Source organism: Ranitomeya variabilis, chromosome 2, assembly GCF_051348905.1.
Source record: "Ranitomeya variabilis isolate aRanVar5 chromosome 2, aRanVar5.hap1, whole genome shotgun sequence".
NCBI classification, from domain to species: Eukaryota; Metazoa; Chordata; class Amphibia; order Anura; family Dendrobatidae; genus Ranitomeya; species Ranitomeya variabilis.
Genome location: NC_135233.1, coordinates 61,800,525 through 61,944,703, shown reverse-complemented (window position 1 = coordinate 61,944,703; position 144,179 = coordinate 61,800,525).

The following is a 144,179-nucleotide window of genomic DNA, read 5'->3' as shown; positions in this document are numbered from 1 at the left end:
CACTCTCTGCTGCCTCTAGCAGAGACAAAGAAGCTATCCAGATCCACCAACTCATCTATCTTCAGAGTAGCACTTGCAAACATCTTTCAAGCGCCTGATCATTGCTTGGGAATCTGGCCACCTCTAATAGATTGCAGTGGTGGCTCATTATCTTGGCAGAAAGCTACAAACTATAGAATTACAATTTCTACTGTTTTTTGAGAACGGAGAGCATTTTTAATTAAAGGTAAATTGAAAAAATGCTTGTTTTTACACACATTTTTGAATTTTACCCATTTAGTAAGATGAGACAACCCCTTTGTATAATGTTCAGATTGTTGCGGGCGTTACTTACGGAACCCATATAGGCTCAGTTATATGGGTTGAATTGAGCATACAAATAATTATTTAATTGTTTGTTCACATTGTTTGTCAAAACAGCTAAACTTTTCTGTACTAAATACATATGTATCATCACTTCGGATATATGGTAACTACAGAGGCAAAGATGAGCTTCAATTTTGACCATTTGACCTGTTAGACACGTACTTTACATTTGTCCATTGCTCTACGCTGTTTGTATTGCAATTTTACTTTATAATTAAACAATTACAGACAATTCCTAAATGTATATTGCACCCCACATTTTGAATTGATTCTTGATTTCAGGGCGCAGTCAGACAGCCGTATAACATGGATGATGATTACATCAAAATGCTCGGACTTGTTAGATTTGGATCAGGAGAGTCGCCAGCTCTCTGATATATCTGTCATTGGACCCCTTCTACCAGTTTTATTCTGCCCTAACACAGAGCAGCAAAATACTGATGACTGACTCTCTCTAGGTAAAGTAAAAATACCCAATTGGATTTTCAGTTTTCTGTCTTTTCAACAGACAATCACTTTGGTGAAGAATATTTCAGCAGACAGAATTATGATTTTTTATATTTTAATCCTTATTTCTTCTTTTTTTTGTAGATGGTTAGAATTAGTGTTGAGCATTCCAATACCGCAAGTATCGGGTATCGGCCGATACTTGTGGTATCGGAATTCCGATACCGAGATCCGATACTTTTGTGGTATCGGGAATCGGAATCGGAAGTTCCCAGTGTATGGTTCCCAGGGTCTGAAGGAGAGAAAACTCTCCTTCAGGCCCTGGGATCCATATCCATGTAAAAAATAAAGAATTAAAATAAAAAATATTGATATACTCACCTCTCCGGAGGCCCCTGGACATCACCGCTGGTAACCGGCGGCTTTGCTTAAAATGAGCGCGTTCAGCACCTTCCATGATGTCACGGCTTCTGATTGGTCGCGTGCCGCTCATGTGACCGCCACGCGACCAATCACAAGCCGTGACGTAATTCTCAGGTCCTAAATTCCTAGAATTCGGAAATTAGGACCTGAGAATGACGTCACAGCTTGTGATTGGTCGCGTGGCGGTCACATGAGCGCACGCAACCAATCAGAAGCCGTGACATCATGGAAGGTCCTAAACGCGCTCATTTTAAGCAAAGAAGGCTGCCGGTTACCAGCGGTGATGTCCAGGGGCCTCCGGAGAGGTGAGTATATCAATATTTTTTATTTTAATTCTTTATTTTACACAGTAATATGGATCCCAGGGCCTGAAGGAGAGTTTCCTCTCCTTCAGACCCTGGGAACCATCAGGATACCTTCTGATACTTGGTGTCCCATTGACTTGTATTGGTATCGGGTATCGGTATCGGCGATATCCGATACTTTTCGGGTATCGGCCGATACTATCCGATACCGATACTTTCAAGTATCGGACGGTATCGCTCAACACTAGTAAGAATATGCCCTAAAATTATGTAATGTCTGGTTATTGTTTTCTCGTACAAGAAATCACAGTAAACATTAAAATATTTGAAAATATTCTTTTAGATTCTAAACTGAAACAGACTTTTTTCAGAAATGATAAAAGGAAAATAAAAATCAGGAACATAAAAAATTAAAACAGAATTAAGTTTCCTTTTTTATTTACATGGAATTTTCTATTAGTTCCACATTACATAGAAGATAGCCAACATTTCTTCTCGATTTAGCAATTATTTCCTGCAAGTTTCTTTTCTACCTTTACTTATTTTCTTATCACTGTACATTCAAAACTTTTAAACTATTCTTTTCTCAGCAGGAAGTCACATTTTGTGAGCTTTTGGAGTTAATATTTACAGCATTATTAATGCAAATCTCCTTGTTTCTCCTATGATTTTAGACACATTACTATTTTGCGAGGCAAGTATAAAAATATGTATCACGTTTTTTACATCAAAAGTCCAAAAACTAATTGTTGCATGGATGTTACCGTGTGATCTCATGTTTCTGCTTTTTTTCTAGTATATTTGCGTCAATGTAGAAGAGGTGTAGAACGGCAGGTCAAATGGGAATTCTGGATGAAAAGTTGAAAGAATGTTTAGCCTTTTTGAGTAAATTATATTTTGCCATGCAAACTAGAATAATTTGAAGGCGCTTATAAAATATCTCTTGTCAGTTTCTAAAAAGTTTGAAAATGCTTGAATAAGTTACAGTTTAGAAAAATTTTGTGAGGTTGTAGGAAAGTATTTAGAAAAATATTGGGAAACCTATTTGGCACTGTCACATCTGATACTCACTCATGTCTTCTCTAATATTGCTCTATTATACTTATTTTAGCGCCCAATGGTGTTCGTTTGAGCCTCTTTATTCTTTCCCTGTATACAGCTCTGGCAAAAATTAAGAGACCACTGCAAAATGTTCAGTTTGTCTGATTTTTTTATTTATAGGTATATTTTTGAGTAAAATGTAAATTGTTCTTTTATTCTATAAACTTCTGACAACATGTCTCTGAATTTCCAAGCAATAAATTTAGTATTTTTTCTGAAAAAGAAAAATAGTCAAAATTTAAAAAAAAACAGTGCTTTCAGATGTCAAATAATGCAAACCTCAAATAATGCAAAGAAAACAAGTTCATAATCATTTAGAAACAACAATACTAATGTTTTAACTCAGGAAGAGTTCAGAAACCAATATTTTGTGGAATGACCATGATTTCATGACGCTTTCATGCGTCTTGGCATGCTTTCCACCAGTCTTTCACACTGCTTCTGGCACAAAAATTTAAGCAGTTCTTCTTTGTTTGATGGCTTGTGAATATCCATCATCCTCTTGATTACATTCCAGAGGTTTTCAATGGGGTTCAGGTCTGGAGATTGGGCTGCCCATGACAGGGTATTGATGTGGTGGTCTCTTAACCCATTACCTGCCAAATTAAAATTTTTACAAGTGCGGATTTTTCAAAAAAGGGCATCCCAATATTCATTCAAAAATGACAATGACATGATTTCCTATTTTGAAAACATTCATTTTACAAACACAACGCAAAAAATTGGACCTAATTATAAAAATTATAAAATCTTAGTTGCTAGAAGCTAAAGATTAGGTGTCCCAAAAAAAGGACATTGGTAGATAATGGGTTAATTTTTGCCAGAGCTGTATGTCAAGTGATTATTACAATCTCATAAAAACTATATATAACAAATAGCTCAGTCTTAAATATATTATGTAACTAGAAATGAGGGAATCTTGTGAAATTTGATTTGGACAGATTTGCTAAAATTCAGCTGGCAGACTTGATATCAATAAATTTGCTCCAAATCAACGATGTTCTAATTGACAATTATGACCTCTTTTAGAGCCTTTTAGAGCCTAGATGCTGAATGGAGAGTGATGCTCAACTCTTCAGAATTCCATATAGTTGTTTTGGTTTTTGGATCATTGCCATGTTGGAAAAATGCACGTCTACCAAGATCATTGTGTGATGTAAGCAACTTCTGTTCCAATACAGAGCAGTATATCTGGGAATGCATGATACCATCACCTTATACTGGCTGCCTTCTTAAGGAATTTCTTGAACTTCACTGTTTTATAAATGCACTGATGTTTTCCTTTTAAATATGTTTGTATGATTTAATGATTTTATCAATGGGATAGTAAGTCGCAGCTGGCATTCAGGTTTCTTTTATGGAACTGAAGGTGAGATGAAGACAGAGTTGTCCACATTGAGTCTGATGGTGGCAGGTTTCTTTGGATCCATCTGGTGTAATGATTTTTCATAATTGCTGACTAATTAAAAGAAATTAATAAAGTTATGACTGACACCTTTCCTTAAAAAATGGAATGTCTGCCTGTTTTTTTTTTTTAAATTCATCATGCTTGTTGGGAAGTTGAAGGGTTTCTAAGATGGAGAATTGTGCGTTTGGTAGCTGTCATCAGAAGACAGAGCCAGATATTGTTTCTGTTGACTCAATATAAGTAAATAGAAAATTTACGTCTAGGTCCAGGGTCAACGGTCCAGGGTGGATCATGCTGGTGAAGGGCCCCATTGAGGATGGACCAATCTTGACATTGGGGATGAATGTTCTGAAGGAAGTAGGACAGTTGGAGAGAAATCAATTGGAGTCGTATGACACTGCATAATTCTAGTAAAAGAATATTCCAACTGCTAATCCAGGACAGTGAAATCCAGACATTGCCAGACACCTCTCAGTCCCTGGGAAAAGTGGTGGAACCTACTACTAGCACCTTGACCTTGTCACATGGATCGTCAGTGCTCACTATGCTTGTCCAGGCCCAGACATCCTTAGAAGGAGTGGAAGTGCAGATTGAACTCCAGGAGATGGAAGAGGTGATTTTGAGGCTGCTAGTAGCCCACACTCTGATGACAGTGCACTAGAGACCTGTGGTGTTGAGATGTCTTAACCTCAGCGGCACAAACAAGTGGCTGGCTACCAAGAAGGAAGTGGCACAAGTCTCTGTGATGCAGGAAAATATAGCGAAACTGCATGCTGTGAACTTGACCCCTGTGGATGGGTACCCTTGGACATTTTCGGTGTCCATAGATGGGAAGAAGAGATGGTACAAGGCAAGTGATGGCTGTGATATATTGGAACAGATGGAAGTGGACCTATCTGAATTCTCTCCCAGGTAAGTGTAACAAGTGGAAGACATGTTGGGACAATATCAGCAAGTGTTTGTCCGATGTGATGATGATTTTGGATGTAGCGAGGTCATTCAACATGAGATCCCTATGGGAAATATGGCCCCCATATGAGAGAGATGTTGTCAGATTCTGCCACAGATGTATCAAGAAGTGAAGAATCTGTTGGCTCATATGCTACAAAACAGTATGATACGAGAAAGTCAAATTCCCTGGGCTTCGTCCATAGTTTTTGTCAGGAAGGATAGGCCTATAAGGTTCTGTGTGGACTATTGATGGTTGAATGCCTGCATTTTCCGAGATTCGTACCCTTTGCCGAGGACAGAAGAATGCCTGTCAGCACTATAAAGTTAGGTACTTTTCCTCCCTTGATTTGGCCCGTGGCTACTGGCAAGTTCCTATGGGCAAACAGAATTGTCCAAAGATGGCTTTCATCTTACGTATGGGACAGTTTAACCGGATGCTGTTCATAATAACTGATGCCCCAGGGACTTTTCAGCAATTGATGGAAATATGTCTTAGTGACAATGTTTGAGGAGCATCTTGGTAGACTTGGGTAGGTGGTAGAACGACTTGACAAACATTGTCTGAAGATAAAGCCTTGAAAGTACCACCTGTTCCAGAATTAAATAGAGTATCTGGGGCATATTATCTCCAGTAAAGGTGAGCAGGCATCAAAAGAGAAAGTGGCCACCATGCAGAAGTGGCCTACGCCCACAACATTAAGAGAGATAAGAGTATTCCTAGGTCTGTCAGTGTATTATTAAAGATTCATTAAGGATTTTGCAAAAACTGCAGCACCACTGCATGAATTGCTGAGGGGGATGGCAGGAGGTCCCAGGAGTCGGCTGATCCAGTGGCAGCCGAGGCAAGTAGAGGCCTTCCAGGCACTAAAGCTCACAGTCACAAGCACTCTCATCTTGGCTTTTGCGGACATCTCTCAACCATTTCTGTTATACACAGATGAGAGTCTCTTTGATCTGGGAGCTGTGCTGGCCCAGGTCCAGAAAGGATAGGAGCAAGTGACTTCCTATTCCATTTGATCCCTACAGGATACAAAAAGAAATCATGAAAATTACAGCTCATTCAAGCTGGAATTGTTCACCCTGGTATGGGCCATGACTGAGAAGTTTGCAGAGTATCTATGATGCTCTGAAGTTAATGTGCAGACTGACAACAACCCACTTGCCCATTTAGAAACCGCGAAACTGGGAGCATTGGAACAATGGTGGGTGGAAAATACCAATGGAGATGCTCTATCCAGAGTAATCCATAAGTGACCAGTCCAAGATGTGGATGAAGAGCTCGCAGGGGATGATATCCCAGATTCAGATGCTTTGCCATAATTCTAGTGGCCTCTCAAGAATCAGCAGGAGGAAACTGGCCAATTCGAGTGCTGGGATGCCCAAGAGACGAATGGGTACAACTTCAACAGTCTGACCCAGAGCTATCAAAGCTACAGAAGTGGGTGACCCTAGGCTAGAAACACAGCAGGGCAATCTTGTCAATAGGTGCCTTACAGACAATAGGACAATGGGGTGACAATCTATGAAAAGTGGCCTGTTACACAGGTGGATATAGTTTCCTTAAAAATTCGGTATTATGTGGTAAGTGGTGATTGCAGAAGGCATGGCACCCATCCCATAATGGTTGTGAATATTGCCTGTTGATGATGGACCATTTCAATAAGTTCGCAGTCGTGACCCCTATCAGGTCTATGGCCTGAGCCATCTGTTGTGACTGGATGTGGGTATACAGGTGCCCAAAGGTGATTAACTCCAACCAAGGAGCATATGGAATTGAGTAGTTCAGGACAATGCCCTAATCACTTCAGGATGCTAAGTACATTAGAAGATGATAGAAAAATGACGTGGCCTGAATTTGTTCTGGAGGTAGTGTGTGTATACAACAATGCAGCTCATGCTATAACTTGGTAAACACTTTACACGTTACTGTTTGGTCTTAACTGCTGCAAGATAACTTAGCTGGAACTTGACCCAGAAGAAGACTGCACCTGAATGAGGTCATCCACCTGGGTGAGGGAACATCAACATTGGTTGCTGGTGTTGAGGCGACTAGTTGGGCAAAGATTCTTAGAAATAAGTCATCCTGATGCGACACCATTGTAGGATGCACCACTAGAGCCTGGAGACTGAGCCCTGATATGGACAAAGCATCCTAGAGTCAAGCAGGGTTACAAATTGGAAGTAACTCCTTACTGAGTGAGGAGGAGAGTACACACCAAGAATCCAATGCATGAGGTCCAGCTTGAGGGAGAAAATGTTGCACCAAGGAGAGTCCTATACCTCAATATGCTTAGTCATTCTGTGTCTGATGGGGAGAGAGAAACAGAGTCTCTACAGGAACAGAGGAACCCTGCATCTCCAGTACTTGCAGATGATGAAGAAAATGGGTGGGAAGTACCTGCTGAGCCGAGAGAGATGACACTACCATCTCCAATTAATCCAGGGAACAGGTCAGTGGCTGAACACACAGGAGGAATACCAAAAGGCCTAAGTGCTTTGGAAGAGACAAGCCAGGAGGGGCCTTACAGAACTGAGTGTGCCAATGCTGGTGTCCCACCCATAAGGTACACGGAAGATGACTACATTTAGCAGTACATAATACAGGAGACTCATGGATTTGCTTGTATACTTGCAATGCTGGGACTGCCCCTGAGGAGCATCTAAAGAAAAAGTGATCTTTCTTGTCCAGTGACAGGTGAGTTTAAAAAAGGGATGACTATAAGGAGATGGACAAATGAGAATTTTCCACAGTTTGAGGCCTAACAGAGTGTCGGCAAGCAGGCACCGCCATCAGCTGGTCAAATGTTGCGGGACCAGAGACAGTAGCAAGAACTGCATCATCAAGAACTGTAGAAAAAAAGTAAGTTTCCAGAGGGGAAGAGATTGGAGGAGACACCAGGTCAGGTGACTGCTGTTGTGCTTTTATTAATTATAAAAGGCCTAGGAGGTCAGAGAAGGGGAAAAGCCAGTGCCTGAACCTGTGGCAAGATCAATGTGCAGTGTAACAGAGTTGGCTTACAGCTGCCATTATGAGTAACCAGATCTGAGTAACCAAATCCGAGCGAGGAATTTAATTACCAGAACCAAGTAACTAGATCCAAGTGAGGAACCAACTGACTAAAACAGATTGACCAGATCAGAGTGAAGGACTGAGTAACTAGAAGACAGTGAGGAACCAAGTGACTAGAACTGAGTAACCAGATTTAGAGTCCATCGACCAGAAGCGGAGAAGAGAGATCAGAGCCTGGAGACCCAAGCCGAGTGCGTAGAGCCAGGGCAGAGGGAGACAACTAGGAAGAGTAACGTTCATGTAAGATGTAACTTCCAGTGTAGACACAATGCTCAAAGGGGACTAAGGCTGTGCTTCAAGGGACTGCAAAGTGACTCATTGAAAAGGGACTTGCGACCTAAGTATTGAAGACCCCCGTTATGGCCTGTACGACAATTTGTATTGCCTCAGACAGAGAGAACGTGATGACGGTGATAAGCCCAATAGTACTGTGATGTACTTTTGGTCGAGGTATTAGGTTCAAGACACTGCTGATGATAATAGTCATTCACTTGTTACAACAGAACAATAGTGCGTAAACAGAATTATGTAAATACTCAGCATAGCCTTATTTGCTGCATTCTCCTTATATAATAATTTACTGTATTTCCGTTGTTTGATTTACCCTCTGAATTTGTGCCAAAGGATAATCAAATAAATATCTGTTGGTTAAGTTACTACTGTGGCCTCATTCTCTGCGCTGCTGCATTCATGTACCTGTATACAGAAGGGGAACAGAAAAAGTTCGACATTCAAAATAAATTGCGAACAACCTTGATTTTAGCATATTAAATCCTTTATTAATTTAGCACTTAACCTATGTTAACCTTCATTAACAATGAAAGGAAAGAACTTGTAATCTGTGTTTTGCAAATGGTTTACAGATTTTAGTTTAATACAGAAAACACAAGACCCTGAGGATCCTGCACCACATCATAGGCCATTATCATATGCCAGCCCTGCCAGCGCACATGCTGAAGGTCAAGAATCCATCATCCTTTCATTAAATAACCAAAATGGAAATCAAAGAACAATACAACAGAAAATCAATAGCTATAGTGGCAGCCGGATTAGAGTTAATGCTTGCATCAGGATTACTGTTAAAGCCTGCTGTCTCTTAAATGGCAAGGCTGTATGTTCTGCTGGGGCTAGGAAGTATGAGCCACTTTCTTCTAGTGCAGTGACCTTTGTAGTAATTTTCCTTTGGGCACACTGATAATGAAAAAAAAGTGAGAAGAAATACTGCAAGCTTAGGCTGAAGCCACTCGCGTTCTGTCAATGGACATCCTTTTTCACTATTAATCTTTTATATCTTCATTGCGGGTAGGAAATGAGGTAAATCAATCATCACCTTCCCACTAACTTTGGCAGAAAAAAAATCTGAATTGGTTAACATAATGAATCCAAATGTATGTTATATAAAACAGCTGAGTCTAAATATTCAAAAATGAGCAATACTTTTAGGTTTGATAATAAAAAGTTATTCCCAATTTTGCAAGTTATCACCTATCTCCAGTATAGGTGATAGCATTTTGATCAGTGAAGAACTGACTGCTGGGACTCCCACTAATCCCAAAAATGAGGCTTTAAAATTATGCCATCACAAAATGGACCTCTACACGAATCCCCCACACTATGGGAATGCGAGACAAAGATGAGTTCTGTTTTCAGATAACTCTGCCATGTGCAGCTACTGAATTATTCAGAAGGTAGATTATTTTTGTGTATGTAATATAATGCAGAGTTGGCATGACCCTTTAACCCCTTAACCCACAAGGGTGGTTTGCACGTTAATGACGGGGCCAATTTTTACAATTCTGACCACTGTCCCCTTATGAGGTTATAACTCTGGAACGCTTCAACGGATCCTGACGATTCTGTCATTGTTTTCTCCTGACATATGGTACTTCATGAGAGTGGTAAAATTTATATGATATTACCTGCGTTTAATTGTGAAAAAAATGAAAATTTGGCAAAAAGTTTTAAAATGTCGCAATTTTCCAACTTTTACAACTCTAACCCTAACTTTAGCCCCAACCCTAATCCTAACTTTAGCCCAAACCCTAACCCTAACATTAGCCCCAACCCTAACCCTAACTTTAGCCCCAACCCTAACTGTAGCCCTAACCCTAACTTTAGCCCCAACCCTAACCCTAACCCTAATGGGAAAATGGAAATAAATACATTTTTTTAATTTTATTATTTTTCCCTAACTAAGGGGGTGATGAAGGGGGGTTTGATTTACTATTTATTGATTTTACTATTTTTTAGCGGATTTTTATGATTGGCAGCTCTCACACACTAAAAGACGCTTTTTATTGCAAAACATAGTTTTTGTGTCTCCACATTTTGAGAGTTATAATTTTTCCATATTTTGGTCCACAGAGTCATGTGAGGTCTTGGTTTTTGCGGGACGAGTTGATGTTTGTATTGGTACCATTTTCGGGCACGTGACTTCTTTGATCGCTTCTTATTCCAATTTTTGTGAGGAAGAATGACCAAAATCCAGCAATTCATGAATTTCTTTTGGGGGGGGGGGGGGCGTTTATACTGTTCCGCGTTTGATAAAATTGATAAAGCAGTTTTATTCTTCGGTTTAGTACGATTACAGCAATATCTCATTTATATCTTTTTTATGTTTTGGCGCTTTTATATGATAAAAACTATTTTATATAAAAAATAATTATTTTTGCATCGCTTTATTCTGAGGACTATAACTTTTTTACTTTTTTGCTGATAATGCTGTATGGTGGCTCGTTTTTTGCGGGACAAGATGACATTTTCAGCAGTACCATGTTTATTTATATCTGTCTTTTTGATTGCGTGTTATTCCACTTTTTGTTCGGTGGTATGGTAATAAAGCGTTGTTTTTTGCCTCTTTTTTTTTTACGGTGTTCACTGAAGGGGTTAACTAAGGGGACAGTTTTATAGGTTGCATCGTTATGGACGCGGCGATACTAAATATGTGTACTTTTATTGTTTTTTATTATTTAGATAAAGAATGTATTTATTGGAACAATCTTTTTTTTTTCTTTATTTAGGAATTTTTTTTTTTTTTACACAGGTAAATGTTTTTTTTTTACTTTCTTACATTGTCCCAGGGTGGGTCATGACTATATAGTGTCAGATCGCGTCAGATGGCATGTCTCACAGAAGCATGCAGGGAGCCCCCTCCCTGCGTGATGCTTCCCTATGCCGCCGGAACGCTGCGATCATGTTTGATTCACATTAAAGTAATCATAAAGCACTACCATGCATTGAGGCCGAGAGCAAAATTTGTCAGCTCTCCCAAGATGATTAGAAGGTATGTATTCAATTGGACTGCTCCAAGCAGATACGAGCACAGGAAAATAGAGCACAAATGTCCCAAACAACATCATGTATAAAAAATTAATTTATTGAAAAAATTATATAAAAGATATTCTAAATATATATATATATATATATATATATATATATATATATATATATATATACATGCTGAATGCATCAAGAGACTTAAACGGAGGAAATCTGAAGGTAAGCAGAGACTCGGGAGGACAGCACAATACACCCCAGGGAAGCAAGCATCCAATACCAAATCTGCATGGAGGCCCACTGGCTTTTAACAATCAATGGAAATTTGCAATAGAACGGTGAAATATAAGCCCGGTGAGCCCAGAATAATTTCAAAAAAGTTCCAAGGATATATGCTTACCCATTTTAATCAGGGGAATGTCCCCACCTCGCCCCGCAGCCCCGACGCATGTTTCGCATTCCAGCTTTTTCAACAGGAGTTAATAATCAATCAATCTCTTCAGCTTATATATCCAGAAAACCAGAAGTGTAGCCGGTAAACGGCGCACGCGCGCTGACACCCAGGATACCACCACCTACCACGGCCATCATAGTGGAGCGCATATGTGGGCGGAACTCCACCAGATGACGTCACGTGACATGCGCACTCCACAACGTATTGATAGCTGCAGTTCAGATGGACTCCAAGGGTATCATGCGCGTGTGCGCTCAGTCGGCAACCATTTTAAAGATGACCACAGATGTGGCCATGTCTAGTAGTGCCCATTCTAAGACGGACACTCCTTCATTAAACCTCAAACCGCATAAACAATTGTGTTAATGTATAAGCGATACTACAATATATTAATATGACAAAGGCAACAATTATAATGTGCTGCAGTACAGTATAATTATGATTATATAAAGTGACAATAGTGCAAAAACATCATGTGAACTAGTACAGTTGTATAATAGATATTAAAAAGAGACAATGGAGATTTTCATCATTCCCCAATAACTCCGTGTCAAGGAAGGAGAGTCCATCATGCATCACATAGCATCTGACACTGTGACAACTTGACACAATAAAACACAGACTACAAGAAAGACAAAAAAGAAAGAGAAAGGTTAGTAACATATAAAATAATAAAAATGATGGAAACCAGACTCATTATAGAGAGGCAAATAAATTTGCAAACATAATCAATCCATTTTACAATGGGCAAAAAAGTGGTAGATATCACACATAAACGCCAAGTCACAAGAAGGGAACAAAGCTCAATTTTTCATTGAGTCCTTTCGGGGCAATAGTATCAAGGGTGACAATCCATTTACATTCACGTTGCACCAATATTTTAGCCAGATTGCCACCCCTGATGCCTCCATGTATTTTGTCGATGCCTCGCACCTTTAGGCCACTGGGGTCAGAACCGTGACACAACCGAAAGTGTTTCAGTAATGCTTTCAAAGTAGATATATCTGTTGCTTCTTTTGCAGCCACAATGTCCCGTACATGTTCGCGTGTCCTAACCTTCAGCTCTCTAGTTGTGAAACCCACATAAATGAGGGAGCAGGAGCAGGTAGCATAATATACCACAAAAGTGGTGTTACATGAAATAAATTCACGAATTTTAAACTCCCTGCTCCCATCAGATGCCCTGAAGGTTCCACATCTCAAGATGTTAGGACATGCGACACAGGAACCACAAGGATAGCAGCCCTGTCTGGGACCACCCATATTGAAATGGTTTCTCTTTTTGGCCATATAGTGGCTCCTAACTAGATCATCTTTTAAGTGTTTTCCCCTACGCTGTGTCATTAGAAGAAATTTGGTTAGGTGTGGTGCCAACGTCGCGTCAGTGTGCAAAATGGACCAATGTTTATTTGATATCTCACGGATCTGACCCCAGCGACAGTTAGGGGTGGAGATGAACCTGACCTCAGATCCATCATCAATTTTCGATTTTTTAGATTGCATCAACAGATCTTCCCTTCGTGATAACTTAGCCTGTCTATATCCTGCCCTGATGCACCGACGACTATAACCCCTATCCCTGAATCACTCTGTGAGGATATCTGACTGCCTCTCGAAGCGGGTCTCTGTGGAGCATACCCACCTGTTCCTCAAGAATTGTTCAACTGGGATGGCCTTAATCACTGAATAGCTATGTGCCGAGGAGGCATGCAACAAAGAGTTCACAGATGTCTCTTTCCAAAATAAATCGGTCTTTTGTGGTATATTATGCTACTTGCCCCTGCTTCCTCATTTATGTGGGTCTCACCACTACAGAGCTGAAGGTTAGGACACGCGAACATGTACGGGACATTGTGGCTGCAAAAGAAGCAACAGATATATCTACTTTGAAAACATTACCGAAACACTTTCGGTTGTGTCAAAGTTCTGACCCCAGTGGCCTAAAGGTGCGAGACATCGACAACATACACGGAGGCATCAGGGGTGGCAATCTGGCTAAAATATTGGCACAACATGAATGTAAATGGATTGTCTCCCTTGATACTACTGCCCCGAAAGGACTCAATGAAAAATTGAGCTTTGTTCCCTTCTTGTGACTTGGCGTTTATGTGTGATATCTAGGGTTGAGCGAAACGGGTCGATCATTTTCAAAAGTCGCCGACTTTTGGCTAAGTCGGCGTCTCATGAAACCCGATCCGACCCCTGTGCTTGTCGGCCATGCGGTACGCGACTTTCGCGCCAAAGTCGCGTTTCAATGACGCGAAAAGCGCCATTTCTCAGCCAATGAAGGTGAACGCAGAGTGTGGGCAGCGTGATGACATAGATCCTGGTCCCCACCATCTTAGAGAAGGGCATTGCAGTGATTGGCTTGCTGTCTGCGGCGTCACAGGGGCTATAAAGGGGCGTTCCCGCCGACCGCCATCTCACTGCTGCTGATCTGAGCTTAGGGACAGGTTGCTGCCGCTTCGTCAGAAGCAGGGAGAGCGTTAGGCAGGGTCCACTAACCACCAAACCGCTTGTGCTGCAGCGATTTCCACTGTCCAACACCACCTTCGGTGTGCAGGGACTGTGGAAGCTATTTTTTTTTTTTTTTCCCCTCAGCGCTGTAGCTCATTGGGCTGCCCTAGAAGGCTCCGTGATAGCTGTATTGCTGTGTGTACGCCACTGTGGAAACCAACTGCTTTTTTCAAAGCACATATCCTCTTGTTCCTTCCTTTCTGCACAGCTATCTTTTTTGTTTGTCCACACTTTTTATTTAATTTGTGCATCAGTCCACTCCTATTGCTGCCTGCCATACCTGGCTTACATTACTGCAGGGAGATAGTAATTGTAGGACAGTTTTTTTTTTTTTTTGTTTTTTTTTGTGGGAGATTAAGATTGGCATTTCTGCTACAGTGCCATCCCTGTGTGTGCCATCTCTCACTGAGTGGGCCATAGAAAGCCTATTTATTTTTTCCGTGATTTGTGTTCTAAAATCTACCTCAACACAAAAACACTACATCAATCAGTGGGAGAAAAATATTGACCTCAGTCAGGGCTTGTGTGCCACTGCTGTGTGTGCTATCTCTCATTCAGTGGGCTATAGCAAGCCTATTTTTTTTTTTTTTTTTTTAATATTATTTGGTTTCTAAAGTCTCCCTGAAAAAAAAAAAAAAAACCTAAAAAAACAGTGGGAGAGTAATATTGCCCTTTCAGCTTGTGTGCCAGTCTTGACTCCTGGGTGTGCCACCTCTCTCCCTCTCATTCAGTGGGCCATAGAAAGCCTATTTATTTTTTTTTTTAAATATTATTGGGTTTCTAAAGTCTCCCTTAAAAAACAAAAAATACATAAAAAAACAGTGGGAGAGTAATATTGCCCTTTCAGCTTGTGTGCCAGTCTTGACTCCTGGGTGTGCCACCTCTCTCCCTTTCATTCAGTGGGCCATAGAAAGCCTATTTATTTTTTTTTAAATATTATTGGGTTTCTAAAGTCTCCCTTAAAAAACAAAAAATACATAAAAAAACAGTGGGAGAGTAATATTGCCCTTTCAGCTTGTGTGCCAGTCTTGACTCCTGGGTGTGCCACCTCTCTCTCTCATTCAGTGGGCCATAGAAAGGCTATTTTTTTTTGGTTTTTTTAAATATTATTTGGTTTCTAAAGTCTCCCTGAAAAAAAAAAAAAAACATACAAAAAACAGTGGGAGAGTAATATTGCCCTTTCAGCTTGTGTGCCAGTCTTGACTCCTGGGTGTGCCACCTCTCTCCCTTTCATTCAGTGGGCCATAGAAAGCCTATTTATTTTTTTTTTTAAATATTATTGGGTTTCTAAAGTCTCCCTTAAAAAACAAAAAATACATAAAAAAAACAGTGGGAGAGTAATATTGCCCTTTCAGCTTGTGTGCCAGTCTTGACTCCTGGGTGTGCCACCTCTCTCTCTCATTCAGTGGGCCATAGAAAGGCTATTTTTTTTTTGGTTTTTTTAATATTATTTGGTTTCTAAAGTCTCCCTGAAAAAAAAAAAAAATACAAAAAACAGTGGGAGAGTAATATTGCCCTTTCAGCTTGTGTGCCAGTCTTGACTCCTGGGTGTGCCACCTCTCTCCCTTTCATTCAGTGGGCCATAGAAAGCCTATTTATTTATTTTTTTTAATATTATTGGGTTTCTAAAGTCTCCCTTAAAAAACAAAAAAAACCTAAAAAAACAGTGGGAGAGTAATATTGCCCTTTCAGCTTGTGTGCCAGTCTTGACTCCTGGGTGTGCCACCTCTCTCTCTCATTCAGTGGGCCATAGAAAGCCTTTTTTTTTTTTTTTTTTAAAATATTATTGGGTTTCTAAAGTCTCCCTTAAAAAACAAAAAATACATAAAAAAACAGTGGGAGAGTAATATTGCCCTTTCAGCTTGTGTGCCAGTCTTGACTCCTGGGTGTGCCACCTCTCTCTCTCATTCAGTGGGCCATAGAAAGGCTATTTTTTTTTTGGTTTTTTTAATATTATTTGGTTTCTAAAGTCTCCCTGAAAAAAAAAAAAAAACATACAAAAAACAGTGGGAGAGTAATATTGCCCTTTCAGCTTGTGTGCCAGTCTTGACTCCTGGGTGTGCCACCTCTCTCCCTTTCATTCAGTGGGCCATAGAAAGCCTATTTATTTTTTCCGTGATTTGTGTTCTAAATTCTACCTCAACACAAAAACACTATATCAATCAGTGGGAGAAAAATATTGACCTCAGTCAGGGCTTGTGTGCCACTGCTGTGTGTGCTATCTCTCATTCAGTGGGCTATAGAAAGCCTATTTATTTATTTATTTTTTTTCTTATTATTTGGTTTCTAAAGTCTCCCTGAAAAAAAAAAATACATAAATTAGGTGGGAGATTAATATTGACATTAGTGCTTGAGTGACAGTCCTGCGTGTGTGTCATCTCTGTGATTTTGTGCCACAGAAAACAGAGTGTGTAACATTGTGCCTGATTTTCCTTGTGGTCTCACCAACCTGTTAAGGGATATTGAAATCATACTGAAGTTATAGCTCACCGTGTAAGTTGTTTGACAGCAACAAATAAAGTTACTTTGGTTAAGATTTTAAAACAATGAGGAAGTCTGGTGCAAGAGGTCGTCGTGGGCGTTCATTGTCAGCTGGTAATGATGGTAGTGGTAGTGGAGCATCAGGTGGTCGTGGGGATAAAAATATTCCACCTAAGTCTGGAGCTGTGGAGCCAGTTTCGTCGTCAGGCTACACAAGGCCTCGAACGCTCTCTTTTCTGGGAGTAGGAAAACCGCTTTTAAAGGCGGAGCAGCAACAGCAAGTTTTGGCTTACATTGCAGACTCAGCCTCTAGCTCTTTTGCCTCCTCTTCCGAAACTGGTAAATGTAAAAGCAGCGCGTCGCTTGTGGATGTTCACGGTCAGGGACAAGTCGCTTCCTTGTCCTCCTCAGCAAAAACTACAACAAGAGAGAAGGATGCAGCAGGCGACACAACGGGTCACTCCATGGAGCTCTTTACACATACCGTCCCTGGCTTAGAAAGTGAAACATTTAACAGGCCATGCCCATTACAAGTATATTCTGACATGGAGTGCACTGATGCACAGCCACAGCCAGAGTACTATGCTGCTCCTTTGACTCAGACCACCACATTGCCCTCTCAGGGTACAGATCCACAATCAGACCCTGATGAGACTATGTTGCCCCGCCACGAACGCTGTTGTGAATTTACTTTTTGCTCCCTCTAGTGGTTACTAGTTTTTTGACTCTGGTTTTTCTGTCATTCCTTTTATCCGCACCTGGGTCGTTAGTTAAGGGTGTTGCTATTTAAGCTCCCTGGACCTTCAGTTCAATGCCTGGCAACGTAGTTATCAGAGCTAGTCTGCTGTGCTCTTGTCTACTGATCCTGGTTCCAGTTATATCAGCTAAGTCCGCTTTTTGCTTTTTGCTATTTTGTTTTGGTTTTGTATTTTTGTCCAGCTTGTTCCAAATATATATCCTGACCTTTGCTGGAAGCTCTTGGGGGCTGGTGTTCTCCCCCCGGACCGTTAGACGGTTTGGGGGTTCTTGAATTTCCAGTGTGGATTTTGATAGGGTTTTTGTTGACCATATAAGTTACCTTTCTTTATTCTGCTATCAGTTAGCGGGCCTCTCTGTGCTAAACCTGGTTCATTTCTGTGTTTGTCATTTCCTCTTACCTCACCGTTATTATTTGTGGGGGGCTTCTATCCAGCTTTGGGGTCCCCTTCTCTGGAGGCAAGAAAGGTCTTTTGTTTTCCTCTACTAGGGGTAGCTAGATTCTCCGGCTGGAGCGTGTCATCTAGAATCAACGTAGGAATGATCCCCGGCTACTTCTAGTGTTGGCGTTAGGAGTAGATATATGGTCAACCCAGCTACCACTGCCCTATGAGCTGGATTTTTGTATTCTGCAGACTTCCACGTTCCTCTGAGACCCTCGCCATTGGGGTCATAACAGTTTGCCAGGCCAGTATTAAATGTTTAATGCATTGCAGAAGAGGGATTATAAGAAAGAAGATTCTGAGTTTTTTTTTTTTTTCTTCTTCCCCTTTACCTCAGAGTGGCTATGCTTGCTGCAGACATGAATGTCCAGACCTTGATTACAAGTGTGGACCAGCTGGCTACTCGTGTGCAGGGCATACAAGACTATGTTATCAGTAATCCTAGGTCAGAACCTAAAATACCGATTCCTGAACTGTTTTCCGGAGACAGGTTTAAGTTTAGGAATTTTGTGAATAATTGTAAATTGTTTTTGTCCCTGAGACCCTGTTCATCTGGAGACTCTGCTCAGCAAGTAAAAATTGTTATTTCGTTCTTACGGGGCGACCCTCAGGATTGGGCTTTTTCGCTGGCGCCAGGAGATCCGGCATTGGCTGATATTAATGCGTTTTTTCTGGCGCTCGGTTTACTTTATGAGGAACCCAATCTTGAGATTCAGGCAGAAAAGGCCTTGCTGGCTATGTCTCAGGGGCAGGACGAGGCTGAAGTGTACTGCCAAAAATTTCGGAAATGGTCCGTGCTGACACATTGGAACGAGTGTGCACTGGCCGCTAATTTTAGAAATGGCCTTTCTGAAGCCATTAAGAATGTTATGGTGGGTTTTCCCATTCCCACAGGTCTGAATGATACTATGGCACTGGCTATTCAAATTGACCGGCGGTTGCGGGAGCGCAAAACCGCAAATTCCCTCATGGTGTTGTCTGAACAGACACCTAATTCGGTGCAATGTGATAGAAAAATCGCAAATTCCCTCATGGTGTTGTCTGAACAGACACCTGATTTAATGCAATGTGATAGAATCCTGACTAGAAATGAGCGGAAAATTCATAGACGCCGGAATGGCTTGTGCTACTACTGTGGTGATTCTACACATATTATCTCAGCATGCTCTAAACGTATAGCTAAGGTTGTTAGTCCTGTCACCGTTGGTAATTTGCAACCTAAATTTATTCTGTCTGTAACTTTGATTTGCTCACTGTCGTCTTTTCCTGTCATGGCGTTTGTAGATTCAGGTGCTGCCCTGAGTCTTATGGATCTGTCATTTGCTAAGCACTGTGGTTTTACTCTTGAACCATTAGAAAATCCTATTCCTCTTAGGGGTATTGATGCTACGCCATTGGCAGCAAATAAACCGCAGTATTGGACACAGGTTACCATGTGCATGACTCCTGAACACCGCGAGGTGATACGTTTCCTGGTTTTACATAAAATGCATGATTTGGTTGTTTTAGGGCTGCCATGGTTACAGACCCATAATCCAGTCCTGGACTGGAAGGCTATGTCAGTCTCAAGTTGGGGCTGTCGTGGTATTCATGGGGATTCCCTGCCTGTGTCTATTGCTTCTTCTACGCCTTCGGAAGTTCCGGAGTATTTGTCTGATTATCAGGATGTCTTCAGTGAGTCTGAGTCCAGTGCACTGCCTCCTCATAGGGACTGTGACTGTGCTATAGATTTGATCCCAGGCAGTAAATTTCCTAAGGGAAGACTGTTTAATCTGTCGGTACCTGAACATACCGCTATGCGTTCATATATCAAGGAGTCTCTAGATAAAGGACATATTCGTCCGTCTTCTTCCCCTCTTGGTGCGGGATTCTTTTTTGTGGCAAAAAAGGACGGATCTTTGAGACCTTGTATTGATTATCGGCTTTTAAATAAGATCACTGTCAAATTTCAGTATCCTTTACCGCTGTTGTCTGACTTGTTTGCCCGGATTAAAGGTGCCAAGTGGTTCACCAAGATAGATCTTCGTGGTGCGTACAACCTTGTGCGCATTAAGCAAGGTGATGAATGGAAAACCGCATTCAATACGCCCGAAGGTCATTTTGAGTACTTGGTGATGCCTTTTGGGCTCTCCAATGCGCCTTCAGTTTTTCAGTCCTTTATGCATGACATTTTCCGGAAGTATCTGGATAAATTTTTGATTGTTTATCTGGATGATATTTTGTTTTTTTCTGATAATTGGGATTCGCATGTGGAGCAGGTCAGGTTGGTCTTTAAAATTTTGCGTGAAAATTCTTTGTTTGTCAAGGGCTCAAAGTGTCTCTTTGGTGTACAGAAGGTTCCCTTTTTGGGGTTCATTTTTTCCCCTTCTGCTGTGGAGATGGACCCAGTCAAGGTCCGAGCTATTCTTGATTGGACTCAGCCCTCGTCAGTTAAGAGTCTACAGAAGTTCTTGGGTTTCGCTAACTTCTACCGTCGTTTTATCGCTAATTTTTCTAGCATTGTGAAACCTTTGACGGATATGACCAAGAAGGGCTCCGATGTAGCTAACTGGGCTCCTGCTGCCGTGGAGGCTTTCCAGGAGTTGAAACGCCGGTTTACTTCGGCGCCTGTTTTGTGCCAGCCCGATGTCTCACTTCCCTTTCAGGTTGAGGTGGATGCTTCAGAGATTGGAGCAGGGGCCGTTTTGTCGCAGAGAGGCCCTGGTTGCTCTGTTATGAAACCTTGTGCCTTTTTCTCTAGGAAGTTTTCGCCTGCCGAGCGAAATTATGATGTGGGCAATCGGGAGTTGTTGGCCATGAAATGGGCATTTGAGGAGTGGCGTCATTGGCTCGAGGGTGCTAAGCATCGTGTGGTGGTCTTGACTGATCACAAAAATCTGATGTATCTCGAGTCTGCTAAACGCCTTAATCCGAGACAGGCCCGCTGGTCATTGTTTTTCTCCCGCTTTGATTTTGTTGTCTCGTATTTACCAGGTTCAAAGAATGTGAAGGCCGATGCTCTTTCTAGGAGCTTTGTGCCTGATGCTCCTGGAGTCGCTGATCCTGTTGGTATTCTTAAAGATGGAGTTATCTTGTCAGCTATTTCTCCGGATCTGCGACGTGTGTTGCAGAGATTTCAGGCTGATAGGCCTGAGTCTTGTCCACCTGACAGACTGTTTGTCCCGGATAAGTGGACCAGCAGAGTCATTTCCGAGGTTCATTCCTCGGTGTTGGCAGGTCACCCGGGAATTTTTGGCACCAGAGATCTGGTGGCCAGGTCCTTTTGGTGGCCTTCCTTGTCAAGGGATGTGCGGTCATTTGTGCAGTCCTGTGGGACTTGTGCTCGAGCTAAGCCTTGCTGTTCTCGTGCCAGCGGTTTGCTCTTGCCCTTGCCTGTCCCGAAGAGACCTTGGACACATATCTCCATGGATTTCATTTCTGATCTTCCGCTATCCCAGGGCATGTCCGTTATCTGGGTGATATGTGATCGCTTCTCAAAGATGGTCCATTTGGTTCCTTTGCCTAAGCTGCCTTCCTCTTCCGATCTGGTTCCTGTGTTTTTCCAGAACGTGGTTCGTTTGCACGGCATCCCTGAGAATATTGTGTCAGACAGAGGATCCCAGTTCGTTTTCGTCTGCTTTCCATCCTCAGACTAATGGACAGACGGAGCGAACCAATCAGACTTTGGAGGCTTATTTGAGGTGTTTTGTCTCTGCTGATCAGGACGATTGGGTGACATTCTTGCCGTTGGCTGAGTTTGCCCTTAATAATCGGGCTAGTTCCGCCACCTTGGTTTCGCCTTTTTTCTGCAACTCTGGTTTCCATCCTCACTTTTCTTCGGGTCATGTGGAGCCTTCTGACTGTCCTGGGGTGGATTCTGTGGTGGATAGGTTGCAGCGGATCTGGAATCATGTGGTGGACAACTTGAAGTTGTCACAGGAGAGGGCTCAGCGCTTTGCCAACCGCCGCCGCGGTGTGGGTCCCCGACTACGCGTTGGGGATTTGGTATGGCTTTCTTCCCGCTTTGTTCCTATGAAGGTCTCCTCTCCCAAATTTAAACCTCATTTTATTGGGCCTTACAAGATATTGGAAATCCTTAATCCTGTATCTTTTCGTCTGGATCTTCCTGTGTCGTTTGCTATTCACAATGTATTTCATAGGTCCTTGTTGCGGCGGTACATTGTGCCTATAGTTCCTTCTGCTGAGCCTCCTGCTCCGGTGTTGGTTGAGGGCGAGTTGGAGTACGTGGTGGAGAAGATCTTGGATTCTCGCCTCTCCAGGCGGAGGCTTCAGTACCTGGTCAAGTGGAAGGGCTATGGTCAAGAGGATAATTCCTGGGTGGTCGCCTCTGATGTTCATGCGGCCGATTTAGTTCGTGCCTTTCATGCCGCTCATCCTGATCGCCCTGGTGGTCGTGGTGAGGGTTCGGTGACCCCTCACTAAGGGGGGGGTACTGTTGTGAATTTACTTTTTGCTCCCTCTTTTTGACTCTGGTTTTTCTGTCATTCCTTTTATCCGCACCTGGGTCGTTAGTTAAGGGTGTTGCTATTTAAGCTCCCTGGACCTTCAGTTCAATGCCTGGCAACGTAGTTATCAGAGCTAGTCTGCTGTGCTCTTGTCTACTGATCCTGGTTCCAGTTATATCAGCTAAGTCCGCTTTTTGCTTTTTGCTATTTTGTTTTGGTTTTGTATTTTTGTCCAGCTTGTTCCAAATATATATCCTGACCTTTGCTGGAAGCTCTTGGGGGCTGGTGTTCTCCCCCCGGACCGTTAGACGGTTTGGGGGTTCTTGAATTTCCAGTGTGGATTTTGATAGGGTTTTTGTTGACCATATAAGTTACCTTTCTTTATTCTGCTATCAGTTAGCGGGCCTCTCTGTGCTAAACCTGGTTCATTTCTGTGTTTGTCATTTCCTCTTACCTCACCGTTATTATTTGTGGGGGGCTTCTATCCAGCTTTGGGGTCCCCTTCTCTGGAGGCAAGAAAGGTCTTTTGTTTTCCTCTACTAGGGGTAGCTAGATTCTCCGGCTGGAGCGTGTCATCTAGAATCAACGTAGGAATGATCCCCGGCTACTTCTAGTGTTGGCGTTAGGAGTAGATATATGGTCAACCCAGCTACCACTGCCCTATGAGCTGGATTTTTGTATTCTGCAGACTTCCACGTTCCTCTGAGACCCTCGCCATTGGGGTCATAACAGAACGCTATACCACCGACCGACACAGTGACACAGACGAAGTTGCACACGAGCTCGAAGAGGAGGTAATAGATGACCCAGTTATTGACCCCGATTGGCAGCCATTGGGGGAACAGGGTGCAGGCGGCAGTAGTTCAGAAGCGGAGGTGGAGGAGGGGCCGCAGCAGGCATCAACATCGCAACAGGTTCCATCTGCCGGGCCCGTATCTGGCCCAAAACGCGTGTCAAAGCCAAAACCTGTTGGAGCACAGCGTTGCCATCCGGTTAAAGCTCAGTCTGCAATCCCTGAAAAGGGATCCGAGTCTAGGAAGAGTGCAGTCTGGCATTTTTTTAAACAACATCCAACTGATCAGCGCAAAGTCATCTGTCAAAAATGTTCAACTAGCTTAAGCAGAGGTCAGAATCTGAAAAGTCTAAATACTAGTTGCATGCATAGACACTTAACCACCATGCATTTTCAAGCCTGGACTAACTACCAAACGTCCCTCAAGGTTGTAGCACCCTCGGCCAATGAAGCTAGTCAGCAACGCAACATCCCTTCCGTCACTGTAAGGCCACCATTTTCCGCACCACCGGCAGTATCTGTGCAGGTTTCTTTGCCAGCCAAAAGCAGTCAGGGTCAGGGAATCACCAGTTTTGTAGGAGGAAATATTGCATCTAGGGCACCGGCGGAAACAATACCGTCTCCAACCGTCTCTCAGTCTGCCATGTACACCGGCACACCCGAAAGTTCCACGATCTCCAGCTCTCCAGTCCAGCTCACCCTACATGAGACTCTGGTTAGAAAAAGGAAGTACTTATCCTCGCATCCGCGTACACAGGGTTTTAACGCCCACATAGCTAGACTAATCTCGTTAGAGATGATGCCCTACCGGTTAGTTGAAAGCGAAGCTTTCAAAGCCCTGATGGAGTACGCTGAACCACGATACGAGCTACCCAGTCGACACTTTTTTTCCAGAAAAGCCATCCCAGCCCTGCACCAGCATGTTAAACAGCGCATCGTCCATGCACTCAGGCAATCTGTGAGTACAAAGGTGCACCTGACTACAGATGCATGGACCAGTAGGCATGGCCAGGGACGTTATGTGTCCATCACGGCACACTGGGTGAATGTGGTGGATGCAGGGTCCACAGGCGACATCAATTTAGGGACAGTTGTGCCTAGCCCACGGTCTAGGAAACAGTTGGCTGTAGGCGTTCGCACCCCCTCCTCCTCCTCCTCCTCGTCCTCCTGCAGAAGCTACAGCTCTTCCACAGAACGCAGTCTGCCAACCACTCCATCGGCAGATGACACTGTTGCACACCAGTTGTCCCATTATGGGCCAGCTACTGCCAAGCGTCAGCAGGCTGTATTGGCAATGAAGTGCTTGGGCGACAACAGACACACCGCGGAAGTTCTGTCCGAGTTCTTGCAACAAGAAACACAGTCGTGGCTGGGCACAGTAGATCTTGAGGCAGGCAAGGTAGTGAGTGATAACGGAAGGAATTTCATGGCTGCCATCTCCCTTTCCCAACTGAAACACATTCCTTGCCTGGCTCACACCTTAAACCTGGTGGTGCAGTGCTTATTGAAAACTTATCCTGGGTTCTCCGACCTGCTCCTCAAAGTGCGTGCACTTTGCTCACATATCCGACGTTCGCCTGTACACGCCAGCCGTATGCAGACCTATCAGCGGTCTTTGAACCTTCCCCAGCATCGCCTAATCATAGACGTTGCAACAAGGTGGAACTCAACACTGCACATGCTTCAGAGACTGTGCGAACAGAGGCGTGCTGTTATTTATTTGTGGGAGGATACACGGGCAGGCAGTAGGATGGCAGACATGGAGTTGTCAGGTGTGCAGTGGTCTAAGATACAAGACATGTGTCAAGTCCTTCAGTGTTTTGAGGAATGCACACGGCTGGTTAGTGCAGACAACGCCGTAATAAGCATGAGCATCCCCCTAATGCGTCTGCTGATGCAAAGTTTGACGCACATAAAGGAGCAGGCGTCTGCACCAGAGGAAGAGGAAAGCCTTGATGACAGTCAGCCATTGTCTGGTCAGGGCAGTGTACAGGACGAGGTAGCGGGCGAAGAGGAGGTGGAGGACGAGGTGGATGATGGGGATGAGTATATTTTTAATGCCGAACCTTTCCCGGGGGCACAGGAAATTGGTTGCGTGTCACGGCCGGGTTCTGGTTTTTTGAGGGACACAAGTGACGTAGATTTGCCTGCAACTGCCCCTCAACCAATCACAACCGGAGTTTTGACACTTGGAACTTTGGCCCACATGGCGGATTATGCCTTACGTATCCTAAAAAGGGACACACGCATTACGAAAATGATGAACGATGACGATTACTGGTTGGCCTGCCTCCTTGATCCACGCTATAAAGGCAAATTGCAAAATATTATGCCACATGAGAACTTGGAACTAATATTAGCAACCAAACAATCAACTCTTGTTGACCGTTTGCTTCAGGCATTCCCAGCACACAGCGCACGTGATCGTTCTCACACGAGCTCCAGGGGGCAGCAGACTAGGAGTGTTAGGGGTGCACACATCAGAAGTGGCGTTGGACAGAGGGGTTTTCTGACCAGGTTGTGGAGTGATTTTGCTATGACCGCAGACAGGACAGGTACTGCTGCATCAATTGAAAGTGACAGGAGACAACATTTGTCCAGTATGGTTACTAACTATTTTTCATCCCTTATCGATGTTCTCCCTCAACCGTCATTCCCATTTGATTACTGGGCCTCCAAATTAGACACCTGGCCAGAATTGGCAGAATATGCATTGCAGGAGCTTGCTTGCCCGGCAGCAAGTGTCCTATCAGAAAGAGTATTCAGTGCTGCAGGTTCAATATTAACCGAAAAAAGGACTCGTCTGGCTACCCAAAATGTTGACGATCTAACATTCATTAAAATGAACCACAACTGGATTTCGAAATCTTTTGCCCCACCTTGCCCGGCCGACACCTAGCTTTCCTATGAAAAGCTCTTGCCTGTGAATTACTTTTCTAATGTCTAATTTGCTGCAGCTGATTGTACAGCATACGACATGTTTACACCTCCCTAAATGGCAAAACTCCCCACACGGGGCCGTGGTATCGCGACTTGGCGCAAGCACCCGTGAGACTGCTGTTTGTCTGAAGAGGTGGGTGTGCTCGCTTTTGGTTGACGGCATTGCTACTGGGTCCCTCATAGTACAATGTAGTGTCTCTGGCGGTGGTGGTGCGCACCCAACGTCAGACACACCGTTGTAACATGAGGGGCCCTGGGGCGGTCCCGCCGGCCTCAAGAGAGTTCCCCCCTACCCCAGCTCAAAATGTGCTCTACCACGTCCAAAATTATGTCGCACAGCTCCACCAATCTTTAGTCTATTCGCTGACATCATTCAATGTCTGGCACTGACAATACAAATTTGTAGACATCTATGATGCAACTTAAAGTAGTCTGTGTCTGTGTCCTATATTGGCACCATTAAATAGTTACTGCCAAATTACTATGTCAGAAACTCAGTAGATGAGCCCACCCCTGTACCTAAGTATGCCACCTTTTTTTTTGTTGTGGTTGTTTTGCGAGACATTAACATCTATTTATATTTTGGGAGTACTGGGACAGACACTCCTTGCACTACTCCTCCACTCACCACCAAGCTGCCTGTGTATCCATGTAACCGCTGTAAAGCTGCCATGAGCCTATTGTTTGTTATTTTAGGCCTTTGATAGCCTGTCTGCGGTCCCTACTTTAAATACTCCTCCACTGACCACCAAGCTGCCTGCCCGTGTATCCATGTAACCGCTGTAAAACTGCCATGAGCCTATTGTTTGTTATGTTAGGCCTTTGATAGCCTGTCTGCGGTCCCTACTTTAAATACTCCTCCACTGACCACCAAGCTGCCTGCCCGTGTATCCATGTAACCGCTGTAAAACTGCCATGAGCCTATTGTTTGTTATGTTAGGCCTTTGATAGCCTGTCTGCGGTCCCTACTTTAAATACTCCTCCACTCACCACCAAGCTGCCTGCCCGTGTATCCATGTAACCGCTGTAAAACTGCCATAAGCCTATTGTTTGTTATTTTAGGCCTTTGATAGCCTGTCTGCGGTCCCTACTTTAAATACTCCTCCACTCACCAGACCACTGCTGCCCGTGTACCCCTGGAACCAATTATAAAGTGCCTACAGCCAGCCCATTTTCTTATGTTAGGCCTTTGAAGCCTGTCTGCGGTCCCTACTTTAAATACTCCTCCACTGACCACCAAGCTGCCTGCCCGTGTATCCATGTAACCGCTGTAAAACTGCCATGAGCCTATTGTTTGTTATGTTAGGCCTTTGATAGCCTGTCTGCGGTCCCTACTTTAAATACTCCTCCACTCACCACCACCAAGCTGCCTGCCCGTGTATCCATGTAACCGCTGTAAAACTGCCATGAGCCTATTGTTTGTTATTTTAGGCCTTTGATAGCCTGTCTGCGGTCCCTACTTTAAATACTCCTCCACTCACCACCACCAAGTTGCCTGCCCGTGTATCCATGTAACCGCTGTAAAACTGCCATGAGCCTATTGTTTGTTATGTTAGGCCTTTGATAGCCTGTCTGCGGTCCCTACTTTAAATACTCCTCCACTCACCACCAAGCTGCCTGCCCGTGTATCCATGTAACCGCTGTAAAACTGCCATAAGCCTATTGTTTGTTATTTTAGGCCTTTGATAGCCTGTCTGCGGTCCCTACTTTAAATACTCCTCCACTCACCACCACCAAGCTGCCTGCCCGTGTATCCATGTAACCGCTGTAAAACTGCCATGAGCCTATTGTTTGTTATTTTAGGCCTTTGATAGCCTGTCTGCGGTCCCTACTTTAAATACTCCTCCACTCACCACCAAGCTGCCTGCCCGTGTATCCATGTAACCGCTGTAAAACTGCCATAAGCCTATTGTTTGTTATTTTAGGCCTTTGATAGCCTGTCTGCGGTCCCTACTTTAAATACTCCTCCACTCACCACCACCAAGCTGCCTGCCCGTGTATCCATGTAACCGCTGTAAAACTGCCATAAGCCTATTGTTTGTTATTTTAGGCCTTTGATAGCCTGTCTGCGGTCCCTACTTTAAATACTCCTCCACTCACCACCACCAAGCTGCCTGCCCGTGTATCCATGTAACCGCTGTAAAACTGCAATGAGCCTATTGTTTGTTATTTTAGGCCTTTGATAGCCTGTCTGCGGCCCCTACTTGCAATACTCCTCCACTGACCACAATGCTGCCTGGAGTGCCTGCCTGTGTATCCATGTAACCGATGTAAAACTGCCATGACTGCCTACTGTTTGTTATTTTAGGCCTTTGATAGCCTGTCTGCAGCCCCTACTTGCAATACTCCTCCACTGACCACACCAATGCTGCCCGTGTACCCCTGGAACCTATTTAAAAGTTCATAGAGCCTAGTTATATATTTTATTTACTATTAATAAGGCCATGATGGACTACGCTGTACCACGCTACAAGCTAACCAGTCGAAACTTCTTTTGCGAGAAAAGCCATCCCAACCCTCCACCAGCATGTAGAAGACCGCATTGTCCATGCACTCTGGCAATCTGTGAGTACAAAGGTGCACCTGACAACAGACGCATGGACCTGTAGGCATGGCCACGGAAGATTACGTGTCCATTACGGCGCAATGGGTTAATGTGGTGGATGCATGGTCCACAGGGGACAGCCTACTAAGTCTGTCTGCAGTCCCTAATTCAAATTGTCCTCCACTGTCTAAATCGGAGCTTCCACCTTCTGGCTTTCGGCCTATAGTATCAGAAATTAAACTGCATTTGGCCTTCAACTTTGGTTAGGGCCTACTAACGGCTTCTGCCCCTCCCTGGTGTTGCCCTCAACTAAATAAAGCTGAGCTTCAACCTTCTGCTCCAAATTACCATTTTGAAAAATGCAATAGGCTTTTCCGGCCTACTAAAGGTGTCTGTCTGTGTGCCCCTGCCTGGTGTTGCCCTCAACTAAATAAAGCTGAGCTTCAACCTTCTGCTCCAAATTACCATTTTGAAAAATGCAATAGGCTTTTCCGGCCTACTAAAGGTGTCTGTCTGTGTGCCCCTGCCTGGTGTTGTCCTCAACTAAATAAAGCTGAGCTTCAACCTTCCGGCTCTCATTAAGTGGTTTTAAAAAAAAAAAATGGTGGTTAGGGCCTACTAACGGCTTCTGCCCCTCCCTGGTGTTGCCCTCAACTAAATAAAGCTGAGCTTCAACCTTCTGCTCCAAATTACCATTTTGAAAAATGCAATAGGCTTTTCCGGCCTACTAAAGGTGTCTGTCTGTGTGCCCCTGCCTGGTGTTGTCCTCAACTAAATAAAGCTGAGCTTCAACCTTCTGCTCCAAATTACCATTTTAAAAAATGCAATAGGCTTTTCCGGCCTACTAAAGGTGTCTGTCTGTGTGCCCCTGCCTGGTGTTGCCCTCAACTAAATAAAGCTGAGCTTCAACCTTCTGCTCCAAATTACAATTTTGAAAAATGCAATAGGCTTTTCCGGCCTACTAAAGGTGTCTGTCTGTGTGCCCCTGCCTGGTGTTGCCCTCAACTAAATAAAGCTGAGCTTCAACCTTCTGCTCCAAATTACCATTTTGAAAAATGCAATAGGCTTTTCCGGCCTACTAAAGGTGTCTGTCTGTGTGCCCCTGCCTGGTGTTGTCCTCAACTAAATAAAGCTGAGCTTCAACCTTCCGGCTCTCATTAAGTGGTTTTAAAAAAAAAAATGGTGGTTAGGGCCTACTAACGGCTTCTGCCCCTCCCTGGTATTGTCCTCAACTAAATAAAGCTGAGCTTCAACCTTCTGCTCCAAATTACCATTTTAAAAAATGCAATAGGCTTTTCCGGCCTACTAAAGGTGTCTGCCCCTCCCTGGTGTTGTCCTCAACTGAACAAAGCTGAGCTTCCACATTCTGGCTTTCGCCCTATACTATCAGATATTAAACTGCATTTGGCCTACTAGTGTGGTTAGGCCCTTGAAACAGTGTCTGCTGCTCTTGGGTTTGCTACTCCACTGAACAAAGCAATGCCGCCTGTTTAGTCCTGTTACCAATTTTGAACTGCATGTAGCCTACTTTATTCTTTGGCCCTATATCTGTTTCCTCCTCATCCTGCCCATTGCCCAGCCACTGCTAAATGAGTCTGCTGGTACATTGACCTAGACCACTACATTCCCCTTGTACTCTACACAGCCAGAATCTGTCCCTGCTGAAAGTAAGGTTCCCCTTCCCGCATGTTATACCACCTTACACAGGGACAAAGAGGAAGGTGCAGATGAAAGTGCAGGTACCTTCATCAGGTGGGGGGGCATACTCGTTGGCGACGTCACTGGCACAGGGCCCCTCAGAGTACGCAAAAGTGTCACTGCTGGTGGGAGGCGCCCCCGCCATGCAAACACACCACCGTACTTTGAGGGGCCCTGTGCCAGTGGCAATGCGAACGAGTGGGCCCCCCCCTGCTTGCTCAGGATCACAGCACTTGCAACTTTTAAATACTTACCTTTCCCTGCAACACCGCCGTGACGTAGTCCGCATTTCCTGGGCCCACGAAAAACTTGAGCCAGCCCTACTCCCCCCGCAACTTTCCCCCAATTCCCTATGCCCAACTATTATTATACAGTTAATTAAGATTGGCAAGCTTCAGAAACAAGAATGGATGTTTTTGGCATTAAAATGGGCACTGTAGGTGTTTTCCTGGCCTCCACTCACTGCCGACTATGCTTCCCCATTGACTTGCATTGGGTTTCGTGTTTCGGTCGATCCCCGACTTTTAGCGATAATCGGCCGACTGCACTCGACTCGACTCTGGACAAAATCGGGTTTCCCAAAACCCTACTCGATCTTAAAAAAATGAAAGTCGCTCAACCCTAGTGATATCTACCACTTTTTCGCCCATTGTAAAATGGATTGATTATGTTTTCAACTTAAAATGTATTTGCCTCTCTATAATGAGTCTGGTTTCCATCATTTTTATTATTTTATATGTTACTAACCTTTCTCTTTCTTTTTTGTCTTTCTTGTAGTCTGTGTTTTATTGTGTCAAGTTGTCACAGTGTCGGATGCTATGTGATGGATGATGGACTCTCCTTCCTTGAAACGGAGTTATTGGGGAATGATGAAAATCTCCATTGTCTCTTTTTAATATCTATTATACAACTGTACTAGTTCACAAGAAGTTTTTGCACTATTGTCACTTTATGTAATCATAATTATACTGTACTGTAGCACATCATAATTCTTGTCATATTAATATATTGTAGTATCGCTTATACATTAACACAATTGTTTATGAGGTTTGAGGTTTAATGAAGGAGTGTCCATCTTAGAATGGGTACTATTAGACATGGCCGCATCTGTGGTCTTCTTTAAAATGGTTGCCGACTGAGCGCACGCGTGCATGTTACCCTTGGAGTCCATCTGCACTGCAGCTATCAATACATTGTCGAGTGCGCATGTCATGTGACATCATCTGGCGGAGTTCCACCCACATATGCGCTCCACTATAACAGCCGTGGTAGGTGGTGGTATCCTGTGTGTCAGCGCGTGCGCCGTTTACCGGCTTCACTTCCGGTTTTCTGGATATATAAACTGAAGAGATTGATTGATTATTAACCCCTGTTGAAGAAGCTGGAACGTGAAATGTGCGTCGGGGCTGCGGGGCGAGGTGGGGACATGCCCCTGATTATAATGGGTAAGCATATATCCTTGGAACTTTTTTGAAATTATTCTGAGGCTCACCAGGCTTATATTTCACTGTTGTATTGCAAATTTCCATTGATTGTTAAAAGCCAGTGGGCCTCTGTGCAGATTTGGTATTGGATGCTTGCTTCCCTGGGGTGTATTGTGCTGTCCTCCCGAGTCTCTGCTTACTTTCAGATTTCCTCCATTTAAGTCTCTTGATGCAGTCAGCATGTAGATATATATTTGGAATATCTATTATATAATTTTTTCAATAAATGAATTTTTTATACATGATGTTGTTTGGGACATTTGTGCTCTATTTTCCTGTGCTCAATCATGTTTGATTGCAGTGTCCCGGGGGTTAATGTGCCGGGATCGGTCCATGACTGCTCCTGGCATATAGTGCCAGATGTCAGCTGTAATAATCAGCTGACACCCGGCAGCGATCGGCCGCGCTTCCCCAGTGAGCGTGGCCGATCGCCTATGACATACTATCCTGTCCCTGGGAATTAAGTCCCAGGTCACCTCGACGGGATAGTGCATCATGTGAGATTAAGGAGTTAAAGGGAACCTGTTAGCAGGATTGTGCACAGTGACCTACAGACAGTGTCAGGTCGGCGCCATTACACTGAATAAAATGATACCTTGGTTGATGAAATCGGTCTTGTGGCTGTTTCCCAATTTTTATTTTCAGTTTTGTGCTAATGATATGCTAGTGTCCTAGGGCGGGGTCCATGTATGTGGGGCTCTGATTATATATTCTTAATGCAGACTGCTGACAGGTCACTGGTTCCTCAGTGACCCGCCCCCTAGTTTCCATAATGAATACCATCACATTCTGAATAAAATAAAAACGCTTCTGTTGCAGCATAATTGCATGTGTACTTTGCACTTATTCCCTTTTGCAGATTTACGTGCACAGCGCCATATATTAAATTTAACATTGATCTGAGTGCGATCCAATGTTTTGAGGACTAAAAATACAGCCATGTGCATGAACATTAAGATTATCAAGTTTGTCTGCTTCTCCCTTTTAACCTATATTGCTCTTTCTCCGAACACTTTCTGCCTGTATTTCTATATCATTGTATGTCCTACACCATCACCATAATTGTACAAGCACAGCAGTGCAACTGTGACATGTTCCTACTATAGTTTATATAGTGAGACAGTGTCAATTCATACAACTACTCTTAATTGGTCACAATCATGGGCATTTTTTCGTTATCCCGATGCCACTAATTGCTACCTTGAATGTGTAGACACATCCATACGACACCAGACTGCAAGAGTGGGAACTTTAACCTTGCTCTGTAAATTTACAATGGCACTGAACTAAATTCCAAGATCAAGAAACGTAAATTTATCGCGTTTGGTCATTATCAGTTTAAGCAGAACGTGCAGATACATATCCGAGCATTACTAGACTGCAGGGTTTGGAGCTTTCATTCTGCTCTTTAAATTTACCTTGGCATTGGATTAAATCTCACGCAAATCTACGCAAATTTGTGGCACTTCGTCATTATCAGGTTAATGTCACATGCACACGTTCAGTATTTGGTCAGTATTTTATATCAGTATTTTTAAGCCAAAATCAAGAGTGGGTGATAAATACAGAAGCGGTGACGTTTTTCTATTATACTTTCCTCCGATTGTTCCTCTACTGATTTTGGCTTACAAATACTGATGTAAAATAGTGACCAAATACTTTGAACGTGTGACAAATCTCAAATTGTCAATTTACCATTTATTTAGTTTCTAGAGTGAGACCACTGAAGAGTGGACCATCAAATTTTACATTTGCTGCACATGAATCAAAATGTTGGAAGCATATTCATATTCTCTCATCACATCAATCATGATCCCTTGTGTAACATGTTTGTACTTGCAGACAAGGATTGGAATCAGAGTAGGTCTGGATGCTTTGGAGACGCTTATAAATTCATATTTGTACGTCAGAAAATTTTAAATAGTAGAATGAGACCAGATGTTTTTTTCAGAAAGGTCATCGTTGTATTGGGAATATTTTTTCAGCAGTTCAATACCACAAAAATGATATGCATCAGAAAGACAAATTTGTAATACATGCAGATGTAGGGCAGTGTCTTGACATTTTCTTCCAATTCTCATGTTAGATGCTTCAATAAATTCTAAGTAAAAAATAAAAATGAAATAATATTTGGACAGATTCATCCCTTAATTTGTTTTCAAATTACTAGTTGACTTAGAACAGGGGCATACAACCTTTTTTGGTCCGAAGGCCACAATGCCATATTGAAATGCTGTACTCCCAAGGCTTCTGTAATGTAAGTTTTTTCATATAGGAAATGTTCGATATATTGAGTGAAAATGCTATGAATTTCTCAAGGTTCTATAGGTTTCATAGGGTCCAGGACTTAAACCTATTAGGGAATAACGGTTCCCTTCTTTCCCCAACCAGCATTAAAAAGAGAAAATGCATACATGTTGTCTCTACATTGTACATTATGTGTGCTCTCATAAAAGTCAACTGTATCACAGGTCTCACAAAATGCAATGGTGAGGACTGCATGCAAAGGGGTTACCTCTAACCGATATACTCAGACCATGTTTTCCTGATACATAGGGAAACCACAGACCATTACATAGTGCACAATGTTCCATTCTTCTCTATTACAAGTAAATGTGAGGATACATTCACAAACATTTGTGTATCCAATTGGTTGGAAGCTGCACAAAACGGAATCACAGTTCACATGTTTTGGATTCATGACTGACACTCACTGTAGACCAGGGGTCCCCAACATTTCTTACCTTGAGAGGCAAATTCAGCTATGAGAGTGCGACACCCACCAGGGCCATGGGGTACTCGGAACTGGGTCGGACAGTTCTTTGGGGAAGTCCCAGGGCCGTGACCCGACTCAGTGGCCCTGAGCGTGCAATAAAAATGCAGGGGGGAAAGTTATATGGGATTGATTCGTGACGCCAACCGTGGTGTTCGGCAAGGGATGGCCAACGCTGCGGTTCAGGTCCACTGGGGTCGATGGTGATGCAGCAAAGATGGTACAGTTCTTCACAGGTAGAACGGGCCCCAGGGCAGATATAGGGTTAATTTGATGATGGTAACTGTTGCAGTACTGGGCAGATGACGCAGTAAATAATTCTGAAGACACAGCAGGGTGCAGTCTTCACACTTTACTCACAGTCTCCAGGTTACAATCACCAGCCGGGTGCTGTGTCCTCAGGGTCAGTGTTTCAGCCAGCTCTCGGATAGTCTGGGGTACACTTTTCCAGGACCCCCTGCTTGTGCACCTTTCTGGGTAGTCTCTCTGCGCTGGCTCTCAACCTCCTGCCCTGCGCCTTACACACAGTGTCCCAAGCCAGCAGCCTCAAGTCCTGTCGGGTAACATCTATCTAGCTATCTATACAGCTCTGGCAAAAATTAAGAGACCATTGCAAAATGTTGTTTGTCTGATTTTTCTCTTTATTGGTATATTTTTGAGTAAAATGTAAATTTTTCTTTTATTCTGTAAACTTCTGACAACATGTCTCCGAATTTCCAAGCAACAAATTTTGTATTTTTTTCTGACAAAAAAATGGTCAAAATAAAAAATCCTGTGCTTTCAGACCTCAAATAATGCAAAGAAAATAAGTTCATAATCATATAGAAACAACAATACTAATGTTTTAACTGAAGAAGAGTTCAGAAATCAATATTTTGTGGAATAATCATGATTTTTAATCACAGCTTTCATGCGTCTTGGCATGCTTTCCACCAGTCTTTCAAACTGCTTCTGGAGCAAAAATGTAAGCAGTTCTTTGTTTGATGGCTTGTGACTATCCATCATCCTCTTGATTACATTCCAGAGGTTTTCAGTGGGGTTCAGGTCTGGAGATTGGGCTGCCCATGACAGGGTTTTGATGTGGTGGTCTCTAAGTTTTTTCCGGTGCTGTATATATTGAAGAATATTTCCTTGGAAAACTATGTGTAAATGACAAAGAGAATTGCTCTATGTAAAAGCTAATGTTAAAATCGCATTATAATAGGATCAGATTCGCATTCGCATGTAAATCGGATGTCATTCGAATGTTAGGTGTTAAAAATCAGATTGTACTCACATGAAAAATGCATAACACTTGTCTGACTTTTCAGGAACAAAATAGAATCGATTTTAAAAACGCTAGTGTGTCTCCGGTCTTAGCGGTGGTGATAAGAAGATGCAGTGAGGCCTGGATAGGTAATGTGATTGATGAGGAGCGCCGGGGCTGGATAAGTGAGCGGTGAGGTGAGTATAAGGATTTATTTTATTTTTTACATTTTGCCTTTATTATGCTATGCTATTGAGTATGGATAGACCCCAGAACTCAATAAGGGACTTTACATTTGCAAAATAACTTGTTTGAGAATTGAATTTCAGCTACAATTAATCCCCAAAATTTTCCAGGATATTCACTTCGCAGTGAACGGTAAGTAATTCAAAGCCTACAATTGTCATGAAAGGTAGGCTTATACCTTACTTTTTATTTGCTGCTTTGCTTTCACACAATATCCATAAACATCATTTGCAGCTGGTATACATTATCATTTGAACTGATCATGGTAGATTCTCAACATTTCTTGCAGCAAAAAGTGCAATGTGGCCTGGACGTTTGAACAAAACCTTAAGGCGGTGTACACAATCTGGGTTCTTGACATGTTTTTTTCTGGACGTTTTTGCCACAGGAAAAAAATGTAGCATTTTATAATATTGGCAAAGTAAATAAGATTCCTAAAATCTCATGCACATTCTGCTTATTTCATCTTTCTGGATTTCAACCATGATTTTTTTCAAATCTGCAGCATGCCAATGCTTTCAGTGTTTATGCAGCGCTTTTCATCCATTCAAATTAATGGGAAAAAGTGCAACACTCTGATTTTGCTGCAGAAAAATCTGCTGCAAATTCCTAACTTAAATTTTCTTCAGTGTTTAATGGATTTCTCTACCTATTTCTATAGTTAGTGAGCTTTGACTTCTTTTCACTATCTAACTTCACAATAAAATTGTTGCTGCATTTTCTGCTCCAGCTTTTATCCCTCCGTCACATACAATATTCGGACTAACGAGTTCACATACAATGTGCCTGTCAGGCGCCTGCTGGAAAAATACCTATAATATCTAATGTTTGCAATTTCAGTGCTCTAAAAGTGATCAGTGACCTTCATAGGGATGTAATAAAAGAGACTACACATAATCAGTTGCAAAAAAAACCATTTACTTAACATAAAACTAATAACTATGAAATACAAACTTTTCAAAACTCCCGCCAAATAGTCCCCAGTTCGACTCTCTCAAAAAAATGTACAAAGAAAATTTTTGAACACAAACTTAATTTTAAGGTACCTTAAGTACTATTAAAAACATATTCAATCAGAAGTAGATGCTGAGGTTTCCCCAGAAAAGTCACACTTGCAGAGCAAATAGCAAGAATTACACACCATTTTTGCATGTGTCAGGCAAATTGCTTTATGACATTTGAGACATTCATAATTTGAAAGCCTTCTGGTTCCGCTTTCCGTTTGGCAGGTGGTGCATCTCCTTCTTTTGTGAGGTGGTGCAGATTGTGACTTTTCACCATCATCTTCTGGGCGGAACCTTTTGAGCTGAACTTGAAGGCGAGAGGGGATACCGATTGTTTTCACGCTTCTCCTGCGTAGCTCTCCAAGTACTTGTTCATGGGCCAATTTTTTCAGATACAATCGTCTACGGAGTGGTTCAAGCTTGTTTTCAAGATAAATCACTTGTAAATTTATACCACCCAAATTCAACATAGCAAAAAATATGACCATTGGCCAGCGTTTGATGTTTCTGCTGACGTTGAAAGTGGAGCACATCTGATCTGCTGTATCCACACCCCCTTTGGTGGCATTGTAAAATGTAATTATCTCCGGGTTTTTTTCTGCCCCAGTCCCAGGATCGATGGCAGCATCATCATGAAGTGTTGATAGAAGAAGTACGATTTTTTTGGCATGTGGTACATAGGAAACTAAAGCCTTTCCATTATGGAATGCAAACATACTGCTGTACTGTTGTCTCTCTTTCACACTTACAAACTGTGGCGGCAATTCCCTTTTGTTTTTTCTTACAGTTCCCACATATGACAGCTTCTGAATTTTCAGATAATCAATCAGATCACAACTTGTAAACCAATTGTCAGCTGTAATATTGCGACCCGATCCAAATAAGGGTTCAGCCAGTCTTTTTACAACATCAATGGGTTTGTTGCTTACACAGTAAGGACCTTCTGGTTGTTTTCCTGCATAAACTTCCAGGTTGTAAGTGTAGGTCTTACTGGCATCAACAAGGGCATAAATTTTTATTCCATATTTGTTTGGCTTTGATGGAATATATTGATGAAAGGCACATCTACCACGAAAACCAGGGAGCATTTCGTCAATAGTGAGATTCTCTCCAGGGTAATAACTTTGTTTACAGTTTACAACAAATCTTTGAAATATATCACGAATTGGAGCAAGTCGGTCATGTGTTTTGCGTTCGGTTCGGGTAGTTCTGTCGTCAAACCGAAGGCAACGAATTAGAATCTTGAATCTGTTTATGGACATAACAAGGCTAAATTTTTCAACTCCATCCCCATCTTTACCCCAAAGTTCCTCCAAACTTTGTCTATTTGCCCTATAAGCTCCTGCAAGGTACAGTAATCCAAAAAAAGCACGCAGTTCTATTTCATCTGTGGGCTTGATGGTTCTGTTGCAGATGTACTTGTCCTTTATAATGTCTATATATTGGTTGGTATATGTGACAATAGAGTCCAAAATGTCATCTGTAAATATACTGTTCCAGCATTCAACTGCAGTTTTTGCATTACGTGCAGTTCCTATTACTGCAGGAAGGTGAGTAATAATGTTTAACCCCTTCCTGACATCCGACGTACTATCCCGTCGAGGTGGGGTGGGCCCGTATGACCGCCGACGGGATAGTACGTCCAGCGCGATCGGCGGCGCTCACGGTGGGAGCGCGGCCGATCGCGGCCGGGTGTCAGCTGCCTATCGCAGCTGACATCCGGCACTATGTGCCAGGAGTGGTCACGGACCGCTCCCGACACATTAACCCCCGGCACACCGCGATCAAACATGATCGCGATGTGCCGGCGGTGCAGGGAAGCATCGCGCAGGGAGGGGGCTCCCTGCGGGCTTCCCTGAGCCCCCCGCAGCAACGCTATGTGATCGCGTTGCTGCGAGGGTCTTACCTCCCTCCCTGCCTGCTCCAGACCCGGATCCAAGATGGCCGCGGATCCGGGTCCTGCAGGGAGGGAGGTGGCTTCACAGAAGCCTGCTCAGAGCAGGCACTGTGAAGCAGCCTGCACTTCTCGCAGATCGGTGATCTGTCAGAGTGCTATGCAAACTGGCAGATCACCGATCTGTATTGTCCCCCCCTGGGGCAAAGTAAAAAAGTTAAAAAAAAAATGTCCAAATGTGTAAAAAAAAAAAAAAAAATATTCCAAAATAATGAAAAAAAAAAAAAAATATTCCCATAAATACATTTCTTTATCTAAATAAAAAAAAAACAATAAAAGTACACATATTTAGTATCGCCGCGTCCGAAACGACCCGACCTATAAAACTAGCCCACTAGTTAACCCCTTCAGTAAACACCGTAAGAAAAAAAAAAAAAAAACGAAGCAAAAAAAAACGCTTTATTATCATACCGCCGAACAAAAAGTGGAATAACACGCGATCAAAAAGACAGATATAAATAACCATGGTACTGCTGAAAGCGTCATCTTGTCCCGCAAATAACGAGCCACCACACAGCATGATCAGCAAAAAAATAAAAAAGTTATAGTCCTGAGAATAAAGCGATGCAAAAATAATTATTTTTTCCATAAAATAGTTTTTATCGTATAAAAGCGCCAAAACATAAAAAAATAATATAAATGAGGTATCGCTGTAATCGTACTGACCCGAAGAATAAAACTGCTTTATCAATTTTACCAAACGCGGAACAGTATAAACGCCTCTCCCTAAAGAAATTCATGAATAGCTGGTTTTTGGTCATTCTGCCTCACAAAAATCGGAATAAAAAGCGATCAAAAAATGTGACGTGCCCAAAAAGTTACCAATAAAAATGTCAACTCGTCCCACAAAAAACAAGACCTCACATGACTCTGTGGACCAAAATATGGAAAATTTATAGCTCTCAAAATGTGGTAACGCAAAAAATATTTTTTGCAATAAAAAGCGTCTTTCAGTGTGTGACGGCTGCCAATCATAAAAATCCGCTAAAAAACTCGCTATAAAAGTAAATCAAACCCCCCTTCATCACCCCCTTAGTTAGGGAAAAATAAAAAAAATGTATTTATTTCCATTTTCCCATTAGGGTTAGGGTTAGGGCTAGGGTTGGGGCTAGGGTTAAGGCTACAGTTAGGGTTGGGGCTAAAGTTAGGGTTAGGGTTGGGGCTAAAGTTACGGTTAGGGTTTAGATTACATTTACGGTTGGGAATAGGGTTGGGATTAGGGTTAGGGGTGTGTCAGGGTTAGAGGTGTGGTTAGGGTTACTGTTGGGATTAGGGTTAGGGGTGTGTTTGGATTAGGGTTTCAGTTATAATTGGGGGGTTTCCACTGTTTCGGCACATCAGGGGCTCTCCAAACGCGACATGGCGTCCGATCTCAATTCCAGCCAATTCTGCGTTGAAAAAGTAAAACAGTGCTCCTTCCCTTCCGAGCTCTCCCGTGTGCCCAAACAGGGGTTCACCCCAACATATGGGGTATCAGCGTACTCAGGACAAATAGGACAACAACCTTTGGGGTCCAATTTCTCCTGTTACCCCTGGGAAAATACAAAACTGGGGGCTAAAAAATAATTTTTGTGGGAAAAAAAAAGATTTTTTATTTTCACGGCTCTGCGTTATAAACTGTAGTGAAACACTTGGGGGTTCAAAGTTCTTACAACACATCTAGATAAGTTCCTTGGGGGATCTAGTTTCCAAAATGGGGTCACTTGTGCGGGGCTTCTACAGTTTAGGTACATTAGGGGCTCTGCAAACGCAATGTGACGCCTGCAGACCATTGCATCTAAGTCTGCATTCCAAATGGCGCGCCTTCCCTTCCGAGCCCTCCCATGCATCCAAACGGTGGTTCCCCCCACATATGGGGTATCAGCGCACTCAGGACAAATTGGACAACAACTTTTGGGGTCCAATTTCTCCTGTTACCCTCGGGAAAATACAAAACTGGGGGTTGAAAAATAATTTTTGTGGGAAAAAAGTTTTGTTTTATTTTTACGGCTCTGCATTATAAACTTCTGTGAAGCCCTTGGTGGGTCAAAGCACTCACCACACATCTAGATAAGTTCCTTAGGGGGTCTACTTTCCAACATGGTGTCACTTGTGGGGGGTTTCTACTGTTTAGGTACATTAGGGGCTCTGCAAACGCAATGTGACGCCTGCAGACCATTCCATCTAAGTCTGCATTCCAAATGGCGCTCCTTCCCTTCCGAGCCCTCCCATGCATCCAAACGGTGGTTCCCCCCACATATGGGGTATCAGCGCACTCAGGACAAATTGGACAACAACTTTTGGGGTCCAATTTCTCCTGTTACCCTCGGGAAAATACAAAACTGGGGGTTGAAAAATAATTTTTGTGGGAAAAAAGTTTTGTTTTATTTTTACGGCTCTGCATTATAAACTTCTGTGAAGCCCTTGGTGGGTCAAAGCACTCACCACACATCTAGATAAGTTCCTTAGGGGGTCTACTTTCCAACATGGTGTCACTTGTGGGGGGTTTCTACTGTTTAGGTACATTAGGGGCTCTGCAAACGCAATGTGACGCCTGCAGACCATTCCATCTAAGTCTGCATTCCAAATGGCGCTCCTTCACTTCCGAGCCCTTCCATGCGTCCAAACGGTGGTTCCCCCCCACATATGGGGTATCAGCGCACTCAGGACAAATTGGACAACAAAGTTTGGGGTCCAATTTCTCCTGTTACCCTCGGGAAAATACAAAACTGGGGGCTGAAAAATAATTTTTGTGGGAAAAAATTTTTGTTTTATTTTTACGGCTCTGCATTATTAACTTCTGTGAAGCCCTTGGTGGGTCAAAGCACTCACCACACATCTAGATAAGTTCCTTAGGGGGTCTACTTTCCAACATGGTGTCACTTGTGGGGGGTTTCTACTGTTTAGGTACATTAGGGGCTCTGCAAACGCAATGTGACGCCTGCAGACCATTCCATCTAAGTCTGCATTCCAAATGGCGCTCCTTCACTTCCGAGCCCTTCCATGCGTCCAAACGGTGGTTCCCCCCCACATATGGGGTATCAGCGCACTCAGGACAAATTGGACAACAAAGTTTGGGGTCCAATTTCTCCTGTTACCCTCGGGAAAATACAAAACTGGGGGCTGAAAAATAATTTTTGTGGGAAAAAAATTTTGTTTTATTTTTACGGCTCTGCATTATTAACTTCTGTGAAGCCCTTGGTGGGTCAAAGCACTCACCACACATCTAGATAAGTTCCTTAGGGGGTCTACTTTCCAACATGGTGTCACTTGTGGGGGGTTTCTACTGTTTAGGTACATTAGGGGCTCTGCAAACGCAATGTGACGCCTGCAGACCATTCCATCTAAGTCTGCATTCCAAATGGCGCTCCTTCACTTCCGAGCCCTTCCATGCGTCCAAACGGTGGTTCCCCCCCACATATGGGGTATCAGCGCACTCAGGACAAATTGGACAACAAAGTTTGGGGTCCAATTTCTCCTGTTACCCTCGGGAAAATACAAAACTGGGGGCTGAAAAATAATTTTTGTGGGAAAAAATTTTTGTTTTATTTTTACGGCTCTGCATTATTAACTTCTGTGAAGCCCTTGGTGGGTCAAAGCGCTCAAAACACATCTAGATAAGTTCCTTAGGGGGTCTACTTTCCAAAATGGTGTCACTTGTGGGGGGTTTCAATGTTTAGGCGCATCAGTGGCTCTCCAAACGCAACATGGCGTCCCATCTCAATTCCTGTCAATTTTGCATTGAAAAGTCAAACGGTGCTACTTCCCTTCCGAGCTCTCCCATGCGCCCAAACAGTGGTTTATCCCCACATATGGGGTATCAGCGTACTCAGGACAAATTGTACAACAAATTTTGGGGTCCAATTTCTTCTCTTACCCTTGGAAAAATAAAAAATTGGGGGCAAAAAATAATTTTTGTGAAAAAATATGATTTTTTATTTTTACGGTTCTGCATTATAAACTTCTGTGAAGCACTTGGTGGGTAAAAGTGCTCACCACACCTCTAGATAAGTTCCTTAGGGGGTCTACTTTCCAAAATGGTGTCACTTGTGGGGGGTTTCAATGTTTACGCACATCAGGGGCTCTACAAACGCAACATGACGTCCCATCTCAATTCCTGTCAATTTTGCATTGAAAAGTCAAACGGCGCTCCTTCTCTTCCGAGGTCTCCCATGCGCCCAAACAGTGGTTTATCCCCACATATGGGGTATCAGCGTACTCAGGACAAATTGTACAACAACTTTTGGGGTCCAATTTCTTCTCTTACCCTTGGAAAAATAAAAAATTGGGGGCGAAAAATAATTTTTGTGAAAAAATATGATTTTTTATTTTTACGGTTCTGCATTATAAACTTCTGTGAAGCACTTGGTGGGTCAAAGTGCTCACCACACCTCTAGATAAGTTCCTTAGGGGGTCTACTTTCCAAAATGGTGTCACTTGTGGGGGGTTTCAATGTTTAGGCACATCAGGGGCTCCCCAAACGCAACATGGCGTCCCATCTCAATTCCAGTCAATTTTGCATTGAAAAGTCAAATGGCGCTCCTTTGCTTCCGAGCTCTGTCATGCGCCCAAACAGTGGTTTAACCCCACATATGGGGTATCGGCGTACTCAGGACAAATTGTACAACAACTTTTGGGGTCCATTTTCTCCTGTTACCCTTGGTAAAATAAAACAAATTGGAGCTGAAGTAAATTTTTTGTGAAAAAAAGTTAAATGTTCATTTTTATTTAAACATTCCAAAAATTCCTGTGAAGCACCAGAAGGGTTAATAAACTTCTTGAATATGGTTTTGAGCACCTTGAGGGGTGCAGTTTTTAGAATGGTGTCACACTTGGGTATTTTCTATCATATAGACCCCTCAAAATGACTTCAAATGAGATGTGGTCCCTAAAAAAAAATGGTGTTGTAAAAATGAGAAATTGCTGGTCAACTTTTAACCCTTATAACTCCCTAACAAAAAAAAATTTTGGTTCCAAAATTGTGCTGATGTAAAGTAGACATGTGGGAAATGTTACTTATTAAGTATTTTCTGTGACATATCTCTGTGATTTAAGGGCATAAAAATTCAAAGTTGGAAAATTGCAAAATTTTCAAAATTTTCGCCAAATTTCCATTTTTTTTGCAAATAAACGCAGGTAATATCAAAGAAATTTTACCACTATCATGAAGTACAATATGTCACGAGAAAACAGTGTCAGAATCGCCAAGATCCGTTGAAGCGTTCCAGAGTTATAACCTCATAAAGGGACAGTGGTCAGAATTGTAAAAATTGGCCCGGTCATTAACGTGCAAACCACCCTTGGGGGTGAAGGGGTTAAAGGTTCCCTACGTTTTTTCTGGAATGGCTTCTTGTTCCATTTAGTATTTTTATCTTTTCCAATATAATATGATCCAACTTCTTCATCCTCACCACTGTCACCATCTTGCTCTGTTTCAGAATCCAGGACACATTCTTCCACCTCATCATGAGAATCAATCTCACTTTCCTCTCCTAAATCCTCATTCAGTGTGAGGTCTCTATCAGCTAACAGCATGTTTGTTACTTCCTCAACATCAAGTTGTTTGGATAAATTGTACATTTTCCTCTCCATTTCAGCAGATAATCTGAAGCAAGAGAAGGAATATGTTAGGGAACTACTGTATATGCCTGAGCAGCACACTTTCTTTTATAAAATCTCCCTTATTTCTATGAAATATCCTCACATTTTGTGCTATACATTCATAAAACAAGCTAAATAAACTATTGTGATGAATAAAAACATAAAATACCAACCTTACTGAATGTGACGTATTCACATACAATGAGCCTGAGAGATCTGTGCAGCTATATCCTCTCCCCTGAAGCTCTGAAATCCAACTGTGATATCAGGTTTCACAGACCTTCAAGAGACAGGAGACTACCTGGAGGGAGGGGCTTTCCTCACAATCTGGTGAGGAAGGAGAAATGAAAGTAAAAGAGAAGCGCCTGTCAGATCAGTTGTATGTGATGGAGGGTTAAACATGCTGTGATAGTCCCGCCTGATTGGCTGTACCGAACCATGTAATGCGATAGCAGCAATGAATTAACAGAAAGGTCATGTGATCCTTCTTTGGCTGACACAATATTTGAAAAATGTGTAAAATGGTGCCAATATAAATTCACATATGAAATCTAGGAATTTTACACAGCATTACGTATCCATAGACTATAGTTAAAAAATGAAAGTACTTAGTGCATTACCAAGATAGTCTCTGCTTTGTGTCTATGTGCATACATACTTACATGTAGTTTTTTAAGGTATTCTGTTATACCATGCCTGAAGAAGAGACATAAGTTGTCTCATCAGATTGCTTTTTAACATTGTTGCCTTAATTTTTGTAAGTCATTAAAACATAACATTTTTACAAGATTATTGTTGGTTTCTCTTACTGAGAGCAATAAAACATGACAGCCCCAGTTTGATATATCGAAGCGTCTTTCAGTTTACTTTTAATGAATATGACTATTTTGACAATTTGTCCAGTTTCATACTGATTGGTCTTAGGAGCGTATCTCTTCGGAGTAAAACATTCTCTTAAAGGGGATTTCCACTACTATAATATTGACGAACTATCCTCAAGATAGGTCTTCAATATTCATTTTGAGGGGGGTCCAAAATCTGACAGCTCCCAATTAGATGTTACATGTTCTTGTAGCTGGATGTAAACAGTGAACAGAAAAGAACACCACAGCTCAACTCCTGGATGCAGCAGATCAGCTTCTCTTCAGTTAATAATAAATAATAATAATAATTTTATTTATATAGCGCCAACATATTCCGCAGCGCTTTACAACTTATAGAGGGGACTTGTGCAGACAATAGACATTACAGCATAACAGAAATCACAGTTCAAAACAGATACAAGGAGGAATGAGGGCCCTGCTCGCAAGCTTACAAACTATGAGGAAAAGGGGAGACACGAGAGGTGGATGGTAACAATTGCTTTAGTTATTTGGACCAGCCATAGTGTAAGGCTCGGGTGTTCATGTAAAGCTGCATGAACTAGTTAACTCCCTAAGTATGTAGCAGTACAGACACAGAGGCTATTGACTGCATAAAGTGTAGGTTAATGTGTTGAGGCGGTAGGCCAGTCTGAACAAATGCGTTTTTAGGGCACGCTTAAAACTGTGGGGATTGGGGATTAATCGTATTAACCTAGGTAGTGCATTCCAAAGAATCGGTGCAGCACGTGTAAAGTCTTGGAGACGGGAGTGGGAGGTTCTGATTATTGAGGATGCTAACCTGAGGTCATTAGCGGAGTGGAGGGCACGGGTAGGGTGGTAGACTGAGACCAGAGAGGAGATGTAGGGTGGTGCTGAGCCATGGAGTGCTTTGTGGATGAGGGTAGTAGTTTTGTACTGGATTCTGGAGTGGATGGGTAGCCAGTGTAATGACTGGCACAAGGTAGAGGCATCAGTGTAACTGGTTGGTGAGGAATATGATCCTGGTAGCAGCATTCAGGACAGATTGGAGCGGGGAGAGTTTGGTAAGAGGGAGGCCGATTAGTAGAGAGTTACAATAGTCCAGACGAGAATGAATAAATGAGACAGTAAGAGTTTTTGCAGAGTCGAAAGTAAGAAAAGGGCGAATTCTAGAAATATTTTTGAGATGCAGATAAGAAGAGCAAGCCAGTGATCGGATGTGGGGGGTGAATGAAAGCTCGGAATCAAGGATGACCCCAAGGCAGCGGGCATGTTGCTTGGGAGTAATGGTGGAACCGCACACGGAGATGGCAATGTCAGGCAAAGGTAGGTTAGTAGAGGGAGAGAACACGAGGAGTTCAGTTTTTGACAGACAGGTTAAGTTTCAGATAGAGGGAGGACATGATGTTAGAGACAGCAGTAAGACAATCACTGGTGTTTTCTAAGAAGGTTGGAGTGAAAGCAGGAGAAGAGGTGTATAATTGGGTGTCGTCAGCATAGAGATGGTACTGGAAACCAAATCTACTGATTGTTTGTCCAATAGGGGCAGTATACAAAGAGAAGAGGAGGGGGCCTAGGACTGATCCTTGAGGAACCCCAACTGTAAGGGGAAGGGGAGAGGAGGAGGAACCAGCAAAACATACAGTGAAGGATCGGTCAGAGAGATAGGAGGAGAACCAAGAGAGAACGGTGTCCTTGATGCCGATGGAGCGGAGCATAGTGAGGAGGAGCTGATGATCCACAGTGTCGAATGCTGCGGAAAGATCCAAGAGAATTAGCATGGAGTAGTGACCATTAGATTTAGCTGTTAGTAGGTCATTAGAGACTTTAGTGAGGGCAGTTTCAGTAGAGTGTAAAGAGCGGAAGCCAGATTGAAGAGGGTCGAGAAGAGAGTTATCTGAGAGATAGCGGGTAAGACGGGAGTGGACCAGGCGTTCCAGGAGTTTAGAGATGAAGGGAAGATTAGAGACAGGTTTATAATTAGCGGCACAGTTTTGGTCGAGGGAGGGTTTTTTAAGTAATGGATGTATGATGGCATGCTTAAATGAGGAGGGAAAAATACCGGAAGTGAGGGAAAGGTTGAATATTTTTGTTATGTGAGAGGTGACAGCCGGGGAAAGGGACTGGAGGAGATGTGACGGAATGGGGTCACTGGTGCAAGTGGTCGGGTGAGAAGATGCAAGGAGCCTGCTTACTTCTTCTTCTGTAACTGGTTCAAAGTCAGAGAGTGAACTAGATGCAGTGGGGGAGGGAGGACAGTGCCTGGTATGAAGAGATTGGGAGATAATTTCCTGTCGAATGTGGTCAATTTTTTCTTTGAAGTAATTGGCCAGATCGTCAGTGCGGAGATCTGTGGTTGGGGCCTGCTCCCTTGGGTTGAGTAGAGACTGGAAAGTGTCGAAGAGACGTTTAGGGTTATTGGACAGTGAGGTGATGAGGGTGTTGAAATAGGTTTGTTTGGAGAGGTGAAGGGCAGAGTTGTATGTTTTTAGCATGAACTTATAATGGATGAAATCTTCGGGTAGATTAGATTTTCTCCACAGACGTTCGGCGCACCTGGAGCACCACTGCAGGAAACGTGTTTGCAGCATGTGCCACGGTTGTCGCCATCTGTGTCGAGTTGCTCTATGTATAGGAGGAGCAGCTTCATCCAGGGCACTTTGCAGGGTTTCATTGTAATGCTTCAGAGCAGAATCAGGACATGAGATGGAGGAGATCGGGGCCAATGAGGACTGCAAGTTTTTCATAAGTTTCTGGGTGTTAATGGCCTGTATGTTTCTATAAGTGTGGAAAGTGGGGGTGACCTGAGCGGGGTGGCAGTTCTTGATAGAGAATGAAAGAAGGTTGTGGTCAGAGAGCGGGAGAGGGGAGTTTGTGAAATCATCCACTGAGCAGAGCCGGGAGAAGACCAAGTCAAGGGAATTTCCATCTTCACGCGTTGGAGAGTTAGCATGCTGCGAGAGGCCGAAAGAGGAGGTTAGAGATAAAAGGTGAGAAGCAGATGGGGAGAGGGGAGAAGCAATGGGGATGTTGAAATCACCCATGATAAGGGTGGGGGTGTCACAGGAGAGAAAGTGTGGAAGCCAGGTGGCAAAATGATCCAGGAACTGATGAGAGGGGCCAGGAGGACGATACCCCACCGCCACTCGCATGGAGAAGGGGACGTAGAGTCTGACAGCATGGACCTCAAAGGAAGGGAATACAAGTGAGGGTACTTGGGGGATAACTTGGAAGGTACATTTGGGTGAAAGGAGCAGACCAACGCCTCCACCTGCTCTGTTGATAGATTTACAAGAAATATGTTCATGATCATGTACTAAAAGATCCTGAGTTTGTTACATAACCTTCAGAAAAATGTATAAAACAAAATAATCAAAGATTCTTAGTATTGATGATTCGTAGTGCTAGCTGTACCGTTACTGCACTCTCCGATTCTTTCAGCAAGTACTAATAAAAAAAAGAAAGAGAAGTGAACTTTTATAACATTTACATTTACTGTATACATTTAGAATGAATAGAGGTATAACAATATTAAGCCTAAAAATTATTAATGAAAGTCAACAGGAGATAATAATGTCCACGAAGTTTGTTAATGTATTTATGTTCTTCTCCAGACAGGGTAGAAAGTGGAGGCTCCTGGTGCAGCTAGTTGTCATACAGCCAGACACAAGACAGTAAGTAGATTGAAGGGAAACAAGAGTGACCTCCATGGACACACAAATATATTTTTCAGTTTTAGTGGCAAAAGACAAAATGGAATCTGCTGAATTTGGAGTTCAGTAATTTATTTGAGGTTGGTAGGGAAATTCAATTTGCATCAAAGTTATTCTTTCAAGTCCCCAGGGCATAAGAAACTAAATGTTTAAAAATATTTTATTTACTCACCCCTCCTTCCAGTCTCTTCCTTTGGCATCACACGCGTCATCTTATTCATGTATCTTCATACAGTAGTAAAGGTGTGTTTGGTCTTAATGCATAGCAGGATCCCAGCCAGATCATATGGCATCAGAACCACCGCCCTAACACTGTTCAGAAAGGAGTTAAGATCTTTTATAGGTTTTAGAGTTTTGCAGCTGCAGAGGCAAGGGGAGAGGATTTAGGTTCAGCCTAGAGGGCAAGCTGGGAGTGACCCAGAGGGGCTAAATTCTTGGGTAAAGCGTGGCCCAGTGCGTTTTCTCTAGGGAAGTTGTGATGACATTGTGTGGAGAAGAAGACCAGGAATAGATGGGACAACAAGCCTCCCATGTTGCAGCCTCTCCCCCGCAAGCCAGGCCTTTCATCTACTGATAACTGACCCATATATTCTGCTTATATCTTTTGTACTATACCCTGTATTTGGATATCTGACCATCATATATGTATAACCATTGTGTATATACTGTATTAACAAATACGTGATCTCACTTGAATAAGATATTAGATTGTAAATCTTAAAGTATTTTATTCAACTTTCTTTGAGCTGAATGCCCATATTAGAGGGTTGATCCTACTGACAGATTACCTTTAAGGTTAACTTAATTGTTTAAAACTGATTCACTCAGCTCTACTATATAGAGAATTTAATGATGCAGAACATACAGTGAAATGAACTGGTCTTCTCTCCTTCCATCCTCCCCATCCATCTCACCTTTTCTTCAGAACTGTTCCTCAACATAAAATCCTGTGTCTCCAAACACAAACAACCACCTCATGCCCCCTCCTGTTCCTAACTACTAACACTTTCTCTGCTTCTCCTCAATGCCGGCGATATCTCTCCACATCCTGGTCCTCCTCATAACATCCCCACAATCACTTCTACCTATGATCCACGATCTATTACAAACCTTATACTGATTTGCTCAGCCCTTGCTTCCCCAGTTCATCTAACAGGAGCTCTATGGAATGCTCACTCTCTCTGCAACAAACTTTCATACATCTGTGATCTTTTCATTACAAACTATCCTTCCTTAGCATCACCAAAACCTGGCTCACCCCCTCTGACACAGCCTCTCCAGCTCCATTTTCTTATGGTGGATTCCACCTTTCTCACACCCACCACCTCAGCAATAAGCGTGGTGGAGGAGTTGGCTTTCTCCTGTCAGATAACTGCTTCTTCACCCAAATTCTACTGCCAACCTGCGTTACTCTCCCTTCTTTTGAAGTACACTCTGTGCACAGCTACTCCCCTTTAACCTCCAACTGACTGTCATTCACCATCCCCCAGGGCCAGCCACCACCTTCTTTGGCCAATTCACCACCTGGCTTCTTCCTTGCCGCTGACATCCCCACTGTCATGTATGACTTCTACTTTTCTATTGACACTTCCCACTCAGCTGTCTCTAAGCTTCTATCACTCACTTCTTGCTTCAGCCTCTCTCAATGGTCTTGCGGAACCACTCACAAAGAGGGCCACACACTGGAGCTCATCTTCACAAGCCTCTGTTCTCTAATCTCTGTAACTCACATCTCCCTCTTTCTGTCCACAACCTACTTACATTCTCTTCCCTCTCCTTTCTAGGTGCACAATCCCCACTCCACAAACTTGCACACCCTTGCAGAAATCTCAAACACCCAGATTTACACTCACTCCATGAAATCATTCTCCCTTTTACAGACATAAGTACCTTACACAGTGCAGATGCTGCATGCTGCTATATATGACACCACAACAGCTGCAGCTTTCGAAATTGTCGCCCCTTTACACATTCCAAAACTCGCACAATCAATAGGCAACCCTGGCACACCAACCTGACTAAAGAACTGAGGTGGTCTTCCAGGGTTGCTGAATGAAGATGGAAAACATTCCATTTCAACGAGCATTTCATCGCATTCAAACAGTCCCTTTCTACTTTCAAGTCCATACTCACTGCCGCAAAACAAACATACTTCTCATCTCTGAAGTCCTCCCTGTCTCAAAAACTTAGAGCTATTCAACACTTTCAATTCTTTCCTCCATCCCCCAGCACCCCCTCCTTCTCATCTCACTTAAAGACTTTACCTTATTTATCAAAAAGAACATTGATAACATTAAGCAAAGCTTTGTCCTACAGTCCTCACAGCCCTTCCTCATAACTACTCAGGCCTCCTCCTCTAAAACCAACTTCCCCACCATTAAAAAAGATCAACCTTTCTCTCTACTCTCCAGATCACAACTCACCACCTGTACACTTGACTCAACCCAATCCCACCTCATCTCAAGCTTCACCACAGTCTTCATCCCAAACCTAACCAGTCTCTTCAACCTATCACTAACAACTGGTGTCTTCTTGCTTCAAACATGCCTCAATCACATCCATCCTGAAAAAGCCTTCTGTGTCTAGCAATCACCCCATATCACTTCTCCCCTATGCCTCAAGACTAATGGAGCAACATGTCCATATTGAACTGTCCTCCCATCTCTCCTCCTACTCCCTCTTTGACTGCTTACAATCTGACTTCTGACCGCATCATTTCACTGAAACTGCTCTGAATAAAGTCACCAATGACCTACTTACTGCCAAATCCAAGCAACACTACTGTCAGGAGTCATGACTCAAACCTAGCAGCCCCTGTGCACCAGACGGCAGCTCTCCCTTCTGAGCTATTCAGCTCACTGGACAGTTCCATGCTAACCCAAATACTTGTACCTATGTTGTTGCTGATGTCTCCAACCTGGGTTTCCTGTTGGTTACCACCCTGAGTTCCTGAATGACTCATCCTGATTACACACCCTATTTAAACCTGGCCTTGCTATAATTTCCTTGCAAGATTATTGAGTTACTTGCCTCTAGTCAAGCTTCCTTCCACCTGCTATTCCTTCAAATGACACTGCTGCTCCTGATAACGACCTCTGGCTTCCTTGACTATGATTCCTGCTTATTCCTTCAAATGACACTGCTACTCCTGGTAATGACCTCTGGTTTCCTTGACTACGATTTCTGCTTATTCCTTCAAACAACACTGCTGCTCCTGGTAATGACCTCTGGCTTCCTTGACTACGATTCTTGCTTATTCCTACAAACTACATTACTGTTCCTGTGTACCAACTCCTTGGCTATCCCAGACTATGCTACCTGCCGGTGCTGCCCCTAGTGGTTGCAATATCACTACTCCAAACCTGGTCAGTCCATAACAACTAATCTGTCCTCTTCCTCCTGGACCTGTCCTCTGCCTTCAACACAGTGGACAATTCCCTCTTACTACAGATTCTCTCATCTCTTGGCATCACAGATGTGACCCTATCTTGGATCTCTTCATACCTAACACACTGGACAGTCAGCATCTCCCACACACACACCACCTCCTTGTCTTGCCCCCAATCTGTTGGTGTCCCCAAGGTTCAGTTCTACGACCCCTGCTTTTCTCTAGCTACACCATAGGCATGGGACAGCTCATAAAGGCTTTTAATATCATCTCTATGCGGATGACACCTTATAACCTTATTACTAACCAGTCTGCTATTTCATCTTTCTTCTCTGCTAGATTTCTAAAACTCAAAATGGATAAAACAGAATTCATCATCTTTATTCCATCTCACTCAACCCCACCAAAAGACCTATCCATCACAGACCTCTCCCCTGTCCTGCAAACTCGCTGCCTCGGAGTAACCCGTGACTAGGGTTGAGCGACTTTTACTTTTTTAGGATCGAGTCGGGTTTCGCGAAACCCGACTTTGTCAAAAGTCGAGTCGAGTGAAATCGGCCGATTATCGCGCAAAGTCGGGGATCGACCGAAACACGAAACCCAATGTAAGTCAATGGGGAAGCAAAGTCGGCAGTGAGTGGAGGACAGGAAAACACCTACAGTGCCCATTTTAATGTCAAAAACATCAATTTGTGTCACTTAAGCTTGTGAATCTTAATTTACCTTATAATAATAGTTAGGCATTGAAAATTGGGGGTCATTTGGCTAAAGTTGTGGGGGGTAGAGCTGGCTCAAGTTTTTTGTGGGCCCAGGAAATGCAGACTACGTCATGGCGGTGGAGCAGGGAGAGGTCAGTATTTCAACTTTGCAAGTGCTGTGATCCTGAGCAAGCAGGGGGGGCCCACTCGTTCGCATTGGCACTGGCACAGGGCCCCTCAAAGTACGGCGTTGTGTTTGATGGCGGGGGCGCCTCCCTCCGGCAGAGACACTTTTGCGTACTATGAGGGGCCCTGTGACAGTGATGTCGCCAACGAGTATGCCCTCCCCACCTGATGAAGGAACCTGCACTTTCATCTGCGCCTTCCTCTTTGTCCCCATGTAAGGTGGTATAGTATGCGGGAAGGGGAACCTGACTTTCAGCAGGGTCAGATTCTGGCTGTGTAGAGTGCAAGGGGAATGTAGTGGTCTGGGTCAATGTACCAGCAGACTCATGTAGCACTGGCTGGGCAATGGGCAGGATGAGGAGGAAACACAGATATAGGCCCAAATAATAAAGTGGGCTAAATGCAGTTCAAAATAGGTAACAGGACTAACCAGGCGGCATTGCTTTGTTCAGTGGAGGACAACTGTAATGAGAGACAGACACAGTTAGTAGACCCAAATAATAAAGTGGGCCAAATAAAGTTCAAAATTGGTAATAGGAGTAAACAGGCGGCACTGCTTTGTTCAGTGGAGGAGAACACCAAAGAGCGGCAGACACCGTTAGTAGGGCCCAACCAAACTAGTCGGCCAAATGCAGTTTAATATCTGATATAGGCTGAAAGCCTGAAAATTGAAGCTCAGCTTTGTTCAGTGGAGGAGAAAAGCAAGCAGCGGCAGACACCGTTAGTAGGGCCCAACCAAACTAGTAGGCCAAATGCAGTTTCATATTAAAAATATAGGCCGAAAGCCTGAAGATTGAAGCTCAGCTTTTTTTCGTTGAGGACAACACCAAGCAGCGGCAGACACCGTTAGTAGGCACAACCAAACAAGAAGGCCAAATGCAGTTTAATATCTGATATAGGCCGAAAGCCTGAAGATTGAAGCTCAGCTTTTTTCCTTGGAGGACAACACCAAGGAGCGACAGACACCGTTAGTAGGGCCCAACCAAACTAGTAGGCCAAATGCAGTTTCATATTAAAAATATAAGCCGAAAGCCTGAAGATTGAAGCCCAGGAAAAAAAAACAGGAGAACACCAAGGAGCGGCAGACACCGTAAGTTGGCCCAACCAAACTAGTAGCCTAAATGCAGTTTAATATTCTAAATACAGGCCGAAAGCCTGAAGATTAGTGTTGAGCGATACCTTCCGATATTCAAAAGTATCGGTATCGGATTGGATCGGCCGATACCGGCAAAATATCGGATCTCGCCGATACCGATACCCGATACCAATACAAGTCAATAAGACACAAATATCGGAAGGTATCCTGGATGGTTCCCAGGGTCTGAAGGAGAGGAAACTCTCCTTCAGGCCCTGGGATCCATATTCATGTAAAAAATAAAGAATAAAAATAAAAAATATGGATATACTCACCCCTCCGGCGGACCCTGGACCTTAGCGATGTAACCGGCAGCCTCCGTTCCTAAGAATGCAGAGTGAAGGACCTTCGATGACGTCGCGGCTTGTGATTGGTCGCGTGATCGCTCATGTGACCGCTCACGCGACCAATCACAAGCTGCGACGTCATCGCAGGTCCTACACTCACTGCATTCTTAGGAACGGAGGCTGCCAGTTACACCGCTAAGGTCCAGGGTCCGCCGGAGGGGTGAGTATATCCATATTTTTTATTTTTATTCTTTATTTTTTACATGAATATGGATCCCAGGGCCTGAAGGAGAGTCTCCTCTCCTCCAGACCCTGGGAACCATACACTGGGAACTTCCGATTCCGATTTCCGATATCACAAAAATATCGGAACTCGGTATCGGAATTTCCGATACAGCAAATATCGTCCGATACCCGACACTTGCGGTATCGGAATGCTCAACACTACTGAAGATAGAAGCTCAGGATAAAAAACCAGGAGAACACCAAGGAGCGGCAGACAACTTTAGTAGGCCCAACCAAACTAGTAGCCCCAATGCAGTTTTCAAATTCCTATAGGCTGAAAACCTGACAATTGAAGCTCATCTTTTTTTCAGAGGGGGACAGCTGTATTAAGTGGCACAGACAGACACAGGTAGTAGGCCTGCTGACTATCGCAGCTGACATCCGGCACTATGTGCCAGGAGTGGTCACGGACCGCCCCCGGCACATTAACCCCCAGCACACCGCGATCAAACATGATCGCGGTGTGCCGGCGGTACAGGGAAGCATCGCGCAGGGAGCGGGCTCCCTGCGTGCTTCCCTGAGACCCCCGGAGCAACGCGATCACATCGTGTTGCTGCGAGGGTCTCTTACCTCCTCCTTGCTGCAGGTGCCCAGATCCAAGATGGCCGCGGAATCCAGGTCCTGCAGGGAGGGAGGTGGCTTACCAAGTGCCTGCTCAGAGCAGGCGCTTGGTAAGCCTGCAGTGCTGTAAGTCAGATCAGTGATCTGACAGAGTGCTGTGCAAACTGTCAGATCAGCGATCTGTGATGTCTTCCCCTGGGACAAAGTAAAAAAGTAAAAAAACATTTCTTTATGTAAATAATAAAAAAACAATAAAAGTACACATATTTAGTATCGCCGCGTCCGTAACGACCCCACCTATAAAACTATATCACTAGTTAACCCCTTCAGTGAACACCGTAGGAAAAAAAAAACCGAGGCAAAAAACAATGCTTTATTATCATACTGCCTAACAAAAAGTAGAATAACACGTGATCAAAAAAGCGGATATAAATAACCATGGTACCGCTGAAAACGTCATCTTGTCCCGCAAAAAACGAGCCACCATACAGCATCATCAAAGAAAAAGTAAAAAAGTTATAGTCCTCAGAATAAAGCGATGCCAAAATAATTATTTATTCTATAAAATAGTTTTTATCGTATAAAAGCGCAAAAGCATAAAAAAAGATATAAATGAGGTATCGCTGTACTGACCCGAAGAATAAAACTGCTTTATCAATTTTACCAAACGTGGAACGGTATAAACGCCTCCCCCAAAAGAAATTCATGAATAGCTGGTTTTTTGTCATTCTGCCACACAAAAATTGGAATAAAAAGCGATCAAAAACTGTCAAGTGTCCGAAAATGTTACCAATAAAAATGTAAACTCGTCCCGCAAAAAACAAGACCTCACATGACTCTGTGGACCAAAATATGGAAAAATTATAGGTCTCAAAATGTGGAGACGCAAAAACTTTTTTGCTATAAAAAAAGTCTTTTAGTGCGTGACGCCTGCCAATCATAAAAATCCGCTATAAAAAAATGCTATAAAAGTAAATCAAACCCCCCTTCATCATCCCCTTAGTTAGGGAAAAATAATAAAATAAAAAAAATGTATTTATTTCCATTTTCCCATTAGGGTTAGGGTTAGGGCTAGGGTTAGGTTTAGGGTAAGGGCTAGGGTTAGGGTTGGGGCTAGGGTTGGAGCTAAAGTTAGGGTTAGGGTTGGGGCTAAAGTTAGGGTTAGGGTTTGGATTACATTTACGGTTGGGATTAGGGTTGGGATTAGAATTAGGGGTGTGGTTAGGGTTACCGTTGGGATTAGGGTTAGGGTTGTGTTTGGATTAGGGTTTCAGTTAGAATTGGGGAGTTTCCACTGTTTAGGCACATCAGGGGCTCTCCAAATGTGACATGGCGTCCCATCTCAATTCCAGCCAATTCTGCATTGAAAAAGTAAAACAGTGCTCCTTCCCTTCCAAGCTTTCCTGTGCGCCCAGACAGGGGTTTACCCCAACATATGGGGCATCAGTGTACTCGGGACAAATTGGACAACAACTTTTGGGGTCCAAGTTCTCTTGTTACCCTTGGGAAAATATAAATTTGGGGGGCTACAAATCATTTTTGTGGGAAAAAAAAGATTTTTTATTTTCACGGCTCTGCGTTGTAAACTGTAGTGAAACACTTGGGAGTTCAAAGTTCTCACAACTCATCTACATAAGTTCCTTGGGAGGTCTAGTTTCCAATATGGGGTCACTTGTGGGGGGTTTCTACTGTTTGGGTACATCAGGGGCTCTGCAAATGCAACGCGATGCCTGCAGACCAATCCATCTAAGTCTGCATTCCCAATGGCGCTCCTTCCCTTCCGAGCTCTGCCATGCGCCCAAACAGTAGTTCCCTCCCATATATGGGGTATCAGCATACTCAGGACAAATTGGACAACAACTTTTGGGGTCCAATTTCTCCTGTTACCCTTGTGAAAATACAAAACTGGGGGCTAAAAAATCATTTTTGTGAAAAAAAAAAGAATTTTTATTTTCACGGCTCTGCATTATAAACTGTAGTGAAACACTTGGGGCATCAAAGCTCTCAAAACACATCTAGATAAGTTCCTTATGGGGTCTACTTTCCAAAATGGTGTCACTTGTGGGGGGGTTTAATGTTTAGGCACCTCAGGGGCTCTCCAAACGCGACATGGCGTCCCATCTTAATTCCAGTCAATTTTGCATTGAAAACTCAAATAGCACTCCTTCCCTTCCAAGCTCTGCTATGCACCCAAACAGTGGTTTACCCCCACATATGGGGTATCGGCCTACTCAGGACAAATTGCACAACAACTTTTGGGATCCAAATTCTTCTCTTACCCTTGGGAAAATAAAAAATTTTGGGCGGGCAAAAAGATAATTTTTGTGAAAAAATATGATTTTTTATTTTTACGGCTCTGCATTATAAACTTCTGTGAAGCACTTGGTGGGTAAAAGTGCTCACCACACATCTAGATAAGTTCCTTAGGGGGTCTACTTTCCAAAATGGTGTCACTTGTGGGGGGTTTCAATGTTTAGGCACATCAGGGGCTCTCCAAACGCAACATGGCGATCCATCTCAATTCCAGTCAATTTTGCTTTGAAAAGTCAAATGGCACTCCTTCCCTTCCGAGCTCTGCGGTGCGCCCAAAAAGTGGTTTACCCCCACATATTGGGTATCATCGTACTCAGCACAAATTGTAGAACAATTTTTGCAGTCCATTTTCTCCTGTTACCCTTGGTAAAATAAAATAAATTGGAGCTGAAATAAATTTTGTGTAAAAAAAATTTAAATATTAATTTTTATTTAAACATTCCAAAAATTCCTGTGAAACACCTGAAGGGTTAATAAATTTCTTGAATGTGGTTTTGAGTACCTTGAGGGGTTCCGTTTTTAGAATGGTGTCACACTTGGGTATTTTCTATCATATAGACCCCTCAAAATGACTTCAAATGAGATGTGGTCCCTAAAAAAAAATGGTGTTGTAAAAATGAGAAATTGCTGGTCAAATTTTAACCTTTATAACTCCCTAACAAAAAAAAAAAAATTGGTTCCTAAATTGTGCTGATGTAAAGTAGACATGTGGGAAATGTTACCTATTAAGTATTTTGTGTGACATATCTCTGTGATTTAAGGGCATAAAAATTCAAAGTTGGAAAATTGAGAAATTTTCAAAATTTTTGCCAAATTTCCATTTTTTCACAAATAAACGCAAGTTATATTGAAGAAATTTTACCACTATCATGAATAACAATATGTCACGAGAAAACAATGTCAGAATCTCCAAGATCCGTTGAAGCGTTCCAGAGTTATAACCTCATAAAGGGACAGTGGTCAGAATTGTAAAAATTGGCCGGGTCATTAACGTGCAAATCACCCTTGGGGGTAAAGGGGTTAAAATAGGTTACAGGGGTACACAGGCAGCATTAGTGTGGTCAGCGGAGGACAATTGGAAGGAGTGGCGCAGACTTACTAGGCCTAAAATAAAAAAGTAGGCTCTATGCAGTTTTAAATAGGTTACAGGGGTACACAGGCAGCATTGGTGCCTGTGTACCAGAACTCTCTGCCCCAACACGTCCGACTATCAACCACAGTCGGATCCTTCAGACGGAACCTGAAAACTCATCTCTTCAGGAAAGCCTACAGCCTGCACTGACCTCGCTGCCTCCTCATCACTACCGAAGCTACCGCCTCACCAACACCGGAGCTCCCGCAACCCCCAACCTACTGTCTCCTTCCCCATAATCCTGTAGAATGTAAGCCCGCAAGGGCAGGGTCCTCGCCCCTCTGTATCAGTCTGTCATTGTTAGTCTGTCTACTGTAAGTGATATCTGTAATCTGTATGTAACCCCTTCTCATGTACAGCACCATGGAATCAATGGTGCTATATAAATAAATAATAATAATAATAATTGGTGTGGTCAGCGGAGGACGATTGCAAGGAGGGACCGCAGACAGACTTACTAGGCCTAAAATAAAAAAGTTGGCTCTATGCAGTTTAAAATAAGTTACAGGGGTACCCAGGCAGCATTGGTTTGGTCAGCGGAGGACGATTGCAAGGAGGGACCGCAGACAGAGTTACTAGGCCTAAAATAAAAAAGTTGGCTCTATGCAGTTTAAAATAGGTTACAGGGGTACCCAGGCAGCATTGGTTTGGTCAGCGGAGGACGATTGCAAGGAGGGACCGCAGACTGACTTACTAGGCCTAAAATAAAAAAGTTGGCTCTATGCAGTTTAAAATAGGTTACAGGGGTACACAGGCAGCATTAGTGTATTCAGCGGAGGACGATTGCAACGAGGGGCAGACACAGTTAGTAGTGCCAAAAAAGTAATAGGCAAAATGCAGTTAAAAATAGGTTACAGGAGTACGCAGGCGGCCTAGCTTTGTTCAGTGGAGGACAACTGTAAGGAGTGTCTGACACAGTTAGTAGGCCAAAATAATAAAGTGAGGTTAATGTCCGGCAAAAAAAAAATTTCACAAATAAACAGTTGGCATACTTAGGTACAGGGGTGGCGCAAAGTATTAACTGGTGTAAATGTAGGACAGGGCCCCTGAATATTTTTACTAGCATCAATCATGTCAACAAATTGGTTTTGGCAGTGCCATTGTAGGATTTAACAGCACAGACTAAACAGTGGTGGAGCAGTGAGAGGTAATTTTGCAAGTGGTAGAGCACTGTTTGAGCTGGGGGGGAACACTCTCTCGTGGGCTGCGGTACTGGCCCAGGGCCCCTCATGTTACGATGGTGTGTCTGACGTTGGGTGTGCACCACCACCGCCAGAGACACTTCATTGTATTATGAGAGACTCTGTGCCAGTGCCGTCACCCAAAAGTGGGCATACCCACCTGTTCAGCCAAACGGCACTCAAACGGGTGCTTGCACCAAGTGGTGACCACGGCCCCATGGAGGGAGTCAGCCCATTTAGGGAGGTGTAAAAATGGCCTATGGTGGACATACAGCAGCTGCAAATGGAGAAATTGGAGCAGTCAGTAAGACGAGTCCAAAAGCAAGACCTTTTTACAGGAAAGCTAGGTGTCAGCAGGGAAAGGTGGGGCAAAATAATTAGAAATCCATGATTAGTTCATTTTAATGAAGGTTAGATCATCAACATTTTGGGTAGCCAGACGAGTCCTTTTTTCGGTCAGTATTGAACCAGCAGCACTGAATACTCTTTCTGATAGCACACTAGCAGCTGGGCAAGCAAGCTCCTGTAATGCATATTCTTCCAATTCAGGCCAGGTGTCTATTTTGGATGCCCAGTAATCAAATGGGAATGACGTGTGAGGGAGAACATCGATAAGGGAGGAAAAATAGTTAGTAACCATACTGGACAAATGTTGCCTCCTGTCACTTTGAATTGATGCTGCAGTACCTGTCGTGTCTGCGGTCATTGCGAAATCACTCCACAACCTGGTCATAAAACCCCTCTGTCCAACGTCACTTCTGATTTGTGCACCTCTAACACATCTGCCATGTTGCCCCCTGCAGCTCGTGTGAGAACCATCACCGCCGCTGTGTGCTGAGAATGCCTGAACCAAACGGTCTACAAGAGTTGCTTGTTTGGTAGCCAATATTTGCTCAAGGTTCTCATGTGGCATGATATTTTGCAATTTCCATTTATAGCATGGATCCAGGAGGCAGGCCAACCAGTAATCGTCATCGATCATCATTTTGATAATGCGGGGGTCCCTTTTTAGGATACGCAAGGCATAATGCGCCATGTGGGCCAATGTTCCAGGTGTCAATTCACTGCTTGTGCTGTGTTGAGGAGCACTTTCATGCAAATCAACATCACTTGTCTCCCTCAAAAACCATGTACCTGACCTTGCAACGCCACCAGTTTCTATTGCCCCCTGAGAAGCTTCCTCCTCCCATAAATATTCATCCTCATCATCCTCCTCGTCCTCCTCCTCTTTGTACGCCACCTTGTCCAGGAGACTGCCATGAGCAGACAATGGCTGACTGTCATCAAGGCTTCCCTCGTCCTCGGCTGCAGACGCCTGCTCCTTTATGTGCGTCAAACTTTGCATCAGCAGACGCATTAGGGGGATGCTCATGCTTTTGATGGCGTCGTCTGCACTAACCAGGCATGTGCATTCCTCAAAATACTGAAGGACTTGACACAGGTCTTGTAGCTTCGACCACTGCACACCTGACAACTCCATGTCTGCCATCCAACTGCCTGCCCGTGTATGTGTATCCTCCCACAAATACATAACAGCATGCCTCTTTTCGCACAGCCTCTGAAGCATGTGCAGTGTGGAGTTCCACCTTGTTGCAACATCGATTATTAGGCGGTGCTGGGGAAGCTGCAAAGATCGCTGATGGTTCTGCATACGGCTGGAGTGTACGGGCGAATGGCGGATGTGTGAGCAAAGTCTTCACACCTTCAGGAGCAGGGCGGGTAACCCCGGATAACTTTTCAGGAAGCACTGCCCCACCAGGTTCAAGGTGTGAGCCAGGCAAGGAATGTGTTTCAGTTGTGAAAGGGCTATGGCAGCCATAAAATTCCTTCCGTTATCACTGACTACCTTGCCTGCCTCAAGATGTACACTGCCCAGCCATGACTGAGATTCTTGCTGCAAGAACTCAGACAGAACTTCCGCGGTGTGTCTGTTGTCGCCCAAACACTTCATTTCCAACACAGCCTGCTGACGCTTACCACTAGCTGTTCCATAATGGGACACCTCGTGTGCAACACTGGCAGCTGCGGATGGAGTGGTCGTGCGACTGCGGTCTGTGGAAGAGCTCTCGCTTCTGCTGGAGGAAGAGGAAGAGGAGGAGGGGTGGCGAATGCCTACAGCCAACTGTTTCCTAGACCGTGGGCTAGGCAGAACTGTCCCAATATGGCTGTCCCCTGTGGACCCTGCATCCACCACATTAACCCAGTGTGCCGTGATGGACACGTAACGTCCCTGGTCATGCCTACTGGTCCATGCATCTGTTGTGAGGTGCACCTTTCTACTGACAGATTGCCTGAGTGCATGGACAATGCGGTCTTTGACATGCTCGTGGAGGGCTGGGATGGCTTTTCTTGCAAAGAAGTGTCGACTGGGTAGGTCATAGCGTGGTACTGCGTAGGCCATCAGGGCTTTGAAAGCTTCACTTTCAACCAACCGGTAGGGCATCATCTTTAACGAGATTAGTCTAGCAATATGGGCGTTCAAACCCTGTGTACGCGGATGAGAGGACGAGTACTTCCTTTTCCTAACGAGAGTCTCTTGTAGGGTGAGCTGGACTGGAGAGCTGCATATGTTGGAACTAGCGGGGGTGGTGGTGGACATGGCAGACTGAGAGAGGGTTGGTGATGGTATTCTTGCTGTTGGCCTACATACAGTGTTTCCTACCAAGAAAATGGTGATTCCCTGACTGCTTTGGCCTTGCGACGATACCTCCACATTTGCTGCAGGTGGTGTCATAAACGGTGGGCTTACAGTGAGGGAAGAAATGTAGCGTTGCTGACTAGCTTCATTGTGAGCGGGTGCAACAACGTTATGGGACGTTTGGTAGTTAGTCCAGGCTTGCAAGTGCATGGTGGTTAAATGTCTACGCATGCAAGTTGTATTTAAATTTTTGACATTCTGACCTCTGCTAAAGGTCCTTGAGCATTTCCTACAGATTACTTTGCACTGATCATTCGGATCTTAGTTAAAAAATTGCATTGCCAGACTGCACTCTTCCTACTATCGAATACCTTTTTAGGCATTGCACACTGTGCTACTTTAACCAGATGGCCACGCTGTCCTACAACTGTTTTTGGTTTTGACACACGTTTTTGCCCAGATACGGGCCTGCCAGATGAAAGCTGTTGCGATGTTGATGCCTGCTGCTGCAGCTCCTCCTCCTCCGCTTCAGAGCTACTGCCAGCGGCACCCTGTTCCCCCAATGGCTGCCAATAGGGGTCAACAACTGGGTCATCTATCACCTCCTCTTCTATATCCTGTGCACCTTCCTCTGTGTCACCGTGTAAGCCGGTGCTATAGCGTTCGGGACGGGGCACCATAGTCTCATCAGGGTCAGATTGTGGCTTAGTACACTGCGAGGGCAATGTTGTGATCTGAGTCAATGGAACAGCATAATAATCTAGCTGTGGCTGTGCATCTGTGCACTCCATGTCCGATTCATCTTGTAATGGGCATGGCCTGTTAACAATTTCCCTTTCTAACCCAGGCACGGTATGTGTTAAGAGCTCCATGGAGTAACATGTTGTGTCGCCTGACGCATCCTTCACTGTTGTTCTGGGTGAAGGACACAAGGAAGCAACTTGTTCCTGACCGGGAGCATCCACTGACGACATGCTGCTTTTAAATTTTGCACTTTCCGAAGAGGAGGCAAAAGAGCTAGAGGCAGAGTCAGCAAGGAAAGCCAAAACTTTTTCCGGCAGCTCCGGCCTTAAAAGCGGTTTTCCTACTCCCAGAAAAGGGAGCGTTCGAGGCCTTGTGTAGCCAGAAGATGACGCTGGCTCAACAACTCGAGACTTAGGTGCTATTTTGCTTTTCCCACGACCACCTGATGCTCCACCACCACTACCATCATTACCAGCTGGCAATGACCACCCACGGCCACGACCTCTTCCACCAGACTTCCTCATTCTTGGAAAAATGTAACCAAACTAACAACCATTATATGGTACTGTAAAACCAGGTAGAAGGTGTACGTAAACTTGTTGTGAATTTAAATCTCCCTTTATAGGTGTGGGAGACTGTTTGAAAAATCTGGCCCACTGTATTACACTACAGAGTTTCAGTGTCAGAAAGTGGCTGACAGATATGCCACAAACAGGACTGACGCAGATGCCCTTAGTGGCAATAGAAATTTCTCTTTATAGGTGTGGGAGACTGCTGGGAAAATCAGTCCCACTGTATTACACTACACAGTTTCAGTGTCAGAAAGTGGCTGACAGATATGCCACAAACAGGACTGACGCAGATGCACTTAGTGGCAATAGAAATTTCCCTTTATAGGTGTGGGAGACTGCTGGGAAAATCAGGCCCACTGTATTACACTACACAGCTTCAGTGGCAGACAGTGGCTAGCAGATATATATATATAAAAAAGGAACTGTGCTACAATAACAATCTCCCTACAATGATCTCAGGACAAGTATGGCAGCCAGCAGTAAAAAGGACTGTTGCACACAAAAGTGTGGACAAATAAACAATAGAACTGTGCAGAAAGAAGCAACAGGATTTTTGCTTTGAAAAAAGCAGTTGGTTTGCACAGCGGCGTACAAACAGCAATGCAGCTATCAGGGAGCCTTATAAGCTACAGAGCTGATGCACAGAAATCTAGCCTCCACTGTCCCTGCAAAGAAAAGGTGGCATGGGACAGTGGAAATCGCTACAGCACAAGCGGTTTGGGGGTTTATATTTCCTCCCTAACAATATCCCTGCTTCTGACGAAGCTGCAGCAACCTCTCCCTATGCTACGATCGGCAGAAGTAAGATGGCGGTCGGTGTGCACGCCCCTTTATAGCCCCTGTGATGCCGCAGAAAGCAAGCCAATCACTGCCATGCCCTTCTCTAAGATGGTGGGGACCGAGACCTATGTCATCACGCTACCCACACTCTGCGTCCACCTTCATTGGCTGAGAAATGGCACTGAACACGACTTTGGTGCGAAGATCACCGACCGCATGGCCGAGTTTCACGAAACCTGACTTTGCCGAAAGTCGTCAATTTATGAAATTGACCGATCCGTTTCGCTCAACCCTACCCGTGACTGCTGACTCCAACTCAAAAATATTTCGTAGATCCGCGCATTCCTTAGCCAAGAATTTGCAAAAACACTAGTGCAAACCCTCATCATCTCCCGCCTTGACTGCTGCAACCTACAGCTCTGTGGCCTTCATTCTAACACTCTCATGCTCCTCCAATCTATCCTAAACTTTGCTGCACAACTAATCCACCTATCCCCCCACTATTCCCCAGTTTCTCCTCTGTCAATCTCTTCACTGGCTCCCCATTACACAGAGACTCCAGTTGTATTTGCATTGTTTAGGAGTATGCAAATAAAACAACACACTTAGCTTGCATATAGATTCAAATATCTTGTCTAATTGCAGAGATAAAAAAGGATATTAGCTATGCATTGTCACTTATTCACAGATTATGCATACATTATGGTACAGACAGAAGACTTATTTTCTACAGTCAACTACGCGGCTTGTGCTTTATGCTGCCGAGGACAGTGATTTGCTGCAAAGGTTATGTGTAGTGCAAAACATCATCACTGCACTGAAGCACAGAAAGGTCAACTACGAGCAGCACTAGAACTGCAGGGAATTCAACAGGTAAATGACGATTCTTTTATAATTTTAGCACATACCGTACATACCCAGCTTCCTTGTTTGGCAATGCAAAAAACACCTTTAATTACCTATTTTTTTTCCTTAGCTCTGTTTTAGTCCTAAATTAATTTTCCACTAGTATACAGAATTTATTAGTGAATTTGTGGATTGTGACTACAATCAGTCACCGCTGTAGTCAGGTTTAGGAGAAGTTATTCTTAGGCTCCCCAAGATGCTTTCTCAGGTGTCTCACTACAGGGAGGAGTGACTTAAAGGGGTTGTCCACTACTAGGACAAATTGAACAAAGATCAACTGCAGCCCAGAATTCCTCTTCATGTTCAATTCATACGAAGGTGGGGACAGTGATGCCAAAGCTGATTGCGTGCCGGGGTCACGTGTCACAACAACCGCAGAAATGGTGCCAGCACAGGAGGTGAGAATAGGCTTTTTTATTTTATTGGGGTCAAGTGTCGAGTATGACAAGGAGTTGTCCAAATAGTGGACAACTTCTTTGAACTAACTATCTCGGCAAATGTAGGGAGAAAGTGAGGACTGAATAGATGTTTTGAGAGAGTTGTGAGAGAGGTTTAGAAGGCATGGCTTCCTCAAAGTAGGACAGAATGGCCTCCTGTAGCTATTCTCTGTGATTAGACAGTGATCACATAGCAAGAGTGAGTAGAGTATTGCACTGAAAGGGAATGTCCACAGGGGTCTGATTTAGAATTCTGCTTAGGAATCGTCCTGAAAAGGGAGAAATCAAAAAAGCAAGAAAACAATCAAAACCGTGAAAAAAGTTATTGAGTTTTAATGTTATAGCCACTTGCAACAGATATTTTCTTTGTGTAAAACTGAACCTTTAATTGAGGCATATTACATTTACATTAAAATAGAAATAAAATAACAACATGATAAAAAATAGCACAAAATAAAATAAATATATAAAAAATAAAAAAGTTCTAAAATAAAAGAAATAGGAGAACATTCACATACATTTCTCACATCATAAACAACATGTAAAACAACATAAATCAATCATATATTCATATCAATGTTGCTCAGTGAGGTTTAATATGCCAGACTATTCTGCATGTGTCATGTAGTTTTACTCTTTTACAAATGTACCTTATTTGACTTGTTGTGCATGCTTGGGAAATAAAATTGTAGCATCAAAAAGAGATAAAAGTGGAGCTAATATTTTAAATTTTTTTTTAAACTTGGGATATGTGTGGTATCGATACACTGTTACTTTTTCTAATTGTTGGGCCTTTATATTCAACTGTATATACTGTACTCGTGCATGTAAAAGATAAGGACATCTGAGTGCTTTAAGAAGATTTTTCCAGGGGGTAAAATAAATTATATTCCTTTATTGATGATCATTTTGATAGTTTATTATTATTTAGTTTATTGAAAATATTTATCAAGCATCTTATTGGACACATACCCATGAAACCTGTTATGGGCTTTTCTAATGATATAGATTCTCTAAAGCATAGATCAGGATTAGCTGGATGGCATGGGAACAGCTTTTCTCAGCAAAGCTGGATATGCAGAATGGCACATAATTTAGTAGAGCTTGAAGTGCTAGATGCAGCCGAGCTGAGTGTGAGGACAACACTCGAAAACAGCAGAAACATGTAGGCAAGCAGGTATGTTGATTCAGCAGATTTGAGTGTGTGAGAAGCACCTTGAATCAGCATGTGTTGCAGGTGCAGAGAGCACTCTGGAACTACAGAGCTAAACAGACAATCAATCACCTTGTAGTAGCAGAGCTGGATGTGTAGATAGCACTCAGGAACAGCAGATCTGAATAGACAATTGAATAGACAATCAAGCACCTGGTTGCAGGGCAGTTGACTGTGCAGAAGCACTCAGAAATTGCTCAGTAGACAACCAGGCACCCAGATATACCAAAGCCAAATAGAAATAGTTAAAATGGCTAAATTCCTGTAAAACACCTGGTAGCAGCAGTAACTTGCTACCTCAATACTCAGGTGGTGTGCAGCCACTTGAGCTGACCTTAAAAGGTCTTAGATAATGAAATCAGAGGTGCATGCTGTCTTACCATAATTACCCATCGTGCACTAACACAGCCTCCTCCTTAGCGACACACTGCACCAAAGGAACTAGTGCAGGTGCAGTGGAAATAGATAGATGATTTGCATGGTCACATAAACCCTCAATCTGTAGCCATTTCATGAACAGGACCACCAGGCTCGATCAAAGAATATAGCTTTAGTAATCAAGAAAACGATACAAATCTGCATGAAAGAGTATATTAGCAGCTTGCATAGTGTTATTTTCTGAATGATACACATTTAGTGGCCAGCTCCTTTAAATGCAACCTCTGACTAAATCCTTGCTGCTGAAACATGGAAGCATTTCAGAGAAAAACATACCTGGTGGCAATCGAGGAACCAGATTCTGCTGCTCAAAACATGGGCAACATGAATCTCTTGACAGGTTCTCTTTAACATTCCTTTCTACTCTGACTATGACAGACAGTGACATGTGAGTAGAAACATACTCTGTGTGTCAAAGGTGATGATTATGGAGCATTATAAAAAAATAATACATAGCTGGCAACATTTAGAGACATTGTAGGACAGACTGTACACATCTCAGAATGTCTGGTTACATCATCTGCCTTATAAAGCTATCTGGCAATATCTCCTTTCCAGATGTGAGGGAGATGGAATTTGTTTCTCTAGCATGGAAGAAAAATGATTTTTACATCTTCTTGGCAGACATGTAAACTTTGATTTTCATAAGAGGCTTTAACACATGAAAAATAAAAAATAAATATGTGTCTATTCACAGAGTGAATATAATTAGATGTCTATAAAATCATGTATAGGGAAAAAACAGGAATTGAACCTCAAGGGAGGTAATTTGCATATTTTCAGTGCTTTCTGGCAAGAGTAAAGAGTTGCCGCAAGTCTGAAGATCTTTGAGAGTGGCTAGATCGAGCTGCTTTAAGGAAATCGTCAAATCTTTGCAACAGTTCAATAACAATTCATTTTTCTCAACATGGAGAACGAGATTACCCATATGGTTCCCTGCAATGTGTGCTACACATTTAACAGACTTGCCAGAGGAAAAGATAAACTTTACGTGCCAGAAATGTAAGCTTGTGACTCTGTTAAATGAACAGGTGCAACATATTGAGGAAACAATAGCTACACTGAAGCTCATCAAAGACGATGAGCATTTCCTTGACACAGCAGAAGAATCTTTTCAAAATAATGACAGAGTAGAAATAACCATTCAGAATGTTCAAAAAGAAGCACCTTTCAATCTACCTGCAGAAGAAGAGAAATGGAAGCATGTGACTCAAAGAAGCAGGAGGATGAGGAGGCAGTCTGCACCCATACCGCTGAAGAACCCTGTCAGGCTCTCATGCAAGACAACTATGAAGATAAAAGTAAAAAGTGCTTTGCCCATAAAGAACGCCCCAGTAAACAATCAGAAGCTTTTTGAAGGGAGAAAAAGAAGTGCTGTGGTGAAGAAGAAAAGGAGCGTGGTGGTCGTAGGGGTTTCCCTACTAAGAGGAATATAAAAGCAGCTATCTGTCAACCGGACATCACCTCATGAGATGCGCGTTGTCTTCCAGGTGCCCAAATCAAAGATTTGTCTGATAGGGTATCAAGACTATTCAGTGCAACAGATGACTACCCATATCTACTAATACATGTAGGAACAAATGAAACAGCGAAAAGGACCTGCAAACTAAATTCAGAGACTTTGAAGACCTAGACCGGAAAGTGAAGGAACTGGGAGCACAGGTTGTCTTCTCATCCATCCTCCCAGTGGATGAACATGGAACAAGAAGATTGAACAGGATTCTACAGGTGAAAAACTGGCTTCGTTGATGGTGCCGTGAGCAATATTTTGGGTTTCTAGACTATGGGGGGAATTACCTGTATGATGGACTCCTTACCAGAGATGGATTGCATCTTACGAAAAGAGTAAAACTCATATTTCATAGATGCCTTGCTACACTGATCAGTAGAGCTTTAAACTAGAGCAATATGGGATGGGAAATATAGGGCCAGGAAAATAGTGTGCAGCTAATGAGTTCTGTTGAAAACCCTGCTATTAGAAGTGGAAATAAAGAACAAAGACAACAAATTCAGAGAATCCGACTACAAACTAAAATGTGTCTATACAAATGTGCACATAGCATGGGAAACAAAGAAGGAGAATTAGAGCTGCTAACACAGGAAGAGTGATATGATGTCATAGGCATCACTGAATCTTGGTGAGATGATACAAATGGCTAGAATACAAATATTGAAGACTGCAACTTATTTATAAGAAACAGGCTTAACAAGAGGGGATGAGGTGTTGCATTGTATGCATTAAGGACTGGCCTGAGTTGCAGTAGTGTTATTACAACCACTAGGGGCAGCACCGGCAGGTAGCATCATCAGGATATAGACAGAGGTCGGTACACGGAGCAACAGTGTTGTTGGAAGGATAAGCAGGAATCATAGTCAGGATATAGCAAGACGTTGGTACACAGAGCAGAAGTAGGATCTTGAGGATAAGCGGGAATCATAGTCAGAATATAGCCACAGGTTGCTACATGGAGCAGCAGTATAGTTGGGAGGATAAGCAAGTAACGTAGTTGGGAGGGGCTGGTGAGGACCCAGCGGTCATAGTGCACATTGGCACAAATGACAAAGTTAGAGGTAGGTGGAAGGTCCTTAACTCCTTTCTGACATCGGACGTACTATCCCGTCGAGGTGGGGTGGGCCCGTATGACCACCGACGGGATAGTACGTCCAGCGCGATCGGCGGCGCTCACGGGGGGAGCGCGGCCGATCGCGGCCGGGTGTCAGCTGCATATCGCAGCTGACATCCGGCACTATGTGCCAGGAGCGGTCACGGACCGCTCCCGGCACATTATCCCCCGGCACACCGCGATCAAACATGATCGCGATGTGCCGGCGGTGCAGGGAAGCATCGCGCAGGGAGGGGGCTCCCTGCGGGCTTCCCTGAGCCCCCCGCAGCAACGCGATGTGATCGCGTTGCTGCGAGGGTCTTACCTTCCTCCCTGCCTGCTCCAGACCCGGATCCAAGATGGCCGCGGATCCGGGTCCTGCAGGGAGGGAGGTGGCTTCACAGAAGCCTGCTCAGAGCAGGCACTGTGAAGCAGCCTGCACTTCTCTCAGATCGATGATCTGTCAGAGTGCTATGCAAACTGGCAGATCACCGATCTGTATTGTCCCCCCCTGGGGCAAAGTAAAAAAGTAAAAAAAAAAATTTCCAAATGTGTAAAAAAAAATAAAAAAAAATATTCCAAAATAAAGAAAAAAAAAATATTATTCCCATAAATACATTTCTTTATCTAAATAAAAAAAACCAAACAATAAAAGTACACATATTTAGTATCGCCACGTCCGTAACGACCCGACCTATAAAACTGGCCCACTAGTTAACCCCTCCAGTAAACACCGTAAGAAAAAAAAAAAAACGAGGCAAAAAACAACGCTTTATTATCATACCGCCGAACAAAAAGTGGAATAACACGCGATCAAAAAGACAGATATAAATAACCATGGTACCGCTGAAAGCGTCATCTTGTCCCGCAAATAACGAGCTGCCATACAGCATGATCAGCAAAAAAATAAAAAAGTTATAGTCCTGAGAATAAAGCGATAAATTATAAAAATAATTATTTTTTCCATAAAATAGTTTTTATCGTATAAAAGCGCCAAAACATAAAAAAATAATATAAATGAGGTATCGCTGTAATCGTACTGACCCGAAGAATAAAACTGCTTTATCAATTTTACCAAACGCGGAACAGTATAAACGCCTCTCCCAAAAGAAATTCATGAATAGCTGGTTTTTGGTCATTCTGCCTCACAAAAATCGGAATAAAAAGCGATCAAAAAATGTGACGTGCCCAAAAAGTTACCAATAAAAACGTCAACTCGTCCTGCAAAAAACAAGACCTCACATGACTCTGTGGACCAAAATATGGAAAATTTATAGCTCTCAAAATGTGGTAACGCAAAAAATATTTTTTGCAATAAAAAGCGTCTTTCAGTGTGTGACGGCTGCCAATCATAAAAATCCGCTAAAAAACTCGCTATAAAAGTAAATCAAACCCCCCTTCATCACCCCCTTAGTTAGGGAAAAATAAAAAAAATGTATTTATTTCCATTTTCCCATTAGGGTTAGGGTTAGGGCTAGGGTTGGGGCTAGGGTTAAGGCTACAGTTAGGGGTTGGGGCTAAAGTTAGGGTTAGGGTTGGGGCTAAAGTTACGGTTAGGGTTTAGATTACATTTACGGTTGGGAATAGGGTTGGGAAAGGGGTTAGGGGTGTGTCAGGGTTAGAGGTGTGGTTAGGGTTACTGTTGGGATTAGGGTTAGGGGTGTGTTTGGATTAGGGTTTCAGTCATAATTGGGGGGTTTCCACTGTTTCGGCACATCAGGGGCTCTCCAAACGCGACATGGCGTCCGATCTCAATTCCAGCCAATTCTGCGTTGAAAAAGTAAAACAGTGCTCCTTCCCTTCCGAGCTCTCCCGTGTGCCCAAACAGGGGTTTACCCCAACATATGGGGTATCAGCGTACTCAGGACAAATAGGACAACAACCTTTGGGGTCCAATTTCTCCTGTTACCCCTGGGAAAATACAAAACTGGGGGCTAAAAAATAATTTTTGTGGGAAAAAAAAGGATTTTTTATTTTCACGGCTCTGCGTTATAAACTGTAGTGAAACACTTGGGGGTTCAAAGTTCTTACAACACATCTAGATAAGTTCCTTGGGGGGTCTAGTTTCCAAAATGGGGTCACTTGTGCGGGGCTTCTACTGTTTAGGTACATTAGGGGCTCTGCAAACGCAATGTGACGCCTGCAGACCATTCCATCTAAGTCTGCATTCCAAATGGCGCTCCTTCACTTCCGAGCCCTTCCATGCGTCCAAACGGTGGTTCCCCCCACATATGGGGTATCAGCGCACTCAGGACAAATTGGACAACAACTTTTGGGGTCCAATTTCTCCTGTTACCCTCGGGAAAATACAAAACTGGGGGTTGAAAAATAATTTTTGTGGGAAAAAAGTTTTGTTTTATTTTTACGGCTCTGCATTATAAACTTATGTGAAGCCCTTGGTGGGTCAAAGCACTCACCACACATCTAGATAAGTTCCTTAGGGGGTCTACTTTCCAACATGGTGTCACTTGTGGGGGGTTTCTACTGTTTAGGTACATTAGGGGCTCTGCAAACGCAATGTGACGCCTGCAGACCATTTCTTCTAAGTCTGCATTCCAAATGGCGCTCCTTCACTTCCGAGCCCTTCCATGCGTCCAAACGGTGGTTCCCCCCCACATATGGGGTATCAGCGCACTCAGGATAAATTGGACAACAAATTTTGCGGTCCAATTTCTCCTGTTACCCTCGGGAAAATACAAAACTGGGGGCTGAAAAATAATTTTTGTGGGAAAAAATTTTTGTTTTATTTTTACGGCTCTGCATTATTAACTTCTGTGAAGCCCTTGGTGGGTCAAAGCGCTCAAAACACATCTAGATAAGTTCCTTAGGGGGTCTACTTTCCAAAATGGTGTCACTTGTGGTGGGTTTCAATGTTTAGGCACATCAGTGGCTCTCCAAACGCAACATGGCGTCCCATCTCAATTCCTGTCAATTTTGCATTGAAAAGTCAAACGGTGCTACTTCCCTTCCGAGCTCTCCCATGCGCCCAAACAGTGGTTTACCCCCACATATGGGGTATCAGCGTACTCAGGACAAATTGTACAACAACTTTTGGGGTCCAATTTCTTCTCTTACCCTTGGGAAAATATAAAATTGGGGGTGAAAAGATAATTTTTGTGAAAAAATATGATTTTTTATTTTTACGGTTCTGCATTATAAACTTCTGTGAAGCACTTGGTGGGTCAAAGTGCTCACCACACCTCTAGATAAGTTCCTTAGGGGGTCTACTTTCCAAAATGGTGTCACTTGTGGGGGGTTTCAATGTTTAGGCACATCAGGGGCTCCCCAAACGCAACATGGCGTCTCATCTCAATTCCAGTCAATTTTGCATTGAAAAGTCAAATGGCGCTCCTTCGCTTTGTCATGCGCCCAAACAGTGGTTTACCCCCACATATGGGGTATTGGCGTACTCAGGACAAATTGTACAACAACTTTTGGGGTCCATTTTCTCCTGTTACCCTTGGTAAAATAAAACAAATTGGAGCTGAAGTAAATTTTTTGTGAAAAAAAGTTAAATGTTCATTTTTATTTAAACATTCCAAAAATTCCTGTGAAGCACCAGAAGGGTTAATAAACTTCTTGAATATGGTTTTGAGCACCTTGAGGGGTGCAGTTTTTAGAATGGTGTCACACTTGGGTATTTTCTATCATATAGACCCCTCAAAATGACTTCAAATGAGATGTGGTCCCTAAAAAAAAATGGTGTTGTAAAAATGAGAAATTGCTGGTCAACTTTTAACCCTTATAACTCCCTAACAAAAAAAAATTTTGGTTCCAAAATTGTGCTGATGTAAAGTAGACATGTGGGAAATGTTACTTATTAAGTATTTTGTGTGACATATCTCTGTGATTTAAGGGCATAAAAATTCAAAGGTGGAAAATTTCCAAATTTTCAAAATTTTCGCCAAATTTCCATTTTTTTTGCAAATAAACGCAGGTAATATCAAAGAAATTTTACCACTATCATGAAGTACAATATGTCACGAGAAAACAGTGTCAGAATCGCCAAGATCCGTTGAAGCGTTCCAGAGTTATAACCTCATAAAGGGACAGTGGTCAGAATTGTAAAAATTGGCCCGGTCATTAACGTGCAAACCACCCTTGGGGGTGAAGGGGTTAAAGATGATTTCAGGGAATTAGGCTGCAAGCTGAAAGCAAGGACCTCCAACGTGGTATTTTCCGAAATACTGCCTGTACCACGTGCCACGCCAGAGAGGCAACGGGAGATTAGGGAGGTTAATAAGTGGCTCAAGAATTGGTGTAGGAAGGAGGGGTTTGGGTTCCTGCAGAACTGGGCCGACTTCTCAGTTGGCTACAGGCTCTACGCTAGGGACGGGCTGCACCTCAATGGGGAAGGTGCAGCTGTGCTGGGGGAGAAAATGGTTAGAAGGTTGGAGGAGTGTTTAAACTAGGGATTGGGGGGGAGGGTATTCATTTTATAGGAGGGGAAGATAGTGCAGATAGAGACCTGGGCACAAATAAGGAAGTTGGGGGTGGCGGTGGCATGGGGGGTGGGGTTATAACAGTTAATAATTTAAGAAAGAATAGAGGTACAGAGAGTAACATCAAGTGCATGGATGAATTAGAACTAATGTTGTTGGAGCATAATTATGACATAGTGGGGATATCTGAGACGTGGCTGGATGAGAGCCATGACTGGGCTGTTAACTTGCAGGGCTATAGCCTGTTCAGAAATGACCGTACAGATAAGCGAGGGGGAGGGGTGTGTCTATATGTAAAATCTTCCTTAAAACCCATCCTGCGTGATAATATAGGTGAATTTAATGAAAATGTAGAGTCCCTGTGGGTGGAGACAAGGGGAGGGGGAAAAAGTAATAAATTACTGATAGGGGTTTGTTATAAATCTCCAAAACTAATGGAAGCAATGGAGAATATCCTCGTAAAGCAAATAGATGAAGCTGCGACTCAAGGAGAAGTCATTATTATGGGGGACTTCAACTACCCTGAAATAGATTGGGGAACAGAAATCTGCAGTTCCAGCAAAGGTAATCGGTTTTTGACAACTATGAGAGACAATTACCTTTCACAACTGGTTCAGGACCCAACAAGGAGGGGGGCACTTCTAGACCTAATATTAACTAACAGGCCAGACCGCATATCAAATATAAGGGTTGGGGGTCACTTGGGGAATAGTGATCACAAAATAATAAGTTTTCATGTAACCTTTAATAAGATGGGTAGTAGGGGGGTGACAAGGACACTAAACTTCAGGAAGGCAAATTTCCAACGGATGAGAGAGGATCTTGGTGCAATTAACTGGGACGATATCCTGAGACACAAAAATACACAAAGAAAATGGGATACGTTTATTAGCATCCTGGATAGGACCTGTGCACAGTATATACCGTATGGGAATAAACATACTAGAAATAGGAGGAAACCAATATGGCTAAATAGAGCTGTAAGGGGCGCAATAAGGGACAAAAAGAAAGCATTTAGAGAATTAAAGGAAGTAGGTAGTGAGGAGGCATTAAATAAATACATAAAATTAAATAAATTCTGTAAAAAGCAAATCAAGGCAGCAAAGATTGAGACAGAGAGACTCATTGCCAGAGAGAGTAAAAATAATCCCAAAATATTCTTTAACTATATAAATAGTAAGAAACTAAAAAATGACAGTGTTGGCCCCCTTAAAAATAGTCTGGGTGAAATGGTGGATGAGGATGAGGAAAAAGCCAATATGCTAAATGACTTTTTTTCATCAGTATTTACAAAAGAAAATCCCATGGCAGCCAATATGACTAGTGATAAAAATTCCCCATTAAATGTCACCTGCTTAACCCAGCAGGAAGTACGGCGGCGTCTAAAAATAACTAAAATTGACAAATCTCCGGGCCCGGATGGGATACACCCCCGAGTACTGCAGGAACTAAGTACAGTCATTGATAGACCATTATTTTTAATCTTTAAAGACTCCATAATAACAGGGTCTGTACCACAGGACTGGCGTATAGCAAATGTGGTGCCAATATTCAAAAAAGGGGCAAAAACTGAACTCGGTAATTATAGGCCAGTAAGCTTAACCTCTACTGTGGGTAAAATCCTGGAGGGCATTCTAAGGGATGCTATACTGGAGTATCTGAAGAGGAATAACCTCATGACCCAGTATCAGCACGGGTTTACTAGGGACCGTTCATGTCAGACTAATTTGATCAGCTTCTATGAAGAGGTAAGTTCCGGACTGGACCAAGGGAACCCAGTGGATGTAGTGTATATGGACTTTTCCAAAGCTTTTGATACGGTGCCACACAAAAGGTTGTTACATAAAATGAGAGTAATGGGGATAGAGGAAAATATGTGTAAGTGGGTTGAGAGCTGGCTCAGGGATAGGAAACAAAGGGTGGTTATTAATGGAGCACACTCGGACTGGGTCGCGGTTAGCAGTGGGGTACCACAGGGGTCAGTATTGGGCCCTCTTCTTTTTAACATATTTATTAATGACCTTGTAGGGGGCATTCAGAGTAGAATTTCAATATTTGCAGATGACACTAAACTCTGCAGGGTAATCAATACAGGGGAGGACAATTTTATATTACAGGATGATTTATGTAAACTAGAAGCTTGGGCTGATAAATGGCAAATGAGCTTTAATGGGGATAAATGTAAGGTCATGCACTTGGGTAGAAGTAATAAGATGTATAACTATGTGCTTAATTCTAAAACTCTGGGCAAAACCGTCAATGAAAAAGACCTGGGTGTATGGGTGGATGACAAACTCATATTCAGTGGCCAGTGTCAGGCAGCTGCTACAAAGGCAAATAAAATAATGGGATGTATTAAAAGAGGCATAGATGCTCATGAGGAGAACATAATTTTACCTCTATACAAGTCACTAGTTCGACCACACTTAGAATACTGTGCACAGTTCTGGTCTCCGGTGTATAAGAAAGACATAGCTGAAATGGAGCGGGTGCAGAGAAGAGCGACCAAGGTTATTAGAGGACTGGGGGGTCTGCAATACCAAGATAGGTTATTACACTTGGGGCTATTTAGTTTGGAAAAACGAAGACTAAGGGGTGATCTTATTTTAATGTATAAATATATGAGGGGACAGTACAAAGACCTTTCTGATGATCTTTTAAATCTTAGACCTGAGACAGGGACAAGGGGGCATCCTCTACGTCTGGAGGAAAAAAGGTTTAAGTATAATAACAGACGCGGATTCTTTACTGTAAGAGCAGTGAGACTATGGAACTCTCTGCCGTATGATGTTGTAATGAGTGATTCATTACTTAAATTTAAGAGGGAACTGGATACCTTTCTGGAAAAGTATAATGTTACAGGGTATATATACTAGATTCCTTGATAAGGCGTTGATCCAGGGAACTAGTCTGATTGCCGTATGTGGAGTCGGGAAGGAATTTTTTTTCCCATGGTGGAGTTACTCTTTGCCACATGGTTTTTTTTTGCCTTCCTCTGGATCAACATGTTAGGGCATGTTAGGTTAGGCTATGGGTTGAACTAGATGGACTTACAGTCTTCCTTCAACCTTAATAACTATGTAACTAGTCAGGATATAGCTAGAGGTACAGTAGGTACACGGAGCAGTAGTAGGATTTTGAGGATAAGCAGCAGGTGGGAAGAAGCTAAACTAAAAGCTGGGAGCTCAATAATATTGCAATGTAGGAAGTACAGTGCCAGGTTTAACCCCTTCATGACCTTGCCGTTTTTTGCAATTCTGACCAGTGTCCCTTTATGAGGTAATAACTCAGGAACGCTTCAACGGATCCTAGCGATTCTGAGATTGTTTTTTCGTGACATATTGGGCTTCATGCTAGTGGTAAATTTAGGTCGATAATTTCTGAGTTTATTTGTGAAAAAAACGGAAATTTGGCAAAAATTTTGAAAATTTCGCAATTTTCACATTTTGAATATTTATTCTGTTAAACCAGAGAGTTATGTGACACAAAATAGTTAATAAATAACATTTCCCACATGTCTACTTTACATCAGCACAATTTTGGAAACAAATTTTTTTTTTGCTAGGAAGTTATAAGGGTTAAAATTTGACCAGTGATTTCTCATTTTTACAACAAAATTTACAAAACCATTTTTTTTAGGGACCACCTCACATTTGAAGTCAGTTTGAGGGTTCTATATGGCTGAAAATACCCAAAAGTGACACCATTCTAAAAACTGCACCCCTCAAGGTGCTCAAAACCACATTCAAGAAGTTTATTAACCCTTCAGGTGTTTCACAGCAGCAGAAGCAACATGGAAGTAAAAAATGAACATTTAACTTTTTAGTCACAAAAATGATATTTTAGCAAAAAATTTTTTATTTTCCCAAGGGTAAAAGGAGAAACTGGACCACAGACGTTGTTGTCCAATTTGTCCTGAGTACGCTGATACCTCATATGTGGGGGTAAACCACTGTTTGGGCGCACGGCAGGGCTCGGAAGGGAAGGAGCGCCATTTGACTTTTTCAATGAAAAATTGGCTCCAATCTTTAGCGGACACCATGTCGCGTTTGGAGAGCCCCCGTGTGCCTAAACATTGGAGCTCCCCCACAAGTGACCCCATTTTGGAAACTAGACCCCCCAAGGAACTTATCTAGAAGCATAGTGAGCACTTTAAACCCCCAGGTGCTTCACAAATTGATCCGTAAAAATGAAAAAGTACTTTTTTTTCACGAAAAAATTATTTTAGCCTCAATTTTTTCATTTTCACATGGGCAACAAGATAAAATGGATCCTAAATTTTGTTGGGCAATTTCTCCTGAGTACACCAATACCTCACATGTGGGGGTAAACCACTGTTTGGGCACATGGTAAGGCTCGGAAGGGAAGGAGCGCCATTTGACTTTTTGAATGAAAAATTATCTCCATCGTTAGCGGACACCATGTCGCGTTTGGAAAGCCCCTGTGTGCCTAAACATTGGAGCTCCTCCACAAGTGACCCCATTTTGGAAACTAGACCCCCCAAGGAACTCATCTAGAGGCATAGTGAGCACTTTAAACCCCCAGGTGCTTCACAAATTGATCCGCAAAAATGAAAAAGTACTTTTTTTTCACACAAAATTTCTTTTAGCCTCAATTCTTTCATTTTCACATGGGCAACAGGATAAAATGGATCCTAAAATTTGTTGGGCAATTTCTCCTGAGTATGCCGATACCTCATATGTGGGGGTAAACCACTGTTTGGGTGCACGGCAAGGCTCGGAAGGGGAGGCGTGCCATTTGACTTTTTGAATGGAAAATTAGCTCCAATCGTTAGCGGACACCATGTCGCGTTTGGAGAGCCCCTGTGTGCCTAAACATTGGAGCTCCCGCACAAGTGGCCCCATTTTGGAAACTAGACCTCCCAAGGAACTAATCTAGATGTGTGGTGAGCACTTTGAACCCCCAAGTGCTTCACAGAAGTTTATAACGCAGAGCCATGAAAATAAAAAATAATTTTTCTTTTCTCAAAAATGATTTTTTAGCCCACAATTTTTTATTTTCCCAAGGGTAATAGGAGAAATTGGACCCCAAAAGTTGTTTTCCAGTTTCTCCTGAGTACGATGATACCCCATATGTGGGGGTAAACCACTGTTTTGGCACACGTCGGGGTTCGGAAGGGAAGTAGTGACGTTTTGAAATGCAGACTTTGATGGAATGCTCTGCGGGCGTCAGGTTGCGTTTGCAGAGCCCCTGATGTGCCTAAACAGTAGGAACTCCCCACAATTGACTCCATTTTGGAAACTAGACCCCCAAGGGAACTTATCTAGATGTGTAGTGAGCACTTTGAACCCCCAAGTGCTTCACAGAAGTTTATAACGCAGAGCCGTGAAAATAAAAAATGTGTTTCCTTTCCTCAAAAATATTTTTTTAGCCCAGAATTTTTTTATTTTTGCAAGAGTAACAGGAGAAATTGGACCCCAAAAGTTGTTGTCCAGTTTCTCCTGAGTACGCTGATACCCCATATGTGGGGGTAAACCACTGTTTTGGCACACGTCGGGGTTCGGAAGGGAAGTAGTGACGTTTTGAAATGCAGACTTTGATGGAATGCTCTGCGGGCATCAGGTTGCGTTTGCAGAGCCCCTGATGTGCCTAAACAGTAGGAACTCCCCACAAGTGACTCCATTTTGGAAACTAGACCCCCAAGGGAACTTATCTAGATGTGTGGTGAGCACTTTGAACCCCCAAGTGCTTCACAGAAGTTTATAACGCAGAGCCGTGAAAATAATAATTGTGTTTCCTTTCCTCAAAAATATTTTTTTAGCCCAGAATTTTTTATTTTTGCAAGAGTAACAGGAGAAATTGGACCCCAAAAGTTGTTGTCCAGTTTCTCCTGAGTACGCTGATACCCCATATGTGGGGGTAAACCACTGTTTGGGTACATGCCGGGGCTCGGAAGGGAAGTAGTGACGTTTTGGAATGCAGACTTTGATGGAATGGTCTGCGGGCATCATGTTACGTTTGCAGAGCCCCTGATATGCCTAAACAGTAGAAACCCCCCACAAGTGACCCCATTTTGGAAACTAGACCCCCCAAGGAACTTATCTAGATGTGTGGTGAGCACGTTCAACCCCCAAGTGCTTCACAGAAGTTTACAACGCAGAGCCATGAAAATAAAAAATCATTTTTCTTTCCTCAAAAAAGATGTTTTAGCAAGTAATTTTTTATTTTTGCAAGGGTAACAGGAGAAATTGGACCCCAACAGTTGTTGCCCAGTTTGTCCTGAGTACGCTGGTACCCCAAATGTGGGGGTAAACCACTGTTTGGGCGCACGTCGGGGCTTGGAAGGGCGGGAGCACCATTTGACTTTTTGAACGCAAGATTGGCTGGAATCAATGGTGGCGCCATGTTGCGTTTGGAGACCCCTGATGTGCCTAAAACAGTGGAAACCCCTCAATTCTAACTTCAACACTTACCCCAACACACCCCTAATCCTAATCCCAACTGTAGCCATAACCCTAATCACAACCCTAACCCCAACACACCCCTAACCACAACCCTAACCGCAACACAACCGTAACCCTAATTCCAACCCTAATCCTAACCCTAATCCCAACCGTAACCCTAATCCCAACCCTAACCACAACTGTAACCCCAACACACCCCTAACCCTATCCGTAACCCTAACCACAAGCCTATTCTTAACCCTATTTCCAACCCTAGCCCTAATTCCAACCCTAACCCTAAGGGTATGTGCCCACGTTGCGGATTCGTGTGAGATTTTTCCGCACGATTTTTGAAAAATCTGCAGGTAAAAGGCACTGCGTTTTGCCTGCGGATTTACAGCAGATTTCCAGTGTTTTTTTGTGCGGATTTCACCTGCGGATTCCTATTGAGGAACAGGTGTAAACCGCTGCGGAATCCGCACAAAGAATTGACATGCTGCGGAAAATACAATGCAGCGTTTCTGCACGGAATTTTCCGCACCATGGGCACAGCAGATTTGGTTTTCCTTAGGTGTACCTGGTACTGTAAACCTGATGGAAAACTGCTTCGAATTCGCAGCGGCCAATCCGCTGCGGATCCGCGGCCAATCCGCTGCCAATCCGCTGCAGATCCGCGGCCAATCCGCTGCGGATCCGCTGCAGATCCGCGGCCAATCCGCTGCGGATCCGCTGCGGATCCGCGGCCAATCCGCTGCCAATCCGCTGCAGATCCGCGGCCAATCCGCTGCGGATCCGCTGCCGATCCGCGGCCCATCCGCTGCAGATCCGCGGCCAATCTGCTGCAGATCCGCGGCCAATCCGCTGCCGATCCGCTGCGGATCCGCGGCCGATCCGCTGCGGATCCGCGGCCAATCCGCTGCCAATCCACTGCAGATCCGCGGCCAATCCGCTGCAGATCCGCGGCCAATCCGCTGCGGATCCACTGCGGATCCGCGGCCGATCCGCTGCGGATCCGCGGCCAATCCGCTGCAGATCCGCGGCCGATCCGCTGCAGATCCGCGGCCGATCCGCTGCGGATCCGCTGCGATCCGCGGCCGATCCGCTGCGGATCCGCGGCCGATCCGCGGCCGATCCGCTGTGGATCCGCGGCCGATCCGCTCTGTGTGCACATGCCATAACCCTACCCCTAACCCTAACCCTACCCGTAACCCTAACCCTACCCCTAGTTCTAACCCTAACCCTAGTGGTAAAAGAAAAAAAAATATTTTCTTTATTTTATTATTGTCCCTACCTATGGGGGTGATAAAGGGGGGGGTTTATTTATTATTTTTTTATTTTGATCGCTGTGGTAGAACCTACCACAGCGATCAAAATGTACCTGTAACGAATCTGCCAGCCTGCAGATTCGGCGGGCGTACTGAGCATGCGCCCGCCATTTTCCAAGATGGCGGCGCCCAGCGAGGAGACGGCCGGACACCGGGAGGATCGGTAAGTATGAGGGGGTGGTGGGGGGGTGGATCGGAGCACAGGGGGGGGGATCGGAGGACGGGGGGAGCGGACAGGAGCACGGGGGAGCGGACAGGAGCACGGGGGAGCGAACAGGGGGACGGAGGGGGGTACCTGACAGAACGGACGACTGGGGAGGAGATCGGGGGCGGTGGGGGGGGCCAGTACATGATTTCCAGCCATGGCAGATGCTATTGCAGCATCGGCCATGGCTGGATTGCAATATTTCACCATTTTCATAGGTGAAATATTGCAAATTGCTCTGATTGGCTGTTGCACTTTCAACAGCCAATCAGAGCGATCGTAGCCACGTGGGGGCAAAGCCACCCCCCCTAGGCTGAAGTACAACTCCCCCTCTCCCTGCAGATCGGGTAAAATAGGAATTAACCCTTTCACCCGATCTGCAGGGATGCGATCATTTCATGACGCCGCATAGGCGTCATGGGTCGGGAAGGGGTTAAGTAGGGTGCCCAATCAGGAGATCACAGGGCGAGCCAATCAGGAACTTGGAATGGAGACATCAGGAACTCAGGTTGGAGACATCAGGAACAACACAGGTACTAGTATCTAATTTAGAAAGAAACTCCAACGAGCTGAATAGCTCAGAGGGAAGAGCTGTCGCCTGGTGCACAAGAGCTGCTTGGTTCGAATCCTGACAGTATGTTATGAAAGTGTATACAGTATATCTCAACAGAGTTCTAAGCTTCAGATAAATTTGGCTCTGTAGTAACTGTTTTGGAAAAATGCTGTGATGCTTAATCACTTCTCACGGGCAAGCCGTGAGTCGGGATAGTTAAGAAACCCAAGATCAAAAGCCAGGAGGGTACATCATAAACAGAAGAAAGGGACAAAGGCGTACTAAGGTAATGTTCTGAGGTCAAAATACCAGGAAGATAGCAGATCAAAACAAAGGGGTTAAACAGAAAGTACCCCATTTTCTAGGGGGGCCACCGGACTCCCAGGTTTCCCAGGAAATTTTAGATGGGCTCTGACTAACTGCTCGGCCTTCACATCTCAAGCTGGGACCCAAGAAATCTCCTCTGGTCCATATACCCTCCAGTGAATGAGGTAATGGAGGAAATTTCAGACCCTACAAGAATTAACAACCCTTTAAATCTCACATGCCAAGCCACCAAACTGGAGTTGGCAGGGATGAGGGAGAACCTGCCAAAGGGACAAACTGCTTTAATAGGGATTTATGGAGTATGTTAGGAATGCAAAAGGATGGAGGAATATTTAATCAGAATGCCACCAGATTAACCACCTCTATGATCCCATATGGAGCAGTAAACTTTGGACCCAACTTCACTGTCGGCACTTTAAGTTAAATGTTCCTAGATGACAACCAAACCTTATCCCCAATCTTAAAAACATAAGTCTCAAGGCACACTTCACAAGTTGTGATTTTGGAACTATGACCAATTTGGAACCTCCAAACAGGGGATTTACTCTCCAAGAATTACACTTATGGGTCCCCAGTAATTTCCAACCACTCCATTCACACAATCCCATTGAGACATACATCAGCCTTGTTCAGCGTGATATACCTGAGACGTTACAGTCCATGGACAGGGGAGAATTACATGTTAAAAATAGTTTGGCACAAGGAGAAAATAGGTCCTTGACAACATTGAGAACAAAGAGAGCAAATTATTAAACCTGCTGACAAAGGGGGTGCAATTATTATTTATGGATTGTTTATACTACATCTCAGAGATATATTCTCAGTTGAATGACAAAACCACGTACACTCCCATTTCTCAGGACCCTACTTTTGAAATTGCTCACAAAATTAAGCCTTTATTGCAATATTATTCCCAACTGGGTATGATTGATCCCAAACTCGGTCAGTTCCTTATTAATCAACATCCCACTATCCCGGTAATCTATACCCTACCTAGAGTTCATAAAAATCTTTACAAACCCCCTAGACGGCCTATTGTTGCATTAACCAATTCAATTTTATCTCTTCTAGCTATCACAATAGAAAAGATTGTAACTCCATATATCCATAGAATTACCTCCTATCTTAGGGATAGCACAGATTTTCTTCAATCTATACAGGCTATCAGGAATATTCCATTGGGCAATAAACTGGTTCCCTTTGATGTCAATAGGCTATATACCAGCATAGCACATAGAAGAGGTGTAGAATCTGTTGTAGCATTCTTGAATCATTACACAAACCTCACGGGAGATCAGATACAATTCTGTACCGATCTTCTTTCTTTAATACTAATCAAATATTTATTTTTATTTGAGGACCAGTTCTAGCTTTAAAAAAGAGGTACGACTATGGGGTCGAATATGGCACCAACATGTGCCAATATATTTATGGCCAATTTCACAACCTCTTTAGTCTATAATCATCCTCTTTTTCAAACTTGTCATGTATTGGAAACGATACATAGACAACATTTTTCACCAATATGACCTTTCTATACACTTTTTGGATACCATGGTCATTATTTCCACTAGTGGAATTTTGGAGACAGACTTGTATGTAAAATCAAAGGATAAAAATAGCCTCCTACATTATTCAAACTATCACCCCAAGCAAATTTAGAGGGCATTCCCAAAATCTCACCATCATTGGGTACAGCATATTGTCTGCAACCACTCAGCTGTTATGATCCTTAGTGGTTGAGGATCACAAATTACTCCAGCTAAGTAACATACATAGGACAAGCTCTAGGGAGGTGGCAAACTGGACTGACCGCAAATCTGAACCTATCCAAACACACTAGAAGTAGCCGGTGAACGTGCCTAAAAATCCTAGACGTCTCGAGCCAGCCTGAGGAACTAACTCCCCCTAGAGAGAAAGAAAGACCTCTCTTGCCTCCAGAGAAATAATCCCCAAAGATATAGAAGCCCCCAACAAATAATAACGGTGAAGTAAGAGGAAGGCACATACACAGGGGTGAAAGCAGATTCAGCAAATGAGGCCCACTAATACTAGATAGCAGAAAATAGAAAAAGGAATCTATGCGGTCAGTAAAAAAACCCTTACAAAATATCCACTCTGAGATTTCAAGAACCCCCACACCAACTAATGGTGTGGGGGGAGAAACTCAGTCCCCTAGAGCAACCAGCAAGCGAGGAAATCACATTTTAGTGAGCTGGACTAAAAACATAATGAGCGCTGATAATCAAAAAATGATCAAACAAAAACTTAGCTTGTCTTGGAGAGACTGGGAGCAAGGTAGACACAAGGAATCTGAAGAGCACTGAATACATTGATAGCAGGCAAGGAACTGAGTATCCAGGTGAGCTAAATAGGAAACCAACCAGGATAACGAACCAGCTGATGCTGCAACCTGCAGAAAAACAACACTACACAGTACCGCTTGTGACCACTAGAGGGAGCCCAAAAATAGAGTTCACAACAGTACCCCCCCTTGAGGAGGGGTCACCGAACCCTCATCAAGACCCCCAGGGCGATCAGGATGAGCCGCGTGGAAGGCACGAACCAAATCGGCCGCATGAACATCAGAGGCGACAACCCAGGAATTATCCTCCTGACCATAGCCCTTCCACTTAACCAAATACTGAAGCCTCCGTCTAGAGATACGAGAATCCAAAATCTTCACCACGCACTCCAATTCGCCCTCGACCAGCACCGGAGCAGGAGGCTCAACAGAAGGAACCACAGGTACCACATACCTCCGCAACAAAGACCTATGGAACACATTATGAATGGCAAACGATGCTGGGAGATCCAAACGAAAAGACACCGGGTTAAGGATTTCCAAGATCTTATAAGGACCGATGAAGCGAGGCTTGAATTTAGGAGAGGAGACCTTCATAGGAACATACCGAGAAGACAGCCACACCAAATCCCCAACACGAAGTCAGGAACCCACACCGCGGCGGCTGTTGGCAAAGCGCTGAGCCTTCTCCTGTGACAACCTCAAATTGTCCACCACATGGTTCCAAATCTGCTGCAACCTATCCACCACAGAATCCACCCCAGGACAGTCAGACGGCTCAACCTGACCCAAGGAAAAACGAGGATGGAAACCAGAATTGCAGAAAAAAGGCGAAACCAAAGTAGCAGAACTAGCCCGATTATTAAGAGCAAACTCGGCCAAAGGCAAAAAAGTCACCCAATCATCCTGATCAGCAGAAACAAAACATCTCAAATAAGTTTCCAATGTCTGATTAGTTCGCTCGGTTTGGCCATTAGTCTGAGGATGGAAGGCCGACGAAAAAGACAAATCAATGCCCATCTTAGCACAAAAAGTCCGCCAAAACCTGGACACAAACTGGGATCCTCTATCAGACACAATATTTTCAGGAATGCCGTGCAAGCGAACCACATTCTGAAAAAATAGAGGAACCAAATCGGAGGAAGAAGGCAACTTAGGCAAGGGCACCAAATGGACCATCTTGGAAAAACGATCACACACCACCCAGATGACAGACATTTTCCGAGATACTGGAAGATCCGAAATAAAATCCATGGAAATGTGTGTCCAAGGCCTTTTCAGAACAGGCAAAGGCAAAAGCAAACCGCTGGCACGAGAACAGCAAGGCTTAGTCCGAGCACAAATCCCACAAGACTGCACAAAGGAACGCACATCCCACGACAAGGAAGGCCACCAGAAGGACCTAGCCACCAAATCTCTGGTACCAAAAATCCCAGGATGACCCGCCAACACCGAAGAATGAACCTCGGAAATAACTCTGCTGGTCCATCTATCCGGGACAAACAGTCTCTCTGGTGGACAACGGTCAGGTCTATCCGCCTGAAACTTCTGCAGCACCCGTCGCAAATCTGGGGAAATGGCAGACAAAATCACTCCCTCTCTGAGAATACCAGCCGGCTCAGAAACTCCCGGAGAGTCAGGCACAAAACTCCTAGAAAGTGCATTAGCTTTCACGTTCTCCGAAACAGGCAGGTATGAGACCACGAAGTTGAAACGGGAGAAAAACAATGACCAACGAGCCTGTCTAGGATTCAGGCGCTTGGCAGATTCAAGGTAAATCAGATTTTTGTGATCAGTCAAGACCACCACACGATGTTTAGCTCCTTCAAGCCAATGTCGCCACTCCTCAAATGCCCACTTCATAGCCAACAACTCCCGATTACCAACATCATAATTCCGCTCGGCAGGCGAAAACTTTCTTGAAAAGAAAGCACATGGCTTCATCACAGAGCCCTCAGAGCTTCTCTGCGACAAAACAGCCCCTGCTCCAATCTCAGAAGCATCAACCTCGACCTGGAAGGGGAGAGAGACATCTGGCTGACATAAGACTGGAGCTGAAGAAAACCGGAGCTTCAGCTCCCGAAAGGCCTCCACGGCCGCAGGAGACCAATTAGTCACATCAGAACCCTTCTTGGTAAAATCCGTCAAAGGTTTAACCACGCTAGAAAAATTAGCGATGAAACGACGGTAAAAATTAGCAAAACCCAAGAACTTCTGAAGACTCTTAACAGACGTGGGCTGAGTCCAGTCATGAATAGCCTGGACCTTGACTGGGTCCATCTCCACAGTAGAAGGAGAAAAAATAAAACCCAAAAAGGAGACCTTCTGTACTCCGAAGAGGCATTTTGAGCCCTTCACAAATAAAGCATTAGCACGCAGGACCTGAAACACCATCCTGACCTGCTTCACATGGGACTCCCAATCATCAGATAAACAATCATAAATTTATCCAGATATTCTCGGAAGATGTCATGCATGAAGGACTGAAACACAGAAGGAGCATGAGAGAGTCCAAAAGGCATCACTAAGTACTCAAAATGGCCTTCGGGCGTATTAAATGCTGTTTTCCATTCATCTCCCTGCTTAATGCGCACAAGGTTATACGCACCACGGAGATCTATGTTGGTGAACCAACTGGCACCCTTAATCCGAGCAAACAAATCAGACAATAGTGGCAAAGGATACTGAAATTTGACTGTAATTTTATTCAGAAGACGATAATCTATACAAGGTCTCAAAGAACCGTCCTTCTTGGCCACAAAAAAAAATCCTGCACCAAGAGGGGAAGAGGATGGGCGAATATGTCCCTTCTCCAAAGACTCCTTTATATAACTCCGCATCGCGGCATGCTCTGGTATAGACAAATTAAAAAGTCGTCCCTTAGGGAATTTACTACCAGGAATTAAATTTATAGCACAGTCACAATCCCTATGAGGGGGCAGGGCACTGGACCTGGGCTCATCAAATACATCCTGGTAGTCAGACAAAAACTCAGGGACCTCAGAAGGAGTGGAAGAAGCAATAGACACCAACGGAGTATCGCCATGAATTCCCTGACAACCCCAACTTGACACAGACATAGCTTTCCAATCTAAAACTGGATTATGAGCTTGCAGCCATGGCAGACCCAAAACGACAACATCATGCAAATTATGCAGAACAAGAAAGCGAATCACCTCCTGATGTACGGGAGTCATGCACATGGTCATTTGCGTCCAATACTGAGGCTTATTCTCAGCCAATGGTGTAGCATCAATTCCCCTCAGAGGAATAGGAAATTCCAAAGGCTCCAGGACAAAACCACAGCGCCTGGCAAACGACAAATCCATCAGATTCAGGGCAGCACCCGAATCCACAAAAGCCATAACCGGGTAGGACGACAAAGAACAAATCAAAGTAACAGACAAAATAAGTTTAGGCTGTATAGTATCAATGGTGACAGGTTTAGCAATTTTTTTTAAGCGTTTAGAGCATGCTGAGATAACATGAGTAGAATCACCACAGTAAAAGCACAACCCATTTTGACGTCTATGACTTTGTCGCTCAATTCTGGTCAGAGTTCGGTCACATTGCATAGACTCAGGTCTCTGTCCAGAAAATACCACCAAAGGATGAGCAGATTTGCGCTCCCGCAAACGCCGATCAACCTGAATGGCTAAAGCCATAGAATCACTCAGACTTGTAGGGGTGGGAAACCCCACCATAACATTCTTAATGGCCTCAGAAAGACCGTCTCTGAAATTTGCAGCCAGGGCACACTCATTCCATTGAGTAAGCACCGACCATTTCCGAAATTATTGACAATACACCTCTGCTTCATCCAGACCTTGAGAGATAGCCAGCAACGCTTTTTCTGCCTGATTCTCAAGATTAGGCTCCTCATAAAGCAGTCCAAGAGCCAGAAAAAATGCATCTACATTAAGCAATGCAGGATCTCCTGGCGTCAGAGAGAAGGCCCAATCTTGAGGGTCGCCACACAACAAGGAGATAACAATTTTAACTTGCTGAGCGGAATCACCAGAGGAACGAGGTCTCAGAGATAGAAATAACTTACAATTATTCTTAAAATTTAGAAACCTAGATCTATCTCCAGAAAACAATTCAGGAATGGGTATCTTTGGTTCTGACATAGGGCTATGAATAACAAAATCCTGAATACTTTGCACCCGTGCAGTAAGATGATCCACACTAGAAGTCAGAGTCTGAACATTCATGTCTGCAGCTGAGCTCAAAACCACCCAGAGTTCAAGGGGATGAAAGAAGCTAAACAGACTGCAGCAAAGGAAAAGCGGGAGGAAAAAAAAAAAATGTACTCAGGTCTTCTTTTTATCCCACTTCTGCGATGCATTAAACACTTTTTGGCCTGCTATACTGTTATGATCCTTAGTGGTTGAGGATCACAAATTACTCCAGCTAAGTAACAAACATAGGACAAGCTCTTGGGAGGTGGCAAACTGGACTGACCGCAAATCTAAACCTATCCAAACACACTAGAAGTAGCCGGTGAACGTGCCTAAAAATCCTAGACGTCTCGAGCCAGCCTGAGGAACTAACTCCCCCTAGAGAGAAAGAAAGACCTCTCTTGCCTCCAGAGAAATAATCCCCAAAGATATAGAAGCCCCCAACAAATAATAACAGTGAAGTAAGAGGAAGGCACATACACAGGGGTGAAAGCAGATTCAGCAAATGAGGCCCACTAATACTAGATAGCAGAAAATAGAAAAGGGAATCTATGCGGTCAGTAAAAAAACCTTACAAAATATCCACTCTGAGATTTCAAGAACCCCCACACCAACTAACGGTGTGGGGGGAGAAACTCAGTCCCCTAGAGCAACCAGCAAGCGAGGAAATCACATTTTAGCGAGCTGGACTAAAAACATAATGAACGCTGATAATCAAAAAATGATCAAACAAAAACTTAGCTTGTCTTGGAGAGACTGGGAGCAAGGTAGACACAAGGAATCTGAAGAGCACTGAATACATTGATAGCAGGCAAGGAACTGAGTATCCAGGTGAGCTAAATAGGAAACCAACCAGGATAACGAACCAGCTGATGCTGCAACCTGCAGAAAGACAACACTACACAGTACCGCTTGTGACCACTAGAGGGAGCCCAAAAATAGAGTTCACAACACTCAGCCCGTGCAATAAGACATAATGAAATGAATATGAAATTCCGTATTAGAGGTTACCACAAAGAGGTTTTAAAATCATCGTATCCACAGCCCGCATTGAGACAAAGAGGACAGAGAGTGGCCTTCGCCAGCACCTTTCATACTTTCAGCAGACACTGGTCTCTGCTGCAGAAATCCTATCTAAACATACCTGAATGTTCCTTACAAATACTTCTCTGCAACAACCAATCTAATAACATTCAAGACCAGCTAGTAAGGGCTGACGTAGACTCTAAGATACCCAATCTCACATAGCACACTTTAGTGGAAACCATGCAGAGGTACTTTTCCCTGCCTGGGGTGCTGACAATGCTCTAATGTCTCCAAGGGGGATTCATTCACCCACCCACCCTCTGGAAAACATTATTCCATTAGAGGTCACTTACGTGCGGAACATCTTTTGCATTTATTTAATTAAGTGTCCGTTCGGTCTCTGATATGTTGGGGAGACCACCCAGCATATTTGGGACCGTATTTCACAACTCAAGTTAACCATAATATGTGGACAGATCCTCTTACCCATCCATACCCACGTTATATCCAGAAGCCATAAAATTGCCCAATTGAGGTACCAGATTATAGAACATGTTCCCCTTGCAAGAAGATGGGGTGATAGAGTGAAGAAATTTAAAGAACATGAGTCCTTCGGGATCCAAACTCTACAAACTTTTTCCCCATTGGGAGTCAATAGAGAATATGAAGTCCATTATTAATTCAATTATCTACAATATTGATTCCGGATGCAATCCTTGGGATTTGATATCTCCAGCAATGTACAGTGGGGCAAAAAAGTATTTAGTCAGTCAGCAATAGTGCAAGTTCCACCACTTAAAAAGATGAGAGGCGTCTGTAATTTACATCATAGGTAGACCTCAACTATGGGAGACAAACTGAGAAACAAAAATCCAGAAAATCACATTGTCTGTTTTTTTTATCATTTTATTTGCATATTATGGTGGAAAATAAGTATTTGGTCAGAAACAAACAATCAAGATTTCTGGCTCTCACAGACCTGTAACTTCTTCTTTAAGAGTCTCCTCTTTCCTCCACTCATTACCTGTAGTAATGGCACCTGTTTAAACTTGTTATCAGTATAAAAAGACACCTGTGCACACCCTCAAACAGTCTGACTCCAAACTCCACTATGGTGAAGACCAAAGAGCTGTCAAAGGACACCAGAAACAAAATTGTAGCCCTGCACCAGGCTGGGAAGACTGAAACTGCAATAGCCAACCAGCTTGGAGTGAAGAAATCAACAGTGGGAGCAATAATTAGAAAATGGAAGACATTCAAGACCACTGATAATCTCCCTCAATCTGGGGCTCCACGCAAAATCCCACCCTGTGGGGTCAGAATGATCACAAGAACGGTGAGCAAAAATCCCAGAACCACGCGGGGGGACCTAGTGAATGAACTGCAGAGAGCTGGGACCAATGTAACAAGGCCTACCATAAGTAACACACTACGCCACCATGGACTCAGATCCTGCAGTGCCAGACGTGTCCCACTGCTTAAGCCAGTACATGTTGTGAATTTGGATTCTGGGCTCCCCCGGTGGCCGCTTGTGGAATTGGACTTGTCATCCTTTTTCCTGTTTCACCTGGTTCCATCAGTAGTGGGTGTCGCTATTTAAGCTCATTTCTCTGGTGGTTTCTTGCCGGTCAACAATGTTATCTGATGCCTCTCAGTGCTTGTTCCTGCTTCTGACAACTACAAGATAAGTTGGACTTTTGTCCATGTTTTGTTTTGCCTATTTGTTCCAGTTCACAGCTGAAGTTTTGTTACTGTGTCTGGAAAGCTCTCGTTGATCAGGGATTGCTACTCTGGCGTTATGAGTTAATGCCAGAGTTTAAGGTAATCTCTGGATGGTGTTTTGTTAGTGTTTTTCTGCTGACCATGAAAGTATACTATCTGTCTTCTGCTATCTAGTAAGCGGACCTCAAATTTGCTAAGACTATTTTCCTGCTGCGTTTGTAGTTTCATCTGAACTCACCGTCATTATATGTGGGGGGCTACTGTCTTCTTTGGAATATTTCTCTAGAGGTGAGCCAGGTCTTATATTTCCCTCTGCTAGCTATTTAGGTCTTAGGCCAGAGCTGGGCATCTAGCGATAAATAGGAAATGCTACCTGGCTATTTCTAGTTGCGCGGCAGGCTTAGTTCATGGTCAGTATAGTTCCATCTTCCGAGAGCTTGTCCCTCTATAGGCTTGCTATGATCTCTGCCTGCAGAGATCATGACAGTTTGACCGGCCAATAAAGTGTTAAAGACCCAGGTTGAGAAAGGAGAGTTATAAGAAGTCTGCTGGAATTTTTTTTTTTTTTTTTTTTTTTCTTTCTCCAGTCTGCCTTGCTGCAGTCTTTTTTCTCTCTCTCCTCCTAATCTCTGTATGCTCTGTGTGCACCTGACAATAATGGATCTCCAGAGTGTAACTGCGGGTTTGAATAATCTCATCACGAAAGTACAAAATTTACAAGATTTTGTGGTACATGCTCCGGTATCTGAGCCGAGAATTCCTTTGCCGGAGTTCTTCACAGGGAATAGAGCTAGCTTCCAGAATTTCCGAAATAATTGTAAGCTTTATTTGTCCCTGAAGTCTCGTTCAGCTGGAGACCCTGCTCAGCAGGTTAGGATTGTGATTTCCTTGCTCAGGGGTGACCCTCAAGATTGGGCCTTCTCATTGCCAGCAGGGGATCCTGCGTTACGCGATGTGGATGCGTTTTTTCTGGCCTTGGGCTTGCTTTATGAGGAACCTCATTTGGAACTTCAGGCAGAAAAAACTTTGATGGCACTATCTCAGGGGCAAGACGAAGCTGAAGTTTTCTGCCAAAAATTCCGTAAATGGTCTGTGCTTACTCAGTGGAATGAGTGCGCTTTGGCGGCAACTTTCAGAGAAGGTCTCTCTGATGCCGTTAAGGATGTTATGGTGGGGTTCCCTTTGCCTGCAGGTCTGAATGAGTCCATGACAATGGCTATTCAGATTGATAGGCGTCTGCGGGAGCGCAAACCGGTGCACCATCTGGCGGTGTCTATGGAAAAGACGCCAGAAAGTATGCAGTGTGATAGAATTCTGTCCAGGAGCGAGCGACAGAATTTTAGACGGAAGAATGGATTGTGTTTCTATTGTGGGGATTCTACTCATGTTATATCAGCATGCTCTAGGCGTACAAAGAAGCTTGATAAGTCTGTTTCCATTGGCACCATTCAGTCTAAGTTTATTTTGTCTGTAACCCTGATTTGCTCTTTGTCATCCATTGCCACGGACGCCTATGTTGACTCTGGCGCCGCTCTGAGTCTTATGGATTGGTCCTTTGCCAATCGTTGTGGTTTTAATTTAGAGCCTTTGGAGACTCTTATTCCTCTGAAGGGGATTGACTCCACCCCATTGGCTAATAATAAACCACAATACTGGACACAAGTAACCATGCGTATCAATCCGGATCACCAGGAGATTATTCGTTTCCTGGTGCTGTATAATTTACATGACGATTTGGTACTGGGATTGCCATGGTTGCAGTCTCACAACCCAGTCTTGGACTGGAGAGCAATGTCTGTGTTGAGCTGGGGATGGAAGGGTTACGGCCAGGAGGATAATTCTTGGGTCAATGCATCTGATGTTCATGCTTCTGATCTTGTTCGTGCCTTCCATAGGGCTCATCCTGGTCGCCCTGGTGGATCTGGTGAGGGTTCGGTGCCCCCTCCTTGAGGGGGGGGTACTGTTGTGAATTTGGATTCTGGGCTCCCCCGGTGGCCGCTTGTGGAATTGGACTTGTCATCCTTTTTCCTGTTTCACCTGGTTCCATCAGTAGTGGGTGTCGCTATTTAAGCTCATTTCTCTGGTGGTTTCTTGCCGGTCAACAATGTTATCTGATGCCTCTCAGTGCTTGTTCCTGCTTCTGACAACTACAAGATAAGTTGGACTTTTGTCCATGTTTTGTTTTGCCTATTTGTTCCAGTTCACAGCTGAAGTTTTGTTACTGTGTCTGGAAAGCTCTCGTTGATCAGGGATTGCTACTCTGGCGTTATGAGTTAATGCCAGAGTTTAAGGTAATCTCTGGATGGTGTTTTGTTAGTGTTTTTCTGCTGACCATGAAAGTATACTATCTGTCTTCTGCTATCTAGTAAGCGGACCTCAAATTTGCTAAGACTATTTTCCTGCTGCGTTTGTAGTTTCATCTGAACTCACCGTCATTATATGTGGGGGGCTACTGTCTTCTTTGGAATATTTCTCTAGAGGTGAGCCAGGTCTTATATTTCCCTCTGCTAGCTATTTAGGTCTTAGGCCAGAGCTGGGCATCTAGCGATAAATAGGAAATGCTACCTGGCTATTTCTAGTTGCGCGGCAGGCTTAGTTCATGGTCAGTATAGTTCCATCTTCCGAGAGCTTGTCCCTCTATAGGCTTGCTATGATCTCTGCCTGCAGAGATCATGACAAGTACATGTCTGGGCCCGTCTGAAGTTTGCTAGAGAGCATTTGGATGATCCAGAGGAGTTTTGGGAGAATGTCCTATGGTCTGATGAAACCAAACTGGAACTGTTTGGTAGAAACACAACTTGTCGTGTTTGGAGGAAAAAGAATACTGAGTTGCATCCATCAAACACCATACCTACTGTAAAGCATGGTGGTGGAAACATCATGCTTTGGGGCTGTTTCTCTGCAAAGGGGCCAGGACGACTGATCCGGGTTCATGAAAGAATGAATGGGGCATTGTATCGTGAGATTTTGAGTGCAAACCTCCTTCCATCAGCAAGGGCATTGAAGATGAAACGTGGCTGGGTCTTTCAGCATGACAATGATCCAAAGCACACCGCCAGGGCAACGAAGGAGTGGCTTCGTAAGAAGCATTTCAAGGTCCTGGAGTGGCCTAGCCAGTCTCCAGATCTCAACCCTATAGAAAACCTTTGGAGGGAGTTGAAAGTCCGTGTTGCCAAGCGAAAAGCCAAAAACATCACTGCTCTAGAGGAGATCTGCATGGAGGAATGGGCCAACATACCAACAACAGTGTGTGGCAACCTTGTGAAGACTTACAGAAGACGTTTGACCTCTGTCATTGCCAACAAAGGATATATTACAAAGTATTGAGATGAAATTTTGTTTCTGACCAAATACTTATTTTCCACCATAATATGCAAATAAAATGATAAAAAAACAGACAATGTGATTTTCTGGATTTTTTTTTCTCAGTTTGTCTCCCATAGTTGAGGTCTACCTATGATGTAAATTACAGATGCCTCTCATCTTTTTAAGTGGTGGAACTTGCACTATTGCTGACTGACTAAATACTTTTTTGCCCCACTGTATGTATGCATATCGTTCTCCCTAATTTCGTGCATGTGGGATAGGTAAGAGGCATTTAGTATATCATTTATTACTTTTTTTCCTTTAGATTCCTTAATAGACACTAACAGATATACATTTCCCCTTTTTCTCCCTTTTCTTCTTAATCTTTCCTTCTTTTCTTCTTTTCTAAACTTTTGCATTCCCCAAATCACAACTTTTTCCAATATTAATATTACATCCTTTTTTCCTTTCCTCTCATTCTTACTTTTCTCCCTTTCTCCTTTCCTTTTTCCTCTGTTTCCCTATGACCCCATATTAATTGTCCACCCTGTTCCTGTTGTGTGTGAAGGTGGAGTCTGCAGTACTGGCGTGGCACGTCTCCTGGACACCTTTTTTTGCTGGGATACAACAACACATGTGCACATTTTTTCTGACACCGTCAGTTATCTGCGCATCATACTTTGGGCTTTTTCCACTTGTCCTCAGCCAGCGCATGCGCGGTTCACATCTTACACCTCAGCGTCATTGAACCTGAAAGTGCCAATGTTTACTTCCTTCCAGGACGTATATAACACAGCACATGGCGCATTAAGCATTACGGCTTCATGGACAACTGATCCCAGCACTCAGTGAGCCTATTCACCACAGGTACTGTAAATAGCCTCTTTACTAATGGTCTCCACTAATATCATAGACATTATGTCTTGTGCACACTTATACAATGTTCTTTATACAAATTCTCCTTTGCAATTTTCCATCTTGTTGCATCTTATAAACTATACTCATAATACACTACGTACATTTGACCTCTCTTATACTCTTACACAGTATGGGTTGTTCTTTATACAAGTTCTCCTTAGCCATTTTTCATCTTGCTGAATTCAACCAATCATATTTATGACACAAACTTATATATATATACCTATATACTTACCCATTACCAGTGATGAGCGAGTATTCTCGTTACTCTGGTTTCTCTGAGCACTCTCGGGTTGTCTCGAGTATTTTGGCATGCTTGCAAATTTAATTTATGTCAGTGCAGCTGTATAATTTGCGGCTGCTAGACAGCTTGAATACATGAGGACTGACTGTTTGTTAAGCAACCCCCACATGTATTCAAGCTGTCTAGAAGCCGCAAATCATGCAGCTGCATCGACATAAACTAAATCTCCGAGCATGCCGAAATCCTCGGAGACTACCCGAACATGCTCAGAGAAACCCGAGTAATGTGCATACTCGCTCATCACTACCCATTACCTAACCACATGTGTTGTAGGAATTGTCCCTTTTGAAGCATGAACTGATCCATAATTAAGACATGTCATGTAGCTCTCTATGATCTAATACTCTTCTATTTGTCACGAATAAATTGTACAATGTTAAAACTTTGTATGTATAGATACCAGTTTGACCACTACTTTTATTTAGTTTAGTTTATTTCTATAGATTAATATTTGTAAGTTTTCTATACACAGATTCTTGAGAAATGCCATGATGTGCCCAATGCACAAACATTGAATCAAGTGTATCTGTATTCACTTTGGTTTGAGTTATTCTACTTTTTGCTTTACCAGTAAAAAAAATTTCATTTTAGAGTGCTGAAGTTTTCTCTCTTACTCCTTCCAATAAATACATTTATTTATGTGAAAAATGGGATTTTCTTATTTCCACGGCTCAACATTATAAACTTCTGTGAAGCACATGCGGTTTCAAGGTGCTTTCCACACATCTAGATAAGTTCCCTGAAGGGTCTAGTTTCCAAAATATTGTTACTTGTGGGGGGTCTCCCTGTTTAGGCACATCAGGTCTTCAAACGCGACAGGGCATCTGCTAATTATTGCAGCAAATTTTACATTCAAAAAGTCAAATGGCACTCCTTTCATCCCAAACCCTGTGGTGTGCCTAAACAGTAGTTTTTCTTCACATACTGAGTATCAGCATACTCAGGAGAAATTGCACAACAAATTGCATGGTGTAATTTCTCATGTTACCCTTATGAAAATGCAAAATTTGGAGCTAAAAAACATTTTTGTGGGCAAAATTAGATTTTTTTCATTTTCACAGCTCAACGTTATAAACTTCTGTAAAGCATCTGGGGGTTCAAGGTGCTCAATACACACATATATAAGTTCCCTGATTGGTCTAGCTTACAAAATGGTGTCACTTGTGGGGGGTTTCAATTGTTTAGTCACATCAGGGGACAAAAACCATAGAAACCAAGGATCCCTAACTTATATATTTTAATTAAATAAAGCTAAAATCATGTTCCAAATTGTGGAAAAGTAGAAGCAAATATAAATAGGGAATTAGTCTTTATCAGGGAGAAATGAAGAAATACAATGTATCCTAGTAGACCCTATTAGGTCACTATACTGAACTCTGCCTTACAGTGGAGGTTGGTACCCTTACTTTCTGCGGTATGGTGCCCTCACTCCTCGACAGCTCTCCCTGATGTCCCTGTTATTCCCTATCATGGAAAAAATGTCCCAATGCACCATGTTACCCATGAAAAGCAAACAGAAATAGTGAGCTAGTGAGAACCAAACAAAAAATTAGTAAAAAATACATGTAAATAATAATATAAACAGAGGAAATGCCTCTGCACCTATACCATTCTCACTATCAAGAATCTAATAGATTCAAATAAGTAGGCACCAATGGTAAGTTGGTTGAAACCCACTAATAATAATGTTTTAGATCAAGCAATAACATTAATTATCCTATTTTTGATAAAAATAGTCCTAAATAACAGAAGAGGCAGACAGGAATAACCTCTACATCTATGTTAATATCAGGATAGGTACAGACTATACACAGCAGAATATGTAAGAATAACCATAATTCAAAAGAAAGGGGGACACTAGAAAAAATATGGGTAAACAGGATGCAATGATCATGTACTCATCTGGTTGTCCTATTGGGGTTCATCAGCTCAATGACAGTAGTCACATCAGGGGCTCTTTAAATGCAACATGGCTTCCGCTAATTATGCCAGCAAATCTTACATTTAAAAGTCAAGTGGTGCTCCTTCCCTTCCAAGCCCTGCTGTTCGCAAAAACATTCTTTCCCCCCGCATATGGGGTTTTGGCATGCTCAGGAGAAATTGCAAAACAAACTGTATGGTTCATCTTCTTTGTTATCTTTGTAAAAGTAAAAAAAATTGGGTCTAAGGGAAAAATTTTGTAAAAAAAATTTAAATGTTTATTTTTTCCTTCCACATGCTATTAATTCCTGTGAAGCACCTAAAGGGTTAATAAACTTATTGAATGTGATTTTGAGCACCTTGAGGGGTGCAGTTTTTAGAATGATATCATTTATGGGTATTTTCTGTTATATAAGCCCTTCAAATTGACTTCAAATGTAATGTGGGCCCTAAAAAAATCGGTTTTGTTGTCAAAATTAGAAATCACTTGTCAGCTTTTAACCCTTATAACTTCCTAACGAAAAAAAAAAATATGTTTCAAAAATTGTGCTGTTGTGAAGTAGACAAGTTTGAAAATTGAAAATTTTTTGCCAAATTTCCATTTTTTTTTCTCAGATAAACTAAGACATATCAAATTAATTTTACCACTATCTTAAAGTACAATATGTCACAAAAAACAATCTCAGAATCAGATGTCCGTATGTGTATCACTCATCCAATCATGGTGCTCTCCATGTGCTCATGCTTCCAAGCTATCCAATCCAAGAAACAGAGCTAACATCATCGCCAGATGATCACATGACATCGATGTCATCAGGGAGAGGTCACATGACTACAACTCCACAAGCATGCTACCAACAACACACAAAGAAGCAACTTTGCCAGACTATAACAGTAAGAGTCACATAGCCCATATTTATAACTTAATTTACCAGTAGAATTTTATACCAAAAAAGTGGACATTATCTTACATCACATCATTAGAACATGTTATGTAAACACAAGATGACTTATAGTTGTAATAGTTGTACTCCATAGCAATACAATATAGTATATTAAAAGAGAAGCACAAAATAAATTGCTATACATCCCTTAATAATAGAAAATATAGATAGCAAATAGCTCATTGCATAAAATAAAAATCCAAAACATAAACAAAAAATAAGGGAAGAGTGAGAGAGGACAGAGAGGTGGATAAGTGATAAATAAACACCACAATAACAAACCAAATAAACACCGCCCTCATGAACTCTGTCTTCAATCACTACTCTTGTAGTGACAACCTAAAAATAAGAATAAAAACACAAACATGTTAAAACCACAATAAACTTTTGATAACACAATTAAGAAAAATTATCCAAAAAGGCATCCATGTGTATTATATTCAATATTCAACCCCTTTCGTTGAATGCAATCAAGCTCATGTATCCAACTTAGCTTCTTCCCCATTAACAATCTTAACTAAGGATGAGAGGACCTGTGGAGCCAGAACTGTACCCGAACTTGAGCATGACTTTGTACCCCATTGAAAACAATGGAAATTCTCTCTCTCCTCTCACTCTTTCCTGGGTTCCCTCAGAATTGTGCACATTAAAACGAAATTGCAGGAGAAGTCGGTGTTAGGAGTTTATCAAGAGACTCTAAGTGCCTATTCTCTATGAAATGTTTAGGAACTGGTAGGCCTATGAGACCTGTTCTGATTGTACTCTTGTGTTTACTGATAGAAGCTTGTATCTCCATGTTGGTCTCACCAGCATAGAGCAGCTCACAAGGACAAGATATTAAATAAACTACATAGCTTATTCAACTTGTGTACCTATCTTTAATTATATACCTTCTACTAATTCAAGGATGTGAGAAAGAATTGCCCTTCAACGTACTACCACAACACACACCCCATACAAGGGAAATTCCCTATTCTTGGTGTGCTCAACGTAGTCTATCGACTTTCTAAAGGAACCTACATCTCACCTAACCAATCTGTCTTGAGGAATAGAGTTACGTATATAGGACAAAAGGGTGGAGATTTAAAATCCTCAAACACAGGATGACCTCTAGCTAAAGTGCTTTCTCAGAATAAGAAATAACTTGCCACTCATAGGGTTGTAAGTGGACACAAAGGGAATTCTCTTTTCTTTCAGAATCTGACTTCTTTCTCTCAATAGATCCTGATGTTTCAAGTCCAAGGTCTTTGTTTTGTACCTTAACACTTGACTTGTTAGGTAATCTCTGGAAATAAATTTCCTACACATTCTCTCAAGTCTATTCATCTATTCTTGCTTAACAACATACTGTTCTTCTTGCCCTTAATAGTTGGTTGGTAGTTACTGTTGAAATGGAGGAGGCTATTTCTGTCAGTTGATTTAACAATCAAATCCATACAGAAGACTTCATATCTCTTTATAAACTAAAGTGTTCAGGAATTGTAATTCTTTGGCAAACTAGTAAAAATAAGTTTCAATTCTGCAAAAACTTGGTTCAGTTCTTCCTGGAAAGCATAAAGTTCTTCCTCATCACTATCCAACAAAAAGAATATATCATCTATATAATGCATCAGCTTTAGACATGGCGCCAATGATGGGACCTGTACAGTACATATTTGACATACTTGACCAAGAAGGAGAGTGATGAGGTGCTATGCCAGACCTGAACCTAATCGAGATGGTTTGGGGTGAGCTGGACCGCAGAATGAAGGCAAAAGGGCCAACAAGTGCAACGCATCTCTGGGAACTCCTTCAAGATTGTTGGAAGACCATTTCCGGTGACTACATCTTGAAGCTCATCAAGAGAATGCCAAGAGTGTGCAAAGCAGTCATCAAAGCAAAAGGTGGCTACTTTGAAGAACCTAGAATATAAGACATAATTTCAGTTGTTTCACACTTTTTTGTTAAGTATATAATTCCACATGTGCTAATTCATAGTTTTGATGCCTTCAGTGTGAATTTACAATTTTCATAGTCATGAAAATGCAGAAAAATCTTTAAATGAGAAGGTGTGACCAAACTTTTGGTCTGTACTGTACATATACCTGTCCTTGAAGTCAGCCATGTAGATGTTAGCATAAGTGGGGGCCACAATGGAACCCATAGCTGACCCCCGACGCTGTAGGAAGTAGTCATTGCCAAAGAGGAAGTAGCTCATCCATAGGATGAACTCCAGCAGTGACAAGACAACTTGTGCACATTCTAACGCCAAGCCAGAGCTGGTTAGCATAGTACTTATGACTAGTGTTGAGCATTCCGATACCGCAAGTATCGGGTATCGGCCGATACTTGCGGTATCGGAATTCCGATACCGAGTTCCGATACTTTTGTGGTATCAGGAATTGGTATCGGGATTGATATCAATGTGTAAAATAAAGAATTAAAATAAAAAATAGGGATATACTCACCTCTCCGGCGGCCCCTGGACTTTACCGCCGTAACCGGGAGCCGTTGTTCCTAAGAATGCGCGCTTGAAACACCTTAGATGACGTCGCGGCTTCTGATTGGTCGCGTAGCGGTCACGCGACTGCTCACGCGACCAATCAGAAGCCACGACGTCATCTAAGGTCTTTCAAGCGCGCATTCTTAGGAACAACGGCTCACGGTTACGGCGGTAAAGTCCAGGGGCCGCCGGAGAGGTGAGTATATCCCTATTTTTTATTTTTATTCTTTATTTTACACATTGATATGGATCCCAGGGCCTGAAGGAGAGTTTCCTCTCCTTCAGACCCTGGGAACCATACAGGATACCTTCCAATACTTGGTTGTTGTGAATTTGCTTTTTGCTCCCTCTAGTGGTTACTAGTTTTTTGACTCTGGTTTTTCTGTCATTCCTTTTATCCGCACCTGGGTCGTTAGTTAGGGGTGTTGCTATATAAGCTCCCTAGACCTTCAGTTCAATGCCTGGCAACGTAGTTATCAGAGCTAGTCTGCTGTGCTCTTGTCTACTGATCCTGGTTCCAGTTATATCAGCTAAGTCTGCCTTTTGCTTTTTGCTATTTGTTTTGGTTTTGTATTTTTGTCCAGCTTGTTCCTAATCTATATCCTGACCTTTGCTGGAAGCTCTAGGGGGCTGGTGTTCTCCCCCCGGACCGTTAGACGGTTCGGGGGTTCTTGAATTTCCAGTGTGGATTTTGATAGGGTTTTTGTTGACCATATAAGTTACCTTTCTTTATTCTGCTATCAGTAAGCGGGCCTCTCTGTGCTAAACCTGGTTCATTTCTGTGTTTGTCATTTCCTCTTACCTCACCGTTATTATTTGTGGGGGGCTTCTATCCAGCTTTGGGGTCCCCTTCTCTGGAGGCAAGAAAGGTCTTTTGTTTTCCTCTACTAGGGGTAGCTAGATTCTCCGGCTGGAGCGTGTCATCTAGAATCAACGTAGGAATGATCCCCGGCTACTTCTAGTGTTGGCGTTAGGAGTAGATATATGGTCAACCCAGTTACCACTGCCCTATGAGCTGGATTTTTGTATTCTGCAGACTTCCACGTACCTCTGAGACCCTCGCCATTGGGGTCATAACAGTTTGCCAGGCCAGTATTAAATGTTTAATGCATTGCAGAAGAGGGATTATAAGAAAGAAGATTCTGAGTTTTTTTTTTTTTTTTCTTTCTTCTTCCCCTTTACCTCAGAGTGGCTATGCTTGCTGCAGACATGAATGTCCAGACCTTGATTACAAGTGTGGACCAGCTGGCTACTCGTGTGCAGGGCATACAAGACTATGTTATCAGAAATCCTAGGTCAGAACCTAAAATACCGATTCCTGAACTGTTTTCCGGAGACAGGTTTAAGTTTAGGAATTTTGTGAATAATTGTAAATTGTTTTTGTCCCTGAGACCCTGTTCATCTGGAGACTCTGCTCAGCAAGTAAAAATAGTTATTTCGTTCTTACGGGGCGACCCTCAGGATTGGGCTTTTTCGCTGGCGCCAGGAGATCCGGCATTGGCTGATATTGATGCGTTTTTTCTGGCGCTCGGTTTACTTTATGAGGAACCCAATCTTGAGATTCAGGCAGAAAAGGCCTTGCTGGCTATGTCTCAGGGGCAGGACGAGGCTGAAGTGTATTGCCAAAAATTTCGGAAATGGTCCGTGCTGACACATTGGAACGAGTGTGCACTGGCCGCTAATTTTAGAAATGGCCTATCTGAAGCCATTAAGAATGTTATGGTGGGTTTTCCCATTCCCACAGGTCTCAATGATACTATGGCACTGGCTATTCAAATTGACCGGCGGTTGCGGGAGCGCAAAACCGCAAATTCCCTCATGGTGTTGTCTGAACAGACACCTAATTCGGTGCAATGTGATAGAAAAACCGCAAATTCCCTCATGGTGTTGTCTGAACAGACACCTGATTTAATGCAATGTGATAGAATCCTGACTAGAAATGAGCGGAAAATTCATAGACGCCGGAATGGCTTGTGCTACTACTGTGGTGATTCTACACATGTTATCTCAGCATGCTCTAAACGTATAGCTAAGGTTGTTAGTCCTGTCACCGTTGGTAATTTGCAACCTAAATTTATTCTGTCTGTAACTTTGATTTGCTCACTGTCGTCTTATCCTGTCATGGCGTTTGTAGATTCAGGTGCTGCCCTGAGTCTTATGGATCTGTCATTTGCTAAGCACTGTGGTTTTACTCTTGAACCATTAGAAAATCCTATTCCTCTTAGGGGTATTGATGCTACGCCATTGGCAGCAAATAAACCGCAGTATTGGACACAGGTTATCATGTGCATGACTCCTGAACACCGCGAGGTGATACGTTTCCTGGTTTTACATAAAATGCATGATTTGGTTGTTTTAGGGCTGCCATGGTTACAGACCCATAATCCAGTCCTGGACTGGAAGGCTATGTCAGTCTCAAGTTGGGGCTGTCGTGGTATTCATGGGGATTCCCTGCCTGTGTCTATTGCTTCTTCTACGCCTTCGGAAGTTCCGGAGTATTTGTCTGATTATCAGGATGTCTTCAGTGAGTCTGAGTCCAGTGCACTGCCTCCTCATAGGGACTGTGACTGTGCTATAGATTTGATCCCAGGCAGTAAGTTTCCTAAGGGAAGACTGTTTAATCTGTCGGTACCTGAACATACCGCTATGCGTTCATATATCAAGGAGTCTCTGGAGAAAGGACATATTCGTCCGTCTTCTTCCCCCCTTGGTGCGGGATTCTTTTTTGTGGCAAAAAAGGACGGATCTTTGAGACCTTGTATTGATTATCGGCTTTTAAATAAGATCACTGTCAAATTTCAGTATCCTTTACCGCTGTTGTCTGACTTGTTTGCCCGGATTAAAGGTGCCAAGTGGTTCACCAAGATAGACCTTCGTGGTGCGTACAACCTTGTGCGCATTAAGCAAGGTGATGAATGGAAAACCGCATTCAATACGCCCGAAGGTCATTTTGAGTACTTGGTGATGCCTTTTGGGCTCTCCAATGCGCCTTCAGTTTTTCAGTCCTTTATGCATGACATTTTCCGGAAGTATCTGGATAAATTTTTGATTGTTTATCTGGATGATATTTTGGTTTTTTCTGATGATTGGGATTCGCATGTGGAGCAGGTCAGGTTGGTCTTTAAAATTTTGCGTGAAAATTCTTTGTTTGTCAAGGGCTCAAAGTGTCTCTTTGGTGTACAGAAGGTTCCCTTTTTGGGGTTCATTTTTTCCCCTTCTGCTGTGGAGATGGACCCAGTCAAGGTCCGAGCTATTCTTGATTGGACTCAGCCCTCGTCGGTTAAGAGTCTTCAGAAGTTCTTGGGTTTCGCTAACTTCTACCGTCGTTTTATCGCTAATTTTTCTAGCATTGTGAAACCGTTGACGGATATGACCAAGAAGGGCTCCGATGTAGCTAACTGGGCTCCTGCTGCCGTGGAGGCTTTCCAGGAGTTGAAGCGCCGGTTTACTTCGGCGCCTGTTTTGTGCCAGCCCGATGTCTCACTTCCCTTTCAGGTTGAGGTGGATGCTTCAGAGATTGGAGCAGGGGCCGTTTTGTCGCAGAGAGGCCCTGGTTGCTCTGTTATGAAACCTTGTGCCTTTTTCTCCAGGAAGTTTTCGCCTGCCGAGCGAAATTATGATGTGGGCAATCGGGAGTTGTTGGCCATGAAATGGGCATTTGAGGAGTGGCGTCATTGGCTCGAGGGTGCTAAGCATCGTGTGGTGGTCTTGACTGATCACAAAAATCTGATGTATCTCGAGTCTGCTAAACGCCTTAATCCGAGACAGGCCCGCTGGTCATTGTTTTTCTCCCGCTTTGATTTTGTTGTCTCGTATTTACCAGGTTCAAAGAATGTGAAGGCCGATGCTCTTTCTAGGAGCTTTGTGCCTGATGCTCCTGGAGTCGCTGATCCTGTTGGTATTCTTAAAGATGGAGTTATCTTGTCAGCTATTTCTCCGGATCTGCGACGTGTGTTGCAGAGATTTCAGGCTGATAGGCCTGAGTCTTGTCCACCTGACAGACTGTTTGTCCCGGATAAATGGACCAGCAGAGTCATATCCGAGGTTCATTCCTCGGTGTTGGCAGGTCACCCGGGAATTTTTGGCACCAGAGATCTGGTGGCCAGGTCCTTTTGGTGGCCTTCCTTGTCAAGGGATGTGCGGTCATTTGTGCAGTCCTGTGGGACTTGTGCTCGAGCTAAGCCTTGCTGTTCTCGTGCCAGCGGTTTGCTCTTGCCCTTGCCTGTCCCGAAGAGACCTTGGACACATATCTCCATGGATTTCATTTCTGATCTTCCGCTATCTCAGGGCATGTCCGTTATCTGGGTGATATGTGATCGCTTCTCCAAGATGGTCCATTTGGTTCCTTTGCCTAAGCTGCCTTCCTCTTCCGATCTGGTTCCTGTGTTTTTCCAGAACGTGGTTCGTTTGCACGGCATCCCTGAGAATATTGTGTCAGACAGAGGATCCCAGTTCGTTTCTAGGTTCTGGCGATCCTTTTGTAGTAGGATGGGCATTGATTTGTCGTTTTCGTCTGCTTTCCATCCTCAGACTAATGGACAGACGGAGCGAACCAATCAGACTTTGGAGGCTTATTTGAGGTGTTTTGTCTCTGCTGATCAGGACGATTGGGTGACATTCTTGCCGTTGGCTGAGTTTGCCCTTAATAATCGGGCTAGTTCCGCCACCTTGGTTTCGCCTTTTTTCTGCAACTCTGGTTTCCATCCTCGCTTTTCTTCGGGTCATGTGGAGCCTTCTGACTGTCCTGGGGTGGATTCTGTGGTAGATAGGTTGCAGCGGATCTGGAATCATGTGGTGGACAACTTGAAGTTGTCACAGGAGAGGGCTCAGCGCTTTGCCAACCGCCGCCGCGGTGTGGGTCCCCGACTACGCGTTGGGGATTTGGTATGGCTTTCTTCCCGCTTTGTTCCTATGAAGGTCTCCTCTCCCAAATTTAAACCTCGTTTTATTGGGCCTTACAAGATATTGGAAATCCTTAATCCTGTATCTTTTCGTCTGGATCTTCCTGTGTCGTTTGCTATTCACAATGTATTTCATAGGTCCTTGTTGCGGCGGTACATTGTGCCTGTAGTTCCTTCTGCTGAGCCTCCTGCTCCGGTGTTGGTTGAGGGCGAGTTGGAGTACGTGGTGGAGAAGATCTTGGATTCTCGCCTCTCCAGGCGGAGGCTTCAGTACCTGGTCAAGTGGAAGGGCTATGGTCAGGAGGATAATTCCTGGGTGGTCGCCTCTGATGTTCATGCGGCCGATTTAGTTCGTGCCTTTCATGCCGCTCATCCTGATCGCCCTGGTGGTCGTGGTGAGGGTTCGGTGACCCCTCACTAAGGGGGGGGTACTGTTGTGAATTTGCTTTTTGCTCCCTCTAGTGGTTACTAGTTTTTTGACTCTGGTTTTTCTGTCATTCCTTTTATCCGCACCTGGGTCGTTAGTTAGGGGTGTTGCTATATAAGCTCCCTAGACCTTCAGTTCAATGCCTGGCAACGTAGTTATCAGAGCTAGTCTGCTGTGCTCTTGTCTACTGATCCTGGTTCCAGTTATATCAGCTAAGTCTGCCTTTTGCTTTTTGCTATTTGTTTTGGTTTTGTATTTTTGTCCAGCTTGTTCCTAATCTATATCCTGACCTTTGCTGGAAGCTCTAGGGGGCTGGTGTTCTCCCCCCGGACCGTTAGACGGTTCGGGGGTTCTTGAATTTCCAGTGTGGATTTTGATAGGGTTTTTGTTGACCATATAAGTTACCTTTCTTTATTCTGCTATCAGTAAGCGGGCCTCTCTGTGCTAAACCTGGTTCATTTCTGTGTTTGTCATTTCCTCTTACCTCACCGTTATTATTTGTGGGGGGCTTCTATCCAGCTTTGGGGTCCCCTTCTCTGGAGGCAAGAAAGGTCTTTTGTTTTCCTCTACTAGGGGTAGCTAGATTCTCCGGCTGGAGCGTGTCATCTAGAATCAACGTAGGAATGATCCCCGGCTACTTCTAGTGTTGGCGTTAGGAGTAGATATATGGTCAACCCAGTTACCACTGCCCTATGAGCTGGATTTTTGTATTCTGCAGACTTCCACGTACCTCTGAGACCCTCGCCATTGGGGTCATAACACTTGGTGTCCCATTGATTTGTATGGGTATCGGTATCGGCGATATCCGATACTTTTCGGGTATCGGCCGATACTATCCGATACCGATACTTTCAAGTATCGGACGGTATCGCTCAACACTACTTATGACCAATAAAGCTTTATTGTTTTCAATGGACGTGTACAGGGATACTCCATCAAAAGATGTTAAATGGGTGGTATTACTAACATGTACCCCGTTAACCGGCGTCCTTATGTGTTGCTGGGAGCATGCATGTGGAGTTTCGGTCATGTGATTGCTTCAGGATGATGTCGGTGCCATGCGATCGTCTGCAGATGATGTCAGCACTGTATCTTGGTTGGAGCAGTCATGTGACTAATCATATGTGATTTGCATACTTGAAGTCACATGCAAACTAGCCTATGTTCCTTTTATCAATGCTGAAGAAACCTCAGATAAAGCACAAAAAGTTACTATTTAATGTCCCAAAGCCTCTGCACAAACAGAATAAAGCTGGTCAAACTTCAACGCACAATCCATTAATAGCTGTAACGCTCAGGCTTGAACTTCTTTCAAGGATTGAGAATCTTTTAATACTTTAATGGGTCATATAAGCCCCCTCCTAGGTTATTGCTTCTTGTACTGTTTGTCTCAATGGAGCAGGAGGAGAAGGTAGATGGCATGTGGCCACAATTATGTAAATTCCATATGAGAAGCCACGTAAACTCTCTGACCCTTTTATAGTCCACTCAATGCACTTTAAATAGCAATATCTCCCGTCTCCCTAAAGCATAGGAATAATTGGCTTGACTGAGCACTTTGGTGGTCTGTGTTAGATCGCCAGGGTCATACTCCTCTCTGCACAGAACAAAACAGTAGTCCATTTGAATTCCAATGGCCAGATTTTTCTCTCCCAATACATCACTATTTCAACAGAGATTTGGGCCCCCCAGCACTGTAGCTCACTGGTTAGCACTGTTGCTTTGCAGTGTTGGGGTCTTGACCTCAAATCCCATCAAGGACAACAACTTCAGTTGTGGTAAAACTCCAGGGCTTACTGTTCTCTTCTTACACTAGGTTGCAGACCTGTCAGCATTCACCCAGTGCTCCTGTCCTGGCTCCTTACTGTCCTTTTTTTCAGGAATGGATGACAACCCACACTTTCCCGAGTGCAATTTGCTCCTCCTTTCTTCTCCAGCTTGCTAAGCCAATCAGTCATTTCCTCTGCTGCTGCTCCTCCTTTTCCAGGTTGCAAAAAAGGGCAAAGTCTTCTGGAAGCAGTAGTTCAATGCAGTGCTGCAAAATATGGATTCATGAATGTTACTGTGAAGCCCTGCTTTCTCCTAGCTGTACCACTCTTTATACCCCATGTTCTCTCCTACAGGGGTTACAGATAAGCATATATGCATATCTATCTATCTGGATATATACATACATATCTATATATACGTTTATCTGTCTGTATTCGGTACACTGTACATTGAAGAAAATACTTGAAGCTCCTGGCTTACAATGCAAACTATGTATTTGGGGAGGGGTCATTGAATCCCCTTAGGAATCAAAACTCACAGGTGAATCTCTGCCCATGTATTATATTATATTTCTAAAGAAATAAAAGAATTGACAAAGAATTGACTTTTTTTTTGTCCTTTCCCCATGCGTGAGCTGTATTCAAATAAACATTTTAGACATTCAAATCCACGGATTTTTACACATAAGCATAAATTAAAAGTAAACAGGTATACAATCCAGTCATCAGATCAGCAGAAGAAAAGTACTGGCTTATCCTTTATGACTGCAGATCTCTCGTTGCATACTTACTGAGCCGTTCAAGGAGTTTATGAAAGTGTGAGAAGTAATGCATAAAGAAATATTTATCTCATTGTTATATCTGGGTCGCAAAGCAGAGCATGGTAACAGGTATAAAAAGAGTGTAGTAACGAGCTTGTATGTATTATGGATTCTACAATACAAGAGTAAATGAGATATACACCTCTCTACAGTCAGACGGGTTCTGCTCTGTATATTGAATATAAAGTTGTAAGCCAATGGAATTTCTAGGTTACCATTTCACGTGGTTCTGAGTTCTGTTCTTTTTCCCTGAAGGATTAAGTGAATACATTGAATGTAAATATAACTTCGCCAATTTTTTTTAACTATGAAGGTTCAAAATTCTATATTTTTAGAGGTTTGTGTAGAAAATTATAGCTATAGGGGGCATTGTGGTAGCAGCCACATGTAGGCCCTGGTTTCTGATCCAAAGGGTTTTTTGACAAATATAAATACAGTATTTTAAATGGTACAGATTTTGTATTGAGGCACAGGACCTGTAAGTTACATATATATTTTGAACTGGTTCAACACAGAATTTTGGATCTAAAATAATTGGTATTTTTGGTGTACAGATGAATATTCATTATAAAGGACTTTTCTGGCACCCATAGCTCTACATCAGGAGGAAACAATGCTGATAATGTGTCTGCTGAACTGGGCATGCATCTATGCCACAGCCTCTATCTCCACCCTGAAACAAAGTGTCAGTGAAATCTGTTTTAAAGGCTGGGCTAGTCACTGCATAGCTGAGCATACATTAGTTATCAATTCCAATATATGCTCAGTAGGATCTTGTCGCTGTGCAATATTCATTTCATTGCACAGCGACAGTGCACTCTCACCAACTCTGATGAGAATTGACAATCCAGTAAGAGAGTGCACTGTCAGTGTCCATTGTAAGGGATTAACCTGGCGATCAGGAAGAACAAAGACCAGACCAGCCTATGAAACTGATGTCACTTTTGGATGCAGAGCTCATCTCTGCTTTTCCCTTTTCCCCGGATATCTCATTATAGTGTTGAGCATTCCGATACCGCAAGTATTGGGTATCGGCTGATATTTGCGGTATCGGAATTCCGATACCGAGTTCCGATATTTTTGCGATATGCGGGAAACGGTATCGGGATGCATATTCGTGTGTAAAATAAAGAATAAAAATAAAAAATATTGATATACTCACCCCTCCGGCGGCCCCTGCTCTTAGCGGTGCCTCCGTTCCTAAGAATGAGCACGTGAAGAACCTTCGATGACGTCACGGCTTGTTATTGGTCGCGTGAGCGGTCACATGAGCGGTCACGCGACCAATCACAAGCCACGATGTCATCGAAGGTCCTTCACGCGCTCATTCTTAGGAACGGAGGCTGCCGGTTACAGCGGTTACAAACAGGGCGCGTCAGAGGGTGAGTATATCCCTATTTTTTTTTTATTCTTTATTTTACACGTGAATATGGATCCCAGGGCCTGAAGGAGAGTTTCCTCTCCTTCAGACCCTGGGAACCATCCAGAATACCTTCCGATACTTGTGTCCCATTGACTTGCATTGGTATCGGGTATCGGTATCGGCGATAACAGATATTTTTTGGATATCGGCCGATACCATCTGATACCGACACCTTTGAGTATCGGAAGGTATCGCTCAACACTACTCATTACAATGCGCACTGACAGTGCGCTCTCTTGTCGGCTCCTCTCATCAGAGTCGGCGAGGAAGCGCACTGCGACTGTGCAATAAAAAGAATATTGAACTTTGGCAAGATCCAACTGCACATACATCGGAATTAACAACTGACACATACTCAGTAGAGCAGAGACTAGCGCAGCCCCTGAAACTCATGATGCATCATTTCAGGGTGGGGACAGAAGAAAGGGCAGTGATTGTTGCATTTAGATTCTCAAACGAAATGTAACAAGCAGGAAGTTGGTAAAAAAATAAAGCAGTTAGATAGAGTAGAGAGTCAATGGTATGGAATTTTTAATCATGTGCATTAGAAAAACAATTAGATTATCACATTAAATAGATTGACATTTAGGATTAAATCGTTGTTAGTTTCAGACCTCCCCTTTAATTACTTTCCTGTACTAGATCTATATCTCTTAGTATAGGAATTATTCTCACCTTTTCTTGTCTGCAGACTTTCTACAAATGTTTAGAAAGCTCCTAAATAGTGTTAAGCATTCCGATACAGCAAGTATCGGGTGTCGGCCGATATTTGCAGTATCGGAATTCCGATACCGAGATCCGATACTTGCCGCATATCGGATACCGGAATCGGAAGTTCTCAATTCAAACAGCACAAACTCAGCCAATGAGGAATGATTACAAGTGTGGGCACATCCTGTTCAGCATGGTGGGCATGAAACTACTGGCAAGGCTGAGATTGGCTGCTGAAATGATGTCATGCTGCAGTTTAAAAGTCGCTGGCGCCATTTTGGGCTCACTCTGCTGTGAATTCAGTTAGGCATAGGACGCTGTGTTCTGACTGAGGGCCAGTTGAGATAGCGATTTGCTTCTTTGTGCTTTTCCCAGGCTAATTTAGCAACCGATGTGTGTTCACCTTGCTTTTTCCTTGCAGCGCTGTTTTCACAGCGATCTGCAAGGTCTCTGTGTGTGTGTGTGAATGCAGCTCACTCTCTAGTCTGTGTGCAGCCATAGCTGGTTGTATTCAGGTCAGGGTGGTTCACTACCTCATACTGTTCTATCCATTCCATTGTCCTTTTTTGCCAGTAGTGCAGGCTGCTGCACATTTTTTTCAAATAATTCCTACTAGTGACTTTCCACCCGTATCCAGCTAAATTGTGGAAAAACACTACATAGGATAACCTAGAGTAGTTTTTTTGGGCCTTGCAGCGCCCTTTACGGCTGTCTGCACGGTCTCCGTGTGAGTGCAGCTCGCCCTGTAGTCTGTATGCAGCCACAGCCAGTTGTATCCAGCTCAGGGTGGTTCACTGACTCATACAGTTCTATCCATTCCATTGTCCTTTTTTGAAAATAGTGCAGCCCGCTGCACATTTTTTCAAATAATTCCTATTAGTGGCTTTCCACCCGTATCCAGCTAAATTGTGGAAAAACACTACATAGGATAACGTAGAGGAGGTTTTTGGGGCCTTGCAGCGCCGTTTACGGCTGTCTGCACTTTCTCTGTGTGAGAGCAGCTCTCCCTGTTGTCAGTTCAGCCCCCAAAAAATAAATAAATAATAAAGTTCACCAAACACACCACTTTACAGTTGTGTAGGCCACATTAGCTCATATTAAAGTCTAGTCCACACTTTAGAAAATTAGTGTTTCTTATACCTGTTAGGAGCTGTTCAGGAATAAGCACACTAAGCTGTTAGTACGTTTCTGCTTATCTTTATCAGTCAACCAAGATGAAGAAGGCAGGGAGTAAGGCACGTGGGCGTGGGCGGGGAGCAGGGAGAGGACGTGGGGATTCTGTGCCTGCTGCGGGCACCGGTGACTCATCATCACCCAGTTTCAGCAGGGAACAGTCCTTCATGCGCAGCTTTGTCGGAGAGCGCCGTACACCGCTGCTGCGTGAAGACCAAATTGAAGCCATTGTCGGATGGATGGCAGCTAACGCATTGACTTCAATTAGTGCCACATCCTCTCAGACACAGAGCAGTGGAGAGCACCCATCTGTCTCTTCACCACCTGCCAAATTGCCCAGGCAGACAGAGAGCCCAGAACAGGAGCCGTCTCTACTTCTGTTCTCTGAATCTCTTGGCTTGGAAACAGGGGGCCAGCCAAGCAGCATTGGAGAAATGGAAGAAGAGGCTGTGTGCAGTGATGCCCAACAGCTTTTTCTCTCTGAGTCTGAAGAGGTGGGTGGGCCAGTGCCTCCGGTCACCACACCGCAGAACGCATCCGCTGATGACACTCAGGTGCCACTTTCTGGTGTGTGCTGTGCTGCTGAGACTACCCAGGAGGAGCAGTTGGTGGCAGAGGGTAGTGTAGATGATGAGGTCCTTGACCCATCGTGGTGTGATGGACAGGAAGGTGTTGGGAGCAGCTCTGAGGAAGAGATTCCCCGAACGGGCCAAAGAGGGAGAGGGAGGGGGAAGACTGCGGATCCTGTAGCCTCCACTTTGGCACCCATTAGGAGCATGTCTCTTCCAAAAGCCAAAAAGGGCACTGCCAAGACTTGCAGTGCCTGGTCCTTTTTTGACACAATTGCAGATGACATTTGCTATGTCAAATGCAAGGTGTGTCATCATAAAATTAAAAGAGGGAAAAATGTCAGCAACCTCAATACCTCCAACATGTGGAAACATGTGCGGACCAGGCACACGGTGGAGTTACAAAAACACACTGAAGACCTAGGCCAACCAACAGCGGCATCCACCACCTCTTCAGCTCGTGTTGCCTCTTCCTCCAGCTCACACACAGCTGGTTCGGCTTCCTCCCAGGATCGCCATGGAACAACCTCTGGCACTGTTGTCCAGAGACCCACTGTAATTCCACCCACAGCACCACGTTCCCAGTCATCCTCACACTCCCAGCCCAGTCAACAGCCATCAGTAGAAAAGGCATGGGAGAAAAGGCAACCTTTCTCGTCAAACCACCCACGAACACAGGCTCTGACTGCAGGCATTGCCAAACTTCTGTCACTGGAAATGCTGTCATTCAGGCTGGTGGAGACTGACAGCTTCCATGACTTGATGTCATTGGCAGTCCCACAGTACAATGTGCACAGCCGCTTTTATTTCAGCAGGCAAGCCGTCCCTGCCCTGCACAAGCATGTGGAGAGACACATAAAACACGCGCTACTGAACGCCGTCAGTAGCAAGGTCCACCTCACCACCGATGCGTGGACCAGTCAACATGGACAGGGGCGATACCTTTCCCTCACTGCCCATTGGGTTAATGTTGTTGAGCCGGGTACAGATCGTGCGAGTGGCGCAGGACGTGTCCTGCCCACTCCAAGGATTAACAAATTTTCCAGAATTATCATTGTGACCACTGTTTATCACAGAATACCATGATCATCTCCCTTAAAATATATAATTGTTAAAGAGAACCAAAGGAAGCTTTGTTTAGATTTATAAAATAGAAAGATTTATTCGTTACAAAAACACTCCATAAAAACACACCGCGCACACCGCCGTCTGAGTCTCCCCACCCCAGCCCGGACATGCCCCGCCGCGCATAGGAGCAGGCACCTTGTGGTCCCGATCCCATGCGCAGATGAGCGCCGCCGGACGGGAGTGGGCGACCACCGACGGGGGTGGCGCTAGTGCGCACCACAACCAGGGTATATATAATTGACGCCTATGTTACCTATATAACTAACCAACAAAATAATGCATTAGTATTCAATAAAGGTTCTCCCATATGACAGGGGTCCAGACTTTTGCAAATTTTCCTCATATACAGTGGGGCAAAAAAATATTTAGTCAGTCAGCAATAGTGCAAGTTCCACCACTTAAAAAGATGAGAGGTGTCTGTAATTTACATCATAGGTAGACCTCAACTATGGGAGACAAACTGAGAAAAAAAAATCCAGAAAATCACATTGTCTGTTTTTTTATCATTTTATTTGCATATTATGGTGGAAAATAAGTATTTGGTCAGAAACAAAATTTAAACACAATACTTTGTAATATATCCTTTGTTGGCAATGACAGAGGTCAAACGTTTTCTGTAAGTCTTCACAAGGTTGCCACACACTGTTGTTGGTATGTTGGCCCATTCCTCCATGCAGATCTCCTCTAGAGCAGTGATGTTTTTGGCTTTTCGCTTGGCAACACGGACTTTCAACTCCCTCCAAAGGTTTTCTATAGGGTTGAGATCTGGAGACTGGCTAGGCCACTCCAGGACCTTGAAATGCTTCTTACGAAGGCACTCCTTCGTTGCCCTGGTGGTGTGCTTTGGATCATTGTCATGTTGAAAGACCCAGCCACGTTTCATCTTCAATGCCCTTGCTGATGGAAGGAGGTTTGCACTCAAAATCTCACGATACATGGCCCCATTCATTCTTTCATGTACCCGGATCAGTCGTCCTGGCCCCTTTGCAGAGAAACAGCCCCAAAGCATGATGTTTCCACCACCATGCTTTACAGTAGGTATGGTGTTTGATGGATGCAACTCAGTATTCTTTTTCCTCCAAACATGACAAGTTGTGTTTCTACCAAACAGTTCCAGTTTGGTTTCATCAGACCATAGGACATTCTCACAAAACTCCTCTGGATCATCCAAATGCTCTCTAGCAAACTTCAGACGGGCCCGGACATGTACTGGCTTAAGCAGTGGGACACGTCTGGCACTGCAGGATCTGAGTCCATGGTGGCGTAGTGTGTTACTTATGGTAGGCCTTGTTACATTGGTCCCAGCTCTCTGCAGTTCATTCACTAGGTCCCCCCGCGTGGTTCTGGGATTTTTGCTCACCGTTCTTGTGATCATTCTGACCCCATGGGGTGGGATTTTGCGTGGAGCCCCAGATCGAGGGAGATTATCAGTGGTCTTGAATGTCTTCCATTTTCTAATTATTGCTCCCACTGTTGATTTCTTCACTCCAAGCTGGTTGGCTATTGCAGATTCAGTCTTCCCAGCCTGGTGCAGGGCTACAATTTTGTTTCTGGTGTCCTTTGACAGCTCTTTGGTCTTCACCATAGTGGAGTTTGGAGTCAGACTGTTTGAGGGTGTGCACAGGTGTCTTTTTATACTGATAACAAGTTTAAACAGGTGCCATTACTACAGGTAATGAGTGGAGGAAAGAGGAGACTCTTAAAGAAGAAGTTACAGGTCTGTGAGAGCCAGAAATCTTGATTGTTTGTTTCTGACCAAATACTTATTTTCCACCATAATATGCAAATAAAATGATAAAAAAACAGACAATGTGATTTTCTGGATTTTTTTGTCTCAGTTTGTCTCCCATAGTTGAGGTCTACCTATGATGTAAATTACAGATGCCTCTCATCTTTTTAAGTGGTGGAACTTGCACTATTGCTGACTGACTAAATACTTTTTTGCCCCACTGTATGTTGGTACAGTCCGATCTTTTGATCCAAAATAACCATGTTAACTGTTTCTGCTCATCTTGTATACAGAGGAAGGGAAACTTTGATAGTACTGCAATATTCCCTGCATGTAAATGGAAGAAAACCTATGTCATATAGAAAAAGAAAAAAAGAGAAAAAAGTGAATTAAAACCAAACACACTAACAATATTAAAATACAGGATGACAAGAGGGGAAGTAGATGATGATATATAAAAGGGGGATAATATTACAAAAATGCAGCAAAATTCAGGGATTCGTTTAAACCAGCTGGTTTCATGGTTCCTAATGTCACAATCCATTTCAATTCTCGCTGCGCTAGCAGCTTTTTTACGCCCCCCCTCTGATGCCAGTGTGTATGACATCTATGCCTCTTACTAGAAAATCTCTGGGGTTACATGCGGACGTGTCTAGGTATTGTTTTAAGGGATGACACGTCCTCCACTTTTGCCGCAGCGTCAATATCTAGCACGTGTTCTCTAATACGTGTCCTTAATTCCCTAGATGTTAACCCTATGTATATAAGGGGGCAGCCACAGGTAGCGTAATAAATTACGTTCTTTGTGCTGCACGAGATGTATTCCCTTATTTCAAATTCTTTATGGTCTACTGACGAGAAAGAGGACGTTTGATGCGCGTTTTTGCAAGCCAAACAGTGGCCGCATTTAAAAAAACCTTTTCTGGGTTGTGTGATGCCAAAATAATTTTTAGTCGGAGCTACATAGTGACTCCTAATTAATAAATCCCTTAAGTTTTTAGCACGCCGAGGTGTCATAAGAGGTCTATCTGACAAAAAGGGTCTCAGGGAGGGTTCTGCACTCAGCACCGGCCAATATTTAGTCAATATACCTCGCATACTGTCCCACTCGTGGTTGAATACCGAGATAAACCGTATGTTGTCATCTTTTTTCTTATTATACTTTTTTTGATACAGCAATGAGGTACGGGACACTAATTTGGCCTTATTGTACCCACGCTTAATGCACCTCTGACTGTAGCCACGCTGCTCAAAACGTTTTCTCAAGTCAGAGGCCTGCGTTTCAAATCTCTGGTCTGTCGAGCAAATCCGCCGCATCCTCAGAAACTGTCCAACCGGGACGGCCCTTACTGTGGACTGGTTGTGCGCAGTCGTGGCGTGGATCAATGAATTCACTGACGTTTCCTTACGGAAGACATCAGTCTGGATGGTGGATGTAGAGTCCACCTCCAGGCTGATATCCAGGAAATCAATTTTGGTCTTATTATGTCTATATGTCAACTTGATATTAAAATCGTTATTATTCAATCCCGCCATGAACTCGTCCAACTGCTGCACTGTCCCCTGCCAGAAAATCAAAACGTTGTCAATATAGCGTAACCAGCCCAGCACATGGTCCGTGGCCCCCACCCCAGTGTCCCCAAACACCAACCTCTCCCAGAAACCCAGAAAGAGGTTGGCGTACGCCGGGGCACAGGCCGCGCCCATGGCCGCGCCACGCCTTTGTTGGTAAAACTGATCCTTGAAAGTAAAGAAATTGTGCGTGAGGACGAAGTGCAGCAGTTCAAGAATGAATTCACACAGAGGGCCGTCCAGGTTGGAGGTCCCGAGAAAGAAGCGGACCGCCCGAATACCATCATCATGGTTAATACAAGTGTACAGTGTTTCTACATCTGCTGTCACAAGGATGATGTCTTTATCAACAAAGGTGCCGTCAACCCTCGTGAGACGTCCGATCGTGTCAGGAATAGGTGGTCTATGCGACCCCATTTGCAAGTTTGTAGATTATTATTTAAAAACAATCGTAGAGACATTACCTTCATATGTCAAAGATACGACGGACGTTCTCACGAGGGTTGACGGCGCCTTTGTTGATAAAGACATCATCCTTGTGACAGCAGATGTAGAAACACTGTGCACTTGTATTAACCATGATGATGGTATTCGGGCGGTCCGCTTCTTTCTCGGGACCTCCAACCTGGACGGCCCTCTGTGTGAATTCGTTCTTGAACTGCTGCACTTCGTCCTCACGCACAATTTCTTTACTTTCAAGGATCAGTTTTACCAATAAAGGTGTGGCGCGGCCATGGGCGCGGCCTGTGCCCCGGCGTACGCCAACCTCTTTCTGGGTTTCTGGGAAAGGTTGGTGTTTGGGGACGCTGGGATGGGGGCCGCGGACCATGTGCTGGGCTGGTTACGCTATATTGACAACGTTTTGATTTTCTGGCGGGGGACGGTGCAGCAGTTGGACGAGTTCATGGCGGGATTGAATAATAACGATTTTAATATCAAGTTGACATATAGACATAATAAGACCAAAATTGATTTCCTGGATATCAGCCTGGAGGTGGACTCTACATCCACCATCCAGACTGATGTCTTCCATAAGGAAACGTCAGTGAATTCATTGATCCACGCCACGGCTGCGCACAATCAGTCCACAGTAAGGGTCGTCCCGGTTGGACAGTTTCTGAGGATGCGGCGGATTTGCTCGACGGACCAGAGATTTGAAATGCAGGCCTCTGACTTGAGAAAACGTTTTGAGCAGCGTGGCTACAGTCAGAGGTGCATTAAGCGTGGGTACAATAAGGCCAAATTAGTGTCCCGTACCTCATTGCTGTATCAAAAAAAGTATAATAAGAAAAAAGATGACAACATACGGTTTATCTCGGTATTCAACCACGAGTGGGACAGTATGCGAGGTATATTGACTAAATATTGGCCGGTGCTGAGTGCAGAACCCTCCCTGAGACCCTTTTTGTCAGATAGACCTCTTATGACACCTCGGCGTGCTAAAAACTTAAGGGATTTATTAATTAGGAGTCACTATGTAGCTCCGACTAAAAATTATTTTGGCATCACACAACCCAGAAAAGGTTTTTTTAAATGCGGCCACTGTTTGGCTTGCAAAAACACGCATCAAACGTCTTCTTTCTCGTCAGTAGACCATAAAGAATTTGAAATAAGGGAATACATCTCGTGCAGCACAAAGAACGTAATTTATTACGCTACCTGTGGCTGCCCCCTTATATACATAGGGTTAACATCTAGGGAATTAAGGACACGTATTAGAGAACACGTGCGAGATATTGACGCTGCGGCAATAGTGGAGGACGTGTCATCCCTTAAAACAATACCTAGACACGTCCGTATGGTACACAACTGTAACCCCAGAGATTTTCTAGTAAGAGGCATAGATGTCATACACACTGGCATCAGAGGGGGGGACGTAAAAAAGCTGCTAGCGCAGCGAGAATTGAAATGGATTGTGACATTAGGAACCATGAAACCAGCTGGTTTAAACGAATCCCTGAATTTTGCTGCATTTTTGTAATATTATCCCCCTTTTATATATCATCATCTACTTCCCCTCTTGTCATCCTGTATTTTAATATTGTTAGTGTGTTTTGTGTTTGGTTTTAATTCACTTTTTTCTCTTTTTTTCTTTTTCTATATGACATAGGTTTTCTTCCATTTACATGCAGGGAATATTGCAGTACTATCAAAGTTTCCCTTCCTCTGTATAAAAGATGAGCAGAAACGGTTAACATGGTTATTTTGGATCAAAAGATCGGACTGTACCAACATATATGAGGAAAATTTGCAAAAGTCTGGACCCCTGTCATATGGGAGAACCTTTATTGAATACTAATGCATTATTTTGTTGGTTAGTTATATAGGTAACATAGGCGTCAATTATATATACCCTGGTTGTGGTGCGCACTAGCGCCACCTCCGTCGGTGGTCGCCCACTCCCGTCCGGCAGCGCTCATCTGCGCATGGGATCGGGACCGCAAGGTGCCTGCTCCTATGCGCGGCGGGGCATGTCCGGGCTGAGGTGGGGAGACTCAGACGGCGGTGTGCGCGTGCGCCGTCAAAACACAGCCGGGGGGCGGGTACTACCATGTGACGATCACATGGGCTGTTGTCAGGATGATATAAGGTCCTGCAAACCATCCAAATCCACACTTCCCCTTGATAAAGCGAGGCTTACGAGAAGCGAAATGCGCGTCGGGGTGCGTGCTGGAGCGTCCCTATATTAGGTGAGACATGCCCTCCATATGCTCAGTTTGTACAACCTTTATATTTAGTGTTACCAGCGTTACCAGGGTCCATAGGGTTATGGTATCTAGGACCTTATTTTAGGATTAGCGCTTGGGCATTATTTTTTCTGTTACTCTAGCCCATACTTATCAGAACATACAAAGGGCGATTGAGATATCAGTAAAATCTTCTGTCTATTTGTAGCAACATATGGAGTTAAAGGCTTGGCTGCACCGCAGTAATTGTATACATAAGGATATATACAGCTCATGATTTATGTGGGACGTTCCATTAGTCCTGGTGTCTTTCTTTACACTTTTGTGTTATATGCACGGTTATTTACATATAATGTGCTTGCATCTTTGTATTTTGTGTATTTTTTATAAGTGTTTTTATGGAGTGTTTTTGTAACGAATACCGTATTTTCCGGCGTATAAGACGACTGGGCGTATAAGACGACCCCCCAACTTTACCAGTTAAAAAATAAAATCTTCTTAAAAGTTGGGAATCTTCTTATACACCGTATGTCGTCTTATAGGGCCGGTGAATATGTGCCTTTTGGGGGGGGGGGGGGAGTGATCCTGATGAGGACGAGGGGGCGTCTCACAGGAAAGTGAGTATCCCCCATTACCTTATCATAGCGCTGCAGCGTGGGGTCTCTGTGCTGGGAGCGGCGGCTGCTGTGCTGTGGCGGCTCCTCTTCTGCAGTGTGGGGCCTCTGGTGCTGTGGGGCAGTGGCGGCGGCGTATCTTCATGCAGTCGGGGCTCCTCCGGCATCTCAGCCTGGAAGCCCCGCCGGCAACTCCATCGGTACAATGCGGTCAGGTGGCCTCCGGGAAAATGGCCGCTGCTCAGATTCAGATCTCGTCCCGAGATCTCGGGAGACGAGATCTGAATCTGAGCAGCGGCCATTTTCCCGGAGGCAGCTCAATAGGTGCGATGCGGTGGCCCGGCCGCTGGGGGCTGTGCATGCTCAGATTCAGATCTCGTCCCGAAATCTCGGGACACGAGATCTGAATCTAAGCAGCGGCCATTTTCCCGGAGGCCAGCGCATTACACCGATGGAGTTGCCGGCGGGGCTTCTAGGCTTTGAGATGCCGGAGGAGCCCCGACTGCATGAAGATACGCCACCGCTGCCACCGCCCCACAGCACCAGAGGCCCCACACTGCAGAAGAGGAGCCGCCACAGCACAGCACAGCAGCCGCCGCTCCCAGCACAGAGACCCCACGCTGCAGCGCTATGATAAGGTAATGGGGGATACTCACTTTCCTGTGAGACGCCCCCTCGTCGTCATCAGGATCACTCCCCCCCCCACCCACCATATACACCCGGCGTACAAGGCGATTCCCGGCGTACAAGACGACCCCCGACTTTTAAGAAGATTTTCAGGGGTTAAAAAGTCGTCTTGTACGCCGGAAAATACGGTAAATCTATCTATTTTATAAATCTAAACAAAGCTTCCTTTGGTTCTCTTTAACAATTACCACTCCAAGGATTGCAGGAATCCAGTCTGTACGCATTGACTCCTCCTCTTACACAAGTTCCTCAGAATCATCGCTGCAAGAGCTGTCACAGTCCACCTCCACATGGACCCGTGAACGTTTACCTGTTACGACCGACACGAGCACAGCCGTGGCCAAACGTCAACAGGCCGTCTTGAAATTAATTTCTTTGGGGAATCGAAGCCACACAGCGCAGGAGCTCTGGAATGCCATCAAGCAGGAGAGCGATGTGTGGTTTGTGCCAGCGAATCTCCAGCCAGGCATGGTAGTGTGTGATAATGGCCGAAATCTGGTGGCAGCTCTGGGCCTCGGCAACCTCACTCACATCCCATGTCTGGCACATGTGCTCAACTTGGTCGTGCAGAGTTTTTTGAGGGACTATCCGGATCTTGATGCACTGCTGCACAAGGTCCGCCTAGAGTGTGCTCACTTGCGGCGTTCCAGCACGGCAAAATCGCGCATTGCGGCTCTGCAGTGCCGATTCCGCTTTCCGGAACATCGCATCATATGTGACCTACCTACCAGGTGGAATTCCACGTTACATATGTTGGAGCGGTTGTGTGAGCAGCAGCAAGCAGTAATGGAGTACCAGCTGCATCAGGCGCAAAGAAGTCGCACTCCGCGCCATTCAGACTTCACAACCACAGAGTGGGCCACTATGAAGGACATCTGCCAGGTTTTGCGTCCCTTTGATTATTCCACGCGGATGGCGAGTGCAGATGATGCACTAGTCAGCATGACTGTCCCCCTTATCTGCCTGCTTGAAAAATCACTGCAAGCGCTAAGGGATGATGTTGTGGAAGAGGATTCACCATTTCCATCATCTTCTGGACAGTCAGCGCCACGTGGTTCCTCATAAACGCGTAGGCAGGGGACACTTTGTGAGGAGGATGAGGAGGAGTCAATGGAGGAGGAAGACATCCGTCCATAGGAGGGAGTTACACAATTGTCCAGTAGTCAGTGTGTACAGCGAGGGTGGGGTGATGACGAGCTGGCAGAGATCACGCCTCAAGCAGGGGACAGCGTTTCTTGGCCAGTTGGCAGTCTGCAGCACATGGTTGATTACATGCTGCAGTGCCTGAGAAACGACCGCCGCATCACCCACATTCTCAACATGTCTGATTATTGGGTGTTCACCCTCCTCGATCCTCGCTACTGGGACAACGTACAAAGCCTCATCACACCGTTGAACCGGGAGCGTAAAATGCAGGAGTACCAAGACACACTGGTGAATTCCATCATCTTCTCCAGTCCAACTGAGAGAAGTGCTGCTAGTGCTTTACAAAGCTCAGTGCGTCCAGGCAGTGGAGGAGGCTCTGCACAAAGAGGGAGCAGAAGCAGTGCCTCTGCCCAAGGCAAGACCAGTATGGCCCAACTGTGGCACAGTTTTGTGTGCCCGCCACAAATGTCTACACCATCACAGATGGCTCCAGTCAGCAGGAGGCAATGGTTCAGTCAGATGGTGACAGACTACATGTCTTGCCCTCTTTTGCTGTACTCCCAGACGGCTCTTCCCCTTTCAAGTTTTGGGTCTCTAAGCTGGATACATGGCCAGAGCAAAGCCAGTATGCATTGGAGGAGCTGGCTTGCCCTGCGGCTAGTGTATTATCAGAACGCGTCTTTAGTGCTGCAGGTGGTGTACTAACTGACAGTCGCATGCGACTATCCTCCGATAACATTGACCGGCTTACTTTCCTGAAAATGAACCAGGCCTGTTTATCTCCTTGCACACGCAGAACTTAACACTTTAAAAGTGTGTCCACTGATACCGTAAAACCATCCCGGAGGTGGGACTTTCCTTTGTAATGTGACGCAGCACACCCGTCATTCCTACCCCCTTGGCGACGTTCGCCGCCTCCTCTGCGTTAATTCTGTCCCGGAGCCAGCGCTGTTATGTTATCCCTTGGCCAGGCACACTTTGCGGTGCCCGTCTTCTGACATCATTTGGTGTCAGGCTGGCTGCACCTGTGCAGCCGAGCTGGACAAGATCCCGCCTCGCAGTGTCTTCTGACTGCAGGCCTGGGATCCATGGCCATGCGCAGTGTATATCTTCACCTCAGGCTGTCACTCATCTCCCTCCGCCTTCTTCAGACTGTGCACCGTCAGCTGATCCCTAATAGCATGCCACAGCCGTGACACCGCACAGTCTGAAGAAGCCGGAGGGAGGGTAGTGAGAGGCGAGGATATGCACTGCGCAAGGCCACGGATCCCAGGCCCACGGTGGGATTACATTAGACGACTGTTATGATCCTTAGTGGCTGAGGATCACAGAACTGACCAGCTAAGTAACTGAACATAGGACGAGCTCTAGGGAGGTGGTAACTGGACTGACCGCAATCCTGATCCTAACCGCACACACTAAAGGTAGCCGGTGAACGTGCCTAGAATTCTTAGACGTCTCGACACAGCCTGAGAAACTAGCTACCCCTAGAGAGAAAGTAAAGACCTCACTTGCCTCAGAGAAATAACCCCAAAGATATAGAAAGCCCCCCACAAATAATAACGGTGAGGTAAGGGGAAAATACAAACGTAGAAATGAAACAGAATTAGCAAATGAGGCCCGCTAATCACTAGATAGCAGAAGATAGATAGGAAGCTGTGCGGTCAGTAGAAAACCCTATACAAAATATCCACGCTGAGAGTTCAAGAACCCCCACACCAACTAACGGTGTGAGGGGAGAAACCCAGCCTCCTAGAGCTACCAGCAAGCGAGGAAATCACATATTAGCAAGCTGGACAAAACTCATCATAAACAAGAAACATATTGAACACTGATGAGCAAAAAATGAACAAACAGAAACTTAGCTTCTCTTGGAGAGACTGATAACGAATGTAGTCAGGAGAGATCAGAATAGCACTGAATACATCGACAGCAGGCAACAACTGAAGGTCCAGGTGAGCTAAATAGGAAACCATCTAGCAGATAACGAGACAGCTGATCCCAGCCCCAGACCTGCAGAATGACAAAAAGAGCCACCAGAGGGAGCCCAAAGATAGCACTCACACAGTACCACTTGTGACCACAAGAGGGAGCCCAAGAACAGAGTTCACAACAGTACCCCCCCTTTTGAGGAGGGGTCACCGAACCCTCATCAAAAACCCCAGGGCGATCAGGATGAGCCACATGGAAGGCATGAACCAAATCGGCCGCATGAACATCAGAGGAGACAACCCAGGAATTATCCTCCTGACCATAGCCCTTCCACTTAACCAAATACTGAAGCCTCCGTCTAGACATACGAGAATCCAAGATCTTCTCCACCATGTACTCCAATTCGCCCTCAACCAGCACCGGAGCAGGAGGCTCAACAGAAGGAACCACAGGCACCACATACCTCCGCAACAAAGACCTATGGAACACATTATGAATGGCAAACGACGTTGGGAGGTCCAAACGAAATGACACAGGGTTAAGAATTTCCAAAATCTTATAAGGACCGATGAAGCGAGGCTTGAACTTAGGAGAGGAGACCTTCATAGGAACATAACGAGAAGACAGCCATACCAAATCCCCAACACGAAGTCGGGGACCCACACCGCGACGGCGGTTGGCAAAGCGCTGAGCCTTCTCCTGTGACAAATTCAAATTGTCCACCACATGGTTCCAAATCTGCTGCAACCTATCCACCACAGAATCCACCCCAGGACAGTCAGAAGGCTCCACCTGACCCGAGGAAAAACGAGGATGAAAACCAGAATTACAAAAAAATGGCGAAACCAAGGTAGCTGAACTAGCCCGATTATTAAGGGCAAACTCGGCCAATGGTAAAAAAGTAACCCAATCATCCTGATCAGCAGAAACAAAACATGTTAAATAAGTTTCCAATGTCTGATTAGTTCGCTCGGTTTGGCCATTCGTCTGAGGATGGAAGGCCGACGAAAAAGACAAATCAATGCCCATCTTAGCACAAAAGATCCGCCAAAATCTGGACACAAACTGGGATCCTCTGTCAGACACAATGTTTTCAGGGATGCCGTGCAAACGAACCACATTCTGAAAAAACAGAGGAACCAAATCGGAGGAGGAAGGCAACTTAGGCAAGGGCACCAAATGGACCATTTTAGAAAAACGATCACACACCACCCAGATGACAGACATTCTCTGAGAGACTGGAAGATCCGAAATAAAATCCATGGAAATGTGCGTCCAAGGCCTCTTCAGGACAGGCAAAGGCAAAAGCAATCCACTGGCACGAGAACAGCAAGGCTTAGCCCGAGCACAAATCCCACAGGACTGCACAAAGGAACGCACATCCCGCGACAAGGAAGGCCACCAGAAGGACCTAGCCACCAAATCTCTGGTACCAAAAATCCCAGGATGACCTGCTAACACCGAAGAATGAACCTCGGAAATAACTCTGCTGGTCCATCTATCTGGGACAAACAGTCTCTCTGGTGGACAACGGTCAGGTCTATCCGCCTGAAATTCCTGCAGCACTCGTCGCAAATCTGGGGAAATGGCAGACAAAATCACCCCCTCTCTGAGGATACCAGCCGGCTCTGAAACTCCAGGAGAGTCAGGCACAAAACTCCTAGAAAGAGCATCAGCCTTCATGTTCTTTGAACCAGGCAGGTACGAGACCACGAAATCGAAACAGGAGAAAAACAATGACCAACGAGCCTGTCTAGGATTCAGCCGCTTGGCAGACTCGAGATAAATCAGATTTTTGTGATCACTCAAAACCACCACACGATGCTTAGCTCCCACGAGCCAATGTTGCCACTCCTCAAATGCCCACTTCATAGCCAACAACTCCCGATTACCAACAGTTCTCAAAACAGAGCTGTTATGATCCTTAGTGGCTGAGGATCACAGAACTGACCAGCTAAGTAACTGAACATAGGACGAGCTCTAGGGAGGTGGTAACTGGACTGACCGCAATCCTGATCCTAACCGCACACACTAAAGGTAGCCGGTGAACGTGGCTAGAATTCTTAGACGTCTCGACACAGCCTGAGAAACTAGCTACCCCTAGAGAGAAAATAAAGACCTCACTTGCCTCAGAGAAATAACCCCAAAGATATAGAAAGCCCCCCACAAATAATAACGGTGAGGTAAGGGGAAAATACAAACGTAGAAATGAAACAGAATTAGCAAATGAGGCCCGCTAATCACTAGATAGCAGAAGATAGATAGGAAGCTGTGCGGTCAGTAGAAAACCCTATACAAAATATCCACGCTGAGAGTTCAAGAACCCCCACACCAACTAACGGTGTGAGGGGAGAAACCCAGCCTCCTAGAGCTACCAGCAAGCAAGGAAATCACATATTAGCAAGCTGGACAAAACTCATCATAAACAAGAAACATATTGAACACTGATGAGCAAAAAATTAACAAACAGAAACTTAGCTTCTCTTGGAGAGACTGATAACGAATGTAGTCAGGAGAGATCAGAATAGCACTGAATACATCGACAGCAGGCAACAACTGAAGGTCCAGGTGAGCTAAATAGGAAACCAACTAGCAGATAACGAGACAGCTGATCCCAGCCCCAGACCTGCAGAATGACAAAAAGAGCCACCAGAGGGAGCTCAAAGATAGCACTCACACAGTACCACTTGTGACCACAAGAGGGAGCCCAAGAACAGAGTTCACAACAGACGACACTGCGAGGCGGGATATCGGCCAGCGCGGCCACACAGGCGCAGCCAGCCTGACACCAAATGATGTCAGAAGATGGGCAGCGCTAAGTGTGCCTGGCCAAGGGATAACATAACAGCGCTGGCTCCGGGACAGAATCAAACAACGCTGAGGAGGCAGCACACGGCGCTTAGGGGGTAGGAATGACGGCTGTGCTGCGTCACATTACAAAGGAAAGTCTCACCTCCGTGACGGTTAAATGGTGTGAGGAGACACATTTCATAAGTGTGTAGTTCAGCCTTTGAAAGGAGGATAATTAAAAGAGCCACCTTTTCCTTCTGCATCATTAGTGCTGTACAAGATGGCTCTTTCAGCAACAAACGCCTGGGGTGGGGGTTAAAGATTCCCTTTCAACTTGCTCCAGTGCAGGCTTCGGCCTACACTCTGCTCCTCCTGCTGACCCCGGACTCTAATACCGCCAGTTGGCACCCGGAAGTGCTGGCTGCACAGAGAAAAACACCAGCCAATGTGTCAGTGGGGTTCAGCAATGCCAGCTGTGCCCCTGCTGTGTAGCCGGCAACGTGTCCTGCAAACGCCACGCAGACACAAAGCTGCCGCCAGTGCAGGCTTCGGCCTACACTCTGCTCCCTCTGCTCCTCCTACTGACCCTGGGCTCTAACACCGCCAGTTGGTGCCTAAAAGTGCTAGCTGCACAGAGAAAAACACCAGCCAATGTGTCAGTGGGGTTCAGCAATGCCAGCTGTTCCCCAGCTGTGTAGCCGGCATCGTGTCCTGCAAACGCCACGCTGACACAGCAGACCTAAAACTGCCTCCAGTGCAGGCTTTGGCCTACACTCTGCTCCCTCTTCTCCTCCTGCTGACCCTGGGCTCTAACAACGCCAGTTGGTGCCCGGAAGTGCTAGCTGCACAGAGAAAAACACCAGCCAATGTGTCAGTGGGGTTCAGCAACGCCAGCTGTTCCCCTGCTGTGTAGCCGGCAACGTGTCCTGCAAACGCCACGCAGACACAAGAACTGAAATTGAAGGGAACCTGTCCCCCCCCAGGCGTTTGTATGTATAACAGCCACCTTGTACAGCAGTAATGCTGCATTTGTACAAGGTGGCTCACTAAGTTATTCTCCTTGCACACGTCAAACTCAACACGTATAAAATGTGTCCCCTGAGACCATTAAAACGTCCCAGAGGTGTGACTTTCCTTTGTAATGACACGCAGCGACCCCCTTGGTAGCGCAGCCCTTCTTCTGACATCATTGTTTGGCTGGGTGCGCCTCTGCGGCCGCCCTGCCCGACACAACGCCCCTCGGTGTCTTATTTATTTTGACTGGGAGGGTGTGATTGACAGGCATGAGCAGTGCATATCTTCGCCTGTTGTCACTCATCTCCTTCCGCCTTCTTCAGACTGTACGGCTTCATGGCCGTGGCATGCGATAAGGGATCAGCTGACGCCGCACAGTCTGAAGCAGGTGTAAGGACACGAGTGTGAGAGGCGAACATATTGACTGTGCGAGGCCATGAATCCCAGCCCCGCAGTGTGAATTAAGGAAAAGACACTGCGGGGCTGGGATTCATGGGCAACGCGAACCGCACCGGCTGACATGAAATGATGTCAGAAGATGGGCAGCGCTAACAGCGCATGGCCAAGGGATAACACAACAGCGCAGACTCCTGTACAGCTAATAACGACGCTCAGGAGGCTGCGCCCAGCACCAAGGTGGGATTCTTGACAGCTGTGCTGCGTCTCATTAAGAAGGAAACTCCCGCCTCCAAGACAGTTTTGACTGTATAAGGGGCTAAATGTTATACGTGTTTCATTCAGCGTGTGCAAGGAGCAAAATTAAAAGAGCAACCTTTGACTTGTGCAGCATTACTGCTGCCCAAGGTGTGGCTCTTCTAGTTTGTAACACCTGAGGGGGGGTTAAAGGTTACCTTTTAAATTGGTTCAATTAGGCTTCGGCCTACACTCTGCTCCTCCTGCAGAGCCTGGGCTCTAACACCGCCAGTTGGTGCCCGGAAGTGCTGGCTGCACAGAGAAAAACACCCGTCAATGTGTCAGTGGGGTTCAGCAACGCCAGCTGTGCCCCTGTTGTGTAGCCGGCAACGTGTCCTGCAAACGCCACGCAGACACAAAGCTGCCGCCAGTGCAGGCTTCGGCCTACACTCTGCTCCCTCTGCTCCTCCTGCTGACCCTGGGCTCTAACACCGCCAGTTGGCACCCGGAAGTGCTGGCTGCACAGAGAAAAACACCAGCCAATGTGTCAGTGGGGTTCAGCAACGCCAGCTGTGCCCCTGCTGTGTAGCCGGCAACGTGTCCTGCAAATGCCACGCAGACACAAAGCTGCCGCCAGTGCAGGCTTCGGCCTACACTCTGGTCCCTCAGCTCCTCCTGCTGACCCTGGGCTCTAACACCGCCAGTTGGCGCCCGGAAGTGCTGGCTGCACAGAGAAAAACACCAGCCAATGTGTCAGTGGGGTTCAGCAATGCCAGCTATGCCCATGCTGTGTAGCTGGCAACGTGTCCTGCAAACGCCACGCAGACACAAAGCTGCCGCCAGTGCAGGCTTCGGCCTACACTCTGCTCCCTCTGCTCCTCCTGCTGACCCCGGGCTCTAACACCACCAGTTGGTGCCCGGAAGTGCTAGCTGCACAGAGAAAAACACCAGCCAATGTGTCAGTGGGGTTCAGTAACGCCAGCTGTTCCCCTGCTGTGTAGCCGGCATCGTGTCCTGCAAATGCCACGCAGACACAACAGACCTCCAAATGCCTCCAGTGCAGGCTTCGGCCTACACTCTGCTCCCCCTGCTGACCCTTTGCTCCAACACCACTAGTTGGGGCTCTAAGAAGACAAGCTTGAATAGGTCCCCATCCTGGTTCCAGTACCGTCAGCTGGTTCCGGGTAGAGCCTTTGGCTTAGGTGCCTCCTTCTGGGTATCCGAGTTCCACCAACGTCAGGTGGTCCTTGGTAGTGCTTTCAGGCACGGGTACCTCCTGCTTAGTAACCGGGTTCCAGTAACATCAGCTGGTCCTCGGTAGTTCCATTGGCTCTTGGACCTTCGGCTACCCATCCGGGTTCCAGGACCGTCAGCTGGTTCTCGGCAGTGTCTTTTGCTCTTGTACCTTCTGCTCCCCATCCTGGTTCCAGTACCATCAGCTGGTTCCGTGCAGAGCCTTTGGCTTAGGTGCCTCCCTCTGGGTATCCGAGTTCCACCAACGTCAGGTGGTCCTTGGTAGTGCTTTCAGGCACGGGTACCTCCTGCTTAGTAACCGGGTTCCAGTAACGTCAGCTGGTCCTCGGTAGTTCCATTGGCTCTTGGACCTTCGGCTACCAATCCAGGTTCCAGTACCGTCAGCTGGTTCTCGGCAGTGTCTTTTGCTCTTGTACCTTCTGCTCCCCATCCTGGTTCCAGTACCGTCAGCTGGTTCCGTGCAGAGCCTTTGGCTTAGGTGCCTCCCTCTGGGTATCCGAGTTCCACCAACATCAGGTGGTCCTTGGTAGTGCTTTCAGGCACGGGTACCTCCTGCTTAGTAACCGGGTTCCAGTAACGTCAGCTGGTCCTCGGTAGTTCCATTGGCTCTTGGACCTTCGGGTAGCCATCCGAGTTCCAGTTCCATCAGCTGTTTTTCGGCATTTTCTCAGCCTTCTTGTACCTTCTGCTACATTTCCAAGTTCAAGACCCTAAAGAAGATGACCCGGAAGACCACCCCTAAGATGACGATGACATCAGAGACGACAACCACTGAGATGACGACGACCCTGGAGACGACGACGACATGGGAGACCGAGAAGCAGAAGTACAAGAGGCTGCAGAAAAAAGAGCAGAAGAACATTAAGCATAATACAAAATATCAGAGCAAAAGATATTATCTAAATTATAAGCAGAAGAAGACTAAGCAGTGTATGGGGGTGAGTCCGCTCCTCCTCGTGGTGCCCCTGGATAAAGCCTGATGCTGCAGGCCAAACTGAACGCGGACAAATGTAACTCTTTTGTGACAGGCAGAACGGAAGGTGTAATCTTCAAACTTTTATAGATATCAACTATGGGAATGCCTGTCACAAATAAGAATTTGATGAAGAACTTGAATATGAAGAAGAATAATAGTTGAATAAAAAGAATAGGAAGAATGTAAAAAAAAAATAATAGGTAGAAGATGAAGAAGAAGATGAATAAGGTGAAGAAGAACTTGATGTCAAAGATGCTGATGATGATGAAGAACAAAGTGTGGGAGAAGTAAAAAAGAGGGTGAAGGGTGTGGAAGTAGTGACACATCAATATCTGACAAAGTAAAAAAAATCTTAACATAGTCAATATCTTTGTAACTCCGAAAGTCTTAAAAAAAAAATTAAAATTCCTGCTATTCTATTTGATTGGGCTAAACCTCTATGCCTTTAATGTCTCCGCCACCTCCCCCAATACATCCTACATTATTCTTAGTTGTTTTCCTTCATGTAGATGTCAGCATCTTTGACATCAAGTAGAATGACCCTACAAGGAAAGAAAGGGTTTATTTTAATTCCGATATTTTCGTCCCATTGACTTGCATTGGTATCTGGTATCGGTATCGGCGAGATCCGATATTTTGCCGGTATCGGCCGATACTTTCCGATACCAATACTTTCCGATATCGGAAGGTATCGCTCAACACTACTCCTAAATTAAAATAAATTTAGTAAAGCAAACAGGAAACAAGGAGAGAAAAGAGATGCAGCAGAAATGTATGTGCTATTTTCTCCTTCCTTCCTTCCTATATTTCTTTCTGTGGGACTGCATGCTGTGAGAGGGGAGAGGGAGCAGCATAACTTTGATTGTTTCATAGCACACTGCACCAGGGCCGACTGGGACTAAAATTCAGCCCTGGCATTTGAAGTTACACAGGCCCACTTGTCACATGGTGACTGTATAATATCTTTGCACAATTGTAGGTTACAAGAAGTGAGGGGAGTGTAACATGACTATATCACGTATAATTACAGCTGTATCCAACATTACAGCTCAGTCCTATTTATTGCTTTTAGTTGCAGTACTAAGAAAAGCCACTACTTTACCTACATAACTGGATCTCGTAGATAATGAAGGGATTGAGATTACCAAAGGCTATGGAACCACATTCTGAGGCTCCATAAACTTTGCCTACAGCCACTTTTGGTTCCACTGCACAGCACGAGACCCGGTGAGTCTGAAGAGCGGTGACATCAGTAACGTCACCGCTCTTCAGATCTCCTGGGTCTTGTGCTGAGCTCGGTGACTGTGAAGAGTGGTATTGTTACTACCCTCAGAGTCGCTGTGTCTCGCCAGGTCTGGGCTAGTAGTGGGGGGTGTCTGATAGATACCTCTCCATTACTTACACCATGGATTGATAGCAGCTGACATTATGCAGCTGACATAAACCCTAAGAATCATTACACATACCAGAATTAAATGCTTCGGCAGCTGGGAAAAGCAGTAGAGTTAGCTCTATTCCCAAGCGTCAGGTGCTAACTACAACTGTCATCATCCTTGCCTGGTCTCCCTGCAAAGCATTTCTGTTGTATTTACATACGCTGATCTCAGGCCACTAAACGAGTGTGATCGACAATACTAAAGTCATTCGCTTGTTTCCCGGCCTCTTTACACCAACTGAGAAAGAATGAAGGGAACAGAACAATCACAATTAGATCAATGTCTCCCTATACAGTATCATGTTATCAGCAGCACAACTACAGTTTACACCGGCGATGTGCTGCTGAGAACAAGGATTTCTGTTCCCACCCAAACAATCCAATCACCCGATGAAAAGGCAGGCAGCATTTTGCTTGTTTAGTATAATACACCCCATAGTCCTCCATATATTATAATGTGCACCTCAGTCCTCCATATAGTATAATACACTCCTCAGTCCTACATATAGTATAATACACTCCTCAGTCCTCCATATAGTATAATACACTCCTCAGTCCTCCATATAGTATAGTACATTCCTCATAATCCTCCATATATTACAATATACTGCTCAATCCTCCATATAGTATCATACACTACTCGTAGTGCTCAATATAGTATAATGCACCGCCATAGTCATCCATGTAGTACAATTCACTTCCCATAGTATAATGCACCCCATAGTTCTTCATATAGTATAATGTATTCCCCATAGTCCTCGATACAGTACAATGCAGCCTACATATAGTATAATGATGCCACCCCAGAGTATAATGCAGCCACCCCACAGAATATATTGTAGCCCCGAGTATAATGTAACCCCCCAAGAATATTATATAGTATAATGCAGCTGCTGCATATATAATATATGGTAGCCCCCTCATAGCGCATAATGCAGCCCCCCCTGTAGAATATAATGTAGCCCCTCCATAGAATACAATGCAGCCCTCCTCATATAGTATAATGCAGCTCATCATATAATATAATTTTGGGTCCATTCTCCGGCTGTTCCCCCACCTCGCCCCCGTCATTGGTAAGCCCTGGACTTACACCTATCCCCTATTTATTTGTGACAGGACAGAGTTACATTTTGGGATGTCTGTGTGGGGTATTGGTATGTGGGACCAGGGCCAGGTCTATTGAGACCACTGCTGCATAGCATTTTACTTAATGTTATTATGGGGGGGGTTCTGATGCTCTCTTGCGTGAGGGCACCATTTGAGTTTGGGGGGGTGGGGCCTTCAGCATTTCTTGGCATTTTTTTCGTGCATGTTACTATATAATGTTATTGAATTTCACATTTTATTATGGACTATTTATAAAATAAAATTTTGATATTTTGTTCATCGATGCTCCGTATTTTCTTCTTTTCTAAATATGATATTTTTGGAGTGGATTTAGTGAGTCTGAGGGTGGGTATTATCATTTGCCACACTCCTTATCTCACAATATGCATTTGGGGGAATTGTTACCATATAATATAATGTAGCCCCTTCATAGAGTATGATGCAATCACTCCTCATTGGATATTATAAATTTAATACATAGAATACATTTAATATAGAATATAATACAGCCTACCTCCCCATAGAATATAATGTAGCCCCATAAAAGAGTATGATGCAATCCTCCCTCATAGAATATAATACAGCCCCCATAGAATATAGTACAACCCCATAGAATGAAATACAGCCCCCCATAGAATGTAATACAGCCCCCCATAGAATATAATACAACCCCCAATAGAATATAATACAACTCCCATAGAATGTAATACAACCCCCCCATAGAATGTAATACACCCCCCATAGAATGTAATACAGCCCCCCATAGAATATGATACAACCCCCATAGAATGAAATACAGCCCCCGATAGAATGTAATACAGCCCCCCCATAGAATGAAATACAGCCCCCGATAGAATGTAATACAGCCCCCCCATAGAATGTAATACAGCCCCCCATAGAATATAATACAGCCCCCCATAGAATGTAATACAGCCCCCCATAGAATGTAAAACAGCCCCCCATAGAATATAATACAACCCCCATAGAATATAATACAGCCCCCCATAGAATGTAATACAGCCCCCCATAGAATGTAATGTAGCCCCCCCCCCCCAAATAGCCGCATAATCCAGTGATCACTCATTGATATATTAAAAAAAATGCAATCCTCACCTCTCCTCGTGCCCCACGCTGCTCCTGGCTCAGCGGCTGCAGTCTGCCCAGCCACACAGCAGGTATGCGATGATATGATGTAATTGCGCACCCTCAGTGTCAGAGGCAGAATGATGGGAGAGGGAGTGACAGCAGACGCTCTCTCCTCCATCATTGCATTCAACTGTACCGGCATCATAGACGCCGGTATAGTTGAATGCGGCGGCGCTGGCGGGAAGGCGGGGTGAGTCGTGCTGGCGCTGCTGACAGCGGCACAATGTGCACGGTTCAAGTGGCCCACTACTGGCACCGGCCCTTCTGGCATTTGCCAGAAGTGCCCGATGGCCAGTCCGGCCCTGCACTGCACAGATCTTACATCGCACTGCAGTCTGTTTGCTCAGTAAGGATAGAAAATGTACAACTACAAAACTGCTCATTTCTGGTCATTTCTGCTTATCTATCATTTTTTAGCTTAAGTAGATATCTTAGTATGTTGTTGTGAAATTGGATTCTGGGCTCCCCCGGTGGCCACTTGTGGAATTTAACTTGTGTGCATCATCCCCTATGTTCACCTGCTCCTATCAGGATGTGGGAGTCGCTATATAACCTTGCTCCTCTGTCAGTTTCATGCCGGTCAACAATGTAATCAGTAGCCTTTCTGTGCATGTTCCTGCTACTAGACAACTCCCAGGTAAGTTGGACTTTTGTCCTTGTGTGTTTTTGCATTTTGTTCCTGTTCACAGCTGCTGTTTCGTTACTGTGTCTGGAAAGCTCTTGTGAGCGGAAATTGCCACTCTGGTGTTATGAGTTAATGCTAGAGTCTTAAAGTAATTTCTGGATGGTGTTTTGATAGGGTTTTCTGCTGACCATGAAAGTGCCCTTTCTGTCTTCATGCTATCTAGTAAGCGGACCTCGATTTTGCTAAACCTATTTTCATACTACGTTTGTCATTTCATCTTAAATCACCGCCAATATATGTGGGGGCCTCTGTCTGCCTTTTGGGAATATTTCTCTAGAGGTGAGCCAGGACTGTCTTTTCCTCTGCTAGGATTAGGTAGTTCTCCGGCTGGCGCTGGGCATCTAGGGATAAAAAAACGTAGGCATGCTACCCGGCCACTTCTAGTTGTGCGGCAGGTTTAGTTCATGGTCAGTATAGTTTCCATCTTCCAAGAGCTAGTTCTCATATATGCTGGGCTATGTTCTCTCGCCATTGAGAATCATGACAGTTTGACCGGCCCAAAAAAGGGTTAAATTACTGGCTGAGAAAGGAGAGAAAAAAGAAGTCTGCTACAATTTTTTTTTTTTTTTTTTTCCCTCTAGTTCTGAGTGTGCTCTTAATTGAATCACTTGCTAGTCTGCCTATACTGCAGCCTTCCTCTCTTCCTCTCCTTCTAATCCTTGAATGGCTCTGTGTTCACCTGTTTCAAATGGATCTTCAGAGTGTAGCTACAGGTTTGAATAATCTCGCCACAAAGGTACAAAATTTGCAAGATTTTGTTGTTCATGCACCTATGTCTGAGCCTAGAATTCCTTTGCCTGAATTCTTCTCGGGGAATAGATCTCACTTTCAAAATTTTAAAAATAATTGCAAATTGTTTTTGTCCCTGAAGTCTCGCTCTGCCGGAGACCCTGCACAGCAGGTCAGGATTGTAATTTCCTTGCTCCGGGGCGACCCTCAAGACTGGGCTTTTGCATTGGCACCAGGGGATCCTGCGTTGCTCAATGTGGATGCGTTTTTTCTGGCCTTGGGGTTGCTTTATGAGGAACCTCATTTAGAGCTTCAGGCGGAAAGGGCCTTGATGTCCTTGTCTCAGGGGCAAGATGAAGCTGAAATATACTGCCAAAAATTCCGCAAATGGTCTATGCTTACTCAGTGGAATGAGTGCGCCCTGGCGGCGATTTTCAGAGAAGGTCTCTCTGATGCCATTAAGGATGTTATGGTGGGGTTCTCTGTGCCTGCGAGTCTGAATGAGTCCATGACGATGGCTATTCAGATCGATAGGCGTCTGCGGGAGCGCAAACCTGTGCACCATTTGGCGGTGTCTACTGAGAAAACGCCAGAAAATATGCAATGTGATAGAATTCTGTCCAGAAGCGAGCGGCAGAATTTTAGACGAAAAAATGGGTTGTGCTTCTATTGTGGTGATTCAACTCATGTTATATCAGCATGCTTTAAGCGTACTAAGAAGCCTGACAAGTCTGTTTCAATTAGCACTTTACAGTCTAAGTTTATTCTATCTGTGACCCTGATTTGTTCTTTGTCATCTATTACCGCGGACGCCTATGTCGACTCTGGCGCTGCTTTGAGTCTTATGGATTGGTCCTTTGCCAAACGCTGTGGGTATGATTTGGAGCCATTGGAGGCTCCGATACCTCTGAAAGGGATTGACTCCACCCCATTGGCTAGTAATAAACCACAATACTGGACACAAGTGACTATGCGTGTTAATCCGGATCACCAGGAGGTTATTCGCTTTCTGGTGCTGTATAATCTACATGATGTTTTGGTGCTGGGATTGCCATGGCTGCAATCTCATAACCCAGTCCTCGACTGGAGAGCTATGTCTGTGTTAAGCTGGGGATGTAAAGGTACTCATGGGGACGTACCTTTGGTTTCCATTTCATCATCTATTCCCTCTGAGATTCCTGAATTCTTGTCTGACTTTCGTGACGTTTTTGAAGAACCCAAGGTTGGTTCACTACCTCCGCACCGGGAGTGCGATTGTGCCATAGACTTGATCCCGGGTAGTAAATACCCTAAGGGTCGTTTATTTAATCTGTCTGTGCCTGAACACGCTGCTATGCGAGAATATATAAAGGAGTCCTTGGAAAAGGGACATATTCGTCCTTCGTCATCTCCCTTAGGAGCCGGTTTTTTCTTTGTGTCTAAGAAAGACGGCTCTTTGAGGCCGTGTATTGATTATCGACTTTTGAATAAAATCACGGTTAAATATCAATATCCGTTACCACTGCTTACTGATTTGTTTGCTCGTATAAAGGGGGCCAAGTGGTTCTCTAAGATTGATCTCCGTGGGGCGTATAATTTGGTGCGAATCAAGCAGGGGGATGAGTGGAAAACCGCATTTAATACGCCCGAGGGCCATTTTGAGTATTTGGTGATGCCTTTTGGTCTTTCAAATGCCCCTTCAGTCTTCCAGTCCTTTATGCATGACATTTTCCGCGATTATTTGGATAAATTTATGATTGTGTATCTGGATGATATTCTGATTTTTTCGGATGACTGGGACTCTCATGTCCAGCAGGTCAGGAGGGTTTTTCAGGTTTTGCGGTCTAATTCCTTGTGTGTGAAGGGTTCTAAGTGTGTTTTTGGGGTTCAGAAGATTTCCTTCTTGGGATACATTTTTTCCCCCTCTTCCATCGAGATGGATCCTGTCAAGGTTCAGGCTATTGGTGATTGGACGCAACCCTCTTCTCTTAAGAGTCTTCAGAAATTTTTGGGCTTTGCTAACTTTTATCGTCGATTTATTGCTGGTTTTTCTGATGTTGTAAAACCATTGACTGATTTGACTAAGAAGGGTGCTGATGTTGCTGATTGGTCCCCTGATGCTGTGGAGGCCTTTCGGGAGCTCAAGCGCCGCTTTTCTTCCGCCCCAGTGTTGCGTCAGCCTGATGTTGCTCTTCCTTTTCAGGTTGAGGTCGACGCTTCTGAAATCGGAGCTGGGGCGGTGTTGTCGCAGAGAAGTTCCGACTGCTCCGTGATGAGACCTTGTGCTTTTTTTTCCCGTAAATTTTCACCCGCCGAGCGGAATTATGATATTGGGAATCGGGAGCTTTTGGCCATGAAGTGGGCTTTTGAGGAGTGGCGTCACTGGCTTGAGGGGGCCAGACATCAGGTGGTGGTATTGACTGACCACAAAAATTTAATTTACCTTGAGTCTGCCAGGCGCCTGAATCCTAGACAAGCGCGCTGGTCGTTGTTTTTCTCTCGGTTTAATTTTGTGGTGTCTTACCTACCGGGTTCTAAGAATGTTAAGGCGGATGCCCTTTCTAGGAGTTTTGAGCCTGACTCCCCTGGTAATTCTGAGCCCACAGGTATCCTTAAAGATGGAGTGATATTGTCTGCCGTTTCTCCAGACCTGCGGCGGGACTTGCAGGAGTTTCAGGCGGATAGACCTGATCGTTGCCCACCTGGTAGACTGTTTGTTCCTGATGATTGGACCAGTAGAGTCATCTCTGAGGTTCATTCTTCTGCGTTGGCAGGTCATCCTGGAATCTTTGGTACCAGGGATTTGGTGGCAAGGTCCTTCTGGTGGCCTTCCCTGTCACGAGATGTGCGAGGCTTTGTGCAGTCTTGTGACGTTTGTGCTCGGGCCAAGCCTTGTTGTTCTCGGGCTAGTGGATTGTTGTTACCCTTGCCTATCCCGAAGAGGCCTTGGATGCACATCTCGATGGATTTTATTTCGGATCTGCCTGTTTCTCAGAAGATGTCTGTCATCTGGGTGGTGTGTGACCGTTTCTCTAAGATGGTCCATCTGGTTCCCTTGCCTAAGTTGCCTTCTTCTTCCGAGTTGGTTCCTCTGTTTTTTCAAAATGTTGTTCGTTTGCATGGTATTCCGGAGAATATCGTTTCTGACAGAGGGACCCAATTCGTGTCTAGATTTTGGCGGGCATTTTGTGCTAGGATGGGCATAGATTTGTCTTTTTCGTCTGCTTTCCATCCTCAGACTAATGGCCAGACCAAGCGGACTAATCAGACCTTGGAGACATATTTGAGGTGTTTTGTGTCTGCGGATCAGGATGATTGGGTTGCTTTTTTGCCTTTGGCGGAGTTCGCCCTCAATAATCGGGCCAGCTCTGCCACTTTGGTGTCCCCGTTTTTCTGTAATTCGGGGTTTCATCCTCGATTTTCCTCCGGTCAAGTGGAATCTTCGGATTGTCCTGGAGTGGATGCTGTGGTGGAGAGGTTGCATCAGATTTGTGGGCAGGTGGTGGACAATTTGAAGTTGTCCCAGGAGAAGACTCAGCTTTTTGCCAACCGCCGTCGTCGTGTTGGTCCTCGGCTTTGTGTTGGGGACTTGGTGTGGTTGTCTTCTCGTTTTGTCCCTATGAGGGTTTCTTCTCCTAAGTTTAAGCCTCGGTTCATCGGCCCGTACAAGATATTGGAGATTCTTAACCCTGTGTCCTTCCGTTTGGACCTCCCTGCATCCTTTTCGATTCATAATGTTTTTCATCGGTCATTGTTGCGCAGGTATGAGGTACCAGCTGTGCCTTCCGTTGAGCCTCCTGCTCCGGGTTGGTTTCCAGACGGAAACTCCAGTATCTGGTCAAATGGAAGGGATACGGTCAGGAGGATAATTCTTGGGTCACTGCCTCTGATGTTCATGCCTCCGATCTTGTCCGTGCCTTTCATAGGGCTCATCCTGATCGCCCTGGTGGTTCTGGTGAGGGTTCGGTGCCCCCTCCTTGAGGGGGGGGTACTGTTGTGAAATTGGATTCTGGGCTCCCCCGGTGGCCACTTGTGGAATTTAACTTGTGTGCATCATCCCCTATGTTCACCTGCTCCTATCAGGATGTGGGAGTCGCTATATAACCTTGCTCCTCTGTCAGTTTCATGCCGGTCAACAATGTAATCAGTAGCCTTTCTGTGCATGTTCCTGCTACTAGACAACTCCCAGCTAAGTTGGACTTTTGTCCTTGTGTGTTTTTGCATTTTGTTCCTGTTCACAGCTGCTGTTTCGTTACTGTGTCTGGAAAGCTCTTGTGAGCGGAAATTGCCACTCTGGTGTTATGAGTTAATGCTAGAGTCTTAAAGTAATTTCTGGATGGTGTTTTGATAGGGTTTTCTGCTGACCATGAAAGTGCCCTTTCTGTCTTCATGCTATCTAGTAAGCGGACCTCGATTTTGCTAAACCTATTTTCATACTACGTTTGTCATTTCATCTTAAATCACCGCCAATATATGTGGGGGCCTCTGTCTGCCTTTTGGGAATATTTCTCTAGAGGTGAGCCAGGACTGTCTTTTCCTCTGCTAGGATTAGGTAGTTCTCCGGCTGGCGCTGGGCATCTAGGGATAAAAAAACGTAGGCATGCTACCCGGCCACTTCTAGTTGTGCGGCAGGTTTAGTTCATGGTCAGTATAGTTTCCATCTTCCAAGAGCTAGTTCTCATATATGCTGGGCTATGTTCTCTCGCCATTGAGAATCATGACAGTATGTCAAATAAGCAATTATAAGTTGCATTTATTTTAAAGCTCTAGATGTATAGTCTACTGTGAAATTGGTATCACAACTAATATATTTTAATATAACTCTAGTTTGGATTCTTGGAACACTTTGCATTACGATGAGATGAATATGCCAGATCAGATACCGCACATACATTTGGCTCTCTTCTTGTTTACCATTTCTTCTATCTGAAAATAACAATCAAACAAATCTCCTGAAATATCTATGAATTTTAAAGGATGGCATTTTCTTTTTAAAGCACAGTATAATAATGTGATATAACTTCAGACTTTCTACCAGTGTAGAATCTTTTGATAAATACATTTATCAGTAGGCACAGCTGTGCTTGCATTTATCTTGCTGAAAATGAGTTTCAATGAAAATCTTTGGAATCACCTTACTCGAAAATAGCCTAATCCAATAGTATAACCCTCTAATTGTTATCCATTTATTTATTGTGAGTTTAGGATATTTTATGCTTTACCAAAGACATAATACTGCGCCCATAGATGACTGGAGGGTCCTGATGTATCTCCATATATCCTTCAATCTTGTGGCAGGCGCTTTCAAATCCCATTTTATGAAGGTATTCCCACTAATATGAGTCTATGCTTAGTCAGTATATTGTGGCAAATATATACCAGTGCAGTGGCGGACACTGACAGCTTTGGGCCCCTGTGCAAGAAATGTGTCTGGGCCCCCCTCCCTGCCTAGCATCATACCTCCCAAGTTTTGAAGAAGGGAAAGAGGGGGAAAAGTGTGCGGCGCACAACGCGCGCCGCGGCAAATTTTAGGCCACGCCTCTGGCCACACCCATTCATAACTAGTCACACCCATATCCACGTCCCAACCACATCCATTTAGCACTGCTGATCACACTGTTTTATAAAGAATAATTATAAACAAAAAAATATGGCCACAGTGCTCCATACTGTATATTGGCTGCACATGATGCTCCATACTGTATAATGACCGCACATGATGATTCATACTGTATATTGACCGCACATGATGCTCCATGCTGTATAATGACCGCACATGATGCTCCATACTGTATAATGACCGCACATGATGCCCCATACTGTATATTGGCTGCACATGATACTCCATACTGTATAATGACCGCACATGATGATTCATACTGTATATTGACCGCACATGATGCTCCATGCTGTATAATGACCGCACATGATGCTCCATACTGTATAATGACCGCACATGATGCCCCATACTGTATAATGGCCACACATGATGCTCCATACTGTATAATGACCACACATGA